General features: G+C 43.9%; 1 long non-coding RNA gene across 2 annotated transcripts; it reads left to right on the forward strand.

The window, feature by feature from the left end:
• The first annotated feature begins 6,673 nt into the window (after positions 1-6,673).
• Positions 6,674-101,892, forward strand: LOC137535667 (uncharacterized). Of its 2 annotated transcripts, XR_011024431.1 has the most exons (5): positions 6,680-6,762; positions 9,830-9,915; positions 28,881-28,981; positions 74,383-74,445; positions 101,541-101,892. It is a non-coding gene; the product is annotated as an uncharacterized lncRNA (long non-coding RNA). The 2 variants fall into 2 exon arrangements; XR_011024430.1 differs by lacking the exon at positions 9,830-9,915 and having other exon boundaries at positions 6,674-6,762.
• The last annotated feature ends 36,155 nt before the right edge of the window (positions 101,893-138,047 follow it).

Raw genomic sequence — 138,047 nt, forward strand, 5'->3', positions numbered from 1 at the left:
TGCGGGATCCACTTTCCGGCCGCCCCTGTGCAGTGGGCGGTTGGTAAGTGGTTAAAACTTCACAAAAACTTTGCAAACTTTTCATGCAGATTTTTGAATTTTATCTCCATTGGTTATCAAATGTCAGACAATGCCCCCAGCAACCTCTAAGTGTAAACATTAAGCATCAAGCTACATAGAAAAAAACTACAAAACTGTCCAATAAAGACCATTTGGGTGAGAGAGTGTGTGTGTGTGTGTGTGTGTGTGTGTGTGTGTGTGTGTGTCTACCAATGCCACCTAAAGATCAAGCATTCAAGCACTCAGACCACCAAAACCTGCTTCTTCATGTGTAAGAATCATCTCTCCTACTCTCTCCACAGTAAGTGGTGATTGAGTGTGAAGGTATACACCCTAAGAAAAAAGCACAGAGGCAACAGGAGCCCAAATGTTGCAGCTCGTCACAAAGGTTGTGGTTGTCTGTGAGAACAAAGGATAAATACTCACAAAGGTAGGTTGCACAGGGGCAACCAACCGCTATAAGCAGGTGGAGATGCACAACCCCGGACTCCACTCGGGCTACCTGGGGATCTGGAGATGGACGTTCTCTTTCAAAGAGCACATACACTCTGATAGCCTACGTGGTATAAAACCCCTTGGGGTCAGGTGTAGGAGAACACCCCTAGGTGGGGGAGTAAGGCACAGGGTAAAGTGAAGAGGCGCCCAATATTCAATAAAAAATATTCAAAAAATAAAATAGAAAAAATTAGGTGGCTTACCTCAAGGACGACAAATTCATAAGAAATGTAATTGTATTACTACAAAGCACAGGCAACGCATTTTGTGGGAACTCGCCCGCTTCCTCAGGCCAAATAAAGTGCCACTAGATGCTTGTAGCCGCATTCAGGGTGCCTCTACTCCACAGTAAGATGCATTCATAGCTTCTAGGTTACAGCTGTGTCTGTACAAAAGTTGGCCCAAGTTTTAGTGGGCAATTCACCAGTCTTCCATCTAAAATCAGTTACAGCAATCAGATCACTGGGATGTTGACCCATATGCAATTATCTTTTTCTCCTGAGTTTTCTCCTTGGTTATATTTTCAAACTTTTCAATAAAATGCCTTTTAAAACAGCAGCAAGCACCAAAATACTCAAAATAATTGAGTTCTTTTTCTCCTACTGTTTGGTACTTTTTTCATTACAAAGTGCTGAAAACTTATTATAAATCAAAGATAAAAACTCGGGATAAAAGAGATAATTGAGCAAGAAATGGATCATTAGAATCCTTTACTAGTTTGCTCTGGAAGTTCATGTTCCATTTTTAGGAAGCTTGGATGACTACTAGGGGTGATCAATGGGATAAAAATAATCCTGAACTGCTGCTAATATTATTATAATTGAATGCACAATTATGCAGTTTGAAACTGAAATGCAGCATTTTATTTATTTTCCAAACTGCATACATTTGTATACATTTACACCCACCATTTGTATGCAGCAATCAATTTTCTGCATGACTCAACTTGGCAATCATTACACAGGTCTGCGACTAAAAAGCTGTTTGATTATTTTCATAAAATTTTAAAAAGGTGGAGAGGCACTTAGGTGGTATGGGAGTACAGATGGGGATAGTGTGGTTCTTTTCACCCGCTGTTGTTCACTGGCCAGAGGTTCCCAACCACCTCGGGTTGTGTTATAAATGGAGTCTATATAGGTATGAACAGCGCTGAGAGTAGTAGTTGATGCGATTTTATATATTTTTTTGTACTTTTAAATAGGGATTCTCTTGATTGAGTATTAATCCTATTCATACGCAGGGTACGTGTATGCAATATGTGCACTCTAGCTATATGCTGTGAGACTTTTTACAGACTTTAAATTCTGTATTTTTAACATTTGACCTTGTGCTTTGAAATCTATCCTGAATATATACAGGCCATGACAATCTATTAAAGCTTATATTTTTATAAAATGTCCATGTATTTTGGTGTGCTGAAAACAAGTATTGAAAAAAAAAAACTACAGACATCATGATTGGCCACAAAAAGCAAAATTGTTTTCAAATTCATCAACATTTTTGGATCCTCAAAAAGAAGGGTGGATTGAAGTTAAAGAAGTCATACAGAAATGTGTAGGCAATAACAAAGATCCTCATTACAAAAAAAAAGCATTTCAAGATGAAAAGTGTATTTCCTCCAGTCTACCTTGACTACTTTCATAGCTCCCAACTGTACCTCTTTTGGAGTGACTGTCCCTCTTTGGGAGCCCAGTCCTTCTGTCCCGCTTTCTTCTTCATTAGTCCCTCTTTCAGGACTCATTTATATATATTTGTAAATACACAGTATGTATTTTATCTACTGAAATATATGTTGACTAATTTAATAACACTTTAATTGACTCTCCCATCCTTTAAATGCATATATTTTTTATTTTCAAAATGTTAATATGAAGGACAATGAACCAGGATAGAACGGACCAGTGTGGTTTGAATTACAAAAAAAAACCCAAAAAACATATTTTTCATGAAATCTTTAGGGGATGCGTGACCGGGTGTATGGTTAAGGGTGTGGCAGGGGCATTGCTTTAGTGTCCCTCTTTCTTATCTCAATAAGTTGGGAGGTATGTACTTTCCTGAAAATGTGGGAGCTGTGAGTGAGGAACAAGGTGAATGATTCCACCAAGAGATGGAAAGGAGATACCAGGGAAAATGGAGCACAATGATGGCAGACCACTGTTGGATGCTTCAGAGAGACATTCCAGATGACCCTCATACGCATAATTACACCAAGAGGAGTATCACAGGGAAGAAGAAACAAGTTAAGTTATAGGTGAACTCATTTCAGCTCAAATAGGGATTTGCATGAAAAAATTGTAATAAAACTTTAATTTTATAAGTCCTTTTCCATTTATTTTGCGGTATTGACCTAGTTAACAGTTACATAAATTGTCGGGAAACGAGATGTCCTATGACAAAATGGAGGTCATTTTCGGATTCAGCACACTAAAAAACAAAGACTACATGGAATGACCAAAACCGCTCTCATTTTTTTTCTTTTTTGCAGACCTGTGATTATGATAAAAGTATCACTGGTGGGTGCAGGGTGCCCTGAGGGTACAATGAAGAAATGAAGAGGGACAGTGAAGGGAAGAAGAGTGAAAGAGTGGGAGACTTAAATGACACCTGTAGTGACAGGTGTCAATTCCAATCAAGGAATGCAAAAGTTTATAGCGGAAATCAGAATATTATGGAGGTCTTCGGTCAGTCACAAGACTGAGAAAAACTCGGTAGTATTGGACCAGATCAGAGAATGCAAAAATTTACATAGGGAAAGTTTTGAGCTTAGGTCTGCTTTAACCTTAGGTTTTTATATGAAATCTAAAGAAAGGCCTGTCATTTTAGTGCAATGGGACATATCCCTTTTTCCTGGCTTCAGTTCACATGCACTGAAAAAGTATGTGGTAAGTATTGGGTTAATTAGCTTCTAATTATGTGCATAAATTAATGCATATTTAAAAATGATTCATAAATTAACTTTATAATTTAACAAGTAATTCATGAAAGCTCTCTGTCTTGTATGGATGGTTTAACGGCTTAGAGTCTTGCTTGCAGCAATCATTCAATGATAGTAAATCTGGGCTTTTGTTATGTAAAATATGCCTCCCTACAGCTCAGGGCTGATAAAAAAGAAAAAAAAATGGCCCCTACCCTCAAAGAGTCCCAAAATGGATGAGTGGCATAGCCCCATTTGCTTTAAGAACTCCAACCCCTAAAATAGAGGAGGCAAGGCCCCTGAAATCAAAAGACAACACAGCACCCCCTCCTGCTGATTGAAAGTTTTTACAGGCAGGTAAATTATCTTCAAGTACTTCTGCTTAAAGGGAACCTGAAGTGAAAATAAACTTATGATATCATCATATGTATTTGGGTACATCTAAGAAATAAAATATTAGCAGCAGATATAGGAGTCTAATGTTGTTTCCAGTACAGGAAGAGTTAAGAAACTCCAGTTATCTATGCAAAAGAGCTTATATGAGCTCCACGACTTTCAAAGTCGCAGAGAGCTCTGTCTTTTGAAGCTTATTATCTGAAGTGTCTGTCACTGTATTTTGTTTTTCTGCAGAGTAAAGTTCAAAAGTTTATTAGCCTGCTCTGTGAAAATCATTTAGAATGCTGAGTGTATTGTGTAAATTGCAAATATTAGAGAATGATGCAATGTTATAAAAAAAAAACCTATATAACTGAAAATAAAAATATGAGACTGTTTTCTTTGCTACTATGTTTTATTAATTATCCGTACTACTACACATACAATTCAATATATCATAATGTGTTTTGCTTCAGTGTAAGTTTAACTGAGAGCTGAGAGTTTGAGGTCAGTCCCTTCACTATTTGTAGACCCCTATGCAAAAGAGGGGGGTTATCTGATAAATCAGAATTTACAGTGATGAGATCCCAATGTTTTTGGAATGGAGGGCTATGTTGCCCTTCCATTTCATGGAAACACCCACCTCTACCATAGTGACAGGGCTCTTCAAGCAGAGGGGGGATTTTTTTTCTTACTCTCTATTTCAAAGCTCCATTTCCTCTGCTGGCAGATACAGGATTCCTTTAGGGGGCAGGGTTAGGCTGTTTTTTTATTTTTTTAGTTTTAATTAAGGAAAATTAGGTATAGTTCTGGTTCTGGCATTAGCCATGGAGCAGTATGCCAACATCAATCCGACAAGTGCTGATTTAATGGTATTACCTGAATCAACATTTGTTTACTTATCAGCATGTTTGATTTTTTTACCGACTTTTCATGACACTCTACACATTCAGCACCAGTGAAAGCTGACGTAATTCAACCTAAAATTGCTATACATGATTCAATCAGATTGATATACCTGTTTTGTTTTGTTTTTAAATTAGATTCAGGATTTTTTTATAAATATCTGATTGAATGTATTTAAAAAAAAAACAGATAGAAAAAAATATGAAAACTTTTTTTTTTTGATCGTTCAGAAAACAATCTTCAGAAAAATGATCATATATGTATGGTATTTTGAGTACATTTTTCAAATTATTAGATCAAGCTAAAACATAGATTGGATTTCTCGGATAGAAAAACATTGGGATCATAACAAGAGCATGCTTCCTGGATTTCCTTACTTGCTTTACTCCATGGTTGACCTTGAGAGACCCTATTTTGTGACTTTCCATTTTATAATTTTTCACTGCAGTGTGCACATAAAACACTATTGATTTCTGGCATCTCCCATCTCCTTTTTAAGAGGTTTCCTCTGTCTTATAGAATTCATCCTGGTTTGTAGTGCTAATGGCTGCATACAGAATTTTACATTACAAACCCCTGTTCATTACTCATATTTTCTGCCTAGAATACACTGTCGTACTATACCATGTGTTCTCTTTATTGTCACCATGATTAGGAAAGCCTATTCAGTGGGATTATTTTACCATATACAATTTTTAAAGTTAAAGGTATATCGTGGCTGCCATATTTATTTCGTTTTACCAATGCCAGTTGCCTGGCCGTCCTGCTGATCTTTCTGGTATCAACAGTGTCTGAATCATACACCTGAAAAAGTGTGTTGCTAAAGAAGTCAGGCATCTGATATGCATGCTTGTTCAGGGTCTATGGCTAAAAGTATTAGAGGCAGTGGAGGCAGCACAGCCAGGGAATTTACATTATTTAATGGGGAATAAATGTCAGCCTCAATCTTCCTCTATCTTCATGTGAGCTTAAAAGTTCCTCTATGATGTATTTTCTCTACCGTGTATTCCAAGCAATTCGAGATTTAGAAAAATGGCGTCATAATTTTGTATACAAAGTTCCTTGCACAGCCCAGTGAGGTTTTGCCAAGTGAAATTTTATCACATAGAGAAATCTGGAGCTGCTGCAATAAGACCATCCAGTATTTGCAAACTAAGTGCAGCTAAAATAAGTCTTCCAAGTACAGGAGTGCTGTGGTTCACATTATAGTACTCAGTGTGTGCATTGGCTGACTCAGACTGCCTGGCAGACATCCATGCACAGTAATTGGGTCTTTTAAATGGATGACTAGTTTCAGAATTGGTGCAATTAGCAACTCAATGAGATGTACATGTTTTCTGTTTTGCATGCACATTTATTGCAGATTGTATGTAGTTTTGAAGTGGGTCAGTCAAAGGCACTCCCTACCAATTTGGATTGACAAAAGTCCAAGCTGTGTACAATCTGCATTAAGCTTGTATGCCAGCCAATAAAAATTATCTGTCATTGTCCATATCTAGGAAAGAAGCAGGGTGAGAGAGCGGCTTCTTTTGACAGACACGGTACTGACAGGTACAGCGCACAGAAATGTATATAGAATAAAAGTATTAGTTTGTTTACACTTAAGACAGTGACCTCATGATGAGTTATTTCATGGACATAACTAGCGAAAGAACCATGAGAGATGCTGTGTAAGTCAAATGTACAGTGCCTTGAAGAATCTAACATATCTTTAGGAGGGTATGCAGCACAGGCTGAGTGTGTTTAGCTGAACCGCACTAATCTAGAACATAATTTCTTCTGTGCAGATGAAGCCCTGAATTACAGTGTAGATGAACAACCCTATGTTCATATTTGGCCTGAGAATGTGTTGTATTATAGACAGACACACATCCACAAACTGTATCTTGCCAACTGTCAAATAATTTAACAGATTTTGCCATTAACCACAGCAGACACAACTTGACTAGTGATCAAAATACCATTTATCAGATGTGGCATATGTTGTAAAAGCAGTATTTTGCCATTCAAAGGTGGGTTTGTTACTTTTTTACGGCGCTAGTCTACTTTAGGGGATCCACCGCAAATCCCCATAGACACTTTCAGCTGGGCTGCAAAACGGAACAAATGGCTTCCGTTTGCTTGATGAAACCCCCACAAGCCTTATATCCCCGGGTAGCTACGCATGTCCTCTAACGAATTTTGCGGGTTTCGGTAAAAAAAAAAGTTTGAACTGACTGTGTAGGAGCCTCGGAACGACCGCAATTTCGGGTCCGTCGGCCATCTTGGTTTTGCTCTGCAGGTCGTTTCTTCCTCCTCATTGGAGGGATTGTTAGGTGGGGGCGTGCCAGCTAACAAACCCTCCAATGAGGAGGAAGAAAGAGACCTGCACAGCAGAATTAAGATGGCCGACGGAACCGAGATTTAGGCCGTTCGGTGGCTCCTACACGGCCAATTTAAACTTTCTGTTACCGAAAACCTCCCAATTCGTTACAGGGCATGCTTACCTATCCATGGGTATATGGCTTGTGGGGGTTTCAACAAGCAAACGGAAGCCATTTGTTCCGTTTTGCAGCCCAGCTGAAAGTGTCTATGGGGATTTGCGGTGGGTCCCCTAAAGTAGACTAGCGCCCTTTTTTACTAGTTAATCCCTCAGCATTTCATTTGTTCATTCATCACACCTGCAGGTAACGGCCAGAGTTCTTGACTTTGCTAAAGATTGTTCTATGGGCTTGCCTCTGAGTTGTCCTGCTCAATAACCATATCATTCTATCATCACATTTACTTTTAACACAAAAAAGTTCTTTAATGTAACCTGCGTCTGTATTTGAATCTGATATTGGAAATCTATAGAAAATAGGCAGTTTTTCTGCTTCCAGGTGAGTTAATAAACCACATTTTCTAGCAGTAGACATACTGCTTCATCTCCAGATACTATGCCTCACGAAACCTCACTTCTTCCTTCCTCTTGTCATCCAGCTTTGTCACATGTGACTGTCATAGCTGGGACTTCTCAGGAGTGTCACCTCTCCTTCAGAACCATTTCCCATAGCCTGTCCATCATGCAACAAGCCTGGAAATTTTCAAATGAACCCTCAAGACACAACCTCTTTAGACAAGCCTATACTTGTAAGCTTGCAAGGGCAGGGACTTCCCCTTAGTGTTTTATGGTTCTGTGTATTTTACACATGTAATATACATGCACCAGTCTTGATGAGGTTTTCTAACTACACATTAATTGTATGTACTGTATTTGTAACTGAGGAGTTGGATGTCCTGATTGTGCAGGGTGTTAAACTGCTCATGTATCTATGCTCCTTATTATTGTATATTTTGTACTATGTATAGCAGTAGGGAAGATGTTAATGCTATATAAATAAAACATAATAATAAAACCCCCCACCTTTACATATTGAGAAAGACTGCTAACAGAGTATTTCGAAGTTTAGAGAAAATTCCCATTAGCAGCTAGGATTAAAAGCATGATTAATCTTTTTATATTTTGAATCAATGAAACTTCTAGACACCCACACACATATATATATATATCCCTATTCCTTTTTTTTTACATCATGATACAAAAGGAGTCTAGCCCACTGCAGTATCCTAGCAATTTGCACTGTCTGTTGGACACACTTCCCATAATCCCAAGTGGTAAGAGCTAAGTAATAGTACCCTGACAAGACAGCCATTAATCCCAAAATGTCAATTTATTCTTTGATGGACAATAGATTTTGTAAAATTAAGAGTAACGGAAAACCACTGTCATTCCAAAACAAGAAATACAGTCATACTGTATTTCATTCACCAACTTTCTCTCCTAAGTTTTCTCCATTTCAATAAAATGGCTTTTAAAGCAAACCCGCGAGATCCCCAGGAGAAAAGTTATATACTTATCCCAGCAGACCACCGTTCGATGCAAAGGCCCTCTGTAAGATTGAGTCTGCACTCCCGTACTCCCATACATGAACCAGTATGGCCGCACAGTGCAGCATGCCTTGTACCTGTTCAGTAGCACGGACTCACTTGGGCTTGGCTTTAAAAGCTGAATCCAAGTGGCTCCATGCTATGGTGAATGCACAAGGTGTTCCTGTGCCTGCCCAGTATTGCCAGGCTTACTCACAGATGGAAGTCCGACCATGCGCACCACTCAACAAAGTCCTCATCAAGCGGTTACCAGGGGTCCCAGCACTGGATTGGTGGAGGCAAGGGGGACAGGGGAAGCCTCAGGATTATCCAGAGTCTTCCCTCTACTGAGGTAAACACACATTTGAGGCATTTTTTTCCCCTTCAAGTACACTTTAAGCCATCAGCAAGCAAAAAAATACACCTACTTTTTGTTACTTTTTCAACTGCAGATTACTTAAGTTATTTTAAACAGAAGATGAAAAAATTGAATAAGTCCCATTATCTTCATTTACTTTTTTTTAAAATGATACATCACTAATTATATATTTTTTTAAGTTCTAATTTTGCTTTATTTAAAAAAAAATGTACAAGTACCATACAAATAAAAAAAAAGTCTCCACAGTCCTCATTTGAAGACCTTGCCTGTGCATTTCTATTATTCTTAGCATTATGCAGGCAGTGAAAACAAGATATTGAGAAAATGATAACTTTAATGCTAAAAGGTATATAAAAAAAGTTTTATAATACAAAGCTTTCAGGGATCTAGTCCTCTTCTTTGGATATTTTTTCAGATATAAGTGCCATTTGTTTCAATTTTGCTTCTACTGTTTTGTAGTAAGTGTTATAGACTATTCAAGGTTCTAGAGCTAGACTACTGTGAAAATGTGCTGCCAATGAATTAAAAAATAACATGGAAATAGGCATTTATGTAGATATTGCATTATTTATATAATGAGTTACAGTAATTTAATTTAGCATGTCTTTGCTTTTAAAAGTAGTACTTAAAATATAATAATGTTTTCAATGATTTACTTTTTTTGCTCCCATTCAACGACTTTGGCCTTGTAGGCACAAAAGACTGCCTTTCTCATCATTCAGTATTTCTACTACTGCTGCCTATTGTGATATATTAATGAACTAGCTGATTTGTATTCAACACGATTGCTTTGCATCATTTTCCGCTTCCGACAGCCTGTAGGATGAATTAATGCCATAAAACAGAAATAATCAGAGCAATGAACAAGATATAGTGAAATTCCCTTTGTGCTATCTGAAAGGTAAATGCAGAAAATCAATTATTAATTTTATGTTCAAATTACCTGTTTAGCAACTTTCACAACTACTAAAAAATAGAATAAAAAATATCAGGGGAGGACTGGGATCATTTGTCTTGGGGAGGGGGGGGGGGGAGGTGTAAACAAAACCAAATGGCTCCACAGCTGGTATACATGCAAAACGGGCATTAGGGGAAATTAAAGAACCATAGATAACCCCTGGTAGAATACATTTATCGGTAGTGCTAATTCTGAACTTTTACTATCACTAAACCTAACCCTATTCATTCACACATGACCCCCTTCTGATGGCTAACACTAAAAAACCCACCCTGCCATTGCCTAACCCTCACTAACTCCCCTGCTGATGGCTAACCTTAACCAACCCCCCCCCCCCCACCCCCTTGACAATACTTAACCCTAACTGACGACCGAGCAAGGCCTAAATGACCCCCTCAACTATGCCAAACTTTACCTCCCCCCCCCCTTCACTACAAATCTACCTATATATGCGTTGCCTCAGCAGCAAAAAAAAAACTTTCAATATTGGGCACCGGGGAGGTTTGGGTAGGGATGAGCATTCTAATTCCTCTGCATTACGATTTTCCCATTGGAACTCGGCATTCCAACTTGGAATATGAAAATGGAGTGGAATTCTAAGGAATGTTGATAGATTCCAACATCTGCATTAAAGTCAATATCATCAATTTCCGCAGTAAATTGCAAAGCCACTATAAATGCAATCTTCACCACATTTGACAGATACCTTAGGGAGATGTGGAAACACAAAGTTCCAAAAAGGCCTAGTTTTTGAGAATATCAGTTTTGAATACTTCAAAGAAACAATGCTTTTTAAAGTCAGTAAAGTCAGTTGTATGTAGTCCAGCGTTAGTTATGGAGAGAATCCGAAGTTGTTGTTATGTCTTTGAAATTCTCTCCATGAATTGAAGTGGGCCAGCCAAAGGTACTACCTACCCAACTTTTGTTGTAATGTGTACTATAAAGTCGGTAAAAATTACACTCCCAGAACTCAGAGGAATTCTGCCATTTATTTTAGTCAACACCACCAAATTCCATGGTTAATTGGCAAGAGTATAGTAGAATTAGCGATGTCACGACAAATCCTAAAGGAACCCACGAATCCCTCAAATATTGGGAAATATTTGGGATTCGTGGATTAAATCCCAGCGCCATTTACAGCTTGCCGAATCCCGGCGCTGCGTCCCCGTGCATCAGTCGCTCCCTCCACTCGCCCTCGTCTTCTCTGCCCCCCCTCCGCCTCCTCCGTTCTCCCCCTGCATTATCAGCTCACCTATCCAGAGCGGAGCGGCAGACCTCACGCCAACTTCCTTGTTCCCTCTAGTGACCGGCTTTTACTATTGCGTCATCAGTAAAAGCCGGTCCGGCCACTAGGGGGAACAGGAAAGTAAGGAAGTGGTCTGCTGCTCTAAGCTCCACGGGGAAGGTGAGCGGGAACTTATTTATGCAGCGGGGTGAGCAGAGGAGGCCGCGGGGTACGGAGGAGCACGGGCTTCCTATACTGAAGGACCCTATACTCTGCTACCTATACTGAAGTCCCCTATGCCCTGTTACCTATATGGGCCCTGATTTACTAACCAGCACTAAGCTGGTTAGTGTGCCCTAATACTTAGTGGGCGCAAACCACGGAGTTAGGTGGTTTGCGCCCATACATTGCGCACTTCCCAGTGTAGTGCACGCTGCCATTAATAGTGCGTAGTGCGACGATAACATCGCACATGCTGCCCTGTAAACCACGCACCCGGTGCTATGAAAATGGCGCATCGAGTGCCCCCAAAACCCGCTTTCATCGCACTGGGTGCAATGTTTACTGGGCAGCAGGTGCCATGTTATCGTCGCACCGCGCACTATTGATGGCTGTGCGCGCACTATGCTGGGCTGTACGCGATGTAGCTTTACGTGGCTATTACTGCCCGGAAAGCTACTTTTCAGGCACGGAGTGGCTTTTCACTCCGGCGCTATCACTTAGCGTCAGTTAGTAAATCAAGCCCACTGAGGTGAGGCTCCTATGCACTGCTACCTATACTGAAGGCCCATATACCCTGCTACCTATACTGAAGGCCCATATACCCTGCTACATATACCAAAGGTCCATATGCCCCGTTACCTATACTGAAGGCCCCTATACTCTGCTACCTATACTGAGGCTCCTATAATCTACTACCTATACTGAAGGCACATATACCCTGCTACCTTTACTGAAGGCCCATATACCTTGCTACCTATACTGAAGGCATATATACCGTGCTACCAATACTAAAGGCACATATATATAAATATATATATATATATATATATATACACAACTATATCACGGATCAAACAATTCTTAGGTGCAGGATTCGTTAGATTTGTGATTCGAAAGGTTCAAGATATTTGAAAACCTTTTTAAATTCAGATTCAAAGAAATTGTGAATTTGTCCCATCCTTAGTAGAAATCTTTCAAAAAGACCTTGTCATTTTTGAGAAAATCAATTTTAAAAATACAAAGAAAAACAAAAGTTTGCTTTCTTAAAACAAAGAATTTGCGATAATTCAGGTTGGAGTGAGCTTGAGATGTCTCCCAGTGCATCACTGCTGAATATATGCAAATTAACCATTGTTACCCTTAGAAGCTATACACCTCCAGAACCGCTGGAATGCAATGATGTGCCAGCTTGTTAAATTGTACAGAGCCATAATAATCCAACATGCATACAGACTGTTTTGGATTGTTTGATCCTCATCAGTGCATGGCATGGATTCATTTGGCTCTATGGAGTAGGGCTTGTAACACCGAGAGGTACAGACTAACTAGCAAGCTCATGGTGACCAGGAACTCATTGGAGTGTGTTAGGGCTACAATGGTCCTAAAAGCCCCCTTACTAAAATGCTAAGAAAACAATGTTTGCTCTCTTAAAACAGAAAGAATTTGCGATAATTCAGGTTTGAGTGAGCTTGAGATGTCTCCCAGTGCATCACTGCTGAATATATGCAAAAATACAAAGAAAAATGTTTTTTAAACTCAAAAAAATGACAACTTAAAAACCATTTTTCTTTGTATTTTTAACCACTTCAGGATCACAGGTTTTCTTCCCTTAAAACCAAAACAACTTTTACATTTCAGCGCTCCTCCCATTCATTCACTGATAACTTTATTGCTACTCATCACATGTGAATGATCTATAGCTTGTTTTTTTCGCCACAAATTAGGCTTTTCAAGGGTGATATTTTATTTTAGTAATAATGTTATTCTCTATGCATTTTAAAAAGAAAAAAGAGAAAAAAATGAAAAGATACACTATTTCTATATTTCCAACCATAAAAAAAAAGCAAGGGAGGCTAGGATTAGATCAGGGTTGATCAGGGTAGATCAGGGTAGATCAGGGGTATATAGTCCTGGTATATTTATTTATAAGTCCTGGTTTATTTATAAAATCCACTAGGTGGCAGTCAGAATACAAGTAAAGAAGATCCAGTTACCTTGTAATCCTCTCAGGAGTGATTACAAGGTAACTGTATCTTCTCAAGTGCTGGCAACATTGTTTATAAACCTCACAAATGAATGAGCACTGCTATTGGCTTATAGCAGTGCTCATTCATGGTTACAGGCATCTGATTGGTGATGGGAGTAATTACTCCCATTCATCAATCCCACACAGAGATAAATGAAGCTGGTGCACGCGCATGTGCACGCACGGGGGCGCGCACCCGCGGGCAGGAGCGCGGGAGCGCGCGGGAGCGGGGGCGCGCGGGAGCGCGCGCGTGCACGCGCACGATCGTGTCCGCACAGCACAATAGCGGCAGGGGCGTTTATAAACGCCCCTGATCCGCTCATTAAGTCAATAGGGGCGTAGTTAAGCGTCTGGGAAATCCGAAAGTGGTTAAAATCGATTTTTTCAAAAACGACAAGGTCTTTTTGAAAAATTATTTTTGACTTGTACCCACCAGGATTTGGGTTTTTTGAGAACTGGGCAGACTTTTCAGTTGGCTACAGGCTCTACTGTAGGGATGGCTTGCACCTAAATGGAGAGGGTGCTGCTGTGCTGGGGGTATAGATGGTTAGACTAGTTTTTAAACTAGGCCCTGGGGAGGGGGTGGGAGAAGAGACTAAAGGGGAATTAAACAGAGTAGCTAGACAATGGGACCCTGGGAATATAGAGGCGGGGGAGGGGGGTAAACGGGGAGCTCAAAGAGTAAGGAGGGAACTAGTGTGGTGGTAATATAAAATGCATGCTAATCAATGTTAGAACCCTTTCAGATAAGATTGATTAAGAGATAAAGCCAATAATACTGTAGGCGTAACAGAAACATAGATGGATGTTTGTCATGAATGGATGGCAAATTTGGAAGATTACAGAATTTTAGAAAAGAGATCAAATAGAAAAGGAGGGCAGTCTGTATGTTTTTAAAACTTCCTTACCTCCAGTTTTGATGGAAAACATGGCTGTTAACTGTGACACCATGGAGGCCCAGTGCACACCAAAAACCTCTAGCAGATCTGCAAAACGCTAGAGGTTTTTGAAGCAGATTTAAGAGCGATTCTAGGCATGTTTAGAGACGTTTTCTAAACATGCCTAGCGTTTTTTAGAGCAGTTTGAGCTTTTCCTATACTTTACATTGAGGCAGAAACGCATCTGCAAACCGCAAAAGTGCTGCAGGACCCACGTTTGCGATTTGCTAAAAACCTCAAACCGCTGGTGTGCACCATCCCATTGAAATATATTAGCCAAGCATTTTCACAGGCAGAAGCGGTTTGTGGAACGCATCAAAAACCGGTCGGTGTGCACCAGGACGGAATCTGTATGGGTAAATGTTCACACCACAAATAAGAGTTGCCCATTGCTTACTGGGGTCTGTTACAAACCTTCACACATAAATGACATGGAGGAAGTGAGGTCCTAATTATGGGTGATTTTAATTATCCAGACATTAATTGGAAAAATGAAGCCACTCACTCCAGTAAAAGTGACAGATTCATATCAACACTGCAAGACAATTACTTAACTCAGATGGTAATAACCAAACCAACCAGGGGAGATGCACTGCTCAATTTGGTAATTTTAAGTAGACCAGATGATATCTAATGTGCACTTTCGAGAACGTTTGGGAATGGGAAATAGTGACCATAAAATAGTTACTTTGACCTAGTACTCAACAGGGTTGTGAACAAGGGGACAGCTAAAAGTAAACTATGATTTTTAAAAAGGCTAACTTTAAGAAGCTCAGGCACTCATGAAGACTGGTAGACTGGGATAGTAACTTACAGTAAAAGGACACAAAGTGGCAGATTCCTAATGACTATTGTAGAATCTACATACCTTACTGAAATAAAAAATCTAGATCTAAAAAAGGCCAGCATGGATAAACAATAATGTTTTGGACATGATTAAGTGTAAAAGGAATGCATTTAGTGCCCTAAAGAATGAGGGGACTGCATCTGCACTAAAACATAATGAATTTAACATAATTGCAAAAAGGAAAAAGTTAATCAGACTTGCAAAACTGGAAGCAAAACAAAAGTGGCTAGTAATATAAAGTCAAATCCTAAAAGGATTTACAAATATATAAACTCAAAAAGAAAGAAGGCAGAGGCCTTTTACAAGAGCAGTTGGCAAACTTGATTGTGGAAGACCAAGCTAAAGCAGAAATTTTAAAAGCTTTCTTTAATTCTGTCTTTACTAAGGTGATGCCTTTAGCTCATAACATGGCCCTGGGCTGTTTATCATTCAGCATTAATTCCCTAACACAGGAAGGTGTGCAGTCATGTTTAAATAAGATCAAGATAGACATGGCACCTGGCTCAGATGACATCCACCCCTGGGTATTTAAAAAGTTAAGCTGAGTTATCGATATGCCACTTTATCTTGTTTTCTGTGATTCTCTTTCAAGTGGGTGAGTTCCTTATGACTTGCTTACAGCTGATGTTTTTCCCTTATTCAAGATGGGGAAAAAAATCAGAACCAGGAAATTATAGTAAAGTGTAAAGTGTGTGTAAATTATTTGAAAGTATCCTAAGGGATGCTATACAATTCAATTCAATTGTTCAGTTCAATTGTATAGCATAGAATAATCACAAAATGGGGTGGGGTACCACAGGGGTATATTTAGTATACAGTACATACAAAATAATAATAAAAGGAGTCAGTGCTTGGTCCAATTCTTTTCAATTTATTTATGATTTAGTAGACGGAATACAATGTAATGTAGCCATTGTTGCAGATGATACAAAATTATACAGAATAATCAACACCAAGATGGATAGTGACATATTCCAACATGGCCATATGGGCAGGCACGTGGCAGATGAAATTTAATGTTGATAAATGTAAAATCATGCACCTTGGACATACCAAGTGGGTAGAGACAAATACAAATTTCACTGGGACTATGTAAACCTCAGCCATTCTTACACAATTAATGGTAGGTTAGCGTTCTCTAACTTTGCACAGTTGGTCAATGGGTGACTGGGATTAACATCTTTACGACCGCGTGATGCCAATTGGCGTATATTCAGCGGCTCCCCCAGGACCACGTAACGCCATTTAATGTCAAGTCCTGGGGGCATGTTTTGCTGGGGATCGTGCGCATGCCGATTCGCACACATCTCCGCTTGAACGACGGAGCTCTACTCTGTCATCAGTCTCCTAGCGGTGATCACCGCTAGGAGACTGTTAGACTGCGAAACCGCCATTATTTACACTGTACAGCAGAGCGATCTATGGCAGTGCTGTACTGGGGACAGCCGTGTCACACGGCTGCCCTCCTGGGATGCTCAGAGAGTGATCGGTTCTCATAGGCTGATGTCTATGAGAGCTGATCCCTGTGATTGGCTGGCGGGGAGGAGGGGGGTATCGTGGGGAAAAAGAAGAAAAAAAACTCACTATTTTTATTATAATGAAAAAGTGTAATTAAATTAATAAAGGTTGTAAAGCCTGTTGTCCTTAAGAAGTTAATATTAAGTAAAGTGGGTGGAACCTACAAAAGCCAATCAAAATTCACCTATCGATTTTCTAGGGTAATATTTAATTGCTGCCATTCTTGCACTGTTAATGGCACAAGCCGAAAAACTGGTACAGTTGGTCATTGGGTGACTGGGGCTCAAATTCAGAAAAGGGGATGGAGCCACAGCCAATTAGATTTGTTTCATTTCACTGCAAATGATTGATGCCAAAGACTACAAAGCTCACAAACTTGGTCATTGAGAAATTGAGTAATTGTGTGTTAGGGTTAGAAAAGTGGGCACAGCCAACACCAGTCAAATACATACCCAGGCAACACCGGGCCATCAGCTTGTATAAAATAAATGGCATTCTGCTGGGAACATTACACTTGGAGAGCGGCTTGGGAATATTGGTTAATGGTTATTAAGTTAAGTAACTGTATACAATGCCAAGCAGTGGTAGCTTAAGCTAATCAAATTCTGGGATGCATAAAATGGGAAATACAATCTTGAGATGTTATAATACTACTACTTCTGTATAAACCACTTTTGAGTCCACATCTGGAGTATGGGACACAGTTTTTGGCACCATACTATAGAAAGGACATTGCCCTTCTAAAACGGATACAAAGACAGGCAACTAAATTAATCAGAGGGATGGAAGATCTCACTTACCAAGAAAGATTGGACAAATTGGGCTTATTTAGCTTGGGAAAAAAAGGCAACTGAGAGTTGACCTGATTAACATGTATAAGTACATCAGAGGGCAATACAAAAGATTGATAAATTAGCTTTTTGTCCCTAGAGTTGTACAATGGACAAGGGGATATGATCTGCATAGGGAGGAAAAAAAGTGTTTACCATCTATTTAGAAAAGGACCCTTCACAAGGAGAGTGGTTAAAAACTTAAAATACCTTATCTCAGGAAGTAGTCATGCGAAACTCTATATCTGCATGTAAAGAGGGCTTGCATGCTTTTCTTGCATTGAAGGGCTTCATCCATGGCTATAATTATTATATAATTACTACATGATTGGCTTATTCATTCAAAATGCTCTGATTGGCCTAAAATTACAAACTATCAGTATTTTGGATTTCAACGAATATCCAATTTCGCACTAAGATTTCAAATTCATATTTCCGATCAGACATGTGGAAATTTCAGCCGAATGAGCATCCCTACAACAGTAGCGAGAGGTATGTGGAAACTGCCATATTTATTTTCTTTTAAGCAATACCAGTTGCTTGGCTATCCTGCTGATCCACTACCTCTAATGCGTTTAGCCATAGACCCAAACAAGCATGCAGCAGATCAAGTGTTTCTGACATTATTATCAGATCTGACAAGATTAGCTGCATGCTTGTTTCTTGTATTATTCAGGGACTACTGCAGCCAAACAGATCAGCAGGACTGCCAGGCAACTAGTATTGCTTAAAAGGAAATAAATATGGCAGCCTCCATATTCTTCTCATATAAGTTGTCCTTTAACCATGAATATTTAACAAATGCATGAATACATTAAAGTATACATTCTACTTTGCAAATGTTGATTAAAGCTAAGGTGTGAAATACCAGTGATGCTTGGCTTGGCATGGATGAAGCATTGATAGATATGGATGAAATAATACAAAGTTCATAAGGCTGCAGGTGCAAAGAACTACTTGTTTCTGGTTCACAGAGAATCTACTTCCTACTCTGTCCCATGACTTAAGTAACATGCAGCAAGGAACAAATGCTATGTTAAAAGTGTCCTTTGGGCGAGGAGGGGCAGAATTAAACTACTGTATATGGATCAACTTATTCTGGCTTTAGGCAGACAACACAAGCACAAGGCCGCTCATGCATGAAGTAAAAAAATCTATGCAGGAATGGCTTCATGCTCATTGGCAGGCGAGGACCACACCCATGCATGAGCAGCAGTGCCAGACATAGGCCCGTGCAGGCCGTGCAGCCGCACAGGTGCCCTATGTCCTCTAGGGGCCCATGCAGCTGCATCTATGTTAGAGCATGATTGCCCTCTAGGCTCTTCTGCATGTATTTCTCTCTGTAACACATGAGAATCAGAGATAATTATTTGTGGCCCAGTCATATACAAGTATAAAATGTGTGCTTCATTAATACAGTGCCCATAGAATGTGACTTAGGTCTGGAAGCCACTAGGAGTGCTTTTCTGAGCACGTTGTGATTTGGAAAGCTCTTGCTAATGTAACACTATGGGTGTGATCCCACTTGAGCGATGTGATTTTATAAAAAATCCCCCATAGCATTGCATTAGCAAGAGCTTTTTCAAATCACTATCACTAAGCCATTATAAGAGGCTTCTAGTGGGTTTGAGCCCTTAGGGTCATGTACTTTTATGGTATCAACATTATTTGGATCTAACTTTGATCTGTTATGACCATGCCCCCTCCTATGGGGCCCCCTACATTTATTCTGCACAGGGGCCCACTGCTGGCTTTGTCCGCTACTGATGAGCAGTGGTTGAGCCTGTACACAAATAGGTGCACAGCCACCAAAATACATTCAACAAGATCCTGTCAAATATGTTTAAAGGGATACTGTTAGTGTTGGGCGAACAGTGTTCGCCACTGTTCGGGTTCTGCAGAACATCACCCTGTTCGGGTGATGTTCGAGTTCGGCCGAACACCTGACGGTGCTCGGCCAAACCGTTCGGCCATATGGCCGAACTAAGAGCGCATGGCCGAACGTTCCCCGAACGTTCGGCTAGCGCTGTGATTGGCCGAACGGGTCACGTGGTTCGGACCCGAACGCGCTCTGATTGGCCGAACTGTCACGTGGTTCGGGTAAATAAATACCCGAACCACGTCATATCTCCGCCATTTGTCTGTGGGTTTAGCTTTGGGTAGGCAGGCAGGGTAGTTCGCGCTCCAGCCACGCTAGCCAGGGTCCCCCCCAGTCATTGTGTGTCACTGCTGGGAACAGTAGTACACCGCTCGTTCAGCCACACTATATAGCATTCTGTGTACTGTTCTGTGTCTGCTGGGAACAGTGGTACACCGCTCGTTCAGCCACACTATATAGCATTCTGTGTACTGTTCTGTGTCTGCTGGGAACAGTGGTACACCGCTCGTTCAGCCACACTATATAGCATTCTGTGTACTGTTCTGTGTCTGCTGGGAACAGTAGTACACCGCTCGTTCAGCCACACTATATAGCATTCTGTGTACTGTTCTGTGTCTGCTGGGAACAGTAGTACACCGCTCGTTCAGCCACACTATATAGCATTCTGTGTACTGTTCTGTGTCTGCTGGGAACAGTAGTACACCGCTCGTTCAGCCACACTATATAGCATTCTGTGTACTGTTCTGTGTCTGCTGGGAATAGTGGTACACCGCTCGTTCAGCCACACTATATAGCATTCTGTGTACTGTTCTGTGTCTGCTGGGAACAGTAGTACACCGCTCGTTCAGCCACACTATATAGCATTCTGTGTACTGTTCTGTGTCTGCTGGGAACAGTAGTACACCGCTCGTTCAGCCACACTATATAGCATTCTGTGTACTGTTCTGTGTCTGCTGGGAACAGTAGTACACCGCTCGTTCAGCCACACTATATAGCATTCTGTGTACTGTTCTGTGTCTGCTGGGAACAGTAGTACACCGCTCGTTCAGCCACACTATATAGCATTCTGTGTACTGTTCTGTGTCTGCTGGGAACAGTAGTACACCGCTCGTTCAGCCACACTATATAGCATTCTGTGTACTGTTCTGTGTCTGCTGGGAATAGTGGTACACCGCTCGTTCAGCCACACTATATAGCATTCTGTGTACTGTTCTGTGTCTGCTGGGAATAGTGGTACACCGCTCGTTCGCCACTGTATAGCATTGTGCTCTGTGTCGCTGCTGGGAATAGTGGTACACCGCTCACCCGTCACTGTATAGCATTGTGCTCTGTGTCGCTGCTGGGAATAGTGGTACACCGCTCACCCGTCACTGTATAGCATTGTGCTCTGTGTCGCTGCTGGGAATAGTGGTACTGTATAGCATTTCTGTACTGCCACTGTACTGCTGCCAGTCAGCGTGTACTGTAAGGATAAGTGAAATGAGGAAGAAATCCGGTGAAAGAGGGAGGGGCAAGGGAAGAGGTGTTTCCCCTGACGGTTCACGTACAGGCCACAGGGGAGCACCCAAGAAAACCCACTCAATACCGCCCATGTTGTCCAGGACAACAACCCTCACAAATCCAAAAGAACAGGACCAGATAATTACTTGGATGACCTCTCAAGCGTCCAGCAGTGGGTTAAGCAGCACCAGCACATCACGCACGAGGTCCGAGTCCTCAGCCAGTTACAAGGAGCCAGTGGGCACAAAGCTGACACAACCGGCAGCGACACCACGCACACAACTGCCAGATAACCAGTCCGATGAATTACCTCAGGACACAATGGGGTATTCGCAGGAGCTATTCCCAGCCCAACAAACTTCCACCTTTCAAAGGTCAATGGAGGAACAGCCAGAAATGTTGTGCCTGGATTCACAACCGTTAACTGTGGGAAATGCACCGCGCACTGAAATACAAGGCGAGTCCGAAGAGGACTCGGAAACCCAAATCCCAGAGCAATTTGGGCAGGAGGGGTTGCAATTGCAGGAGGTCGGCCGACAAGATCTGGAAGACGACGTTGGAGTGTGCTGCGCAGAGGTTGTTGTGGGGAGCTCTACTCCACGGCGGTGGCCCACAATGACATATGACGAGTTTGAGGAGATGGAAGAGGAGGGTATGGACAATGTGGACAGAGACCCAGATTTTGTTTGTGAACGAGAACATCGCCGTCGTAGCAGCAGCACAGATGAGTCTGTTGAAGAACACACTGCTGCACGAGTTCGCCTTGTGCCACAAGGTAGGCGGCGCGCAATTTCAGGCACCACAAGCGTGGAAGTTCAAGTGAGAGGCAAAAGAGGAGCAAACAGAAATCGCCAGCAAGGAGGCAGGTGCTCCAAAGTCTGGGCTTTCTTTGAAGACTGCACTGAGGATGTTACCATGGCGATTTGCAAGGTGTGCAAGACCCGCCTGAGCAGGGGGAAAAATATTAACAACCTCTCCACCACCAGCATGAGCCGTCACATGCTATCCAAACATCCCACTCTTTGGGCAAACGCGTCAGGACAGGGTACCAGAAACAACACTGCCTCCCTTGGGTTCACCAGACTCACCACCAGACCCGCCTCAGCAGCAGCAGTAGCCCAGCCATTGCGTGGTTCACAACATTCACAAACATCAGACGACGCTGACACTGTCACTTTCCGGAGTAGTGCTCTTGAGGTCTCCCAGTGTTCATCAAACACAACAACCAACAGCCCTTCCGTGTGCAGCGCTACGGTTCAGTTGTCTGTGTCGGAGATGTTTGAGCGCAAGAGGAAATTGCCAGCAAATGACCCCCGGGCCGTGGCAGTAACAGCCAGCATAGCCAAGCTTCTGGCCTGCGAAATGCTGCCATATCGATTGGTGGAGACAAACAGCTTCAAGGGCATGATGTCAGTGGCCATCCCACGTTACGTGGTTCCCAGCCGCTACCACTTTGCACGCTCTGCAGTGCCTGAGTTGCATGAGCACGTGGTCAGCAAAATAACCCGAAGCTTGAAGAATGCCGTTGCCTGCAAGGTTCACCTCACCACTGACACCTGGACGAGTGCGTTCGGCCAGGGTCGATACATCTCCCTTACCGCGCACTGGGTGAACCTTGTGGAGCCTGGCAGCGATTCCTCACCTGCTACGGCACGGGTGTTGCCCACGCCACAAACAGCTGCACCGCCGTCCCTCCCACTGGATAACAGCAGCACCTACCTCTCTGACTCCTTCTCCTCCAACGCATCTCAAAGCTGTACCTCATCCGGAAACGCTAACCCAGCAGCAGTAGGATCGTGGAAGCAGTGCAGCACAGCTGTTGGCATGCGTCAGCAAGCGTTGCTGAAGCTAATCTGCCTTGGGGATAAGCAGCACACAGGGGAGGAAATTTGGAGGGGAATAAAGGAACAGACGGATTTGTGGCTGGCACCGCTGGACCTGAAACCGGGCATGGTTGTGTGTGATAATGGGAGTAATCTCATTCGCGCTTTAAGGTTGGCTAAGCTGACACACATCCCTTGCCTGGCGCACGTGATGAACCTAGTAGTTCAGCGGTTCCTGAGGACATACCCAGGCGTGCCCGATCTGCTGTTGAAGGTGCGTCGAGTGTCCAAACATTGTAGAAATTCCAGTACTGCTTCGGGGGCACTCGCCAAGATGCAGGAGCGCTTCAATCTCCCCCACCATCGCTTGCTGTGTGATGTCCCTACGCGCTGGAATTCTACGCTGCACATGCTAGCCCGCTTTTGCGAGCAGAAGAGTGCAGTGGTCCAGTACATGACGGCGCAGTACCGAGGCGCATCCGGCCAGCTGCCAAGCTTCTGTGGATCCGATTGGGCCAACATGTTGGACCTCTGCCAAGTCCTCCAAAATTTTGAGCAATCCACGTTGCTTGTGAGCAGTGACAACTCTTCAGTCAGCATTACCATACCACTGCTGTGTTTACTGAAGAGGTCGATGTTAAAAATCAAGGAAACAGCTGTCATGATGCAACTGGGGGAATCTGAAGGAGAAAACGATCAGCGTGATGGTACCAACATCAGGCCATCCGCCTCAGGGAACGCTGGCCCCAGCAGCTATGACGAAGAAGAGGAGGAGGAACAGCTGGAGTTGGAGCAGGAATTTCATGCCACCACTGACGAGGGCCAGAGCGGTGCACGTTGGACTTCCACAATTCAACGCGAATGGTCAGCAGAAGCAGACCAGGAGGAAGGTGACGACTATGATGCATCACAACAACTATCACAACGCTCACAAGAGGATGATGAGGATTCTGGTAGGACTCTGGCACACATGGCTCAATTCATGCTAGACTGCATTGAACGTGACCCACGCATTGTGCGCATTCTGGACAACACCAATTACTGGGTTTATACCCTTCTGGATCCACGGTACAAACACAATGTTCCAAAACTGCTTGAAGAAAGAGTCAGACAGGTCAAAATGGAAGAATACCAGCAGGCCCTTGTGGAGACTTTAGAGAGGAGATTGACATCCTCCCCCTCCTCTAGCCAGTTGTACGCAGACAGACTGACTTCCGCAAACCCAGGACAACCAGGAGGGCAGCAAACAACGCAAGCCGCAGCTAGTACCCAAAAGGGAATGGTATCGGCAGTGTCCTTGGAGTGGGAAAATTTTCTGACACCCATGCAGCCGCAGCCCACTGAACAGCAAGCGTGCAGATCCACCTCCAACACCGATCGCCTGGAGAAGATGGTCAAGGACTACATGTCAGATGGCGTAGCTGTGTCGAACCATCCATCTGCACCCTTCAACTATTGGGTATCGAAGCTAGACACCTGGCACGAACTGGCAATGTACGCAATAGAGGTGCTGGCTTGCCCGGCAGCCAGCGTTATGTCGGAACGCTGTTTCAGTGCTGCCGGAGGCATCGTCACAGATCGGCGTATCCGCCTCTCTACAGAAAATGCAGACCGTCTGACTCAAATTAAAATGAATCAATCCTGGATTGGAAATGACTACGCAACACTCCAGGACCCCAACCAAGTAACATGACCAATGAACATCTGGGATGGTGTTGCGTTTCCGGGCCCTGTTTATTGAACCTCTCATCTGTATTACATTTATGACTGCATGGCGGCAAAAAGCATTGCTGCTATATCCGCACGCTTTTTGTCCACATGCAAGGCCTGGGTTGTTGTGTCTCACAAAGCGTGGCCTTCTCCTCCTGCGCCTGCTCCTGTTCCATCACGTCTGCTGCTGCTGGGTTAGCGTTGCCGCGTGGTCCCTGTTTATTGAACCACTTATCTTTATTACATTTATGACTGCATGGCGGTACAAAGCATGCTATCCGCACGCTTCTTGCCCTCATGCAAGGCCTGGGTTGTTGTGTCTCACAAAGCGTGGCCTTCTCCTCCTGCGCCTGCTCCTGTTCCATCACGTCTGCTGCTGCTGGGTTAGCGTTGCCGCGTGGTCCCTGTTTATTGAACCACTTATCTTTATTACATTTATGACTGCATGGCGGTACAAAGCATGCTATCCGCACGCTTCTTGCCCTCATGCAAGGCCTGGGTTGTTGTGTCTCACAAAGCGTGGCCTTCTCCTCCTGCGCCTCCTCCTGTTCCATCACGTCTGCTGCTGCTGGGTTAGCGTTGCCGCGTGGTCCCTGTTTATTGAACCACTTATCTTTATTACATTTATGACTGCATGGCGGTACAAAGCATGCTATCCGCACGCTTCTTGCCCTCATGCAAGGCCTGGGTTGTTGTGTCTCACAAAGCGTGGCCTTCTCCTCCTGCGCCTGCTCCTGTTCCATCACGTCTGCTGCTGCTGGGTTAGCGTTGCCGCGTGGTCCCTGTTTATTGAACCACTTATCTTTATTACATTTATGACTGCATGGCGGTACAAAGCATGCTATCCGCACGCTTCTTGCCCTCATGCAAGGCCGGGGTTGTTGTGTCTCACAAAGCGTGGCCTTCTCCTCCTGCGCCTCCTCCTGTTCCATCACGTCTGCTGCTGCTGGGTTAGCGTTGCCGCGTGGTCCCTGTTTATTGAACCACTTATCTTTATTACATTTATGACTGCATGGCGGTACAAAGCATGCTATCCGCACGCTTCTTGCCCTCATGCAAGGCCTGGGTTGTTGTGTCTCACAAAGCGTGGCCTTCTCCTCCTGCGCCTGCTCCTGTTCCATCACGTCTGCTGCTGCTGGGTTAGCGTTGCCGCGTGGTCCCTGTTTATTGAACCACTTATCTTTATTACATTTATGACTGCATGGCGGTACAAAGCCTGCTATCCGCACGCTTCTTGCCCTCATGCAAGGCCGGGGTTGTTGTGTCTCACAAAGCGTGGCCTTCTTCTCCTCCTGCGCCACCCTCCTCCTGTTCCATCACGTGTGCTGCTGCTGGGTTAGCGTTACCGGTCCCTTTTCCTGGAACCTCTTATATGTATTACATTTATGACTGCATGCCGACAAAAAACATGTTACCTGTGCAAAGAAAACAGACATTTCCCGCATTTAAAAGACAGTTTTCCCTTTGAAACTTTAAAATCGATTTTCTCAAAAACTATAAGCTCTTTTTGCTAATTTTTTTTTCCTCTTGTACCCACTCCCAAGGTGCACATACCCTGTAAATTTGGGGTATGTAGCATGCAAGGAGGCTTTACAAACCACAAAAGTTCGGGTCCCCATTGACTTCCATTATGTTCGGAGTTCGGGTCGAACACCCGAACATCGCGGCCATGTTCGGCCTGTTCGGCCCGAACCCGAACATCTAGATGTTCGCCCAACACTAGATACTGTGCTGGAACAGTACACCAAAAAACAACAGGGATGCCTCTGGACTATCCAGAGGTTTCCATCTAATGAGGTTAATACCCATTTTGCTTTTTGCCAGAATTGCATGCCATTTTTTTCAGGAGTGAACTACTGAAAAACATATGCAATTCTGCAAAGTGTGCTCGCAGCTGAAATGTATAAGGCTCCATTGCATCACAATGCAATGATATTCCGATGGGGCATTTCTAATGGAGTGTGGTGCTGCAGGTTCCAAAACTGTGATGCATGGCATACCATGCGTTAACTGAGACAGGTGTACAGTAGCAGTGAGGCATACTTTCATTGTACTGTATGCCTCACTGTATGGCCAGTGCGTCTTTTCAGCTATGCTGTGTTGAAATGTTATCACAATGTAACTGACTCATGTGAAAAAGCTCTCAGAGGCAAAGAATCGAAAGGACAGCTGCAAGAGGTATTGGTTAACCTCTTAACTTAATCTGGATGTACTGGTACATCCATATTGAGCCTCACTTACTTAAACAGAATGTTCCGGTACCTTCCTTCAGTTAGTGGTGGGTGTGTGCCCAAGCTCACCACTCATTCACAATGGGATTTGCATGTGGGGGATTGGTGAAGGGGAACATGTGTTCCCCAAGCCAATTGAAGTGCATGGGAATGAATGAACATGACTCCAATCAGGAGCCATGTTCATTCATAAAAATGAAAGCAAAAAATAGTGTAAAATGGCAGCCCAGCATAGTGTATAGTGCATCTCGTATAGTGCCAAAAATAAAAATAAAATCCATAAAAAAAGGATTCAATGAAGAACATTAGTAACATGGAACGGAGTGTCTTATTTGTACGTTCAGTTTGTGGGCTGCATTAAGACTGCATTCTAAACAGCAGCCATGACAGTCCGTTGTAAAATCTGCTTCACATAGGTGTAAAATAAGCAGAAGAAATGATGCTTTGAACTATTCAGCAGTAAAACCATATCAGACCTGATTTTCAGTCAGATAAAAGGTTTTTTTTAGCTGCTATTTACCTTTTCAGGACATGTAGTTTTCCACAACCTGTTCAACAAGCTTATATGCATAGATAATAACTAGCTTTTTTTACATTTAGAGTACAGTAAAACAGAAATAAATTTCAGGCAAGAAGTATGATATGTAATTAGGTTTATCTCATCCCGTCACAAGTCAATTTTCAATTTGCTTAAAGGGAAGGTCCAAGCAAAAAAAAAAAATGAGTTTCACTTACTTGGGACTTCTACCAGCCCCATGTAGCCATCCTGTGCCCTCGTAGCCACTCACTGCTGCTCCAGTCCCCCGCTGGCAGCTTTCTGACCTCGGAGGTCAGGGCCACATTGCATACATTTTTACGCATTCCAGCTAGTGCAGGAAGAAAAATGTACGCGTTGCACCACTAACGCGTAAAAATGTATGTGTTAATGTTCCTGCACTAGCGGGAATGTGTAAAAATGTACGCAATTCGGCCCTGACCTCCGAGGTCAGAAAGCTGCCAGCGGGGGACTGGAGCAGCAGTGAGTGACTACGAGGGCACAGGATGGCTGCATGGGGCTGGTAGAAGCCCCAGGTAAGTAAAACTCATTTTTTTTTTTTGTGCTTGGACCTTCCCTTTAATAAGTCATAACACTTTCATGTTTACTTGTTCATTTTGGTTAATTTTGGGAAAAAAAAAAATCACAATTCGACCCAATCTGGTTTAAAGAGACTCTGAAGCGAGTCTAAATTATTTTGGGGGGTATAAACCCCTAGTTTTGCCGTGGGATAGCTGCATTTTAGCAGGGGTTATAGTTCTTAACATGACTGCATGTTAAAAAAGTGAATTTAGACTCGCTTCAAAGTCTCTTTAATAAAGCTGTGTAAAAAACTATAGAGTGCGCAATTCGACTGACTATGCAAATTTTTTTAGAACCTTGCCAGTTTCTAGAATTGTAGTGTCTGGAAAAATGGTACACCTCTGCAGCTGGCCTGAATATTGGCAAAATGTTCTGTAGACAGAGCGCTTCTATCAAATGAGAATGTCGTCTTTATTGCCTGCCCTGCTTATTTGTGCCATTTGTTCTAATGCCCTTGTCATCTTCCAACAATATCTTGCAAATACACCCCTGACAGAAAAAGATACCCAAGCAGATTTAAATCAATATTTGTTTAAAGAAGGGCACTTGTACATTTCACAGCTACAAATTAACCTTTCTTCCACATCACCCAGATGGATCAGGCCTCTCGCCTCTTTGCTCTCCCAGGAGTGTGCTTACTGTATTGAAAAAAAGAAAGGGGAAAAACAGAAGGACTGAATCTAAAAGACATATTTCTTTTGTATTTCCTGCAGGTAACCCATAAATTGCTTAGTAATTAGCATCTTAACCTTTTATACACAGGTCTGCAGGCTCCTGTCACTACCTGGGATAACAAAAAACTGTGAAAGCTTGAATGAATAAGGCTGGAGAATTAAGCAGGTGTAAAAGGATCTGTTTTCTTTCAAGGAATACTGTTAAGTGTTCCGGTAATGAGAAATATGACAAAGGCTCAAGGTTAAGATTTTTTTTCTCCTAGCTAATTGAAGACATTACCTAGATATTTGAAAGCCTTTTTTCCCAGGTGGGAATTCAACCAAGAAGTTGAGCCAATTTGATTCAACTTTGCTTTTTTCTCTTTTAGAGGGAAGCTATATAATGTGTGTTTTAGATGAGTATTACAGCAGCACCATCCTCTTCTGTTACTTTTGAAAGATTTCAGAGTGAGTTGAAGGGATAGTTAAGGTAAGAACTCTTGTGGTACATACATAGATCCTCAATGCTAATGGAAAACATGTTTTCATTGTAAAATCTTATACCGTGGCTAGCATCCCCAGCTGGCCAGCTAATACACGCAGGAAGAGGAAATACATGGCTTATTTGTAAAACACAGGATCAGGTGTACAAGAAGTTGGAAGTTAACATTTTGTAGTTTGGACATAAAAGCAAGATCAATACATATCAACAGAAAAGCTGTAAGGCTACATACACATGCCGATATCAAGAATCTAGCCTGTGTACGGGGACCCTAATGTGTCAGTGAGAGAACTGAACAGCCGGATTATGTTGTCTGAGCGCAGGTTGAGATTCTCATTACCTCTACCGCTCCATTGTGCGCTGCATCATCATCCCTCTACCACCATCCCTAACAACAGAACATGTTGCTAGCCTACAGTCTACCGATGCATCTGTACAGCACTCAGCCCTGAACCGTCTCCTGAGGGATCAAGTCCTGGCTCCTATGGGGAACAGATATAATAATATCCTCATCAGTACACTATATCTTGTTGCACATCTCCTATGAATTACACAAAACGCATGGTGCCTTCTAAACTGTAAACATTTCTCCCCAAAGGACCCCTGCAGAAGACGTCTCTTGAAGACCCTCTATTGAGAGCCCATTTTTTACCTAGGACCTAGATATGGCACCACAGTGATATTTTCTAGGTCAGGTATTTGTAAATGAGCTGTGCCTGCTCGTACTAACACTGTGCATGCTGAAATTCATTTGCACAGCAAATTTTCTCACAGACAGCAAAAAAAGTTCTAGAATATTGGAATATATTTGCTTTCAAAAACCTGGAGTAACCAGTACCGTACAGTAACCCAGCACCATGCATAACAGTGCAAGATGGCATGTCATGCATCTAACTGCACTTGCAACATGCACCAGAGCTCTGAAATATTTGCTTGCCTTGCCAGGGTTTTCCACTGAAGTGTACCAAAGAGGTATGGTGCACGGGATGACTGGGGTCAGCATAGATACTGATTAGAGATGTCGCGAACAGTTCGCCAGCGAACGGTTCCAGGTGAACTTTGGGGGTTCGCGTTCGCCTACATCAGGCGAACTTTTGCGGAAGTTCGATTCCCCCCATAATGCTCTATTGAGCAAAACTTTGACCCTCCATATCACTGTCAGCAGACATGTTATTGCCAAACACACTGCTGGAGGACCCGCCCACCCTCCCTCCTCCAAGCTAGGTCCTTATACCATTTGACTCAGTTGTCTGCCTACACTAATTAGTTATGGGACAGCTGCTACACACTCTGCTAGGGAGATTTTAATTAGCCTCTTGAGGGCTCCCACCTCCCTCCTCCCTCCTCCTTATGGAGATGACTATTTCACTTTTTCAGCATGACCTGGCACCTGCTCACAGTGCCAAAACCACTGGTAAATGGTTTACTGACCATGGTATTACTGTGCTCAATTGGCCTGTCTGCTCTACTGACCTGAACCCCATAGAGAATCTGTGGGATATTGTGAAGAGAAAGTTGAGAGACGCAAGACCCAACACTCTGGATGAGCTTAAGGCCGCTATCGAAGCATCCTGGGCCTCCATAACACCTGAGCAGTGCCACAGGCTGATTGCCTCCATGCCACGCCGCATTGAAGCAGTCATTTCTGCAAAAGGATTCCCAACCAAGTATTGAGTGCATAACTGAACATAATTATTTGAAGGTTGACATTTTTTGTTTTAAAAACACTTTTCTTTTATTGGTCGGATGAAATATGCTAATTTTTTGAGATAGGAATTTGGGGTTTTCATGAGCTGTATTCCAAAATCATCAATATTAAAACAATAAAAGGCTTGAACTACTTCAGTTGTGTGTATTTGAATCTAACATATATGAAAGTCTAATGTTTATCAGTACATTACAGAAAATAGTGAACTTTATCACAATATGCTAATTTTTTGAGAAGATCCTGTATAGTCCAAAAAATACAGTATTTTTAAGTCTTTGTAAATGTATCTGACAGTTGCAGTTTTTAATTAAAACCTGTTTTTTCCTATCACTTCACTAGAGTAGAGAAGTCACACTGAGCACATCAACCCATTCCCGCCCGCTAGATGCTACCCCTCAAGCAGTGCCATTAGTGGTAATCAGCATCCTAATGCACTAAAGAGATGTGCCTTTAACTGGGCTTCTTTTGCCAACAATCTAGCATGCATACAGCGGTCCCTGATCCCACCAGATGTATGCGTGAGTGATCTGCTTGGTAAATCAGCTTGGCTGAGCACAGGCTAAAGAGCATTGCTTTCATACCCAAACAGCGCTCTGACACTCCATCATGCACCTCACCATTGGCCCTCCTCCCTCTCCATATAATAGAATGGGTTACTAGCCTGCAGGCTAGCGACATATCAATACAGACTTGGCTCTGAACTGTCGCACTAGGGATTCACGTGTATGAGGCTTTCTCCTTTATATGCAAATATCATGGCCTTTTATTGTGCAAGGTAAACTTTCAAATAATGTTCTTATGTCACTACTGCGTCACAAACTATTTATGATCAAATGACTGTAATGTGTTTTAGACACCGTAAGCCAATAGAGACGTTTCCATAAAGTTGTTTTTTGTGTATGAAAATACCAAAATCATTCTTTGAAATGTAATGCATAGCTTGCCACTTTACTGCCACTCATTATCAGCTGCAAAATTGAAACATATACAAAATCTACAAGTTATTTTTTTAGGTTATGTGATACACAACTTCATACAAAAACATAATGGTGCTGAGTGCATTTTTCTATGACATAATTCCCAAGTTGGCTTCTTTAAAGAACAGAAATGAAAAGACTGTTGGCAGCTTAGATGTACACAGCCCATTTCCAACCTGTTCTGCAGATGAACTACTTCCATTCATGGAGGTTAACCTCTAATCAGAAGGCTTTAGATCTTCCCATTGAAAGCTCTTGTCACAATGGGTGCCAGATTTGAAACCTCAAGACAGCTGGTAAAGAGCTGATTATCATTAGAGTTAATAAATGCTAAGATAAACTGTTATTTGTGTTTCCTTTATTTATTTTGAATTCAAATTATACACAATCTGTCAGGGTTTACCTTCATCCTCTTAGTTTACTTCCCCTTTTAAATCTTTGGCTTTGGCATATAAATAGTGCCATTCCCTTAGGACGGCTAAGCAGTTCATCTGACACCCAATACTTCATCTAGAACAACAAAGCGAAGTACTGTACTTTTCAGAAATTTGTGATGTACCGTATATTTCAGATTTTGGCTTTAAAGCGGATCCGAGGTGAAAAACTATCTATAAAAAGTAATTTGTCTTTATTTAGTTTAGTTACCGTATTTTTCGGACTATAAGACGCTCTGGACTATAAGACGCACCTAGTTTCAGAGGACAAAAATCATGGAAAAAAATACAGAACCTGGTGCGTCTCTAGTATAGAGGCGTCTTATGGTCCTTCCCTCTCTCCCCAAGCTGTATCTATTTAAACTTCACTGCCCAGCTACACTAACCCCTATTGCCCCCACAACCTACAGTAAGATGCACTATATACCCACAACCTACACTAAGCTACACTGTCTCCACATCCTACACTAAGCTACACTGTCCACACAATATACACTAAGCTACACTGTCCCCACAACCTACACTAAGCTACACTGTCCACACAATATACACTAAGCTACACTGTCCCCACATCCTACACTAAGCTACACTGTCCCCACAACCTACACTAAGCTACACTGTCCCCACAACCTAGACTAAGCTACACAACCCACACTAAGCTACACTGTCCCCACTATATACACTAAACTGCATTGACCCCACAACCCACACAAAGCTACACTGTCCCCACTAAATACATTAAAGTATACTGTCCCAACAAACTACACTAAGCTATACTGTCTCCCCAACATACATTATAGTACATTCACCAGGGCAGGGCTTCAGTGTGCTGTTAATGGTCCTGGATCGGCCTGGGTCTTCCAGCAGCGGCGGTCTAATCAGTGGTAGTGAACAGGGGATCAGCAGAAGCTGCCCACGTAGTGAGAGGCAGCTCACCGGTCCGACAACGGCAGGAGAACAGGTCAATAGCGGCGGGGATTGGCCCACATGGTGCACCCGAGTGAAAGGAAGATGATTGGTCCGGGTCTCGGCGGCGGGTAACTGATCGCAACAGCCGCGGGGAAATGGTCATCTCAGCGTTGATGGAGCTGCAGCCGCTGGAGGATTGGCCCACGTGGTGCACCTGAGTGAAAGGAAGCTGATTGGTTCGGGTCTCGGCGGCGGGTAACTGATCGCAACGGCGGCAGGGAAACGGTCAGCTCAGCGCTGATGCTGGTTGAGCTGCAGCCGCTGGAGGATTGGCCCATGTGGTGCACCCGGGTGAATGGATGCTGATTGGTCCGGGTCCTGGCGGCGGGTAGCTGGTCTCAACAGCGGCGGGGAAACGGTCATCGCATGGTGGTGGAGCTGCATGTCACTGGAGGATTGGTCCGCGTGGTGTGCCCGGGTGAGAGGAAGCTGTTTGGTCCGGATATCTGCACCGGGTGTCAGCAGCAGTGGAGGATTGGCCCACATGGTGAGGGGAAGATGGGTTATAGCGGCAGCGGGGAAACAGTTTACTCAGTGGAGGCAGTTATACAGATGGAGCCACCGAAGAGGTTGCTGACTTGCCGCCAATCACAGAGCGAGCACAGGGCATTCAGGGAGCCTGTGTGCTGCTCCATGGGGAAGTGCTGGGAAGAAAGCTGGAGCCCCATCCATCACACGCTGGGCGCTGCCTGTGGAGGACACCTGGCTGCACATTCGGACTATAAGACGCAGGGACTTTTTCCCCCCACTTTCAGGGGAGAAAAAGTGCGTCTTATAGTCCGAAAAATACGGTAAGTTTAGATAGTTTACAGAGTAAACTATCAGCAAACACCTTCATCAGTATATAAATATATTTTCCTGTTATACAATGAGAGCTGTCATGTTCTACTTGTAATCATTACACAGGCAATCTTATCTTTATCTCCACACCTCAGACTGTGCAAACTCCACTTCCCTACACTCCCCCTTCCCTCCCCTACATTTCCCTCTCCCTCCCCTTGCCTCCGAAATCCCGTGCATGCTCAGTGTGTGCTGGGGCTCTCCTGTGTGATAAGGAAGCAGGGTATTGGAACACAAACTGTGGAAGAAGACAGGCATACAGCTGTTCCTGGATTTACACAGATATATATATATATATATATATATATATATATATGTGTGTATATATATATATATATATATATATATATGTGTGTATATATATATATATATATATATATATATATATATATATATATATATATATATATATATATATATATATATATTATGTATAAAGCGCCAAAATATTATGCAGCACTGGACATTTGTTTACTGAAAATATTTAGGGGTGACATACAGCAATATGACAATACAGGAACAGGGCCGGCCTTTGACCTGAGCGACCTGAGCGATCGCTCAGGGCGCCGGCTTCTAGGGGGGCGCTCCTGCCGCCTGTCTCGCTGCTGCCCGGCCTGGTCCGTCGCGCTCCGCCCCCTGGTGCCGCTGCTGGGGGAGATGGGGGCGAACAGGTCCATGCGGCTTCCGTGATGGAGAGGGAGCTGCGGGGAGGGCGGCCCGACCTCTTCCTCCCTTCCTCTCCTGGGCCGCCCTCCGTGCGCCCCCTCCGTGCGCCCCCTCCGATACACAGTGCAGAGTGCAGCAAGAAGCATTAAGTAGAGCAACTCACCTCCCTGGATCCGAGCGCCGTTCTCTTGCCGCTGGTCTCCTCCTGTACATAGCCGCTGATACACACTAAACTTCCTGTAAACAGGAAGTTTAGTGTGTATCAGCGGCTATGTACAGGAGAAGACCAGCGGCAAGAGAACGGCGCTCGGATCCAGGGAGGTGAGTTGCTCTACTTAATGCTTCTTGCTGCACTCTGCACTGTGTATCGGAGGGGGCGCACGGAGGGCGGCCCAGGAGAGGAAGGGAGGAAGAGGTCGGGCCGCCCTCCCCGCAGCTGCGGCTCTAGTATGAGGGGAGGGAGGGTACCTACCTAAGTAGCCTATACTGAGGGAACCTACCTATCTAGCCTATACTGGGGGTACCTACCTATCTAGCCTATACTGGGGGTACCTACCTTCCTAACCTATACTGGGGGTACCTACCTATCTAGCCTATACTGGGGGCAACTACCTATCTAGCCTATACTGGGGGCAACTACTTATCTAATCTATACTGGGGGCAGCTACCTATCTAAACTATACTGGGGGCACCTACCTATCTAACCCAAACTGGGGGTACCTACCTATCTAGCCTATACTGGGGGTACCTACCTATCTAACCTATACTGGGGGCAGCTACCTATCTAACCTATACTGGGGGCAGCTACCTATCTAACCTATACTGGGGGTCCCTACCTATCTAACCTATATTGGGGGCAGCTACCTATCTAGCCTATACTGGGGGCAGCTACCTATCTAACCTATACTGGGGGTACCTACCTATCTAGCCTATACTGGGGGCAGCTACCTATCTAACCTATACTGGGGACACCCACCTATCTAGCCTATACTGGGGGTACCTACCTATCTAGCCTATACTGGGGGTACCTACCTATCTAGCCTATACTGGTGGTACCTACCTATCTAACCTATACTGGGGGCAGCTACCTATCTAACCTATACTGGGTCAGTTACCTATCTAACCTATATAGCGGGTACCTACCTATCTTACCTATATTGCAGGTACCTACCTATCTAACCTATATTGCAGGTACCTACCTATCTAACCTATATTGCAGGTACCTACCTATCTAACCTATACACTGGGGGCAGCTACCTATCTAACCTGTACTGGGGGCACCTACCTATCTAACCTATATCTGGTACACATGCCTATCTAACCTATACTGGGGCAACTGCACTGGCTACCTATACTGGGGGCACCTACTTGGCTAACCTATACTGGGGGGATCAATAGCTGGCTACCTTTACTGGGTCACCTATGCCTGGCTACCTATACTGGGGGGACTTATAGCTATATGTCAGGAATCAGGATGGACGGAGGCGCGCTGAGCCCCACGCTGCTGCAGAGAAGCGCGCAGCACGTGTGCCACCAGCCCTGTGACAATGTCCTGAGTGACGAGACCTTCTCCTCTCCTGCTCCCAGAATCCTGGCACCTACACTGGCACTAAGTCTGCAGACTGCTCTGCAGACAGTAAGAAGAGAATACTGACCAGCAAAAAGTAAGGCTCCCCATCCCCAACCTCCCTACGCTAAAGGGGGAATATGCTTATGCTGCTAGATACACTAATTGGGGGGGGGGGGCACCAAAATCTGGTTACGCTCAGGGCGCTGTGAAACCTAAGGCCGGCCCTGTACAGGAATACAAGAAAAACCATATCACACAGCACAGTATGAGTACAAGGTAATGCTTAGTCAGTCACTGGATGTAGCATGAAGATTAGGCAAGTCGAGTTCACTCAAATGCATAGCATGGGTAGGACACAAGCAGGGAGGACCCTGCCCAAACGCTTGCAATCTAGAGGGAGAGGTAGGGACATGAAAGGTAGGGGACCAGAGTTCAGCTGCGGGTTTACAGCACTTGTGAGGAGTAATAGGCCATATCATTCAGGTCTAATATACACACACAGCACCCTTGAGGTTTTCCACATTTTTGGGGGGCTCTCCCGCAATCCTGATGTGGCCCCCTTATGTCCCGGCCACCGGCAATGGGCAGAGAGCAGGGAGAAAAGATCGAGGCGCCAGCCGGCAATATAAGATGCAGAATGCCAGTAATCACAATGTATATTCATTCGTACCTCCCTCCCTCCGAATGTGCCCCCGTGTCCCCCTGTTTGCAGAGTATAAAGTGCGCAGCGGAGCGGCGTTCATCTTACCATTCATCCTCGCCGGCATCGGCTTCATTCTGCTTCCTGTGACGTCACAGGAAGCAGGAATCAATAGAGCCAGATGCCGGCGAGGATGAACGGTAAGATGAATGCCGCTCCGCACTTTATACTCTGCAAACAGGGGGACACGGGGGCACATTCGGAGGGAGGAAGGGAGGGAGGTACGAATGAATATACATTGTGATTACCGGCATTCTGCATCTTATATTGCCTCCTCGATAATTTTTTTTTTTATTTCTTTAAACCTTCTTTATGGAATGCGGGACTATTATTATTATTATTTAGTATATATATATTGTGCCAACATATTACACAGCGCTGTAGAGTGTGTATATATATATCTTGTCACTAACTGTCCCTCAAAGGAGCTCACAATTTAATCCCTACCATTGCCATATGTCTATATTATGTAGTGTAAGTACTGTAGTCTAGGGCAATTTTTTTTAGGGGGAGCCAATTAACTTATCCGTTTGTTTTTGGAATGTGGGAGGAAACCGGAGTGCCCGGAGGAAACCCACGCAGACGCGGAGAGAACATACAAACTCTTAGCAGATAGTGCCCTGGCTGGGATTCGAACCAGGGACCCAGCGCTGCAAGGCGAGAGAGCTTACCACTACGCCACCGTGCTGCCCATTGGGGGCGTGGTTAGGGGTGTGGCCTTAATGTCCCACTTTCCCTTTCCTAAATGTTGGGAGGTATGATGCAGAGTACTCAAGGAACCCTGGGGTTCCAGAGAACCCTGGTTGAGAAAGCCTGCACTAAAGAGTAAGCAGACCTTTTTCCACTAAAGAGGGTGCCAGTGGCTTGGGAGAAGGGTGCCAGTAGGTGGGGAGAAAGGTGCCATTTTGGGTGGGGAGAAGGGTGCCCAGGGGTGGAGAGTAGGGTGCCCAGGGGTGGGGAGGAGGGTGCCCAGGGGTGGGGAGGAGGGTGCCCAGGGGTGGGGAGGAGGGTATGTGTGGATGGGGAGGAGGGTGCCATTTTTGGTGGGGAGAAGGGTGCCCAGGGGTGGAGAGTAGGGTGCCCATGGGTGGGGAGGAGGGTGCCCAGGGGTGGAGAGTAGGGTGCCCATGGGTGGAGAGTAGGGTGCCCAGGGGTGGGGAGGAGGGTGCCCAGGGGTGGGGAGGAGGGTGCGTGTGGATGGGGAGGAGGGTGCCATTTTGGGTGGGGAGAAGGGTGCCCAGGGGTGGAGAGTAGGGTGCCCATGGGTGGGGATGAGGGTGCCCAGGGGTGGAGAGTAGGGTGCCCATGGGTGGGGAGGAGGGTGCCCAGGGGTGGAGAGTAGGGTGCATGTGGATGGGGAGGAGGGTGCCATTTTGGGTGCGGAGAAGGGTGCCCAGGGGTGGAGAGTAGGGTGCCCATGGGTGGGGAGGAGGGTGCCCAGGGGTGGAGAGTAGGGTGCCCATGGGTGGAGAGTAGGGTGCCCAGGGGTGGGGAAGAGGATGCCCAGGGGTGGGGAGGAGGGTGCCATTTTGGGTGGGGAGGAGGGTGCCCAGGGGTGGGGAAGAGGATGCCCAGGGGTGGGGAGGAGGGTGCCATTTTGGGTGGGGAGGAGGGTGCCCAGGGGTGGGGATGAGGGTGCCCAGGGGTGGAGAGTAGGGTGCCCATGGGTGGGGAGGAGGGTGCCACTTTGGGTGGGGAGGAGGGTGCCCAGGGGTGGGGAGAAGGGTGCCCAGGGGTGGGGAGTAGGGTGCCCATGGGTGGAGAGTAGGGTGCCCAGGGGTGGGGAGGAGGGCGCCATTTTGGGTGGGAAGAAGGGTGCCCAGGGGTGGAGAGTAGGGTGCCCAGGGGTGGAGAGCAGGGTGCCCAGGGGTGGAGAGTAGGGTGCCCAGGGGTGGGGAGGAGGGTGCCATTTTGGGTGGGGAGAAGGGTGCCCAGGGGTGGGGAGAAGGGTGCCCATGGGTGGGGAGGAGGGTGCCCAGGGGTGGAGAGTAGAGTGCCCATAGGTGGGGAGGAGGGTGCCCAGGGGTGGAGAGTGGGGTGCATGTGGGTGGGGAGGAGGGTGCCCAGGGGTGGAGAGTAGAGTGCCCATAGGTGGGGAGGAGGGTGCCCAGGGGTGGAGAGTAGAGTGCCCATAGGTGGGGAGGAGGGTGCCCAGGGGTGGAGAGTGGGGTGCATGTGGGTGGGGAGGAGGGTGCCCAGGGGTGGAGAGTAGAGTGCCCATAGGTGGGGAGGAGGGTGCCCAGGGGTGGAGAGTGGGGTGCATGTGGGTGGGGAGGAGGGTGCCCAGGGGTGGAGAGTAGAGTGCCCATGGGTGGGGAAGAGGGTGCATGTGGGTAGGGAGGAGGCAAAAAATGATCGAGGCACCAGCCGCGCAATGCGGGGAGGGGGGCTGCATCATTCCTCCCTCCCTCATGCTCTCTGCCTACTGTGTGTGTGTCCCGGATGCAGTTTGTGTTTGTGCAGCGGAGCGCGGTGTCACCTTACCCGTCCAAGCACTCGTACCGGTATCCGACTTCACTCTGCTGGTTCCTGTTTACTATGACGTCATAGTAAACAGGAACCAGCAGAGAAGAGCCGGCTGCCAGTACGAGTGCTTGGACCGGTAAGGTGACACCGCGCTCCGCTGCACAAACACAAACTGCATCCCGGACACACACACAGTAGGCAGAGAGCCGGAGGGAGGGAGGAATGATGCAGCCCCCCTCCCCGCATTGCGCGGCTGGTGCCTTGATCATTTTTTTCGCCTCTGCCTAGCCCGGGACATTGGGGGGGGGGGGGTGGCAGCAGGATAGCGGGAGGGGCCCCCAACTCGGCACAGTTGGGGGCTTGCCAACCACTCCGTCCTGATCCTAATCCTCTGCTCTGATCGCCGGACAAGATGACAGGTGACGCTGCTCACGCTAGTATCGCGTGACTTCAGCAGCCCCTGTCCGGAACGCCCATGCTGCCTCCTAAGCTTGCCCCTTCACAGAAAGCCTCCTCTCCACAATCAGGTCCCATGATTCAAAGCTGCATGGGACCTGACGCCGCGGCGTTAGGAGATCTAAGGGGGCGTGGCTTATTTAGTAAAATTGAAATTAATTATTAGCAATAAAAAAAAAAATTCAGAAAGTTCCCCATACAAATAATTTTATGTAAGGGGCTCATTAGTGATGAATGCAAAAGTTCGTCTCGGATCCACTTTAAGAATATCTAAAAACTTTGCCAACTTTTTTTAAGGCTGAACTCTGGACTAGGGATGATCAATGAGATGCAAATAATTTCTCCTTGCATTCAAATGTTATGTAAATTATATGCAGCTTGAAGATGGACCAATCAGAATAACTTCCTGTCAAATCTAAATGGTCCATGTTAAAGCTGCATAATATTTACATGAAATGTAAATGCAAGGAGAAATTGTTTGCATCTCATTGATCATCCCTACTCTGGACCTGCAGTACAGAATATCAAACTGTACAGTATAATCAACCTTTCTTGTGATGTAATGGGATCTAGCATTAATTGTTGTAAAGGTTTCAAAGCAGTAAATACAAATCCAGTCCGGACTCAAACAATTGTGTGGGTTTAATGCTCCATAAACTTTGTGTTTATTGTAAGTGGTTAGACAACACAGAAAGACCAGCACAACGTTTCAGGCTACACGCCCTTTGTCAAGCACTTGACAAAGGGCGTGTAGCCTGAAACCTTGTGCTGGTCTTTCTGTGTGTCTAACCGCTTACAATAAACAAAAAGTCCATAGAGTATTAATCCCACATGATTGGTTGAGTCTGGACTGGATTTGTATTTACGGCATTGGAGTTTTTTTGAGGATTGATGGGCCCTCACTCTGGTCTGTGACTCCCTACGTGAAGTGGACTTTATCTGAGGCCCGCAGGCCGCAGGTACCTTTGCTGTTAGTGTTGTAAAGGTTTGACATCTCACAGAAGACAATCTTTAATAATTCCAGAACAAGTTGGCAGGATTGCTTATATTCTTTACTGTTCTACATCTTGGAAGAACCTTTGTAAACCAGGCCCATTGATCGTCACTAAATAGTAAGCAAGGATGTTATTGGGTTATACAAGGAGTGGGAGTCTGATTGTGGTGAAATCAAATCATAAGCTTCTTCATGATTGGGTTTGTGATAGTAATTTTTCCAAAGTCAAACTGTGAATGTTAACTCTAAAAAATTATACCAATGCTTAAGGAAGTGATGAAGTGTATAGATATCCTCTGAATAATTTAGCACCTTTCAGGGTTTCCTTTGACCTGCTGACCTGTTTGCATCCTGGCCTATGCACTGCTTGCCAATTCACCCATTACTGGCATTAGGATTGGCTTTTCAGAGTACATGCTAGCAATGCATGTGGATTATATTTTTTCACTTTTGAAAACATTTAACAAATAAACAAATCCCTTAATTCAGTCAACTGGTGCCTAAACCTCCACAGGTACACTAGCTGTGCAAACAGTACACGGTTAAAATGAACTGAATGGAGATTCAAAAGGCTTAAAGTGAATCCGAGATACATTTTTATTTATTGCATAATTGTGTTCCTTTCCTTTTGTTAATAGGGCATTCCTCAAGCCAAATACTTTTTTGTTTTTGTTTTAATACTCCAATTACCTATAAACTAAACAATCCATGCCCACAGATTTTCAGAGAGCCAAGGCACTTTCAGACAGTAGCAAGGACTCATGGGAGCTCAGTCTGGGCAGGAGGAGGGGAAGGTATTACTAGCCAGAGATTTCAGAGGCAGAGGGGAAGAGGAGGGGGATTAGGTTTTTTTGCTCAAGATGCAGATAAGCCTGCCTCTGTGTAATGTTTACAACAACATGGCTGCTGTCACTGTATCACAGGAAGAAAAATTCATATTCTATTAAAGCTGTTTGCAGCTACATTTGCTGTGTAAACCATCTAAACTTTAGATAAGATTTATAGAAAAGTTACTTGTTATAGTTAGTTTTTCATCTCGCATCTGCTTTAAGAAAATTGCTGAGTTTTAGAGCCAGCAGACACAACATGCTTTGATAAGAGCCCTTTTTTATATGTGTTATCTTCAATTCAGAACCTCTCTCTGAAATAGTTTACAGCACTAATTTAAACTATATTCAGGGGGTAGTTTATGACTTCTGAATACCTGAAGACCAAATTTAGCTTGATTCAAATTTTGGACTTATCATAGTCCGTCAGTGAGTTTTTGGATTAAAATCATAAATCATGGGTAAATTACCCTGACTATATATTTTTAGCTAATTAAAACTATAAAGGGATGTTTGAAAAGATGCCTGAAGAGCATTTATACAAAAACAGAGAGTACGCCACAATGTATGTGTCAAGGGGTACTTGAGATAAAGCCATTCATAATACTAGGTACTTGATAAACACCATCTTTCATAATGGGGTACATGCTGTAGTGTTGAAGCACTGTAGTAAATCACATAATAAAGGATTAAAAAAAACATGTTCCATTCATTTCATCCCTTCATCTCCACTTAAACTGCACTGCACTGGGCAAGTGACATTTCATTTTTCTTAAAGGCACAGCTTTAGATCGCCGGAAGAAGATAACTATATAGTCAGACTGTATTATAAATTGCATGAATAACATGGACACCTTCATATCACTGAGTATTGTAAAACAAAAGACATACATCTCTTAGAGCTATAGACTCATTTCATTATTATCAATGCTCAAACTTTATTTACCAAAGTAACTTTGATTGACAGTTGTACCAATCAATAAAGAAATCTACGTACAGTCCTAAAGATATTTATCAGTTTCATAATGACATTTAACTATTTATTTGACATAGTAAATACAATATTAAAACATGGTCATTTATCTCAAGGTAGACATACTTCCATGTTTCAATTTGATTTAAATAATAATGTACGTAATTAATTGTTCTCCCTGACATGTCATTATAAATGTGCTCTCGAGACAGCAAGACAAGTACGTAGGCAGAAGCAATGTCCCCCCGGGATGCCTTGTGTATGAATCGAAGTTTCACCTGCCTCTTTCTATTGTAATTAACCCGCAGGCTAATGAAGTGAATCCAGGCACTTAGTGTCACCTGATGGGACACCCATCAGATTCTGTGCAGGCTAATGAGAACATTATGGGTTGCTCTGCTTCCTAGTCTCAATTCCATTGTTTTCATATTAAGCTAATTTGGACTTAATGTAGATTAATTGGTGCTGTTCAGCCTTCAAAAACCAACTATCTGATATGTGAAAATTGATTTCTGGACTGCAACAAATGATCCCGCTGCATCATTTTTATGGCATATTGGCAAAATCAGTGGTTTCAAAATGACCAACTTACAGTATGACAGGAGATGTAAATGTGAGCAGTCTTCCTAAACGATTAGAGATGTATTCACATTACATTCAAGAACTAGGTAAATAGCAGCTGCTGTTTTTTTGTCTCATTTATAGTAGCTAATGTTTAGCAGTCTGTATATAGTGCTTAAACATTTAAGGAAGGTGTAACCCAAATATATTTTTCTTGTCTTCTCAGTGCAGCCTACAAAATGAGGCATGAAAGTGACATGTCTATGAGATATAAAAAAAAGTGTTCTCCTTGTCTAAACACAAGCCAAAATATACATAATGTATAGGGTGTTGATTATGTAATCTCTTTTATGGTGATGCAGAGGTATGCATCCTTAATTGTGACATGCTGCAGACTACAAATTTATTGTAAGCCTTTGGGCAGGGTCCTCCTCCTTTTGTGTCCTACCTGATCATGCACCTCCATTACTGTGAACCCATGCTATGCATCTGAGTGAACCTAACTTGCCTAATCTCCATGCTCCCATCCAGTGACTGACTAAGCATTACCTGGTACTCATACTATGGTGTGTGATCTTCTTTTCTTGTATTCCTGTATTGTCATATTGCTGTATGTCACCCTTAAATATTGTCTGTAACCTAAATTAATGTTCAGCGCTGCGTAATATGTTGGCGCTTTATAAATACAACAAATAAATAAAAGAAAATTAATGGCGGCAGCAAACTTCAACGCTCGCCCACGGAGCTGAAATGAACTGCTCCAGCTTGTTTTTGCTTCTGGTCATTCAGTACAGTAATGAAAAAAAGATCTAAAAGGAGTGTGTTTGGTTACAGTAAGGCCTCTTTCATATGAGCAGTTGAATTCACCACTTGTCAGCTGCTCTCTCTTGCACCACCTGGGGGCTTGGTAGATCTTGGTTCCAGCAGTAGAAAGGTGCCCTCCCCATTGATACACACCTGAGCATGGACGCAGCCATGCTCGGACAACATGTTGCAGTTCTCTACCACGCCGTATAACCACCATGTGTCAGCCATTCAGCTGCATTTTAATTGAAACCAGATGGTGCTCTTGGGTAGGGACTGGACAATGAAATACCTATTAAGCACACAGTTCAGCCTCCCATCTGAAAAACAGACCTTAGAGTAGGAAAGTTGGAGTTAGGGGATAGGGTTAGGGGCTATCTCCGAAAACCTTGCTGTTCATCAGTCCAAGGTAAGACAAATTGTCTATAAATGGAGAAATTTCAACACTGCTGCTTCTCTTCCTAGGATCGTCTGTAAAGATGATTGCCGGAGCACAGTGCAGAATGCTCAATGAGGTGAAGAAGAATCAGCTAAAGACTTACAAAAGTCTCTGGCATATCCTAACATCCCTGTTAGCGAATCTACAATACGTAAAAGACCAAACAAGAATGGAGTTCAGTGCAGGATAACATAGAGGAAGCCACTGCTGTCCAATAAAATACATTGCTGCCGAATGACAGCTCACGCTGCTGCCGCACAAATTTGGGGGTGTTGAAAACGACTCCCCCTCTGACTCATCGCAACTTGGAGGGAGATGTGAATCAGGGTCCGGCAATCAGTGAATTACCCTGTGCATAGGGTGCGGACTATAGCATTTCTGTTATAGCTGCCCCAGGCTTTGGCGCTGCGCGTTCTCACGGCAGGCGCGAAAAGGCCTCCTTCGCCATAAAAGCATATAACACAATTTACAGAGAAATGAGTGATCTTGAACTTGCAATTCAATCAGTACGTACAGCCATGGTAGCTTTATGAGTTTGTTACTAGAGTGAAATAACATTGGAGAACATAACTAGTTTAGAAATCCTGGACTGGATTTTTTCAAAGTGTCATATGTGCAGTATGGATGTGTGTGGATGTGCCTTTCCAGTCCTCCTCTCACAAAATAAACTTAAGCTTGAGCTATCAAGCAGCTTTTTAGGTTCTACTCATTTGGCTTTGTTTCTTAGGCCCATCTAGTCTGCAGCATTTAAAGTTAACCAGAGATGAAGCACCTTCATGTATTTTGCCATATATATCAGTGGGGACATTGGAAAAAAACACCTACGCTGCTCTCTGTTTCATTCTTCACTGCTCGGCCTGCTTCTAATCAGCCCTGATAACATTCCCGACTGAGCATTCAGTCTGGCTTTGCTCAGGAATCATTATAGCTGAATCTGTTTTCTCTGGTGTCTTTTCAAGCCCAAGCCTGCTCCCTTGTGGCTCTGCTCATGAATCATTATAGCTGAGTCATTATAGCAAAGCCAGACTGAATGCTTAGTCAGTGATTTTATCAGGGCTTATAAGAAGCAAGCTGAACAGTGAAGAATGAAACCGAGAGCAGGGTAGGTTCCCACTGATATATATGGTAAAATACAGGAGGGTGCTTCATCTCTGGTTCACTTTAAGCAAGAATAGCATGACCCCAGGGGCGTAGGAATAGGCCCTGCAGCCCCTGCGCCCGCGGGGGGGCCCGGCCCCCCCCTGGGGCCCGCTTGGGGCCGTTTTGTGGGTGCTGGAGGGGTGGCAGCATGAGGGGAAAGCCTTGCCCACAGTCGGCGGGGAGAGGGGTAGTTCCCCCCTCTCCCTCACCTCGGGGCTCTCCCCTCTGTGCTCCCCTCCAGCTCGTAAGTGTCTGTGGGGCTGTGGTGGGCAGCGAGCGGCGGGCAGATACATACCTGCTTCCGTGCGTTCCATCGGAGACTTCTCCCTCTAGCGGCTGACGTCACTTCCGGAAGTGACGTCAGCCGCTAGAGGGAGAAGTCTCCAATGGAACGCACGGAAGCAGGTATGTATCTGCCCGCCGCTCGCTGCCCACCACAGCCCCACATTACTGCTGCCCTCATTACGATTTTCAGGTGTCTGCTGCCCTCATTACGATTTTCTGGTGTCTGCTGCCCTCATTACGATTTTCAGGTGTCTGCTGCCCACATTACGATTTTCAGGTGTCTGCTGCCTTCATTACGATTTTCTGGTGTCTGCTGCCCTCATTACGATTTTCAGGTGTCTGCTGCCCACATTACGATTTTCAGGTGTCTGCTGCCCTCATTACGATTTTCAGGTGTCTGCTGCCCACATTACGATTTTCAGGTGTCTGCTGCCCACATTACGATTTTCAGGTGTCTGCTGCCCTCATTACGATTTTCAGGTGTCTGCTGCCCTCATTACGATTTTCAGGTGTCTGCTGCCCTCATTACGATTTTCAGGTGTCTGCTGCCCTCATTACGATTTTCAGGTGTCTGCTGCCCACATTACGATTTTCAGGTGTCTGCTGCCCTCATTACGATTTTCAGGTGTCTGCTGCCCACATTACGATTTTCAGGTGTCTGCTGCCCTCATTACGATTTTCTGGTGTCTGCTGCCCTCATTACGATTTTCAGGTGTCTGCTGCCCACATTACGATTTTCAGGTGTCTGCTGCCCTCATTACGATTTTCTGGTGTCTGCTGCCCTCATTACGATTTTCAGGTGTCTGCTGCCCACATTACGATTTTCAGGTGTCTGCTGCCCACATTACGATTTTCAGGTGTCTGCTGCCCACATTACGATTTTCAGGTGTCTGCTGCCCACATTGCGATTTTCAGGTGTCTGCTGCCCACATTACGATTTTCTGGTGTCTGCTGCCCTCATTACGATTTTCAGGTGTCTGCTGCCCTCATTACGATTTTCAGGTGTCTGCTGCCCACATTACGATTTTCAGGTGTCTGCTGCCCTCATTACGATTTTCAGGTGTCTGCTGCCCACATTACGATTTTCAGGTGTCTGCTGCCCTCATTACGATTTTCAGGTGTCTGCTGCCCTCATTACGATTTTCAGGTGTCTGCTGCCCTCATTACGATTTTCAGGTGTCTGCTGCCCACATTACGATTTTCAGGTGTCTGCTGCCCTCATTACGATTTTCTGGTGTCTGCTGCCCTCATTACGATTTTCAGGTGTCTGCTGCCCACATTACGATTTTCAGGTGTCTGCTGCCCACATTACGATTTTCAGGTGTCTGCTGCCCACATTACGATTTTCAGGTGTCTGCTGCCCACATTGCGATTTTCAGGTGTCTGCTGCCCACATTACGATTTTCTGGTGTCTGCTGCCCTCATTACGATTTTCAGGTGTCTGCTGCCCTCATTACGATTTTCAGGTGTCTGCTGCCCACATTACGATTTTCAGGTGTCTGCTGCCCTCATTACGATTTTCAGGTGTCTGCTGCCCACATTACGATTTTCAGGTGTCTGCTGCCCTCATTACGATTTTCAGGTGTCTGCTGCCCTCATTACGATTTTCAGGTGTCTGCTGCCCTCATTACGATTTTCAGGTGTCTGCTGCCCTCATTACGATTTTCAGGTGTCTGCTGCCCACATTACGATTTTCAGGTGTCTGCTGCCCTCATTACGATTTTCAGGTGTCTGCTGCCCACATTACGATTTTCAGGTGTCTGCTGCCCTCATTACGATTTTCTGGTGTCTGCTGCCCTCATTACGATTTTCAGGTGTCTGCTGCCCACATTACGATTTTCAGGTGTCTGCTGCCCTCATTACGATTTTCTGGTGTCTGCTGCCCTCATTACGATTTTCAGGTGTCTGCTGCCCACATTACGATTTTCAGGTGTCTGCTGCCCACATTACGATTTTCAGGTGTCTGCTGCCCACATTACGATTTTCAGGTGTCTGCTGCCCACATTGCGATTTTCAGGTGTCTGCTGCCCACATTACGATTTTCTGGTGTCTGCTGCCCTCATTACGATTTTCAGGTGTCTGCTGCCCTCATTACGATTTTCAGGTGTCTGCTGCCCACATTACGATTTTCAGGTGTCTGCTGCCCTCATTACGATTTTCAGGTGTCTGCTGCCCACATTACGATTTTCAGGTGTCTGCTGCCCACATTACGATTTTCAGGTGTCTGCTGCCCTCATTACGATTTTCAGGTGTCTGCTGCCCACATTACGATTTTCAGGTGTCTGCTGCCCACATTACGATTTTCAGGTGTCTGCTGCCCTCATTACGATTTTCAGGTGTCTGCTGCCCACATTACGATTTTCAGGTGTCTGCTGCCCTCATTACGATTTTCTGGTGTCTGCTGCCCTCATTACGATTTTCAGGTGTCTGCTGCCCACATTACGATTTTCAGGTGTCTGCTGCCCTCATTACGATTTTCTGGTGTCTGCTGCCCTCATTACGATTTTCAGGTGTCTGCTGCCCACATTACGATTTTCAGGTGTCTGCTGCCCACATTACGATTTTCAGGTGTCTGCTGCCCACATTGCGATTTTCAGGTGTCTGCTGCCCACATTACGATTTTCTGGTGTCTGCTGCCCTCATTACGATTTTCAGGTGTCTGCTGCCCTCATTACGATTTTCAGGTGTCTGCTGCCCACATTACGATTTTCAGGTGTCTGCTGCCCTCATTACGATTTTCAGGTGTCTGCTGCCCACATTACGATTTTCAGGTGTCTGCTGCCCACATTACGATTTTCAGGTGTCTGCTGCCCTCATTACGATTTTCAGGTGTCTGCTGCCCACATTACGATTTTCAGGTGTCTGCTGCCCACATTACGATTTTCAGGTGTCTGCTGCCCTCATTACGATTTTCAGGTGTCTGCTGCCCACATTACGATTTTCAGGTGTCTGCTGCCCTCATTACGATTTTCTGGTGTCTGCTGCCCTCATTACGATTTTCAGGTGTCTGCTGCCCACATTACGATTTTCAGGTGTCTGCTGCCCTCATTACGATTTTCTGGTGTCTGCTGCCCTCATTACGATTTTCAGGTGTCTGCTGCCCACATTACGATTTTCAGGTGTCTGCTGCCCACATTACGATTTTCAGGTGTCTGCTGCCCACATTGCGATTTTCAGGTGTCTGCTGCCCACATTACGATTTTCTGGTGTCTGCTGCCCACATTACGATTTTCAGGTGTCTGCTGCCCACATTACGATTTTCTGGTGTCTGCTGCCCACATTACGATTTTCTGGTGTCTGCTGCCCACATTACGATTTTCAGGTGTCTGCTGCCCACATTACGATTTTCAGGTGTCTGCTGCCCACATTACGATTTTCAGGTGCCTGCTGCCCTCATTACGATTTTCAGGTGTCTGCTGCCCTCATTACGATTTTCAGGTGTCTGCTGCCCACATTGTGATTTTCAGGTGTCTGCTGCCCACATTACGATTTTCTGGTGTCTGCTGCCCTCATTACGATTTTCTGGTGTCTGCTGCCCTCATTACGATTTTCTGGTGTCTGCTGCCCACATTACGATTTTCAGGTGTCTGCTGCCCACATTACGATTTTCAGGTGTCTGCTGCCCACATTACGATTTTCAGGTGCCTGCTGCCCTCATTACGATTTTCAGGTGTCTGCTGCCCTCATTACGATTTTCAGGTGTCTGCTGCCCACATTGTGATTTTCAGGTGTCTGCTGCCCACATTACGATTTTCTGGTGTCTGCTGCCCTCATTACGATTTTCTGGTGTCTGCTGCCCTCATTATGATTTTCTGGTGTCTGCTGCCCACATTACGATTTTCAGGTGTCTGCTGCCCACATTACGATTTTCAGGTGTCTGCTGCCCTCATTACGATTTTCAGGTGTCTGCTGCCCTCATTACGATTTTCAGGTGTCTGCTGCCCACATTACGATTTTCAGGTGTCTGCTGCCCACATTGCGATTTTCAGGTGTCTGCTGCCCACATTGCGATTTTCTGGTGTCTGCTGCCCACATTACGATTTTCTGGTGTATGCTGCCCACATTAGGATTTTCTGGTGACTGCTGCCCACATTGCGATTTTCTGGTGACTGCTGCCCACATTGCGATTTTCTGGTGACTGCTGCCCACATTGCGATTTTCTGGTGACTGCTGCCCACATTAGGATTTTCTGGTGTCTGCTGCCCACATTACGACATTCTGGTGACTGACTGCTGCCCACATTAGGATTTTCTGGTGACTGCTGCCCACATTACGATATTCTGGTGACTGCTGCCCACATTAGGATTTTCTGGTGACTGATGCCCACATTGCAATTTTCTGGTGACTGCTGCCCAGATGGCGATTTTCTGGTGACTGCTGCCCACATTGCGATTTTCTGGCCCACATTACGATTTTCTGGTGAACACTGCCCACGTTACGATTGTCTGGTGAATGCTGTCCACGTTACGATTTTCTGGTGAACGCTGCCCACATTACGATTTTCTGGCCCACATTACGATTTTCTGGTGAACACTGCCCAAGTTACGATTGTCTGGTGAATGCTGTCCATGTTACAATTTTCTGGTGAACTCTGCCCACATTACGATTTTCTGTCCCACATTACGATATTCTGGTGAACGCTGCCCACATTACGATTGTCTGGTAAATGCTGCCCACGTTACAATTTTCTGGTGACTGCTGCTCACGTTACTATTTTCTGGTGACTGGTGCCCACATTACGATTTTCTGGTGAACTCTGCCCACATTATGATTTTCTAAAGGCCCACATTACGATTTTCTGGTGAACTCTGCCCACATTACGATTTTCTGGCCCACATTACGATTGTCTGGTAAAATGCTGCCCACTTTACAATTAATTTACAGTGAAACGCTGCCCCATTACGATTATTTGGCACCTATGGGGGGGGCCCCATCCAAATATTCGCAGGGGGGCCCAGTGATTTCTAGTTACGCCCCTGCATGACCCCCCATCCCCCCACCCCCAATTATAGCCACCTCCTTCAATTTGCCATCAAACTGTGGACACAGCTGTAGCCAAACTCTGTACAGCACATACACTACTCACACTAAGGCTAGTCTTTCCATGGAATCAGAAATTGGCATTTGTGACAATACCATTACAGTAAAGTCACTGTAAGTGGGTGAAATCTCTCCCAGCTGCTTAGCTTTGTGATACATTAACAAATATGTGCCAGATAGAAACAGCACAAACTAAATAGTAGAAAAGACTAGAGAAGACAGACACTGGAATAAAGGTAATGATTAGAAGGGTAGATTAAGCTAGTTCTGATATCCCAACAGTCTGTCACTACCTGCTCAGCAGCCATTTTCTAGATCATTCAGTTATAGAGTGGAGTCAGTTGGTGAGTTAATCCTGTATGTACCTTGCAATCGCATCGTCTTTTTACCTATGAATATGCTCTAAAAACATCCCTGTATGCTTTAAATGCAAGTAAACATACTTCGGATTATACTTGGAGTATAATTTCATCGAGTTAGACTGCCTGTGGAGGTTTCTGAATCAGTGTGGAGGTATATTGCTATACAGACTGGGTCTTCTGGAGTGTGCCTCACATATAGGGCTTGAATCACTAAACCGTGATAACTCATATCACGGCAGTTTTCGCACGCATGTTTGCTTGCACAATCGAGATTTTTCACGGGAGTTATGACGGTTTTGTGAACCAAGCCCATAAAGCGGGAATCAAAACAGGACACAGATCAATACAAAAATATTTATCTTTCTGCTAAAGAATGTGTTTTATTTACTCTAAACTTGATTCCGACATATAAACTGATATATTACTTATTTCCAAGTGTTAATATGAAGGTAAACTAATAATGATAGAACAGAGAAGCACGGTATATCATAAAATAAAAGTATGTATTTTGCATATGAATGCTTGGCATTGTGTGTGTCTGGGGTGGGGTGTACTTGTTCTATTATCGTATCTCAAAAAGTTAGGGGGGTATTATCAAGCTTTATCTGACTGTCAGCATTGAGTTGTGCAAACTTTAGAATTATTAAGGGTGGAGGAGACTTCTTTCTCTTCTGTGTCACATGTCCAATAGAGATGGCCCGAACTGTTCGCCGGTGAACGGGAATCGGCAAACTTCCGTGGATCGCGATCGTGGAGAACCGCAAACTTTTCCGGAAGTTCATTTCGCCCCCATAGTGCATCATTAGGGTCAACTTTGAACCTCTACATCACAGTCAGCAGGCACATTGTAGCCAATCAGGCTACACTCCCTCCTGGAGCCCCACCCCTCCCTTATAAAAGGCAGGCAGCGTCAGGCATTGGACTCACTCGTGTGCCTGCAGTAATTAGAGAAGGGAGAGCTGCTGCAGAGAGAGCTATAGGGATAGCTTAGTTCGGCTCTTGTAGGCTTGTTAGCTTGCTCCTTGCTGATTCTTATTGCACCCCTTAAAAGCTCTTTTGAGAGCTAATCTTGTTCTTGTGATCTATTTTTTTGTGTGTGTGTGTCCCACAGACACTTGTGTTGCATAGACAGCCTTGGTAATTCCTACTGTGCCACTGCCAGGCCCAGCACATTCAGTGACTACCTGTGTGTGTGACAGGCAGCTGCACATTTGTAATCCCAATCACTGCACCTGTTCATTGTTCAGTGCACCTACCTACCTACCTGAGCGCAAGCAGTGTAATATACCACCAGTCATTGCAACTGTTCAGGGTACCTGGGTGTGTGTGTGACTGGCAGCTGTACATTTGTAATTCCAATCACTGCACCTGTTCACTGTTCAGTGCACCTACCTACCCACCTACGTGAGTAGGTACCCAAACTGTACCATGAAGTTGAGAGGCAAATGGTGTCATCTCTGGCACACAGCGTTGGGTCAAGGGTCCATCTGACCATGGATGCCTGGTCTGCCAAGCAGTACCTGCCGGTCAGGGCAGGTACATTATTTACACAGCCCATTGGGACAACCTGGTGACCGCTGGCAAGCAGGGAGTACATGGCTGTGCAGCGGACCTAGTGACACCTCCATGGCTTGCAGACAGGCCTGCTGTCACCTCCTCTCCTCCTGCTACATCCTCTTTGCCGTCATCGTCCTCCTCCTCCTCGGCTGAGTGGCAATTCAACTCTACTGGTGCTGCTATCTCTTCTCAAGCTACACAGCCCCTGCTTCCCAGGGCCTATGCTGCATGCCAGGTACGATGGTATCATGCCATCTTAGACATCAAAGCGGAGAGTCACACTGGAGCAGCTCTCCTGGCTGCTCTGAACAAACAGGTGGATCAGTGGCTGACCCAGCACCAACTGGAGATTGGCAATGTGGTGTGTGACAACGGCAGCAATCTAATTTCGGCCTTGAATTTAGGGAAATTGGCACATGTACCCTGCATGGCACGTGCTCAATCTCGTAATTCAGAGATTTGTGTCTAAGTACCCAGGCTTACAGGACGTCCTAAAGCAGTCCAGGAAGGTGTGTGGGCATTTCAGGCAGTCTTACATGACCATGGCATGCTTTGCCGATATTCATCGGAGAAACAACTTGCCGGTGAGACGCTTGATTTGCGATAGCCCGACTCGCTGGAATTCGACCCTCCTGATGTTTGACCGCTTGCTACAACAGGAGAAAGCTGTCAAACAGTATCTCTACAACTACAGTTAAAGGACACCGTCTGGGGAGAGGAGGATGGTCTGGACGAAGTACTGATGCAAAATGCCTGCAGGCTCATGCGGCCCTTTGAGGAGGTGACAAACCTGGTGAGTCGCAGTCAAGACGCCATCAGCGACTTGATCTCATATGCCTTCTTCCTGGAGCGTGCCGTGCGTAGAGTGGTGGATCAAGCTGTGGAGTAGCGTGAACAGGAACAGTTATAGGAGGATGAGGAAGAGTCGTGAGGGGAAGAGGAGTCAGATGATGAGAAAGGTGTAGTTTTGGAAGAGAATGAGGCAGAAGAATAACCGCAGCAGGTGTTGCAGGGGGCTTGTGCGTCTCAACTTTCCCGTGGTATTGTTCGTGGCTTGGGGCAGGAGGAGAACTTAGCTGACATCACTGAGGAAGAGCAAGAGGAGATGGATAGTATGTCTGCATCCAACTTTGTGCAGATGGCGTCTTTCATGCTGTCCAGCCTGTTGAGGGACTCTCGTATAAAAAAAACTCAAGGGGAATGAGCTGTACTGGGTGGCCACGCTACTAGACCTTCGGTGTAGGCACCAAGTGTCGGAGATGTTTCCAAATCACCAGAAGGCAGAAAGGATGCAGCACTTGCAGAACAAGCTGGCAACTATGCTTTAGTGTGTTGAAGGGTGATGTCACAGCACAACGGAATAAAGGCACCACTGCCAGTAATCCTTCTCCCATGTCCACGCAGGCAAGGACAGGATGCTCTAGTAATTTCATGGTGATGTCGGACATGCGGACATTCTTTAGTCCAACGCCTCGCCTTAGCGCTTCCAGATCCACCCTCCACCAACGCCCGGACCGGCAGGTAGCCGACTACCTGGCCTTAAGTGTGGATGTAGACACTGTGAGCAGTGATGAACCCTTGGACTACTGGGTGTGCAGGCTTGACCTGTGGCCAGAGCTGTCACAAATTGCCATCCAACTTCTGTCATGCCCTGCCTCAAGCGTCCTGTCAGAAAGGACCTTCAGCGCAGCTGGAGGCATTGTCACTGAGAAGAGAAATTGCCTAAGTCAAAAAAGTGTTCAGTACCTCACCTTTATCAAAATGAATGAGGCATGGATCCAGGAGGGCTACTGCCCACCCGAAGACTAAGTCAGTCCCCGCACACAGCATCTCTGCCTGCACGCCGTGTGACTGCCTGCCCCATGACTAAGTCGCTCCCCACACAGCATCTCTGCCTGCAGGCCACTTGACTGCCTTCTCCGCCACCACCAACAGGGTCCAGGACACCAGGCGGATTCCTGAATTCCTTATAGCAGCTACCGCTATAATAATTTTTCTGGTGCGTGTATATGCCTGCCTAATTTTTCTGGCTGCACTGCAGCAACAAAACAAAAGGCATGTACGTGTCAATTCCCCTTCGTGATCATTACCTTGCCGCGGTGAAGGGGCTTGCGTATCACAATGAAGCAATGACCGAGTGTCTCGGGGGTGGCACACCAAAGATAATAAGGTTTTTGCTTCATTGTTGACAGACCAGTTGACAGTCACTGTTGTTCTGTCATTGAGCTACCTCAGCCTGGCGACCATATGGGCTTGAAAACTGCTATCGCCTGCACTCTCGCCATGGTGCGCACCAGTTCAGCACGGCCATTACAACACAAACAGCTGTTTGTGGTGCGTTACACAGCGAGTTTGGTCTGTCAGTGTGAAGCAGTACTCTAATCACACTCCCTGATGGATGTATACACATGCAATATGTTTTAAAGCACTTTAGGCCTCCAATTTAGCATGCAATCTGATTTATGCCCTTAAAACGCTGCTTTGCGTCAAATCCACATTTTCCCCGGGACTTTTGGTGTGTATCCCACTTCCCATGCAAAAACTTAGATGTTAGACCCCTTATACTGGGCATACACGGGTTGATCTGGCGGCCGATCGAGTCCCGCCGCATCCCCGCTCGGATCGATTACCGCTTGTGACCGTTGGCGCTCCTTATCAGCCACTCGATTCCCCGCTATTTTCCACCAGCGGGATCGAGCGGGAAATCTATCTGGCAGGTCATCGGACCTGTCGGATGTAATCAATCGAGGCATCAGCGGCTCGATTGATAAGGGGAGAAACTGCCGTGTATGCCCAGCATACAAAACATCTTTTCCATCACTTTTGTGGCCAGCATAATTGTTTATAGTTTTCAAAGTTCGCCTCCCCATTGAAGTCCATTGCGGTTCGCAAAAGTTTGCATGTTCTCGAACGTTTGCGAAAGTTTGCAAGCGCGGTTCGCGACCCGAAAATCGGAGGTTTAGGACATCTCTACTCGCTTTCCTCTTAGCACTACTGTTGTTATGGTAACGATCACTGTACTGTTTGAGTCATGGTGAATTTGAGAAGAAGCGTTTGCGATCTTGCAAGTTCACAAATGCTTAGATCCCAACGCAAAGGCACATTTGGGGTGAACTCCTTCCCTATTGGCAATTTCAAACCTAGCTCACCTTAAGTTCAGAGGTCATGCTGGGCATTATGGGACAACAATTCACCTCTGGTGAATGCAAGCAAAGGTTCACAAATGCCAGCAATGGCAAAAGCACAAATTCTGTCGCCAAACTCCATCCCTATAAAACTTTTGTTTAGGTGCCAGGTGCCAACTACATGAGCTCTACAAACCTTTTAAATGAAACTCTCACTTTCTCTTTGCTGATGCCAGCCTCCCATCAATTACATCCCTGTACCTTCCATAATGCTGCTGAAGTGAGATAGAATGAATAGATTCCATGGCTAGCAGTGCCTGACGAGGTATGGGAAAAAGCAAAAAGCCAACCTGATGGGCAGTGTTATCGTTTTCCTAGACTTGCCATGGAGACAATAGATACTTCCTTTTCATCTTTTGTGGACAGTTTTTTTAAAGCATTCTACTACGGATCCTCCTTGGGTATGCTGAAGCATAAAATTTGCTTTTTGTCTGTCTTCACACTACTAGATTCACCAGTCATGGGTAGAAACAGTGTCCAACTGGCCGGCAGTGAGAATTGATAAAGATATTCATGCATTTCTGTCCATGCCTTGAGAAAGGGGACCCGATTGTCGGTGTTACCGTCAGATGGTTGTACGTGTGTGATGAGACAAAGGTTTTCACAGTTCCTGAACAAGTCTGTGTGCAAATCCATATTTCGTATTTGTGGATTTTGTGGATTACAATTGCAGAGGATCCTGCCCCAGCACCCGCTGGTGTGAGGTTCTTCCTCCTTGGATTGTTCACATTGGCACTGTTGGAGCAGCATCCTGGAAGTGGATTCACCACTTTAACACATTGCTCAAACGGCGAGACAGCAGAGATTTCTCTGACCCAGCAGATCTGCGATTGAGACTTAATGGTGTGACCCACTGACCGCACCTTTACTGTGCAGGGACACAGAATTCCTCTGTGACTGCGACCGGGACACAAGGACTTTTTGCTGCACAATACCTAGGGAGCATGGTAGTAACAACTTTGAGCCTTTCACATATACCTAGGAGAAAATAGATTCTATCCTGTTCTCGACTACCCAGACAACAGCATTTGGGCCAGACACAGGACAGGACCTGATTAAACAACTGAGGAAAAACAGGAAATGGAAGGTGGATCTATAATTACACGGTCAGACTCTTACTGAATACTACAAGCAGAAAAAATTCCCAAGAGTTTCAAATGACCAATTCAACCATTGGTGGTGTGCATTATCCACTCAACGAACTACATGCTTACAATTATTTAACCACTTGATGACCCACCCTTTACCCCCCCCCCCCCCCTTAAGGACCAGCGCTGTTTTTAGTGATCTGTGCTGGGTGGGCTCTGCAGTCCCCAGCACAGATCAGGGTGCAGGCAGAGCGACCAGATCGCCCCCCTTTTCTCCCCCCTATGGGGATGATGTGCAGGGGGGGTCTGATCGCTCCTGCCTGCCTGAGATTTGCGGGGGGGGCACCTCAAAGCCCCCCTCCGCAGCGAAATTCCACCCTCCCTCTCCTACCTGTCATCCCCGGTGATCCAGGCTGCACAGGACACTATCCGTCCTGTGCAGCCAGTGACAGGACGTCCCTGTCACATGGCGGCGATCCCCGGCCGCTGATTGGCCGGGGATCGCCGATCTGCCTTACGGCGCCATATGTCTCCTACATTTACATTTAGTCTGCGAGCCGCAATCAGCGGCTCGCAGGCTATTCACGGAGACCCGCTCCGTGATTTGACAGGAAATGGCCGCTCACGCGAGCGGCCTTTCCTGATTAATTAGGGAGGCACCTGGCGACGCAGATCTGCGTCGCTGGTCCTCCAGCTACCACTTTGCCGCCGCACGGTATGAGTGTGCGGTCGGCAAGTGGTTAAGAATGCAAAGTGCAGATGGCACAGCACGATAAAGAGATTGCAAAATTTCAAAAACTGTTTAATGCCAAACTTGAGTCTGAAACCAAGCCTTCAGAAAAAGCAGGATGCCTTGAATAAGGAGATCTTCAAACACTCCAAGCAAATTAGACAACACAAATGTGACAAAATTAAACAAGTTCTACATGATCATTAGGAAGGGAGAGTTTATCCCTGGCTCAATGGCATTAGGGAATGTCCAGGTGGGGATGTCCACTACAGTTGCAACGCAAAAGAAGACTTCCTGCGGATAGTGACGTTGCAACTGAGAACCCTACATCTGACAGCTACTGCGGCACATGCACAAAAAAGCAACCTTTTCAGGAGGCAACTGGAGGAGACGACCCAGGAGGGGGCAAGGGCAATAAACAGGGCTGACTACCAGATTCAGACACACCAAATCGCACCCAGTACCTCATTATAAATTTATCACAAAGAAAGCTGATGACCTGTGAGTGTAACATTCTGGCAAAAGGTCTTTCCTTTTGCCCTTACGCAGGCTTCAACCAGTTTGAGTTTGAACTTGACATGTTTAGGTTTTAAAGGACTTTGAAACTTAAGCAATTTTTCACAAGAATCTGAGCACTGCAACACCTCATCAGGTAAATCCACTCAAGCTGAGGAGCAAATTCATACCACCATGTACGTTTCCATCTATTGAATGCTATTCACAAACTGTCAAAAATCAGGTGTCATTGCAAGCTAGTAATACTAACTGTCGCAGGTATTATCACATGTCTAAAGAAGAGCGTACAGCCATAACTGGTCTAGTGGATGATAAGAACATTATTATCAAGCCGGCAGACAAGGGGGGTGCAGTTGTAGTGTTGAACTATTGTAAGTATAGAGCAGGCATGTTATCCATATTATCTGATGAAGAAAGTTATGTCTGCATCCCCTGGAATTCCACAGCAAGCATATTGTCTAATATTGAGAACATTATTGAGGTGGGATGTAACAATGGCTGGTTGGATGATTCTTTGTGTGAGTATTTTCAACCAGTCGTCTCGGGCACAGACTCAATGACCCAACTGATGGCGAAATTTGTGGACCAACAACTGCAACCATTGGTACAGAGACTGCCTACCTACCTTAAAGAGGAACTCCAGCCTAAACAAACATACTGTCATTAAGTTACATTAGTTATGTTAATTAAAATAGATCAGAATCAGAATCACGTTTATTTCACCAAGTACAACGGGGGTTGTACCCAGAATTATTTTTGGCACAGACAGGGTCGGAGATGGTACAAACACATGCATACAATCCAACATATACAGTCAGGTACAGTAGTACAAGTACAAGTATAATAGTATAGGTAATATAATTTCTTACCCAAACTGTTTTAAAAGAACAGGCAAATGTTTGATTTCATTTGGTTGAAAGGAGGTGACATGGGAGCATGAGACACAGTGCCAAATGTCCAGTGTCCTGAGCACCACTCCCAGTTGCTAGGCAACGTGAACAACATAGGAAATCCCATCATGCTCTGCACAGCATCAGGGAAAAAAATGCAGGCTTTTTTCTTTGATGGGTGGAGCTTAGCTAAAAAATGCAGCTAAAAATGATGCTTTGGTAAGAAAAACAAAGTTCTGATGCTGTGAAACTGTTAAAGGGAAGGTTCAGGGAGGGTGGGTAAAAAATCAAAATCAATTTCCACTTACCTGGGGCTTCCTCCAGCCCGTGGCAGGCAGGAGGTGCCCTCGCCGCCGCTCCGCAGGCTCCCGGTGGTCTCCGGTGGCGCGCCCGACCTGGCCAGGCCGGCTGCCAGGTCGGGCTCTTCTGCGCTCCAAGTCCTGGTACTTCTGCGTCCCACGCCGGCGCTCTGACGTCATCGGACGTCCTCCGGGCTCTATTGCGCATGCGCAGAACTACTGCGCATGCGCAGTAGAGCCCGGAGGACGTCCGATGACGTCAGAGCGCCTGCGTGGGACGCAGAAGTGCCAGGACTTGGAGCGCAGAAGAGCCCGACCTGGCAGCCGGCCTGGCCAGGTCGGGCGCGCCACCGGAGACCACCGGGAGCCTGCGGAGCGGCGGCGAGGGCACCTCCTGCCTGCCACGGGCTGGAGGAAGCCCCAGGTAAGTGGAAATTGATTTTGATTTTTTACCCACCCTCCCTGAACCTTCCCTTTAAAGAAACACCAAGCCTTTTCAGTTCTGCTGAGTAGATTTGTAGTCCGGAGGTTCACTTTAACCACTTCTCTACCACAGGGTTTTTCACCTAAAAACCACAGCAATTTTCACATTTAAAGAGACTCCGTAACAAAAATTACATCCTGTTTTTTATCATCCTACAAGTTCCAAAAGCTATTCTAATGTGTTCTGGCTTACTGCAACACTTTCCACTATCACAGTCTCTGTAATAAATCAACTTATCTCTCTCTTGTCAGACTTGTCAGCCTGTGTCTGGAAGGCTGCCAAGTTCTTCAGTGTTGTGGTTCTGTGATGCATCTCCCCTTTCCTGGCCCCTCTCTGCACACTGCCTGTGTATAATGATCTCTTGAGATTCAAAAGGAAGGCTGTATACAGCCTGCTTGTGTATGGATGTATTTTCTATGTGTGGACATACTGTACATCAACCTACTTCCTGTTTTGGTGGCCATTTTGTTTGTTTATAAACAAACTTTTTAAAACTGTTTTTGACTACTTTTAATGCGGCGAGGAGCGGCGAAATTGTGACAGAGGGTAATAGGAGATGTCCCCTAACGCACTGGTATGTTTACTTTTGTGCAATTTTAACAATACAGATTCTCTTTAAGGGAGGCAAGGGTTAATGAGCTTAATGGGGGTATAATTTATTTAAAAAAAAAAACTCACTGATGCTGATCAGTCACTAATGCTGTGTTAGTTATCTCAGATCCTCTCACGAGTGATCTCAGTAACTGTAACAGCATAGAAACTGATGCATTGTTTACACACATTCTGCATGAATGAGCACCGTCATTGGCTTTGTGAACACATGTTCACATCAGCCAATCACGGACCAGCGGGTGCCCGACGCGTATGCACATCCGCGTGCACGCGGACGCGAACGCGCACAGCAGCAAAGTAAACAGGAGTTGCCTATCTACGCCCCTGTGACTCAGGTGAAGTTTAAAGGGGCGTAGATAAGCGTGGCAGAGGTTGTTAAGTGGTTAAGAATACATATGACTTCCTCAACAAAATCTATGATTTGGGGACTGTAGATGATCAGTGGATACTCTGCACAAAGGACATCTCTTCACTGTATACATGTATCCCGAATGAAGCAGGCATTGAGGCTCTGAGACATTTTCTAATTAATGTCCCATACGATGAGGTTGAAAGTACACATAGTGTCATCTAAGTTCATTCTTAACTGTCTCGTTATTATCCTGAATAACTTCTTTGGGTTTGAGTTGGACTGGTATCATCAGTGCCGGGGTATGGCCATGGGGAGTTCGCCTTTGCAAATTTGTTTGTGGGTTTCTTGGATTTTCCCCATTGACATGTACCAGGAACATGCCTTCAAATGGCTTCATTTCATTGATGATGTGTTCCTGGTATGGAGGGGTGATGATTCATTCCTCCAAACATTTACTTCATGACTTAACAGCATTATGAGGGACACTGGGGTTGATTCACAAAGGTTACTTATTTTTCACCTTAACTGTAAGGAGTGCTAATGCATGAGATAAACAGATAAGCAGAGAAATTCATGAGATAAATAAGATAAGGAGAGCTAAACCATGAGTTATGTCAAATAAGGAGAGCGAAACCATGAGTTATGTCAAATAAGGAGAGCTAAACCGTGAGTTATGTCAAATAAGGAGAGCTAAACCATGAGTTATGTCAAATAAGGAGAGCTAAACCATGAGTTAAGTTAGATAAGGAGAGGTAAATCATGAGTTAAGTAATTTAAGGAGAGATAAATTGTGAGTTAATATATAAGGTGAGAGAATTTAACAGAAAAGCTTTGTGAATCAGGTCCGTTGTGTTTAAAGGGAAGGTTCAGGGTGGCTGTTAAAAAAAATAAAAATGCCCATCCACTTACCTGGGGCTTCCTCCAGCCCGTGGCAGCCAGGACGTGCCCTCGGCGCCGCTCCGCAGGCTCCCGGTCCCCTCCGGTGGCCGACCCGACCTGGCCAGGCCGGCTGCCAGGTCGGGCTCTTCTGGGTTTCAAAGTGCGCCTCACGGGGCGCGCTGAAGTCATCGGACGTCCTCCGGGCTGTACTGCGCAGGCGCAGTAGTTCTGCGCCTGCGCAATACAGCCCGGAGGACGTCCGATGACGTCAGCGCGCCCCCGTGAGGCGCATTTTGAAACGCAGAAGAGCCCGACCTGGCAGTCGGCCTGGCCAGGTCGGGTCGGCCACCGGAGGGGACCGGGAGCCTGCGGAGCGGCGCCGAGGGCACGTCCTGGCTGCCACGGGCTGGAGGAAGCCCCAGGTAAGTAAATGGGCATTTTTATTTTTTTAACAGCCACCCTGAACCTTCCCTTTAGCCCAGAGTGGTCCAGGACTGAGATCACCTTTCTTGACGTAAGGATCATCAAAGATATGAATCGATTTAGGACAATACTGTGCCAGAAACCCACTGACAGAAATAGCCTGTTACTCATAGCACAGCTTTCATCCAGAACATCTTAATAGATCTTTTCCAGTCTCACAGTACCTTAGGGTCCTATGTGTTTGCAACAATGAGAGTGACCGCCAGGCACAGACGAACATGATGAGGGAGAGATTTTTGGAGAGCGGTTATCCTCTTCAAGTTTTGACACAGGCCAAAGAAAGTTCAAGGGAGAGATGGACAGGGGGAAGTAGTGATACTCTTACTGAAATGAGTAGTCCTCTGGTACATACATTTAGTCCACTGTCACAAACAGTCCAGAGTCAGACAGTTGTTGACCAACATATGCCCATCCTTATCGCTGACCAATCCCTTACCAAGAGGGTTGAGAACAAACCTCTCATCCTATTGGGCATTTACTAGGAACCTACGGCACCATCTTGTACAGTCTGATCCCTGGCAGAAGTATGCAAAAGCTCAACCCTTCTTATCTAGCAAAACAGGATGTTTCAAATGTCACAAATGCAACATATGTGGTGCACTCCAAAACAGGTGGCTAATTTACACATCCGCTGCAAAAGATACAAGATCAAACAGCATCATAACTGCGATGCCGAGTTTGTGGTTTACTTGCATGAGTGGATTGGCATATGTGGGCATGACAACCGGTCCTTTTAAAAAATGGTTTCAAAAGCATAGGAGTGACAAAGCTATGCAGAGATTGTCTCCTTTTTAGGCTAAGTTGAAAAGAAATAAGCTATGTAAACTCTGTGCTAAGTGATCTTGATCTACTGAACTCATCACAAATAAGGAAACAGTGTTATGTTTGCACTTTTATTTGTTTATTAGATTACACTTTAGCTGACATTGTTATCAAGTAATTGTGTTTATTCTCTTGTTATAATAAATTCTTTGCCTTGATTTACTTTTCCAGTCATTTACATTTATTCTCAGAGGTCCATCTACAGAAATATACAGTCACACTTGTAAGAAAAGAGTTTTCATTAAGCAGTATGTTTTCCCTTTATATAGAGGTGTCAGCACAAAACTACAGTTAGGGCTTATTTCCACTTCCAGAATAGGAATCAGAATCATATTTATTTCGCCAAGTACAACGGGGGTTGTACCCGGAATTATTTTTGGCTCATACAGGGTCGGAGATGGTACAAACACATACATGCAATCCAACACATACAATCAGGTACAGTATACAATGTAAGCATCTACCTATATATACATAATGCACATAACCATAGTGAAGGACGCGTGGGGAAGTCTGGAGTGCTATGTGAGGGGAGCAGCCTACCAACTATCGACGGCGCTCGCTCGCTCCACAGCAGTTCCAGATGCCCTGCAGTGTGTCCTGGAAAAAGAAGTCTGGAGTGCTATGTGAGGGGAGCAGCCTACCAACTATCGACGGCGCTCGCTCGCTCCACAGCAGTTCCAGATGCCCCGCAGTGTGTCCTGGAAAAAGAGTGGATAGAAAGAGAGATAGAGAGAAGGGATAGCTAAAGAGAGACTGAAATAGCACCAAGGCAAGAGGAGAGAGAAAGAGGCAGAGACCTTTTAGGGCTGCAGATTAAAGACACCCCTGGGTCCGACAATCAGTCCAAGAGTCCATCCCTGTGGTCCGGTTCCCCAATGTAGGAAGGTGGGCAACTGATCTTCAGGGCTGGGTGGTGGTGCAGTCTAACCCGGTCCACAGCAGTGGCAGAGGAAGACACTGGGTGGCTTCCTCTGCTGGCTTCACTGGGTGGCTTCAGGCTGGGGGCTGCGGCTGGTGGAGACCATCTCTGGAGCTCAGATCTCTTCCACGTGGGAAGCCCAGCAGGAAGCGGCAGTGGTAAGGCCTCCTGTGCACATGGAGTGTACCCCATGCTCCGGGCTGGCGTCCTAGACTCCTAGGCAACTTCCGGAGCGGCCCACGTGGTGGAGGGGGATCCTGCGGTCTCATCAATCCTGGGCTGCGGAAGAAGAGTTCTCCTGCAGTGCTGGTGGCGTCCTGGTTGCCCTGGGTAGCTGGAGCGAGCTCTAGGTGCACGAGGAGCAGGAGGTGCAGGAGAAGCAGCATGAGGCTGGAAGCAGCGGGTAGGTCCGTCCTAAGCCGATGTGGATAGCGTCAGGGCCAGTATCACTTCCCCATGTGGCGAACCGATGGCCCAGGTAGTGAGACATTGGAGACCAAGGAAAAACCGATCTGCAGCAAGCACCAGCAGTGGCAGGCTACACAGTTCCCCTCAGAAGAGCAAAGAGCAGTCCGGGCAGCGGTGGTGGAGTACAGATCAGGGCACGTGGGTCCTGATCAGCTGGCCGCCCGATCAGCTGGCATGCCGCCGCCGTCATGCAGCTGATGATCGAGTGGGGAAGCTCTCCTATGTCCCTACATCCTCCCCGGTAGACTAGGGGGGGCCTGGGTGGTGTCGCAGATGGTCGCCGATGGTCCAGGGGGGGCAGCGGCAGCAGACCAGCAGAGCTCTAAACTGCCTCTCCATGCCTGCACGTGCGCCCCCAAACAGCTGGTCCTCTTGCCGACAATCATCCCACGATCCGTGGCTGATGCAGCAGAGCCGGACCGGCAGTGCCCATGCCCTCCGCCTCCTACCTCAGGAAGAGGTGAAACACAGAGGTGAGTGGAGGAGAGATTTCCATCTAAAAAAGCAAAGGAGGCCGGAGCCCTGTGGCCGAGGCGTCCAGGTCCGGCGCCATCTTGTCTAGTGACAAGGAAATGGCCGCAGCTCCCATTCAGCTGAATTGCCACAGCCCGAATCGCTAAGTCATGATGTCATGCACTGCACAGTAAGGGCCAGTTCACACTTGTTTTAAAAACGTTTCTTTGGGATATGTTTTTAAAGCTCTGCAAAAAATGCAGGAAGTGGATCCTATGTTAAAAACAGGACCCACTTCCACTCATGCAGAAACATGGATCGCACATGGATCCATGTGGCACAGAAAGCAAAACTTAACAGAGTCTGGATTTTTTTCCTGGACTGGACGGGAAAACATGTCCAAAGCAAGCCTATGGAAATGGACACTGTCCAGTCTCACTAGGCTAGGCGCTGCATCCGTGTTACCCGTTTCTGCCGCATCCTGTTGCCATTGTGACGACATACTTGAGTCCATTCTGAAGACCCCCGGGGCTGACAGAAGCATGGAGGATTCTCAATGGGGCTGCAACAGACCAATGCGAATCCTCAGCAACAGAGAGAATTTTCATTGGTTCATGTTGAGCCAATGAAAATTCTCCCTGTTACTAGGCAGAATTGGCCTGTTGCAGCCTATAGAGAGCCATGCTTCTGCTGGCCTCCAGGCTGTGGAAGGGACTGAGTGGCGGAACGAGTGGTGGTGGTGAGTCAGGTAAGGGTCAATACATAGGTACCAACGCAATCAACGCGCAGAGGTGAAACAGAGCGGAATGTGCCCTACATCCAGATCAAATTCGTGTCAAACGGATCAATTTTTCAGAAAATCTGGAAGCCTTCAAGGGTGAACCGGCTCTTGTAGATTTGGCTATGTGCTACAGTAATCTGCAGCATTCCATCAGTTACACACTAACGTGTGATTCGGACAGCAAACCACTAGAAACACAGGTAACCTTTTCCCATGCAGCTTGTAAGCGGGGAAATGTTGCAGATTTGCCATCAGTGGAAATAGGCCCTCAACATTTCTCCTATGCACTAACAAATAAGCCTTACCGCTATAAGTTCTAAGAACAAATTCTTGTCTAAAAAACAGCCTAAAAGAATTAATAGTTGTGCTATCATTTTCTCCAGCAGCCTTATGCCCCAAGACTACTGAAGCAATATTCGACCTAGTAGGTTGAAGTAGTATAAAGGGGCACAGCGCAGGAATGACAGCTAGCACAGAGGAATGGGAAGGCTCTATAGTGTCAAGAGCCTTCATTGTTCTTATGCAAATATCTAACTTGAAGTGAGAGTTTTCTGGTACTTTCTAAATAGATGGGAAAAACTATAATGGTCTTTTAATGTTCTCTTTTAGGCTATTATGACATAGCAATTTAACTAACATTGTTATTTATTTAGATATTTTAATGTGTTAATATGTCTTTTGAATGTCTTGCTTGGTAGGCATTCTGCAACATTTTAGTTCCATCCCTAGTTGTATACTTGTCTGAATGAAAAATTTTGAGGTAATAATTATGGTAATTCTATCCGTTTTTGCAAAGTCTAGCCTTTTCAAATTAACACAAACTAACAGTTCAAGCTGTTCATTAAAACCTTATTTCTTCCCCAAGATAACACCCAATTTGCATGGTATGAACAGGTGTCAGCTAAATTAATGCTATAGTTAATAAGTGTGCCCTTGTAGTACAACATGTATCACAGAATGTGCTTACAAAGAGGCGACATGACCCAAAATAAGGTGCTCTGTAACAAGGCATATTGCCAACTTAAAGTTAAAAGTAATGTAATTTTTTTTTTAACCTTTGTTACTTCTGAATTACCTATTATTATTATTATATTTAGCAGACATGCTTTTTTATGCTTTTGAAAGCACCAATTGTAATTTAACAGAAAAGTACAATGTCTACTTTTACTGCTGTAAAAGATGAGATAAGTAGGATTTAGTCAGCACTTGCTTTTCTCTGTTGTCTAGGACTATTTCAGATTTGCGTACATTTTTCGTGAAAGTTTAACATTCTAGCACAGATGGGAGTATTCACAGAAATATATAAACCGAAGAAACCATATTTTTTCTCGAATAAGAATATTAGCAAAAAATATAGGCGTGTGAGAAAACACATTTCTGCTCAATACAGTGACATTAAAGAGAATAAGAAATCAATTGTGCATGAGAAAGCACAAGAAAGTTCTCATTTATCAAAAACATATGTAAAAAATTAAAGGCAGGAAAAAATGTATACATTTTGTTGCAAACATTTAGGCTCATCCTTTTTGCTAAGTTACTGGGTTATGAAATGTATTACTCAAGAATCAGCTAAAGGTGAAGGAATATTTAGACGGATACTTGCTAATGAAAACCATTTCAAAATAAAAATTCCTTTAACAAAATAAAGGATACAAATTTTAAATTCTGCTTCCATGAATCAGACACTGCTCATCTATAACTCATTCTATATAAGCACAATTTCTAGACATAACAGAAACTACTAGAGCCTCATTTGAACATTTTTAAAAGTATAAGATATCCAATAAGACTGGTATTAATGATGCATCCAAAATATATTCAAAAATGTAAAAAAAAAAAAAAAAAAAAAAGGCTGCAGGTCAAACAAACTGCTAAATAAATCAAATGACATTTATTACAATGATTACATTTTTAATCATATAAACACAAAGTTAAGGAAGTCTGATAACACAGACAATATAGCAGATATAACCAAGCGAAAAGTAAAAACAATGAGATAGATAGATAGATAGATAGATAGATAGATAGATAGATAGATAGATAGATACTATGGTTGATGCTTGTAGTAGTGCCTCCCTCCATAAAAAAGTTATTTGCAGGAAATGTCTAAGCACATCTAGGCAGAGTTTTCTTCATTTTGTTTCCCTTTCTTGAACATCTGTTCTTTGGATTAATAAATATGTTGAATACGGGAAAGAGTTATGAGAATTCCTTTATAAGCTGTTGTAACAGCCAAGAAGATGGAAGTCAGAACAGTTCAACATTCATTAGCTTGTGAAAAAAAAAATATTTTTCAGCATCTAATTTCTGTATAATCTTCTAGTTGAAGCTTTTGGGCCTGAACACCTTCCTGGTAAAACACAGGCAATTTATAAGTGATGCTAAGGCTGAAGTGCCCTACATGATGCAATAGGCTTTTCTCTAACAGTCTATAAATTAAACTGTTGTGCAAGGGTTGCACATGAATCATTGCTTTCGCAGCTTACTTGACAGTTGAGGGAAAATCACTTGGCACAGTACAAGCCTTCTTCATTTCATGTGAGTCATCAGTTTCCCATCACACATTTAGCTATTTATTGCCATGAAGCCATGAAAATGAACCACAAATAGAAATTCACCATTTCAGGGCCAAGCATCAGGTGAAACATTAAAGGTTCAGTGTTACTGTTGATGTTGAACTCATACTTTAATTATAACACTGTAATAACTACTTGTTTATAACAACTCTAAGATGATAAGTTGCCAAACTGAACCCTGCAAATTGGTAATAGTCGGATATTTGCTATCAGGTCATGTTAAGGAAGACCTGTTACATCTTAGACCACAAGAACAGGATTTTTGAACATTTTCAATAGTTTTGATTAGTACTTTGCAACCAAATTGCTATTGGCCTATTCTAGAGAACACAATGTGAAAATGCAGACATTGAATCTCCTATCAATAGCACATTACACTATAGAAGACACTGTGGCCCTTCCTAGACAACATTTTCACACCATATTAATAGCATGTCTTAAGATACCAGCAAGCAAGAAAATACTCAGTATAATATTGACAGTACCTTTTCACCTACGTTTGAATACTTTTTCAATTGCAGAGTACGGATAATTCATTTTAAACAAAAAAAATGATAAATTATCTCTTGGGAGAATTTTTTTTAAAAGAAAAAGTGATTTGAATAAGAGCCAGTGGTCAGTATTATATATTTGCCATTTAAAAAACAAAAACACTTTAACTGTAAAATGTGTTCTGGGTCTGATTGTAAACCGTGCTATTGTTAAGAGCAGATGGATCACTGTAAAAGTACATTTGTAGATGCATTTAATTGTTTTTCCTTCTCTCAGTTTCTAAAAGTTGCATATCCTGTTGTTCTGTATTTGAAGTTCTTTTGTGACAGTTTCAAAATCAATGAGAAAGCAATTAAAATCTTTGTCAGTATACTTACTAGTAGTTTTGAAATAAAAGTGCAAATGATTTCAAGTGCAGGGCAAATACAACTCTCACACATTTAAAAGTGAGAGACGTCTTTCTTCAGACATTTTATCAGAAATGAACTTGCACTTAACTATTTCAGCCTGCAGGTATTTTTCATCTTATGGACGAGAGGAATCTTCCCCTTTCAGCACTCCTCCCTTTCATTCCCCAATAACTTTATCACTACTTATCATAAATAAATGATCTATACCTTGTTTTTTCCGCCACCAATTAGGCTTTCTTTGGGTGGTACATTATGTTAAAAATTATTTTCTTCTAAATGCATTTTGACAGCAATAATACAAAAAAAAAATGAAAAAAATCATTATTTCTCAGATTTCGGCCATTATAGTTTAAAAATAATACATGCTACCATAATTAAAATCCACACATCTTATTTGCCCATTTGTCCCAGTTATTGCAACGTTACAATTATATCCTTAGTATAATGTATGGTGACAATATTTTATTTAGAAATAAAGGTGCATTTTTTTCTGTTTTACATCCATCACTAATTTTGAGCCCATTATTAAATAATAAGATGCCCTCTTGACATAGATATTTTTTCCCCCCCTAAAGTCAGTAGGTGTATTGTACTATTTGGCCACAAGATGTTCTCGCTGAGCAAAATTCTATGTAGTGTACAATTATGCTACATAGGATACAATGTATTGTTACATTGTAACAAGTGGAAGTGACGTAGGCTTCCATCGGAAGCCTCTGATCACAGCGGCGGCGGGGAGATTATGAATGGCAACATTGTTTCCATTCATAAATTTAATGATCGGTGGCGGAAACCGGCAGAACTGATGCTCCATTTACAGAATAAACACTGTTTTTGAACACAAACAGTGTTTATTCTCGGCGGACATGCTCGGATTGGCACAGGGGAGTCAATCCCCCCTGCTAGCAGCAGCGTGATCACGGCATCTGCCCGCAGGATCGCTTGCAGACCCCCCAAACTGCAGGGACGTGACTAGTGCATCCCTGCGACTCTAACACCTGCCTCTTCGGACGTGAAGCTCATGTCCGTGCGGCTGAAATGGTTAATTCTCCTACTGATGGACCATATGCACTAACTCATAATAGAACTCCATTGCAAACATGAATATACCTTCACTTCAATTAGTTTAACAGTTGTCATTTGTCATATAACTTTAGGATGAAAAAACATAGAAGTAACGCGTACTGTAGTTTATGCCTTAAAGGGAACCTAAACTGAGAGGGATATGGATGTTTCCTTTTAAACAATACCAGTTGCCTGGCCATCCTGCTGATCGCTGTGGCTGTAGTAGTGCTGAATCACACACGTGAAACAAGCATGCAGCTAATCCAGTCTGACTTCAGTCAGAGCACCTGATCTGCATGCTTCTGATGGGGCTGTGGCTGAAGGTATTAGAGACATAGGATGAGCAAGAGAGTCAGGCAACTGGTATTATTTTAAAAGGAAAAATCCATAGCCTTCTCAGTTTAGGTTCCCTTTAAGATATAGGAAAGGTCTCACCTGGTTTTTGGGGCTGGAGAAACCTATATAGGTTTGCCAGAGGTCACACTTGTGTCCCTCTTATGCTGGGGACCTGCTTACTTGGATAGCCTCATGGCCATGGATGGTGAGCCGGTTGGAATTGCACGGCAGTTATTTGGAACACGCTGTGGTGGACGTGTAAATGTTTTTCTGTGCTTGGCCGGTACAAGCCTGATTCCCTGGCTATGAGTGTAGTAGGAGATAAAAAAAGCTAGGAAAGCAAGGTGGTATTAGCCGCAATAATATGCAAAGGCTGTGTTTTAAATCTTTACTGCGAAGCGTTTCCCAGGGAAGCACCCCTGCTTTATCAAGCATACATGAATGACCAGATGAGACCTTTCCTATAAGGCCTAGAGCCCTCACCTACGAGTATCACAGTGTGCACTTTTTCTCCTATCTGTCTCATTATGATGAAAAGCTTTTTGAGAATATATACTGCTTTGTTTCCATTTTTATTTCACAAATCTTTATTGTATATTTTAAATACGAAAGAATATAATCTCCATGTAATGTGACATATGTTTGGAGATGAGTTTGCTGGTTTCTCTGTCAAGTTTTTTTAAGTACAAAAAAGGCACTTATTTACTGCTGTGTAAGGCCCCTTCCCTACTTGCATTTCTCTGTGATTCTTCCCAATGTAGGTGTGATTTACATTCATTATAATGGAAATGCCTTTGGGAATTTTTGTCAGCATCATGTTGTGATTCTGCATTGAATCACAATGCATGGATGGGGACATCAGACAGTGCAGGCTATGCACTTTGGGTGTCCCTGTGGATCGTGTTGCATCACGTTACAGAAATTGTGTCTGAAAACGTGAATGTGGGAAAGGGGCCTAAAAAAAGTTGGATAGCTGAGTAATTGGGGCTTAAGTATCAGTTACTGGGAGAGGAATATTGGGTTCTATAATGATACACACTTGTTTGCTACTTTATTAACCACTTTAGCCTACGGGTGTTTTCACCTCAAGGACGGAAGCAATTTTCACCTGTCCCCTCTAAATCTAGATTGAGAACACCCTCAGCAGCCGCAAAGAAGCCAAAGTACTGTACATATTCATTCTATTATTCTATTGTCATGTCCCCACAGTTGTACGACAATTACAGTTTTTTTTTTATCACAATCGTTTATAAACAAATAGCACTACATAATTGTTGGTACTTTCACAATTCATCCTACATTTCATATTGCATGCTTAAAGCATGATGCTTTACAAGAAAGAACCAAACATTATAGCTTGGTTTCAAAGTTATCTCAAACATCCTCTCTCTGCCAGATGGCCTGTGACCTGGACTTAGGCCAAATACAGTTTCTATTGCAACACTTGACCTGTAGTGATGGCCCTAACAGTTCACCGGCAGCCAGTTCCCAGCGAACAACTGTCATTCGATTTAATGCAAACGGTTTTGGAAACAATTTGCGTTTAACATTAAAGTCAATGGCTGCCGACCTTAATAGCTAATAGCAAAGCCTCCGCACATGCTAGAAACACCAAATTTGCAGAGTATGTTAAAGAGAACAGTGGGAACATTGTTTAAAAAGACTTTGTAGTTTTTGAGAAAATCGATGCTACAGTTAGAGAAAAAAAGTTGCTTCATTAAATGCAGTAAAATGACAGATAATGTATCAACATGTATATAAATGTTGCGTGGGGCTTCACACCCTGAGCTATACAAGCACACATGGTCCATGGTATGGGGGTGTACTGGAGGAAAGGGGCAGCCAAGCCTCCCCCCTCTCCCCCAGAGCCTTTGTCCAATTCATGGACAAGGGGCTTTTCCCCACCTCTGGTGCCCCAGGAGGAGGTAGGGGCCAAAGACGCCCTGGGGGGGTTCATTGTGGCATCTTGGAGTCCGCCTTAACCTCCCTGGCGTTATGATTATTTCCAGATTTAGGGTCTAAAAGCCGTGCAATTTTTTCACAAGCTTTTAGACCCTAAAAACAAGATTAAAAAAAACATACCACAAAGAGATCTGCAGCAGCTCCTGCATATGATTATTGTTTTTTTTTTCCTATGAATAAAATAAGCTGTGTGTTCTGTAATGTTGACCTATTTATGTGTAGCAATCCATCCAATACAAGCGTTAAGAATAAGTAAATATAGATGAAATCAGGAAAGAGACAAAAAATGTTTCACATTAATATAAATATGCGATACTTTGTTTTATTTTTCTAATTTTAGCTTTAACTATGAAACAGCAAAATTACATTCTGATCCAGAAATACACATGTAAAAAAATAGAAAAATAGAACTCTGTGGGGAACCAGTTAGCTTCTATTTTGCTGTAGGACTCACCAACCCATATTCATTAGAATGCCCTCAGGCTCCAAGTCAGACACCCTGGCTGCAAGCTGCTTTAACCACAGAGAAAGTGCCTCTCTGGGTGCAAAGGCTGACATGTTTCTTAGGCAATTAGCTCTATATAGTGCTAGACAATAAAAGCAAGCCTTTTAAATGTACATTTGAGAAGCAAGACGGCTAATGGTCTTTAAAGAGTGTACAAAAGTGCCTTAAAATAGTAGTTTCTCTTGTGTGAGAGAAAGGTGAAGGACAGGACAGATGTTAAAGATGTAGACTCATGAAACTAAATAAAAACTGCAATTTTCTTCAATAAAGGCAAATGCATTCAACAATTACTCTAGTGTGCCTGGTCATCAGAAGCTGACAACTGAAGTGGCTGTCAGGTCGGGTGACTGCAGTCACTTAAACAGTAATGTAGACAGTATTTTGGTGCTCACATTTTATCCTGCCACATAATTAAGATTTCGACATTGAACACTAAAAACCTCAACATATGTAAAAAAAAAAACAATTATTAATTATTGTATATACAATTGTCATTTTTTATATAATCAGAATCAGAATCATTTATTTCGCGAAGTACAAACGGGGATTTGTACCCGGAATTGGTTTTGTCTCCAACAGGTTCAGGAAGGAGGGGGCGATAATGTCCGAAAGTCAAGAGCCAAGGCTGCCATACTACGGCGCCACCAGTCGCACGTTGTTTAATACTTTAAACCCAAAATCTACATCTGTGACTGGTACTCAGTGGGACTCACAATCTAATGCTTTTACTACAGACTAGGATCAGTTTTTAGGCAGGAAGTAAATTAGCCCCCAGTAGGTTGAAGCACCACGAACAAACACACTCAAAGAGGAACCAGACATGCAAGTTTTATGCAGTATTCTGGACAAGGTTAGAGCTGGAAATGCCTATGATCAAAACCCTTGTACTGAACATGGCCTCAAATTTAAAAATATTACAGATGGGGACTCACTGGTTAATTCCAGGAATAAAATTGCACAAGCTAACAACATTGTGCAAGCTAAGTTAACCGTAGACAATACTCTGTATGCCTAAAGGAGCCAACACTACCCATTTTGGTTTACCAAATGTTGCTCAAACTATTACCATTGCACCCAATTCATGATAGCTAATTTATTACTGCCTGCTGCCTCCAAGATGTTGGAAACTGTTTACTGCTATACCCTAGCTGCTGCCCGATTCCCAAGGCATTATGGTATAGATTGCCAATTTGCCTCACTTTCCCCACATACACTCGCTGTAATTGTGTGCTCCTCTCCTTATCTGTGATTTCAGTCCTACATGAGAAAAGCAGTTGTTTGCTCATTCCCTCTCAAAATTACTCTCCACAGAGGCATATTAGAAGGTTCTGGTGTTCTGTACAAAGACTCTGTGACCCTGACCTGAAGAAACAGGTAAGACCTGCGAAACATGACGTCCTTTTAAGTGCCCAATGACATTGTGTTTTGATACCCAACTCTCATTCAAAGGGACATTGATTACTTCTGTGGTTTGATTATTATTGAGTTAATCAAAACTTTTGGATTCATTTATTTAAGTGTTGCAAAGCCCAGTGACAATTCCACAATATTGTTTGCTGCAGACACGTAGGTAGGTGGGTGCACTGAACACAACAGGTAGGTATATGCAGTGATGGGTATTACAATGTGCACCTGTCAAACACAGACAGGTACTGGACAGGAACAGTGACACTGCGTGCGCTCACGTAGGTAGGTGGATGCACTGAACACAACAGGTAGGTATATGCAGTGATGGGTATTACAACGTGCACTTGTCACACACAGTCAGGTACCGGACAGGCACAGTGACACTGCGTGCGCTCACGTAGGTAGGTGGGTGCACTGTGAACATTAGGTAGGTATATGCAGTGATGGGTATTACAATGTACACCTGGTACAGTAGTAATAATTATACCACCAAGGGGCCAAAGGCCAGCTGCGACTGACTGACAGGGCTTTATATAATGCAAGTGGGCCACAAAAAAAAAAAATATATATCACAAGAACAAGATTAGCTCTCAAAAGGGCTTTGGAGGGGTTCTTTTTTAGCAATAAGAATCAGCAAGGAGCAAGCTGAGAAGCCTACAAGAGCCTAACTAAGCTTTCCCTATAGGTCTCTGCACAGCAGCTCTCCCTTCTCTAATTACTGCAAGCACACGAGTGAGTCCAATGCCTGACGCTGCCTGCCTTTTATAAGGGGGGAGTGACTCCAGGAGGAAGTGTAGCCTGATTGGCTACAATGTGCCTGCTGACTGTGATGTAGAGGGTCAAAGCTGACTCTCATGATGCACTATGGGAGCGAATCGAACTTCTGGAGAAGTTCGCGGTCGATCGCGAACGGGAACCACCGAAGTTCGCCGGGAACCGTTCACTGGTGAACCGTTCGAGTCATCTCTATTTAGAAAGCCTTCTATATAGATATAGGAAGGGTTTCTGATGCTGAAATCGGGACACAAATGTAAAAGTTACAGTACCTCTAACACAAATGCCTCTGTGGCAGATCGGGAGGGGGGACATCGGGAGGGAGGGGGAGGAGGGGGATAGGCCGCCCGCAACAGCCACAATAGAAGGGGGATCCCCCCGCCCGCACAGAGGGGGATCCCCTGCCCGCAACAGCCACAATAGAAGGGGGATCCCCCACCCGCACAGAGGGGGATCCCCTGCCCGCAACAGCCACAATAGAAGGGGGATCCCCCCACCCGCACAGAGGGCGATCCCCCGCCCGCAACAGCCACAATAGAAGGGGGATCCCCCCGCCCGCACAGAGGGGGATCCCCTGCCCGCAACAGCCACCATATAAAGGGGTTCCCCCCGCCCGCACAGAGGGGGATCCCCCGCCAGCACAGCCTCCACATACAAGGGGGATCCCCCGCACATTCTCTGCCCCGCTGGCTGCCCAGGGATTCCCTAGGGTGGCTGGATGCTTGTTCTGCACGCTGTGGGTAGCACAGATCGCTACTCACAGCGTGCAGTCAGGCATCCAGCCATCCTGGGGAATCCCTCTGATAAGAAAAAAATGCAGCCGGCGGGGCAGAGAAACAGGAAATCTCCCTGTCGGCATGGACGAGCTCAGCTCGTCATTAACGTTTTTTGCAAGTTTTTGCTGGACGAACTCAGCTCGTCCATACCGCCAGGGAGGTTAAACTTCTTGGAGCAGACTTACTTCCTCACTCCAAAAGACACACATACATCCCCGTAAAATAATTTAGCAGCAACTGTGTGCACAGTATCTGTGGCGCCATTGGTTAGCGCATTTGCTGTTAACCGAAGGTTGGTGGTTCAAACCCACCCAGGGACGGCCTTGCCTTGCCTTTTGTGTTCAACAGTTGTCCGAAGAGAACCCCAGATAGCCATTTAGCAGCAACTGTATGCACAGGAGGAGGGTGGAGGGAGGAGGGATTTTTACTTTGTAATAGATTTCAGATCCGGATATCTGCAATATTCGCGGATATCCGTTTTATGCGTTCAGATATCCGCAGATAGCTATTCGGATTTAAAAAAAATTGGATAGCGTAAAAAAGTTCGGATAGCCAGGTTACCCGGATATGCGGAATCCGGATTAGCATCCCTGCAGATTTCCTTATAAACAATGCCAGTTGCCTGGCAGCCCTACTGATCTTCTGGCATAAGTAAAAACCCTAGATCACAGATATGGCTAATCCTAAACCTGATCTGCTACATGCTTGTTCAGGGTCTATGGCTAAAGGTAAATTATAACACTAAACATATTAAAGACACAGGATTGGGAGGACTGCCAGGCAACTGGTTTTGTTTAAAAGGAAACAAATATGGCAGCCTCTATATTCCTCTCATCTCGAGTATCCTTCAAATCTGTGTTCATCTGGTGTTTTTATGCATGTGCAGGTTTCTGATTCCTTTGAAATCCTGTGCCCTTGAGTCTTTGTATATGTTTTTTTTTTTGGGTGGTGGTGGTGGGGGTTCTTTGTATTTGTAAACCTTTTTATTTTCTGCCAAGAACTTGTCTGAGCTAATTTTTTCTTGCATTAGAAGGGTGAAAAAAGTTAGTTATTTTACCGATGCAGATAAAGCAGTGAAATAGCAGTCAAATTCAGATTCTCTGGTGAAAAGTAAACAGGAACCAAAAGGAAACACTGGTGATAACCAGGGCTGGTTCTAGATTTTTTGATGCAAACATGTGAGGATGCGTCCCCACCTCCTGATTTGGGATGATCCCACAACTCCCAACAATTTACTCTGCTTTAGTTAATGGTCGCACATGACATGCTGCAGCACAATTATTATTATTATTATTATTATTATTAAGTATTTATATAGCGCTGTACAGAGAATATAATTTTGTCACTAATGGTCCCTCAGAGGAGTTCACAATCTAATCCCTACCATAGTCATATGTCAATGTATGTATCGTGTAGTGTATTTATTGTTGGGCCAATTTAGAGGGGAAGTTAATTTGCTTTATCTGCATGTTTTTGGGGTGTGGGAGGAAACCGGAGTGCCCAGAGGAAACCTGTGCAGGCACAGGGAGAACATACAAACTCCTTGCAGATGTTGGCCTGGCCGGGATTGGAACCGGGGACCCAGCTCTGCAAGGCGCTAACCATAACGCCACCATGCTGCCCACACACAATAGCACACTGGATGGCTGTGAGTCTGTGACAAACAAACTGCTCACCCTCAGCCAATAAATTCCTCCTCAGGAAGGTACACACAATACAAAAATGCTGCCCCTGAAATCTCTGCCCCTGATGCAAATGTTTCACCTTGCTTCATGAGAGAACCGGCCCTGGTGAGAACATTACTAAAGTTAAAATACCGCTATTTTTTGGGTATGCAGCTAAATGAAGCACACAGTCATAGCTACGGTTTTAGTCTTACAAACTCAGTCCATCATCCGACACTTCCACCAAAAAAACAAAAAAAAAAACACTGACTTGGGTGAAAATCCTATGTTGGTAACTTGAGCTTAAAGAGTACATTTGGTCAAAAAAATAATGCATGGCAACAAATATGTAATATATGCACTGTGTATATACAGTGGGTTGCAAAACTATTCGGCCCCCTTGAAGTTTTCCACATTTTGTCATATTACTGCCACAAACATGAATCAATTTTATTGGAATTCCACATGAAAGACCAACACAAAGTGGTGTACACGTGAGAAGTGGAGAAAAAATCATACATGATTCCAAACATTTTTTACAAATAAATATCTGCAAAGTGGTGTGTGCATAATTATTCGGCCCCCTTTGATCTGAGTGCAGTCAGTTTATTTATTTACTTATTGCATTTATAAAGCGCCCACATATTACGCAGCGCTGGACATATTACGCAGTTGCCTATAGACATTGCCTGATGAGTGCTAATGACTAAATATAGTGCACCTGTGTGTAATCTAATGTCAGTACAAATACAGCTGCTCTGTGAGGGCCTCAGAGGTTGTCTAAGAGAATATTGGGAGCAACAACACAGTGAAGTCCAAAGAACACACAAGACAGGTCAGGGATCAAGTTATTGAGAAATTTAAAGCAGGCTTAGGCTACAAAAAGATTTCCAAAGCCTTGAACATCCCACGGAGCACTGTTCAAGTGATCATTCAGAAATGGAAGGAGTATGGCACAACTGTAAACCTACTAAGACAAGGCCGTCCACCTAAACTCACAGGCCAAACAAGGTGAGCGCTGATCAGAAATGCAGTCAAGAGGCCCATGGTGACTCTGGACGAGCTGCAGAGATCTACAGCTCAGGTGGGAGACTCTGTCCATAGGAAAACTATTAGTCATGCACTGTACAAAGTTGGCCTTTATGGAAGAGTGGCAAGAAGAGAGGCATTGTTAACAGAAAAGCATAAGAAGTCCCGTTTGCAGTTTGCCACAAGCCATGTGGGGGACACAGCAACCATGTGGAAGAAGGTGCTCTGGTTAGATGAGACCAAAATGGAACTTTTTGGCCAAAATGAAAAACGCTATGTGTGGCGGAAAACGAACACTGCACATCACTCTGAACACACCATCCCCACTGTCAAATATGGTGGTGGCAGCATCATGCTCGGATGGTGCATCTCTTCAGCAGGGACAGGGAAGCTGGTCAGAGTTAATTGGAAGATGGATGGAGACAAATACAGGGCAAACTTGGAAGAAAACCTCTTGGAGTCTGCAAAAGACTTGAGACTGGGGCGGAGGTTCACCTTCCAGCAGGACAATGATCCTAAACATAAAGCCAGGGCAACAATGTAATGGTTTAAAACAAAACATATCTATGTGTTAGAATGGCCCAGTCAAAGTCCAGATCTAAATCCAATCGAGAATCTGTGGATCTGAAAACTGCTGTTCACAAACCCTGTCCATCTAATCTGACTGAGCTGGAGCTGTTTTGCAAAGAAGAATGGGCAAGGATTTCTCTAGATGTGCAAAGCTGGTAGAGACATACGCTAAAAGTCTGGCAGCTGTAATTGCAGCAAAAGGTGGTTCTACTTCTACAAAGTATTGACTCAGGGGGCTGAATAACTACGCACACCCCACTTTGCAGTTATTTATTTGTAAAAAATGTTTGGAATCCTGTATGATTTACATTCCACTTCTCACATGTACACCACTTTGTATTGGTCTTTCAAGTGGAATTCCAATAAAATTTATGCATGTTTGTGTGGCAGTAATGTGATAAAATGTGGAAACCTTCAAGGGGTCAAATACTTTTGCAACCCACTGTATGTATATATGTTAGATGCACATATAAAGTTTACATTTGGTGCAACATAGTGGATAGAACAAATTCACATTTATATCTGTAGTAGCACCTTCATTTTTCTACTTATGCTGATGCCTTAGCAAGTACACCCCCAAGCATTGTTTCCTCCCCTCCAGCCTGGTGCCCTCCCTTGTTCCTCCTTCCCTGCTCCCTCCCTGCCTCAAATGACATCTCTTTTTGTAGTGGGTAGGAGAGGGGGAGACAGGAGATCTGCTGCAGCCTGTCTTATGTCTGTTTGCTATAATCCCTATACCAGATGTCTGTCTGCCTGCTGCTACTGCCAGGAATAGATTACATCACTTTTCACAGTGGGTGTGGGCTGAGAGCAGGACATGAGTAGTGGAGTCATGATATCAATCCCCCATGTCCTTTGCACCAATGGCTAGGAAAGAAAAAAACATTGTCAGATCCCACATTTCAGACAGGGCGGGATTTAAAGACCATATGGGGAATATGGACTCTGGGATGAGAAAATTATACTTTATTATATGTGATTTAACCTCCCAGGTGGTAAGCCGAGACCTCAGCACGGGCTGTTATTTCTATGTGCGCAGCGGTAAGCTCGTGCTCAGGTCGGGCTGCCAAAAATCTGCCTCCTGCTCTGTAGCACTGGGTCCTGCGTGGGATCATCGCTGCCAGCGGGACCCAGGCTTCTCCCCCCGAACCTTTTTGTGCAGTTTTTCATCCGCTGGGATCCTCAAGTCCCCTCTTTTCTTCCAGGGACCCGGCGGCCAATCAGTGCGTGGCAGCGGGGGCTACGTGTGTGTGTGTGTGTGTGTGTGTGTGTGTGTGTGTGTGTGTGTGTGTATATATATATATATTTATCTATGTGTGTGTGTGCGTGTGTGTGTGTGTGTGTGTGTGTGTTTGTGTAGGTAACTTTGGAAACAACATGGAGGAAAAAGTAATGATATAAATAAGATTCTGTAAGTTCTGTAGGCTAATAATTCATTCTGCGTCTAAAGAAATATATAGTAGCGCCACAACATAGTTTTCTATCCATAATATTTGAAACATTCAAAATTACAAAAAGTATGTGTAATATGAGGCAGTAATTAATGGCTCATATAAAGAGATACAATGAATAGTTAGAGCGTAATTATGAAAAATCGTGTAGTTTTATGTCTTAAAAAAGAATGAAGTTTGTAAAAATGCTAGAGCAAGCGAGAAAATACCCAAACTAATTTTGAAATAACCGTTTCACCTACTTTTTGATATTTGCAAAATGCTGAAAAGTTATTTTAAAGAGAAGATGAAAAATTATCTCCTAGGAGAAAAAGTTACTTGTGCATGGACCAAAATGTTTTTATCTTTATGTTATTTCAAATGCATAAAATGGTAATATTCACTGCTAGTCAGCTTCCTTGTTATTGCTAGTATCAACACATACCTCTGAGCAATAGCGACTGGGGCCTGGTGGTCTAGCATTGTCTCAATGTCTCTCCCTTTAAAGAGACACTGAAGCGAAAAAAAAATCATATTATGATTTGTATGTGTAGCACAGCTAAGAAATAAAACATTAAGATCAGATACATCAGTCTAATTGTTTCCAGTACAGGAAGAGTTAAGAAACTCCAGTTGTTATCTCTATACAAAAAAGCCATTAATCTCTACGACTTTCAAAGTCGTGGAGAGGGCTGTTTTCTGACTTTTATTATCTCAACTGTTAGTTAACTATTTACTTTTTCTCTGCCAGAGGAGAGGTCATTAGTTCAGACTGCTCTGAAAGAATCATTTTGAATGCTGAGTGTTGTGTAATCTGCACATATTAGAGAATGATGCAATGTTAGAAAAAACACTATATACCTGAAAATAAAAATATGAGAATATTTTCTTTGCTGCTAATCTTCTAGTAATTATTCATAGTACACAACCAATTCATTATATCATATTTTTTTCGCTTCAGTGTCTCTTTAAGCCACACTGCTGCCAAGGATTACTCGGGATGGCAACATTAATATATAGTATGTGTGACTGCTTCACATACAGTATCTGTGATCTGTATCTGCATCTCTGGTATCACTAGTGACTGTGCACAGAAAGAAAGAGAATGGATTTCCAAAAGCTCAAAAAACAAAATAATGAATCCGGTCAAGGGTTAAATTAATAATCAAGAGACTTGGAAAATGAGTTCTCAGTGATGAAATATATTGTAATCTAAAGATCAGGTTGCATTTTCTCCAGAGGGAAATATGGAGAAGAAATAATATGAAAGAAGTGGGGTAGATAAAAGATAGATGGGCACCAGGTGCTTCCAACAGACGAACACTATGGATAGCCTACCACTGATGGTCGTGCTCACGTTCCACACATATGTAACATCCAGTAAGAACAACAGCCGGAGCACCAACTCATGCAATTTGGGTTTAATGGCAGTCACATAGGCATACAGCCAATCCAGCAAAGGTGATAGGGAGAGAGAGATACCGGCCTTACAGCCGATTCACGGCAACTGCCGCTTCTTCAGAGACCAGAAGTAGATACTTCTGGTCTCTGAAGAAGCGGCAGTTGCCGTGAAACGGCTGTAAGGCCGGTATCTCTCTCTCCCTATCACCTTTGTTGGATTGCCTGTATGCCTATGTGACTGCCATTAAACCCAAATTGCATGAGTTGGTGCTTCGGCTGTTGTTCTTACTGGATGTTTAATATGAAAGAAGGCAACAAGTCATACTCACCTATTCATAAAATTAGACATTCGTCATGAAAGCACTGTTATTTCTGCAGCAGTAACTGCAGTCTCCAGGTAGTGCTCACAAGATCCTGATGCAACAGACAGCTGAAAGCGCCAAAAATAGATAGAAGTTGCACTCTTTGCCAGAGTCGCACTCTTTCATTGACCTGAAGAAGCTGGTATGATACCATGAAATGAGTTGGCCTGCTTTTTGTGATAAATACATTTTGCCAGAAGAGCTGGTGATTTTGTGGGGTGTAAGCCAACATCTAATTCTTTACTAAACTGTTTTTTTCATACTATTTTATACATTTTTGGCACTTCCACCTGTCTGTACTTATTCCCCTCTGCTTGGACATAGATAGTGTCTTTACTTTACAGAAAGTTTTTTTTTTTTTTTGCAAATACCTAAAAGGTTTCTCCACCACCAGAGTTGGCACATGAATTTCCACACAAGCACTCTTGGTGGTTGCTTTTGTTAGCAATTGATAGAAAGGCTATTTAAACAAGCATCTTTGTGGAGCAGCAATGTAGAATGCTGGAGCTATAGTTCTTGGCTATAACATACCAATAAGAATACAAACAAGTTTATTCACAACTTCCTTTCAAAGACACAGAATGCAGAAAGACCTATGCCATTAAATACACATTGCCACCCCATGTTCATAGTTTTTAAAGTATCCTATACACATAATAGACTCAGCATCAATAGAAAAAACAGTTGAGTCAGGCACTGCAGTGATTGCTGTTTTAATGGTGTTTCAGATTGGAGTAAATCACCATAGTTGTATCAAAAATTGTGACATTTTAAGGTAAGTGCAAAACATCATCGTCATTGGAAATTTCATCAAGTATAAAAATCTTGTGCATTCAAACAGTTGCAAGAGGAGGATGTCCTACCATGTCAAAAGGTGGCGGTGGTGGGTGCAGGGCAAAAACGGTAGCCTAACGGCCGTTTCGCACGGCGGTGCTTCTTCCGATCAGCCTCGGAAGAAGCACCGCCGTGCGAAACGGCCGTTAGGCTACCGTTTTTGCCCTGCACCCACCACCGCCACCTTTTGACATGGTAGGACATCCTCCTCTTGCAACTGTTTGAATGCACAAGATTTTTATACTTGATGAAATTTCCAATGACGATGATGTTTTGCACCTACCTTAAAATGTCACAATTTTTGATACAACTATGGTGATTTACTCCAATCTGAAACACCATTAAAACAGCAATCACTGCAGTGCCTGACTCAACTGTTTTTTCTATTGATGCTGATCCAATGTATATATTCGATTCATCTGTCATGAGCACGCAGTATTTATCATAACAACAAGGTGGCCTTTAGAACATCTCTCCTTCCTCAAAAATCCCAGTGATACGGTTACAGACATTGTAGTGCCGGCAACCCTCTTTCTCATTGATTGACACATAATAGACTGTTGGTGCTAAATACACACTCCAAAAGCAACCCATGTTTGTAAGCATTTTTTCTTTTATATACATTCATTGTTGTGCTCTAATTGAGACTTACTACAATGTATTTTGCTATGGGCGTTCTTTGTGTTTTTTTCTGGGAGGTTCACAGATCACGGGAGGGTCAAAACTTTTTATCTTTATTTGCATGGTGGTGATAATGCTATGGGGACGGAGATATAGGTAATTGATGTTGGCACTTTGTAATGTATGTATCATACAGTAGATACCTGATGTATTCAATTTTGAGGATTTGCACTTTGTTCTTTATCAGTTAGGACACATCGGCCCATATGCAATTCACTTTTTCTCCTGAGTTTTCTCCTAGGTGATATTTTCATATATATGTTATAGAATATTTTTTAAACTACCAGCAAGCAAGAACATGCTCAAAACTTTTTTAATAGCTCCTTTTCACCAACTTTTGGGTACTTTTTCAATTGTAAAATGCTGAAAAGATATCTTAACCACTTGAGGACCCACCCTTTACCCCCCCTTAAGGACCAGCGCTGTTGTAGCTGATCTGTGCTGGGTGAGCTCTGCAGCCCCCAGCACAGATCAGCGTGCAGGCAGAGCGACCAGGTCGCCCCCCTTTTTTCCCCAATAGGGGGATGATGTGCTGGGGGGGTCTGATCGCTCCTGCCTGCCGGGTGTTGCGGGGGGGGCACCTCAAAGCCCCCCTCCGCGGCGAAATCCTCCCCCTCCCTCTCCTACCTGGCCCCCCCTTGGAGATCCGGGCTGCACAGGACGCTATCCGTCCTGTGCAGCCAGTGACGGGACGTCCCCTGTCACATGGCGGCGATCCCTGGCCGCTGATTGGCCGGGGATCGCCGATCTGCCTTACGGCGCTGCTGCGCAGCAGCGCCATACAAATGTAAACAAAGCGGATTATTTCCGCTTGTGTTTACATTTAGCCTGCGAGCCGCCATCGGCGGCCCGCAGGCTATTCACGGAGCCCCCCGCCGTGAATTGACAGGAAGCAGCCGCTCGCACGAGCGGCTGCTTCCTGATTAATCAGCCTGCAGCTGGCGACGCAATACTGCGTCGCTGGTCCTGCAGCTGCCACTTTTCCGACGCGCGGTATGAGTGCGCGGTCGGCAAGTGGTTAAAGAGAAGATGAAAATTATCTTCTAGGAGATAACTCGTGAGTAAAAAAAATTACATATGGGCCATGGAGTTTCTTTCGTTATTTCAAAGTATATTGTATATAAATCAATGTACTTTTATTTTTTATGTGTATTTATATGTCCCACTGTAAAATTAACTTTTGCTTCATTTGGGATCCTGGGGTACACTATAATTATCCAGCTAACTCTACTTTTTACTCGAAGTCCTCACCCTTCATCGGTAACTATAGACTTTCTGGTCCAGTTTTCTTTGCATACGAACATTTAACCATGATCCATGCAAAAAATACAACAGATCAGTCTTATAGTTAACAAGCTGATTTTAAAGTTTGTGAATGAGGAGGACAAAATCGAGCTCCTTTTTGTGTATTTTAATACAAAATGATCACTGCCCATCTATGGGTAGATAATTTGCATGTATTATTTGATGATGGATGCTTATAATAAAGACATTTTTCAGAGACAATGGGAAGAGGTGAAAGTCACACAGAGGTGACAACAACGTCATCCATCATTTCAAGTTGTAAAATGATTTTTCGTAACAATGTCTCCTAAATGTGTATTAAAGCAGGAGCTGTAACAGAGCACAATATGCATTTCCCTAGTGTCCTATCCTTCTTAAGGGTCAATAGTCCATCTTATACTTTTCTGCTGTCCTCCGGTCATCTTAATGTTGAAGCTCCATTACTCGACTCAGACACTGGGCTATGTGGCTGAAAAAAAAAAACTACTGTTGAATCTGTCCAGCTTATTAAAACCAAATTAGGTCATGTCATAGCCTTTCCAGACTTGCAATTTAATGTGTTTTAAGATATTACAGCCTCAAAATGTTAAATTAAGCACTGCACTAGAAAAAAATATTAATATTTGTGTTTGTAATTTTTATTTGGAGTTAGAGAGAAATCAGAATATATATATATATATATATATATATATATATATATATATATATATATATATATATATATATATATATATATATATATATATATATTCTCTCTCTCTCTCTCTCTCTCTCTCTCTCTCTCTCTCTCTCTCTCTCAATGTAACTCCAAGTCAATCACACTTCTGTGGAATGAAACTGTCCACTTAGGTCAATTTCACATGCTATGCAAATGGAATATACATCGGGTGGAAATTATAAACAATTAGGAAGACATCCCAAAAAAGGAGTGGTTCTGCAGGTTGTGACCACGGACCATTTCTCAGTTCCAATGCTTTATGGCTGTTTTGGTCACTTTTGAATGCTGGTGGTGCTTTCACTCTAGTGGCAGCATGAGATAGAGTCTACAAGTTACAATCCACAGTTGGCCCAGGTAGTGCAGCTCATCCAGAATGGCACATCAATGCGAGCTGTGGCAAGAAGGTTTGCTGTATCTGTCAGCGTAGTGTCCAGACCATGGAGGCGCTACCAGGAGACAGGAAAGTTCATCAGGAGATGTAGAGGAGGCCATAGTAGGGCAACAATCCAGCAGCAGGACTGCTATCTCCACCGTTGTGCAAGGAGAAGCATTGCCAGAGCCCTGCAAAATGACCTCCAGCAGGCTACAAATGTGCATGTGTCAGTGCTCAAATGGTCAGAAACAGACTCCATGAGGGTGGGTACAGCCCAAAACCATGCATGGCATTTGGCATTTGCCAGAGAACATCAAGATTGACAAATTCACCACTGATGCCCTTTGCTTTTCACAGATGAAAGCAGGTTCACACTAAGTACATGTGACAGACGAGACAGAGTCTGGAGATGCCATGGAGAATATTCTGCTGCCTGCAGCATCTTCCAGCATGACCAGTTTGGCATTGAGTCAGTAACAGTGTGGGGGTGGCATTTCTTTGGGGGCCACACAGCCCTTCATGTGCTTGTCAGATGTAGCCTGACTGCCATTTGGTACTGAGATGAGATCCTCAGATCCCTTGTGAGACCATATGCTGGTGCAGTTAGCCATGGGTTCATTTTAATGCAAGACAATGCTAGACCTCATGTGGCTGGAGTGTGTCAGCAGTTCCTGCAAGATGAAGGCATTAATGCTATGGACTGACTTCATTTCCCAAACCTGAATCCAATAGAGCACATCATGTCTCATTCCACCCACCTATGCCACGTTGCAGCACACACTGTCCAGAGTTTGATGGATGCTTTAGTCCAGGTCTGGGAGGAAATCCCTCAGGAGACCATCCACAACCTCATCAGGATCATGGACAGGCATTGTAGGGAGGTCATACAGGCAGGCACATGGAGGCCACCCACACTACTGAGCATTATTTTTACTTGTTTTAAGGACATTACATCAAAGTTAGATCAGCCTGTATTTTTTTTTTCCACTTTAATTTTGAGTGCTACTCCAAATCCAGACCTCCATGGGTTGATAAATTTGATTTCCTTTGAAAATGTTTTGTTGCCAGCACATTCATTTATGTAAAGAACAAAGTGTGTGTGTGTGTGTGTGTGTGTGTGTGTGTGTGTGTGTGTGTGTGTGTGTGTGTGTGTGTGTGTGTGTGTGTGTGTGTGTGTGTGTGTGTGTGTGTGTGTGTGTGTGCGCGCGCGCGCGCGCGTGTGTGTGTGTGTGTGTGTGTGTGTGTGTGTGTGTGTGTGTGTGTGTGTGTGTGTGTGTGTGTGTGTGTATACATACATACATATACACACACGCGCACATATATATTTCAAAAAGATAATGATTGAAGGCCGCTGCAACTGTTTAAGGTAATGTGCTATTACTTCCTCCTGCTGCTTTTCCCTTAAGGTCCGGCATCTCCCCTTATCCCCTTCCAAAGTACAAAAAACAAAAACATTTCTATAGAGGATAGCGCTGAATTTAGAGTACGGTTTTATTTATATTTCCATACATTTTAATGCAATTTTTATTATGAAGGGGAGTGCTTCCCCCAGATGAGTGGGCCGGCAATGGGGACCAGGTTCGCGCCTGGGTACACAAACCTATTCATGGCCTATTAGGAAGACACCCACGTGTACAGGCGTGATGGGCCGGGCGTGGACCTGGTCCTCTGGAAAAGGTTCATAGACGACGTCCTGCTCATATGGAGGGGTCTGAGGATGCTCTGGGTAATTTTATGGAGAAAATAAACAATAATGACCGAGGTCTGAGATTCACGGCAGACGTGAGCAGAGAAATCGTAAACTTCCTGTATATAACCATTTACATAGAGGGAGCTAACTTAAAGACAAAAAATCTATAGGAAGGCGACCTATGTAAACGGTTATATTTTGGCCAATAGTTGTCATTTACCAGCATGGCTGGACAATATCCCCAAGGGTTAATTCATGAGACTAAAAAGGAATTGTACCAAAGTGATAGATTATAGAAAAGAAGTGGAAAAATGTCAGAACAATGTAAGGAGCAGCAGGAGTTGTCGTAGGCCATGGGACCTAGAACAATGTAAGGAGCAGCAGGAGCTGTCGTAGGCCATGGGACCTAGAGGTAGTTTCATGGTGGTCATCACAATTTTTTTTTAAGCAGCAGTTGTCGTAGGCCATGGGACCTAGAGGTGGTTTCACAGCGTTCATCACAATTTATTTGGGAGCAGCAGGAGTTGTCGTAGGCCATGGGACCTAGAGGTGGTTTCACGGCGGTCATCACAATTTTTTTCGGGAGCAGCAGTTGTCATAGGCCATGGGACCTAGAGGTGGTTTCACAGCAGTCATAATTTTTTTGGGGGAGCAGCAGGAGTTGTCGTATGCCATGGGACCTAGAGGTGGTTCCATGGCAGTCATTACAGCAAAATTTTAATTTAGTCTGTCCAATCTTCATTGTGAATCTAAAGCAGAAAACCGAGAGCCCAATATAGTGTAGTAAGTATTGGAACAGGGATAAATTAATGAATCGTAAGTATTATACTTACAAACCGGGGTTACCCCTAAGGCAACCACTGTAAAGGCAGGTGGGGAGATTAGGCCTGTCCTCACTCAGGACTAAGATGTCGCTCTCTGTGGATAGAAGAAAAGGAGGGTGTACCACCCTTCCACCATGGGTGGATATCTTGATCTGTAAAGATGTACAGAGGCGCCAACAGGATAAAATAGGCTTAAACCGTTTAAAAAGTCCATGAGGCGGTGGTGGACCAGCTACTCCAAAACAGACACGATGCTGTTGATTCAGGTAGTAATAATTTATTCACATACTCCTAGAAAACATTGGCAACGCGTTTCACGGGCACAGTCCTGCTTCATCAGGTAATAAACAACAGGAGTATCATACTGAAATTGACAGAGATAAGAAGCATCATCAGAACGCTGTGTGTTATTGCATCATATGTGTGTTATCTGGTGAGGGTTAAGTATTGAGGGATATAACTATATGTGGCGATGCTTAGTAAAGGATGATATAACATACCGAGATATGATATCTGAGACCATTGACAGTAGAGGTATCAATATGGAATAGTGCAACCAAAACCTCAATATTTGCAACTAGTATCAGAGAGTATTTCTATATCAGTATAAATATATAACCACCATAACTGTACTGTACATGTGTATATATGAGAGGACCACTATGTGGTGGTGCAAAGTTTCAGGGGGGAGGAGTGTAGTGGGGTGTAGAATTACAGTGGGGGGGGGGGGGGGTTGTTGGGGAAAACAAATGAAGTAGGGAATCCAGTAGCTATTGAAAGGGTTAAAATCAAGGAAACATTTATGCATGCAAGGTAGTGAGGTAAAGACAAAGTATAAAAGGCAGGCTCCGTAAATAAGTTATCTTAAAAATGTGGGGCGTGGAGCCTTGGGTATGTTTTTGGTTGGGTTTTTTGTAGTTCTAGCTATTCGGTGGTGGTGCCAATTTGGATAATTCAACGTGAATCAGGCAGAGGGGCCTTGTAATTATCACTGATCCATGACTCATTCATTTTAATGTGCTGTGCTGGATTCATCCTCTTCCAGAACAGTAAAATAATTCCATGCAGGGGACGTGCGTGCACGTGGAGCAGTGGTGCCACCTGTTCTAGCACATCAATGCTCAGCATTGGACTGGTGGGTACTGACAGATGGGAAAGCACTTGCAGGCTGCTGTCCAACCGTTTGCGGTTTCTCCATGCTGCTCACGCCTGCTAGTGCCTAACCCACCAGATGGCAACTACGGTGGATCAGCCACCTCATCATCCAAAACATAATTCTGTTCAACCAAATCACTGGAACCCATAAGTGACTCTTCTGGACCCTCCACCTGGCCACAAAACACCTCTGTAGTTGACTGGTGGTGATGTAGATTGGTGGTGACACAAGCTCCCAGTTGTGATGGATTACTACTGGATGAAGAAGAAAACACAGGGGCCATTTCGGTCACCACAGAACCCACCACTTCTTGTAACCTTGGTCCCATGGTCTCCTCCAATGCCTCATCCCAATCCTTCTGCACATCTCTCTCATCAAATCGAAGAGGAATACCTCAATGCATGTGGCATAAAACCCTTGGCCTACTTCCGCTTCATTGATGATATTTTAATCATCTGGTCCGCAAGTGAGGATGATCTTCTCCAGTTCCACAGGAACTTCAATGCCTTCCATCCTACAATCAAATTGAAACTTACCTACTCTCACACAGAGATTAACTTTCTGGACACCACCATATACATCAGGGGTAACAACATACAAACCTCTGTGTATCGCAAACCTACAGACCGTCCCACATACCTAAGATATGACAGTTTTCATCCCAAGCACATTAAGAACTCTATAATTGACAGCCAAGCTATAAGGTACAACCGGATTTGTTCTGACAGGATGGACAGAGACAAGCACCTGGATCACCTTAAGAACACTTTCATTAAACAAGGTTACAGTCCTCCCATGGCTGAGGCCCAAATCAGGAAAGCCAGCAACATCCCCAGGACTGAACTCCTGAAATATAAGCAAAACCAGAAAGAGGAACGTGTCCCTTTGGTTGTCACCTACAACCCACACCTGGAAATCTTAAGGAGGATTGCTAAGGAACTTCATCCCATTTTACACAAGGATCACAGACTGAGAACGATATTCCCTAAACCTCCACTCTTGTCATATCGGCAACCACACAATCTAAAACAGATGATTGTCAGGAGCTCTTTGAATAGGCCTCAACAAAACGGAACATCACCCTGCCGACAAAAAATATGTGGGACCTGCAGACATATTTACTCCACTGACAGGGTAACGATACCAGGTTCACAACAGGAGTACAGAATACAAGGTAAATTTTCTTGTGGGTCCACCAATCTGGTATATCTGATCATGTGTGCTAAATGCCCCAATGTTATGTACGTGGGAGAAACTGGACAAACTCTGCGCAAACGTATGAATGGACACAGGCACACTATTAATGATACCAAATCTGGACTCCCAGTTGCTACACACTTTCGGTCCAACGGACACAACATGGATGATCTTCGTGTCACTGCCCTGAAGGGCGGCTTCAAAACGTCAAATGACCGATTAATAGCAGAAACAAAATTTATAAATTGTTTCAAAGCTGTGCAGAAGGGTCTGAATAAGGACAACAACTTTCTATATTGGTATGAGATTGATGATATATGAACTGTCTCAGCCACCCTAGCTGAACTTGTGAACTAAGAATTTACGATACCTCTGGGTCAATCCTAATACCAGGTCTGTGAGCAATAAAGTAAACAAGGATCCTTATCTTACCCCATTTAGATGGTCTGTTTGTATTAAGGCATCTTAATGATGTATTTATGCTTGAAAAAAATATCTGTTTTTCCTTGTGATGTTGCATGTATATAAGCTGTCTGTACCACCAGCTTGCAAACCAACAGGATATAAACCTGACGAAGGCTGCAAGGCCGAAAGCTTGTTTATTCTTATTCATTTGTAGTTAGCCAATAAATGGTATCATCCTGATTTAAAACTTCTTGCTTTTACTGATGGCTAACACGGTACAATACCCTACTGCTACTACTCATCAACATGTGTGTGCTTTAATTCTGGAGGAGAGTACTGGGAAGAAGCAACCTCGTCAAGAGAAGCAGCTGTGGTCGGGTTCTGATCATGAGGAACCTGGCCACTACTGGTGCTGCTGCCACTCGCTTCAAGTTCCACACACTGGGTAGAAGGTTCCTGATCAAAATAATCAACTACCCTGTTTGCCTGCTGCTCTGTCAAAATTTTCCTGCGTGCAAACACAGGGAAGACATCTCTCATCAGGTCGGAACGCTTCCTGCTGCTGCTGCCACCCTCAACCTGATCACGTACTTGACGTGATCCACCAACACCACCATCACTTCATTTTCTTTTAAAAGTGGCAGGAAATTGCTGCTGCTCTCCCTCCATTCTTTTGGGGCCAAAAACTTTATTGGGGAAGGGGTATGAGCGACAGAAGCAAAGTAAAATAAATCCAATTAACTTGAAATAAAAAAAAACAGATTAGAAAATAAGGGGGTGAAATAAAGAAAATACATCAAAAACAAAATGAAGAAAAAAAATGAACTTAAAAAGAAAAAAAAGAAAACTTGCACCACACTCAACTAATCAATCACCTCTCTCACTCTGTCAAACACTAAGCCTGCGCCCTGGCTGGCTGTCTAACCCTCTCCAATAGAGATGGTCCGAATGGTTCACCAGCGAATGGTTCCCGGTGAACTTCCGTGGTTCGCGTTTGCGGAGAACTGCAAACTTTTCCGGAAGTTCGATTTGCCCCCATAGTGCATCATTAGGGTCAACTTTGACCCTCTACATCACAGTCAGCAGGCACATTGTAGCCAGGCTACACTCCCTCCCCCCCCCCTTATAAAAGGCAGGCAGCGTTAGGCTTTCACTCACTCGTGTGCCTGCAGGAATTAGAGAAGGGAGAGCTGCTGTGCAGAGACCTATAGGGAAAGCTTAGTTAAGCTCTTGTAGGCTTTTTAGCTTGCTCCTTGCTGATTCTTATTGCTAAAAAAAAAGCTCCCCTCAACAGCTCGAGAGCTAATCTTTTTTTTGTGTGTGTATGTCCCACAGACACTTGTGTTGCATAGACAGCCTTGGTAATTCCTACTGTGTGTGCAACTGCCAGGCCCAGCACATTCAGTGACTACCTGTGTGTGTGACAGGTGCACATTGTAATGCCAATCACTGCATATACCTACCTGTTGATCACAGTGCACCCACCTACCTACGTGAGCGCATGCAGTGTCACAGTGCCTGTCCGGTACCTGTCTGTGTGTGACAGGTGCACATTGTAATACCCATCAGTGCATCCACCTACCTACGTGAGCGCACGCAGTGTCACTGTGCTCGTCCGGTACCTGTCTGTGTGTGACAGGTGCACATTGTAATACCCATCACTGCATATACCTACCTGTTGTTCACTTCAGTGCATCCACCTACCTACGTGAGCGCACACAGTGTCACTGTGCCTGTCCGCTATCTGTCTGTGTGCGGCAGGTGCACATTATAATACCCATCACTGCATATACCTACCTGTTGTTCACAGTGCACCCACCTACCTACGTGAGCGCACGCAGTGTCACTGTGCCTGTCTGGTACCTGTCTATGTGTGACAGGTGCGCATTGTAATACCCATCACTGCATATACCTACCTGTTGTTCACAGTGCACTCACCTGCCCACGTGAGCTCACGCAGTGTCACTATGCCTGTCCGGTACCTGTCTGTGTGTGACAGGTGCACATTGTAATACCCATCACTGCATATGCCTACCTGTTGTTCACTTCAGTGCACCCACCTACCTACGTGAGCACACGCAGTGTGATATTTAATACCACCAGTCACTGTATCTGTTCACAGTACGTGTGTGTGACAGGTGCACATTTGTAATATCCATCACTGCATATACCTACCTGTTGTTCAGTGCATCCACCTACTTACGTGAGCGCACGCAGTGTGATATTTAATACCACCAGTCACTGTACCTGTTCATGGTACGTGTGTGTGTGACAGGTGCACATTTGTAATAGCTGTTGTGTTCAGTGCACCCACCTACCTAGGTGAGTGCACGCAGTGTGATATACCACTCCATGCATACCTTAACTGCACCAGTGTGACTGCACATTGTATTAGTCAAATCAGTGCATACCTTTCACTTCATCCCCGCCGATATGGACAAAACGGACAAAACAGGTAGAGGCAGAGGTAGAGGCAGACCCAGATGAAGGATACCCGGCAGGTCTGTGCGAGGTCGTGCTGATGTGATTTCGTGCGGCCCTGGGCCACATTGCTCAGAAGAAGGCACGTCCCATCAACTCCCAAGATTGTCAGGACGTGGTTGACTATTTAAAGAGAATCTGTATTGTTAAAATCTCACAAAAGTAAACATACCAGTGCGTTAGGGGACATCTCCTATTCCCCTCTGTCACAATTTCGCCACTCCCCGCCGCAATAAAAGTAGTCAAAAACAGTTTTAAAAAGTTTGTTTATAAACAAACAAAATGACCACCAAAACAGGAAGTAGGTTGATGTACAGTATATCCACACATAGAAAATACATCCATACACAAGCAGGCTGTATACAGCCTTCGTTTTGAATCTCAAAAGATCATTTGTGTGTTTACCTTTTGTCCCCTGCAGCTCTCATCCACTGAATAGTGACAGCCAGGCTGATAGTTTCTTCCTGCAGACAGCTCTGCCCGGTGTCTGTAATTCCTCAGTATGTGTCAGCCCAGCTCCTTTCACAGCCTAACAGAGGATGATTTTTATCCAGCTCTATTATCTCACTGAGATAAGAGAGCAGAGACGCTGTTGGCTTATGTAAATAACACACACACACACTGGAGTGTGCACGGAGGGGCCTGGAGAGAGGTGTGCATAACAGATCAGCACAGAAGAGTTGGCAGCCTTCCAGACACAGGGCGACAAGTCCGACAGGGGAAAGATACATTGATTTATTACAGAGACAGTGATAGTAGAAAGTGCTGCAGTAAGCCAGAGCACATTATAATAGGTTTAGGAACTTGTAGGATGGTAGAAAACAGGATGACATTTTTGTTACAGAGTCTCTTTGACACAGAACACATCTTCCGCAGCCACCAGCGCTACTACAAGCACCACATCTGCTGCATTTGACACTTCGCAGGAGTTATTTGGTGGGGAAATCACTGATGCACAGCCATTATTGTTACAACAAGATGAAGGCGCTAAGCAAGTTACACCACCTCATATGTCTGAGTTAGGCGACACTATGGACGTAACGTGTGAGAAGGAGGATGATGGAGTACCTGTTGTTGGTGCAGTTTGGAGGTGTCTGAGGCAAGCGAAGCTGGGCAGGATGATTATGATGATTATGATGATACGGATGCCACGTGGGATCCTAAGAGACAAGACGACCAAGGGGACAGTTCAGAGGGTGAGTCGGAGAGGAGTGGGAGGAGACAAGTTCCTGAAAGAAGCAAGGGGAACTCATCGTCAGAAACAGCAAGTGGCAGTGTCCGGCACCATGTATCGCCACCTATGGACAGCCAGCCAACATGCCCTTCAACGTCAGCTGCTGATGCCACCATAGTGCCATCACCCCAGGGTGGCTCAGCGGTTTGGAAATGTTTTAATGTGTCTGCCTCAGATCAGAGCAATGCCATCTGTTCTCTCTGCCTCCAAAAGATGTTAGACCCCTTGAAACATCTTTCCCATCACTTTTCTGGCCAGCATAAGCGTTTCTAGTTTTCAAAGTTCCCCTCCCTATTGAAGTCTATTGCGGTTCGGAAATCGGAGGTTCAGGCCATCTCTACTCTTCACACAGCAACTACTAGTACACTACACTACAATCTATCACTCAAACTAACAATTTACGGTCACTCTCTCACAAATAAACCTAGCTAGCTACTACTAATAATAGCTCACACTCAATCTAATTCTCTCTCACAGTCTATAAAAAGATTTTTGGTTTATATACATTCTTAAAAAAGACTATTGTTTTATGTTGAAACAACTAATATGGGTCTGTCTCTCCTCTCTCCAACACCAGACTGAAACCCACAAGCTTTGTGACTGTCACACCTCTCTCATATACAAAATGGGTGAGATAGCTGATGATAGGTAGCTAGGAGCTGGTTGCTAACGTAGGATTGGTTGGTTTTTGTTAAGACTCGAATTGGTGCAGACATTCAGGTTTTAATGCAGAAATCATCATGTTTTAAGCTTCTGTGATGGGTCTATCCCCTTCCAATCCTTCTGATTGGCTAATGCAGCTTTTACACTCTTCTGATTTAATTCAGATGGAATTCCGCACAGAAATTCCGCTATTTCCGATTAGCGCTATAGCTTTTCAGTTTCTGCTCACCGGAAAGGAATTGCCAATTTCCAAACAGGATTGCGGAAATCTCCATTCCGCGGAATCCGACGAGCAACCCTAATTAGAAGTAAGACCATAAGTACAATTGTTTATCTCATCACTTTAACCTCTGGAGGACCACAGGTTTATACCCCGTAGTGACCAGGTCCTGTTTTACAATCCATCACTCTACAGCTTTAACAGTTGATTACTGGGCCATACAACTTAGCAGCCAAATGAATTTTACCTCCTTTTCTTCCCACCAACAGAGCTTTCTGTTGGTGGTATCAGATTGCTGCTGCGATGCCAATTTGAAAAAAATCAATTTTATGGTTTTGTTTTTTTTGTTAAAGAAGCTTTTTTTTCCCCCTCCTTCCCCCGAAATCCCACTACTGCAATCACCTCTCATAGGCATCAGCCTATGAGAGGGATACGATTATGAGCAACTTCTGGGACACCTATAGACTACACTGGGGACACCTATAGACCTGGTTAACTAAACTGGCGACACCTATAGACCTGGCTACCTAAACTAAGGACACCTATACACCTGCCTACCTTAACTGGGGACACCTATAGACCTGCCCGCCAGGCCCTCTCTTTTTTTGGGGGAATCTGCTGCCAACCTGATTGCATTTTGTGGGGAAATCTGCTGCCAATCTGATTGCATTTTGTGGGGAAATCTGCTGCCAATCTGATTGCATTTTGTGGGGAATCTGCTGCCAATCTGCTTGCATTTTGTGGGGAATCTGCTGCCAATCTGATTGAATTTTGTAGGGAAATATGCTTCCAATCTGTTTGCATTTTGTGGAAAAATATGTTGACAATCTGGTTGCATTTTGTGGGGAATCTGTTGACAATCTCATTGCATTTTGTGGGGAATATGCTGCCAATCTGATTGCATTTTGCATGGAAACTGCTGCTATTTTATCTAAAATGTATCTGGTCGGACCCAATCTCTGTGAATAACAACGCTACTTATTTTGTGTGGTTTTTTTTTGTATTTTGTGTGTTTTTAAGTCTGCCCATGACCCATCATCACCATGTCCATGTTCCCGTGCGTGGTGAAACCCATTTATCTTGACTGCGGTGCGCTGTGCGAGCTGCATGTGGACGTCTCACTCAGAAGTGCTCACAATCTATTCCCTACCATAATCTAATGTCTTACCAATATATATATATATATATATATATATATATATATATATATATATATATAGCAAAATTTCTAGAGTACATCATGCGTATGTGAGCCCAAAATGGGGGGGGGGGGGAGGGGATCAAGGGGCCTGGTGGGCCCTTAGTGTCCCAGCCCGACCCTGGCTATGGGAGGGTCATTAGGTGTCACGTGGGTTTTAAATGTAAGTACTTTGGGTGAAGATAGTGGTTAAGTGGGTGCTTGATGCAGATAGTGGGAGCCAAGTGGAAGCTTGTGTGCAGCTGTGAGTATTGGGTGCAATATCAGGCTTGGGTGCAGGTATTTGGTGTCATGTTAGTGTGAACACTGGGTGCCAGCTATGTGGGGGGGGGGGAAGGGGTGTGGGTGGATGTTGGCAGAAGTAGAGGTCAGTAGAAGTCAGTGTGGGTGCTGCAGGAAGGGGAAGTAACTGGGATGCTGGGGGAGGGAGATGTCCATGGGGCTGCTGGGGGAGGGGGAGGCCAGTTTAGGTGCTGGGGAGGTCACTATGGGTGCTGCTAGGACAGGAAGGGTGCTGCTGTGGGTGGGCGCTGGGGAGGGAGAGGCCAGTGTGGGTGCTTGGGGAGGCAGGATCACTGCAGTGCTAATGCTGGTGAGGGAGAGGTTAGTATGGGTGCAAGGTGGAGGGACAGGTCACTGTGGGTGCAAGGTTAAGGGAGATGTCACTGTGGATGATGAGGGGGAGGGAGAGGTCACTGCTGTCAGGGAGACACTATCTTACCTGCTCCCACACAGCTGTAGGGATGGTTACACTAGGATTCTTGTTACCGATTTACTCCAAAGTGTTCCAGATGGGGAGGGGCTTACCACAGGGTGGGCGAGGCTTCCTGTGGGCAGTGGGCATAGCTTATCAAGGCTGGGGTGGAGCTTTGATTTTGCAGCCAAAGGAACTTTTCTATGGAGATTTAAAATGGGGGGTGATTGGGCTCCCAGAGCCCCCCCCCCCCCCCCCCCCCCACCTGCCCATGCCTGCTTTAAGCTAGGCTCACAGTGGTGCACTGCATTGCGGCATAATAGCCACTCTGTAACACGGCTTACCATAGTTTAATGCACCACTTATGTGATGTTCCCAGTGCAGCGGATGCGTTGCTTATAATAGGTTATGGTATCACACTGCTAACAGTGCGTTACCGGTAAAAGCGCATGTTAACAATAGACATGAAACACACATTTCATTGACTTAATGTGGCATAATGCTTGCTCTAGTATTTGTGAACTGTGCAGAGGTAGAATTCTGTTCTTTCTCTTAGCCCCTATCACGCTTGGTTCAAGGCATATACACTGGCTCAGATAATCGTAGTCAAAACTCAAGCTAGGGTCATTCACATGAGATCAGATGGCTGCAATACAATACGCTGAGACAAAGGCTAGGTCAATAATCAGGCTAGGGTCATACACGGGTGGCCAGATGGCTGAGGTACAATAGGACTAGGCGAGAGAATGGTCAGTAAGGCTATGGTCAAAACTAAAGTCAGTCAGGCAGTCGCATAAATATACAATCACAATAATAATACAATAATATCACAGAGTGACAGAGTGCCCAGCACCAGCGAACTGATTGCTATCACGGGCAGTGAGCAACTAAAACAGCTCTGCTAAAATACATTCAGTCACCCAATCAGAGGCCGGCCCCCCACACAACAACCAATCGGCGAGCAGAATCCCTGCCTATGCATCAGCTGATCTAAGCTAACAGCTGACGCTATGATCGCCGGCGTCTCAGGGCATAAGACCGGCTCTGAGATGCGCATGCCCGCCTAGAGGGATGGTCGGGACGCGTACGCTTACTCACCACCGCAGGTGTGCTGGGGATGCCGCCGGGAGAATCAGAAGGGGAAGCTCACGGCTGAACTCTGCTGTGCGAGCCGCCCCAGCCAACGCTGGAACCAATGACAGGTTAGAAGATTACTGCCGGTTTTAGCCAAGAGACATGAAAATTAACTCCTCGTATAGACTGAGGTAAAGTCACTCGATAAGTGACTTTATTAATTCTTTCTAGAACTGGGTATGGTCCTATAAACCTAGGACCCAACTTAGAAGAAGGTTGATGCAGGGGAATGTTACGAGTGGAGACCCAGACCAGATCCCCTGGAAGAAACTCAAATTCCGGCGAACAGTGCTGATCAGCATAATTCTTTCACTGCGACACTACCTTCTACAAATTTACCTGAACCTTCGTCCAAATAGACTCTGTATGAGAGAGCCAATCTTCTAATGCCTGGGAGAGAAAAAGGTGAAGTCGACAAGGAGGAAATGTTGGGATTCTGACCCATTACTAACTGAAAAGGTGAGAATTTAGTGGAAGAGCTGCAATGGTTATTGAAAGAGAATCCTGCGATTGGCCTAAACTCCGCCCAAGATTCTTGACAGACACAAAACGGCGCAGATACTGCTCAAGCGTCTGGTTGGTTCTCTCAGTCTGCCCATTAGTCTCAGGGTGAAATCCCAAGGAAAATGAGAGGGAAATGCCAAGTCTGGTGCAGAAAGCACGCCAAAACTGTGAGACAAATTAGACACCCGCCTCAGAGAATATTTTTAGGGATTGCATGTAGACAAAAAAATGTTTAACGAACAAGTCTGCCAAAGCTTTAGCAGAAGGTAATCTACACAAAGGAACAAAATGCGGCATTTTACTGACTTTGTCCACTATCACCCAAATCACAGGATGCCAGTTCCTGATGAGGCCGAAGTGATTCGGCGAAACATGTCGAGCTTATAGGCATCCCACCACCAACTGATCACCAGAGACCTCCGGATTGACCTGAATTGCCACATCTGCACTGCATGAGGACGCTGAATTGAGGGGTTATCTATGGACCTATTTTAAATACCCTTTAGCGTATCTGCATGACCTGTGCTGGCAATACATGTCCACACCTTCAGAGTACTTAAAGTGGATCCGAGGTGAACTTTTACACATTGCATAATTGTGTTCCTTTCCTATTGTTTATAGGGCATTCCTCAAGCCAAATACATTTTTGTGTTTGTGTTAATGCTCTAATTCCCTATAAACTAAAAAAGCCACGCCCACTGGTTTTCAGAGAGCCAAGGCAGTAGCAAGGGCTCATGGGAGCTCAGTCTGGGCAGGAGGAGGAGGAGGTGTTACTAGCCATTAATTTCAGAGGCAGAGGGGAGGAGGGAGGAGGAGAGGGGATTAGGCTGATGGCTCAAGATACAAATAAGCCTGCCTCTGTGTAATGTTTACAAACAACATGGCCGCTGTCATTGTATCACAGGAATAAGTCATATTCTATTAAAGCTGTTTGCAGCTAGATTTGCTGTGTAAACCATCTAAACTTTACATAAGACATATAGACAAGTTACTTGTTATAGTTAGCTTTTCATCTCGGATCTGCTTTAAGTTCACATTCGCTATTGATCTGCGAGTGGGATCATAGTGGACTTTTGCATGGCTGCGGGGACAGGAGCCATTTGCATCTACCTTGATTGACAGCTTGTTTGTGAACTTTTGCAACATCACCCACATAATGGCTTTTCACCTTTGTGCATATATGCTTCATCTTTATGCCTGATTGTCAGCGATTTCTGAACTCTGCTACAACTATTTGCATTGGCATGGCTTGCTCTCTGCTTGTGGAAATGTGCTGCTTTTTTGTGCATAAACTAGAGCTTGAACTGTCTATGGCTGCTATGCTGGAGGCACAATAGGGGGTTTGTGACAACCTTCCCTCATCATCTCTACTACTACCGACATCTGCGACTGTGATTATCGGTGGATTTTTATGTTCATGTTTTGCAGCTTTAGGCACAGTTTCCGTGTTCAAACAGTTGGAAACACTTGGTCCTGGTCACAAGACCCCTTCTAATTATCTTGCTGACTGCTCACAAAAGCAATTTCATTATTCACAGGTCAAGTAGGCTCTAACTATCTAGACATAGGGGACTGCAACCCCTTTTGTCTTTTCTCTGGAGTCAGTTGGAATATTTGCTAAATTAGTGTGATTGAGATTATAATGCATTTTCTAATGTTTTTTAGAGTTTTGTATTAATATTGGATCTGTTAAAGATGTTTCTATTTTTTCACATGCACCCAAGAGTCAATTCTCTTTTTGTATCATTTCATCACCCAAATCACAGTGTTACCTTCCGAGGGTGGCAGATCAACAATAAAATCCATAGACAGATGAGTCCATTGCAGAACGGGACACTTTACTTCAGGCACAAATTGCACAGGCAGCGACAAAGGCCCTGCAGTTCTTCCTTAAGGATGGCCACCAGACATGACGCGACAGCAAATCATAGGTCTTGGTTTCACCCGGATGCCCTGATAATTTTGAGTCATGAAATTGTTCCAGAACCTGCAGCCGAAGATGAATAGGTACAAACAACAGAGCAGGTGGTTTTTCCGGATGACAATCCTCCTGAAACGGCAATAAAGATTGAGAGAGATCTGGAGAAAGATTGATGCTAGTCCCAGCAACCACACAATGTTTAGGTAACATAGATTCAGGAGTTATTGCTTGAAATGTTTCTGGTTCAAAACATCGGAGCAAAGCATCGCTTTCACATTTTTGGCACCGGGCTTATACGTTCTAATAAAATTAAAACTAGAGAAGAACAGCGCCCACTGTGCCTGTCTGGGATTGAGTCTCTTAGCTCCTTCAATATACTCCAGATTCTTGTGATCAGTATAGCCCGTAACGGGATGCTCAGCACCCTCCAACCAGTGTCTCCATTCCTCAAATGCCATCTTTACTGCCAACAGTTCCCTATTCCCTATATGATCATTATTTTCTGCAGGGGAAAACTTCCTGGAAAAGAAAGCACAGGGATGCAAGAGTTCTGGTTGGCTAGAGTATTGGGAGAGAACTGCTCCCACACCAACCTCAGAGGCATCTACCTCAACGAAAAAAGGTAACAGGACATTAGTATGTACCAAGACTGGTGCGGAACAAAAGGCATTCTTGAGTGCCAAAAAGGCTTCACAAGCCTTAGGAGACCAATTGGTCGGATCCGCATCTTTCTTGGTCAGATCTGTCAGGGGAGCCACCAGTGTGGAGAAAATTTTAATGAACATTCTGTAAAAATTGGCGAAGCCTAGGAATCGTTGGAGCGATTTTAAACCCCTGGGCTGTGGCCAATCCAAAACTGCAGTCAGTTTTGCATGATCCATAGAGAGACCAGTACCTGAGATTATGTATCCCGGGAGTGGAAGCAGAGTGACCTCAAAAATACATTTCTAAATTTTAGCAAATAATGAATTTTCTCTTAATCTCTGTAAGACTTTACATGACATCGGTGCTCGGACAATGAGACAGAGTCAATTAGAATATCGTCAAGATATACCACGACAAATTTGCCTAAAAAGTCTCTGAAAATATTGTTTACTAGATCCTGAAAGACAGCTGGGGTGTTACAGAGGCCAAAAGGCATGACAAGATACTCATATTGGCCATCCTGACTACTGAGTATTAAAAGCTGTCTTCCACTCATCTCCATCTGATTCTGACTAAATTAAAAGCCCCTCTTAAATCTAGCTTGGTGAAAATCCATGCCCCAGAAACTTGAGCGAATAAATCGTCAATGAGTGGTAAGGGATATTTATTTTTTATGGTGATCTTGTTCAGACCCCTATAATCTATACAGGGGCGTAACCCTCCATCCTACTTTTGCACAAAAAAGAAGCCAGCTCCAGCAGGAGAAGACGAAGGACGGATAAACCCTTTGTCTAGATTCTCTTTAATGTAATCCTTCATAGCCAAAGTTTCAGGGCCAGAAAAATTGTTCAAATGCCCTCGTGGAGGCATTGTACCAGGCAACAGATCTATAAAGCAATCATAAGATCTGTGAGGAGGGAGCTTATCAGCAGCCTGTGGAGAGAATACATAAGAGTATTCTTGATAACAAGAGGGTAATTTTTCAATTTTTATTTCGGTGGTTTGTACAAAAAGTGTTTTCAGACAGTTTTCATATAAAATGAAGACCACTTAGTCAATTGACCAGTACACTAATCAATGTGTGGATTGTGTAATTGCAGCCAAGGAAGACCCAGAACCAACTGGCTAGAAGCCATTCTAAGCAGGTAGAGCTGCATTTTTTCAAGATGCTGTGTTTCTACCTGCAGAGAAACTTCAGGTGTGATTGAAACAGGTTGCTTGAAGTGGGGAGTCATCAATAGAGATGCGGCGAACTGTTCGCCCGGCGAACATCTCTGGAGCACTTACTACTTCCGGGTCGCATAGACCCGGAGTAGTACGCCTGCGCTGCCCGGCGGAGCGCGTCCTCGATCGCGCTCCTGTAGCCGGGCACTCTCTGCGCATGAGCGTGACGTCGTTCGTGACGTCACGCACACGCGCAGAAAGTGCCTGGCAACAGGAGCGCAATCTAGGACGCGCTCCGCCGGGCAGCGCAGGCGTACTACTCCAGGTCAGTGCGACCCGGAAGTAGTAAAAGCCCAAGGGATTTGGAGATGTTCGCCGGCAAACGTTTCGGGAACCGTTCGCCACATCTCTAGTCATCAATAGCCGTAACAAAGATCTTGTCAAGCATAGATAAAGCGGGAATACCGAGCTCCAAAGCAAAGGAGGAGTCAAAGAAATTGCCCGCTGCTCCAGAATCAATAAACGCCTGACAATGATATGTCTTGCCATTGTAAAGTATAGTTACCGGTAACCACTATTTTTTAATTTTCAGGTGAAGCATCAGATCGCCCAAGTGAGGTTCACCGGCCTCACTTAGGCGCTGGAGTTTTCTGGCTTTCTCTTTGCAGGACAATCTGTAGCTATGTGCCCCTTGACCCCACAATAGAGACACAAGCCTTCATTATGTCTCCTAGGTTTCTCAGAAGGAGACAGTTTGGAGAACCCTATCTGCATTGGCTCCTCTCCCGAAGGAAAAACATGACTGCCAGCAGGGAGAGACACTCCTGGGATCGACTGAACTTTGCCCTGACGTCATTGTCTGACCCGTCTATCAACTCGTATTGCCAATGTTATGGTGTCTTCTAGGGATTTAGGGTCAGGATGACTAACCAAAATATTTTCAGAGAGACCAAATAAAATTGGTCCAATAATGCTGCCTGACCCCAATTGATAGAAACTGACCACCGTCTAAACTCGACAGCGTACTCCTCAGCTGTACGACTACCCTGTCGTAAATCTCTTAATTTTCGAACCGCCGTAACTGTTATATCGGGATCCGAGTATATCACAGACATAGCTTTAAAAAAGTTATCTACTTCATCTTCAGGGGGCAGGCCATAAGCCCAAGTCTGCGGATCTCCCTGTAAAAGGTATTTAATCAATGAGACTTTTTGAGATTCTGACCCTGAGGACCTAGGCCGAACCTCAAAATACGTTAAACAACTATTCATGAAATTGCTGACCGTTGACCGAGAACCTGAGAATTTCTCAGGAAGAGGCATTTTTGGCTCCAGAGGTGAATAAGGAGCAGGAGGAGGTGCAGGTTGCTCGTTATGAGCTGCAGAAGCCTCAGCACGTGGTGGTGCATTAGCCAACTGATTCAGCTGCTCCTACTGAGCAGCTACTATCTGAGTGAGTTGGTTCACAGCCCCTGTGAGGAGCATAACCTGACATTGTAACTCCTCCATAAGTATAGTATCTGGCCCGTGATAATATCACGCTTGGTTCAGGGCGTATACACTGAGGCTCAGATAATCGTAGTCAAAACGTAAGCTAGGGTCATTCACGTGAGATCAGATGGCTGCGGTACAATAGGATGAGGCAAAGGCTAGGTCGATAATCAGGCTAGGGTCATACACGGGTGGTCAGATGGCTGAGGTACAATAGGACTAGGCGAGAGAATGGTCAGTATGGCTATGGTCAAAAGTAAACTAAAGTCAGTCAGGCAGTCGCATTAATATACAATCACAATAATAATACAATCATATCACAGAGTGACACAGTGCCCAGCACCAGCGAACTGATTGTTATCACGGGCAGTGAGCAACTGAAACAGCACTGCTGAAATACATTTATTCACCCAATCAGAGGCTGACCCCACACACAACAATCAATCAGCGAGCAGAATCCCTGCCTGTGCATCAGCTGAACTAAGCTAACAGCTGACGCTATGATCGCTGGCGTCTCAGGGCATAAGACCGTCTCTGAGACGTGCATACCTGCCTGGATGGGACGTGTACGCTCACTCACCACCGCAGGGGTGCTGGGGATGCCGCCGGGAGAATCGGAAGGGGAAGCTCACGGTTGAACTCCGCCGTGCGAGCCGACCCAAGCCAACACTGGAACCGATGACAGGTGAGTGCCTTACAGCCCCACTTCTTAGTACCGTCATGTCACTTCAGAAGCTGCACTGCCCACTTTTACTAGGAAACATGGACCGAAATTCATAAGCTAACTACACCAAACCTAGCTAAACCAAAATGCCATTTTTAAAAACTCAAATTATGTACCTAAAAATGGATTACATTTTGTTTACACATTTACAATTTTATCTGAAATTGCATGACCCAAGCATCAGGTGAAAGTAAGTTTTATTTTTGCAATGCCCAGTGATAGTGAAAAGAAAAACCACAGCAATCATAACCCTATAATCAAGCCAGCTATACCCCTGACTGCTTGACCATGAGGGATGGTAAAATCTTGTAATTACCGTACTGCAAATCTTAGCACCAGCAGTGGATGGAAGCTCTAAATATATCTAGTGTTCGTACAATCATAAGAACTCTGGTTATTCTGAACTTTTATGTTACAAATTCTGTAATGGGAAATCTTTTATCTAATGTGGAATATTTAGCACATCTTTCTAAATGTATCTTGTTGTTGTAATGATTGGACTGCAAATCACTTCGAAAGCCCACAAATGTTTGTGAGCAGCTATTCAGTACAAAATGCTGCAGATCAAAACACCAAATAAAGGCTTTTTTTTATAAATAGAACAACACTATTTGCATATCATACACAGCCCCTTTTTTTCTCAGCTAAGTACATGTGCTGGTAGATTTATCAGGCATTTATAAAGTTGATATGATATATACTATAGAATATTTTACGCCTCATCATATCCGCTATAGTACGATCAGAAAGGGGGAAAAAAACCTGAAAATATTTACAGTTTCCACTACTACTGCTCCTGGGGAATTGTCTACCCACCGGATGCAACCTGCACAAGTGATTTTTCATCCTTTATGATGTCCATGAGCACGAGATAAATAAGTGGATTAATGCCCTAGCAAGTGCTCAGCCACAGGCGACATAGGCAACAGTTGCTATGCAGTCCAGCAGGACAAGGGTATCAGTCTGTAGAAATTAACAGGTTTGTCTATTCCAGTCTGACTACCATAGAACACCACTGCAGCAAAGATACCTTCTAAGGTTATAAATAACGGTTTAACAAACTCAGGATAATTGAATTATAAATGTGAAAATTATCTGAAAATTCATGTAACCAAGATGAATCATTATAATCTACACTACTGAATTGTTAAGATAGACCAGTACCACTTTTGAAGAAGCAGGTGTGTACTTGTGAAACTTGTAGAGAAAAATGTTGTGCGAATTGTACAATACAATTACACAAAGTTTATGGTTTGAAATAGGTTCATGATAAATTTGTACATAGCATACTTACTGTATATACTCGCATATAAGCCGAATTTTTTGGGACCAAAAGTTGGGGTCTCGGCTTATACTCGAGTTTCGAGATGGTAGTGACCCCCCTGCATGTAAAAACTACAGCAATAGGTGTCACCGATACAATATATGCTGTAGCTGTGTCCCAATTCCCTGCCTGTCCGTCATGTGCAATATTGTGCAGTTGTATTTAGTGATAGCTTATGGTTGTGTCCTGCGCCCCGTGCCCTCCTCCCCAGAGCTGAGCAACATGATGCCCATGTCCCTCTGACGAGTGTCCGCATGGCATCAGGAGAATGGATGGTACATCTGCTCACTAATGCGTGCTGCTTTTTACTTCCCAGCTGCAGTTTCATTTCTATGACACTATCTAGTGGCGCCTCTCATCACGTGCACTGCTACCAGCATCCGAGATGAAGCTGTGACTGAAGCTAGAGGGATCCCAACGTGATGCAGACCGAAAAAAAAGAAGCACAAGACATTTCGGAGGACACACAGCAAAGGGACACATGCATCAGGTATGTATTTCGCTCAGCTCTGGAGTGGGAGGGTAGGAGGCACGGGACACAGCCATCACTGAATACTCCCTCACAACACTTCACATGACAGGCAGGAAGGGAATAAGACATAGGCACTCTGCGTTGGCACAGCCAGAGCTATATACCTGGGGACACTCAGCCATCAGCCCACATCCCTGGACCCACAGCCCACATCCGTGGACCCACATCCCTGGACCCACAGCTCACAGCCCTGGACCCTCAGCCCGCATCCCACAGTCCTAAACCCACAGCCTACAGCCCTGGACCCACAGCTATCACCCTAGTCACAGCTCTATATCATACCCTGGGCTTATATGTGGGTTAATCATTGTTTCCTGGTTTCTGAGGGAAAAGTTGGGGGTCGACTTATACATTAGTATATACAGTACTGCATGTGAAACCTTTGACGAGTGAGTGACTATGTATGCTGGAGCTTATGATTACATTCATAAAATAGTATGCATCTTTGTATGATCTAACTAAACACATCTAGCATATTGTTGAGACAGTGCTACTCCTTGTTAAAAATCAATTTATATTGAATCTTATATGGTAGGACCTTTGTTTATAAACATTTTATGTATACATTATTCTGCAAGTTTCCATGTGGGAAAAAGCATGTTTTTTTCACAGAAGCAAATATGATTGATAGAAAAATGTGCACAATGTTGCACTGCTGTCTGATTATTTTTTCTACATGAGAAGAATGCATTCAAGTGTGAGCACATTGATTAAAGGACAACTCTAATGAGAGGGCTGTGGAGGCTGCCATATTTATTTCCTTTTAAACAATACCTATTGCCTAGCAGCCCTGCTGGCCTATTTGGCTGCAGTAGGGTCCTGAATCACACCATAAACAAGCATACAGATGATCTTGTCAGATCTGATGATTGCTCAGGGTCTATGGCTAAAAGTATTAGAGGCAAGAGGATCAGCAGGATAGCCAGGCAACTGGTATTGTTTAAAAGGAAAACTATGGCAGCCTCCCTGTTACAGGTGTGCTTTAACATTGGTTCTTAGTTTTTCTTATGCAGACAACACACCTGAAAACGGATAAGTGTGAATCCTGCCTTATACTTAATTTCCACATGACACATTTTACAAAAAGCTTAGTATTTGGAAAAGCAACAGCTCAATGATGCACCTAAAGGTTACACAGTAATCCAAGGAGGACTATCACCGTCTATTTCAATGTTTCTCTCTCTCTCTTCCTCTTCTTTCCTCTCCTCTCTAAGTCTTTCTCCTTGGGTTAGACCGGGGGCATCTGATTCAAAGTATCGCTACAAAACATTTTGAGTGCCATGGACGGCAGTGGAATTACCCACCTGGTCCTTCTCCGGAGTTCATCTTTTACGTATGCTTCTATACATGCTTTATTTCTATGTCTTTGTGCACTATTCCTACTGTATGTATCTACTGTATATACCTGTATAAGCTGTATCTACAACTGTATGTACCACCGGCAACCCTGTTGTGCAAAAAACAATTCTGAGTACAACTTACGTAGTACTTGTTAAAATATTCTGATTCTGAATTCAGATTCTAAAGATAAAGCCATATAAAACACTTTCTGAAAGACTATTTTTATTTAGAGTTTGTGGGTGAAAAGGTAGGGTGCAGTGAAGTGGGGGAGCCATACTGAGCATCTCACAGCGCAGTCACAATATTTTATCAAGCAGGACGATTACCTCTCATGTCTCTTACCTTTATTGCTTTACCCATCTGAGTCAGCTGTCTTCCAGGCACCACATCAATAACTGCTTTAATTTATTGAGCAATGAAAGTTCATTAATGCAGTAGTTACAAAGTCATTACAACCTAATTATTGTTTAATTAGATTATAACTTAAGGGATTACCTACAAAGTAAGTAATGCTTACATAATATTCTTAAACATGCTATTTATAAAAGTGATTGCCATGACGCTAAATGGTTTCCATTATTTTTTCAAAGTGAATGATTGGAAGGTGTGAAGACAAAGTAAACTATTTCTGTCAAGAGGATAAAAAAGTCTCATCTATCTAGGTCATTTGCAATAATTGTGAGGATTTTAAGCAATTTTCTTGTAGAACTTTACCTGGCTTCCTGCAAGAAGTCTAAAAAATACTGCAATAAGTCAAGTTTTGCAAAATAGTAAACTTATCTGAATGGTAAATGTATGTATGGAATACATACTGTATAGGAGGAGTACATATAGGAGGAATACATAATAGGAGCACCCTGATTTCTTTAAGTTTATTAATTTTTAAACCAAAGGCATTTATTCAAGTGTACATGAACTTCATTTTTAGACATGACAGTTTATTTTTGTATTATTATTATTACCACTATTTCATTTCTGCATCAAGGTGTAATTTTACCAACAGGGGAAAGAATTCATGTAGGCTTCCTTTTTACCATATGAAATTCTAATTTTAAAATGAGTGCTCCCACTTACACAGCCTGAGAATCACAATCTACCTAAGCCCTATACATCATGCACTTGGCCTGCTGCACCTCTGGACTAGCGTTACACGTACACCACAATTAATAAATAAACAAACCGTTTCATAGAAGGTGCTTCCCGATTTTAAAAAAAAAATGTCCACAGGGAATAACTCCCAAGTGCTTTTATGCTTCTCTTTTCAAACTTTCAAGAGTCAATATCCAGGAGACCCTCAAATAAAGAAGGAAAAAGACAGAGTATAGTCTGTTTGACACAACGCTTCCAGGGTCCACCACCTGGTTATCAATTTCCTGTGATCTATTATATTGTCATCAGTAGGGATGCTCATTCGGATTTCAGAGAATTGAAATTTCTGCATTTTCAATCAGAAAGCAGAAATCAGATTTCCGCAGAATTACCACATTACTGCAACTCGGTAATTTTAGTGCAGCCACAGAACTCAAAAGCATTGGATCGATCAGAGAATGCAGAGTCAACTCGGAAGTATTTGGCCAATCAGAGAATGTGAAAAATGATCTAAAAAAGGTCTCCTTGGAAATTGTAAAACAGAAATCGGATTTCCGCAGCAATACTGCATTACTGCAACTCAGTAATTTTAGCCCAATCACAGAACTCGAAAGCATTGGACCAATCAAAGAATGCAGAGTGAACTCGGAAGTAATTAGCCAATCAGAGGATGCAAACGATGACCAAAAAAACTCATCAGTAATCCATGAAATTGGTAATTAGCACTGGCAGAAAACTGAATTTTTGTGAAATCGGAAATCAACATTGCCGACCATCCCTTCTCATTAGCCTTCACCACGTGCCCCTTCAACACACTGCCTGAGTGGCACATTCACCTGCCCCTTTAGCTGTCCTTATCCACAGACAGAAATGTGCGCTTAGTGCTACCAAGAACTGGTCTGTTGGCAGTGTCAACAGAATTACTTTAAACTGCAGTATAGTAAATCCCCCACAAGATGTCATTGTCTGCAAAATGTGATGATCTCTATAGTATTTGTTTTTGTTTTTCCTGTATTCACTATTTGTTCCTTTCTGTTCTAAGTAAGCTGCACTTCCTGATGGGGGTGTATAATATACAGTATATCTGCATATTTTTCTTCAGTAAAGCGTTCTAACTTGTTATACTGAGTGCCTAACTGTGTGCACAGACCACTCTTCTCCATCATGGTCACCTCTGTGTCATCAATGCTCCCATTCACCTACCCCAGTAGCACATCCACAAATGCAAACACATCCTGCTCACACACTGAATATACTGACCACCCTCACAGGCAGCTTTAATCACTTGATGCTTTGTTTTGCTATTGGATTTAAGTATCCCACAGAAAGTGCCTGGTATTCTGCCTTCAACCCCAGCTTGAGTGTGAAAAACACAGTCCTGTGGGCTCAATCTAGGGACTAAATACTCTCAGATTGTGTAAAACCAATTACTTTTATTGAAAATTAAATATCATAATACTCAAAAAGGATTTAAAAGCGCATTGTATTGAAAACCAGCGGATGTCTTCTCCTATTGCACGCTGGCCTCATCCTGCTCTTAAGCTCCGTCCTTTCCTTATTACAATGGTAACAGTTCACTGTCTGGTGCACGAAAATTGCTAAGTTCTCATTTCTCTACTTGTCTGATTGCAAAAATTGAAAACTTTTTTCAGGACCCTGTCACACTACTTATGGTCTGTCGCATCACACAAAAACACTGCATACCAACACAGAAGCAGTGATAGCCCTGCATACATGTAATTAAGGCGCTGGGAATTTGTGCGCAGGGCAAAGTTTACAAACAGCTCACCCTGCTCCTGCAAAAGTCCCGGCGATGTTAATTATTATTCCCCCTCCAGGAAGCAGTGGAATTGGGTAAGTTGTAATTTGGTTGCCAGCTAATGGTAAGCGCATTGCTGTCAGCAATAATGCAATGCACAACTGATAAGAAGGAATTTTCCATGTTTCCCTATGAGTCAGTTTGCATCTATGTTACAACGCATGGATGTAAACTGCCATAGGGAAGCATGGAAAATCCCTTATCAGTTGTTCATTGCATTTAGCTGCCAGCAACTGATTCATTGTAAACCCAGCCTTACCCCTGCAACCAAGATACAGAACCTGCAGCAGAGCTACATAAATCAATATGTTTCGCACATACACTGTTGGAAAATCATATACATCTCCTGTGGAGTCTTCGGACTACTTATATCACTTCATACACAGGATGTGCTCCATACCTTCCAGACACATTGTTTGGGATGTCCAGACACATTGTTTGGGATGGTTGTAGCAATGCTCAACACATCATGTCTGCTCCACTTGCATGCATTCTACACATGTGTGGTACAATTCTTTTGAGAGCTGAAACTTCAGTTTCAGAACTTTCTGAGGGGACAGCGCCACAACTGAAGGGACCCGGTGTACACCTAGGGACCTGAAAGATTACGAGGGATGGAAAAAGCCCCAGGTAAGTAAAAACCCAGGAATGAAAATGTTTCTGAATAGAGTACTGGGGGAAAAGTACTACTAATCTAAGTCCAAAGGACAGCCCTATAGTAAGTAAAAACCCACCAGGCGTGCTTTAATCTAACTAATCACTAACATGTAAAAAAAAAATGAGGGAATAGAGATGGCCTGAACGGTTCGCCGGTGAACCGATTTGTGCGAACATCGGTGGTTTGCGTTCGCGGTGAACCGCTAACTATATGCAAGTTCGACCCGCCCCCAATACTACATCATTAGGCTAAACTTTGACCCTGTACATTACAGTCAGCAGACACATGGTAGCCAATCATGCTGCACCCCCTCCTGGAGCCCCCCCTCCCCCCCCCTCCCCCGTATAAAAGCAGCAGCAGCATCGCCCATTTCCTCACTCTGTGTGCTGCATAGTTAGTGAGTGAAGGGAGAGAGGTTGCTGCACAGATTAGGGAAAGCTTAGTTAGGCCCTTGTTAGGCTTGTTGGCTTGCTCGTGGCTGATACTTATTGCTAAAAAGCACCCCACAACAGCTCTTTTGAAAGCTAATGTTGTTCTTGTGATCTGTATTTTTTTTTCTTGGCCCACTGTATTTTTTTTTCTTGGCCCACTGACACTTGCATATACAGCCCTGTCAGTCAGTCGCAGCTGGCCCTTGTTAATTTCTACTGTGCCACTGCCAGGCCCAGCACATTCAGTGCCTACCTTTTCACTGCACGTGTGTGACAGCTGCACATTTGTAATACCAGTCACTGCATATCTGTTAACAGTACCTGTGTGTGTGACAGCTGCACATTGTATTGATACCAGTCACTGCATACCTGTTCAGAGCACCTACGTGACAGCACACAGTGTTATATACCAGTCACTGCATACCTGTTCAAGGTATCTGTGTGTGTGTGACAGCTGCACATTTGTAATACCAGTCACTGCATACCTGTTCACTGCACCTGTGTGACCACACGCTGTGTTATATTATGCACCAGTCACTGCATACCTGTTCATGGTACTTGTGTGTGTGACAGCTGCACATTGTATTGATACCAGTCACTGCATACCTGTTCACTGCACCTGTGTGTGTGACAGTTGCACATTTGTAATACCAGTCACTACATACCTGTTCAGTGCACCTGTGTGACAGCACGCAGTGTTACATAAAAGTCACTGCATACCTGTTCACGGTACTTGTGTGTGTGACAGCTGCACATATGTAATACAAGTCACTGCATACCTGTTCACTTCACCTGTGTGACCGCACACATAGTTATATTATATACCAGTCACTGCATACCTGTTCACGGTACCTGTGTGCGTGACAGCTGCACATTTGTAATACCAGTTACTGCATACCTGTTCACTGCACCTGTGTGACCGCACGCTGTTTTATATACCAGTCCGTGACAGCTGCACATTGTATTGTAATACCATTGTATTGATACCAGTCACTGCATACCTGTTCAGTGCACCTACGTGACAGCACACAGTGTTATATACCAGTCACTGCATACCTGTTCATGGTACCTGTGTGTGTGTGACAGCTGCACATTTGTAATACCAGTCACTGCATACCTGTTCACTGCACCTGTGTGTGTGACAGTTGCACATTTGTAATACCAGTCACTACATACCTGTTCAGTGCACCTGTGTGACAGCACACAGTGTTACATAAAAGTCACTGCATACCTGTTCACGGTACCTGTGTGCGTGACAGCTGCACATTTGTAATACCAGTTACTGCATACCTGTTCACTGCACCTGTGTGACCGCACTCAGTGTTATATTATATACCAGTCAATGCATACCTGTTCACTGTACCTGTGTGTGTGACAGCTGCACATTTGTAATACCAGTCACTGCATACCTGTTTAGTGCACCTGTGTGACCGCACGCTGTTTTATATACCAGTCCGTGACAGCTGCACATTGTATTGTAATACCAGTCACTGCATACCTTTCATTGCACCTGAGTGACTGCACATTGTATTAGTCAAGTCACTGCATACCTTTCACTTCATCCACCCTCCCCCCCCCCCCACTCCCCGATATGGACAAAACAGCCATAGCAGAGGCAGACCCAGAGGCAGGTCTGTTCGAGGTCGTGCTGACGTGATTTTGTGTGGCCCTGGACCAAAGTACAGTGCTCAGAAGAAGACATGTGCCATCAACTCCCAAGATTGTCAGGACGTACAGTAGTTGACTATTTAACACAGAACACCTCATCTTCCGCAGCTACCAGCGCTACTACAAGCACCACATCCGCTACTTTTGACACTTCGCAGGAGTTATTTGGTGGGGAATTAACTGATTCACAGCTGATTGTAACATTATTGTTACAACAAGATGAAGGCGCTAAGCAAGTTACACCACCTCATATGTCTGAGTTAGGCGGCACTATAGACGTATGGTGTGAGGAAAAGAATGATGAAGTACCTGCTGTTGGTGCAGTTTTGGAGGTGTCTGATACAAGCGAAGCTGGGGAGGATGATTATGATGATGATGATTATGATGATATGGATGTCACATGGGTTCCCAATAGAGGAGATAAACAGGGGCACAGTTCAGAGGGGGAGTCAGAGAGGAGTAGGAGGAGATGAGTTGCTGAAAGAAGCAAAGGGAACTCGTCATCAGAAACAGCTCGTGGCAGTGTCCACCACCATGTATCGCCACCTATGGACAGCCAGCCAACATGCCCTTCAATGTCAGCTGCTGAGACCACCATAGTGCTATCACCCCAGAGCTTAGCGGTGTGGAAAATTTTTTGTTTTGTGTGTCTGCCTCAGATGAGAGCAATGCCAACTGTACTCTCTGCCACCAAAAATTGAGCCGTGGAAAGGTCAACACCCGCGTAGGGACAACTATCTTACGAAGGCACATGACGAGAAAGCACAAACTGCAATGGGAAGACCACCTAAGGAAAAGCAGCAAAAGCAGCTGCCATTCTTTGGTGCTTAAGGCCACCATGATTATCCCAATATGCAAAAATGATTTTATTACAATATAATTCAATACAAAGCACAGTCCCCTAAATATAACCCTCAAAAAGACAAAAAACCCTCCCCATATTAAAACCAGAAAGCAGTGCGGAGCACAAGTCATGCATGATTGGTACAGTGCCTGCAGGCTGAGTGGTACATCAGTCTTGGTCTAAGCCTATGCGACTATATATATCCACACAATCGCCCGCGCATACACACACCTTTCAATCTGCCACAATAACTAAATTATAAATATGCACAAATCAATGGTAGATCCACCGGGGCGACCCATTGTTTCAGCAGTGGGTACTAGTCCAACTTAGAGATTGGGTCAATTTATTGATAAAAAGGTCAGTCTACTGGTTAAAGCATTACTGTCATATGTACAAGACACACGGGATGTCTTGGGGGTTCTGGATGGTTTTGTGATGCCCCCAGGGTCCCTCCTTGTGGGGATCGATGTTGAATCATTGTACACTTCGATCCCACATGAGGAGGGGCTCCGGGCAATGTCCCTCTTCCTCCGCGAACGGTATCCCTCGGCAGTGGCCCACAATGAATTTATTGTTGACTCTATGGAATTAATCCTGACCCGGAATTGTTTTGTTTTTGAGGGACAATACTACCATCAACTAAGGGGTACTTACATGGGGGCGTCGTGTGCACCAGCCTATGCATGTCTCCATTTGGGACTCTGGGAGCGGGAGGAGCTATTTCCAAGCCCCGAATATGGTGCACACGTCACCCTCTGGATTAGGTACCTGAATGATGTCTTGGTGGCATGGACGGGAACAGCTGTGCAACTTGGCGAATTTGTGGCCAAGTTAAATCAGAACAATAGAAATATCAAATTGACTTATATGTTTGGTATGCAAATCTCCTTTCTGGATCTCATGATGAGAGTGGAGGGCGATAAGGTCATGACCACGTCCTTTCGTAAGCCTACTGCAGGCAACACTCTTTTGCATGCCAGAAGCCATCATCCAGTGTCCCTGAAAAGAGGTATCCCTTATGGCCAGTTCCTCCGTTTGCGCAGGAACTGTGGTAGAGACGAAGATTTCAAGAAAGAATCTCGTCTTATGTACCAGCGATTCCGGGACAGAGGTTACTCACACTCAGTATTGCGCAAGGCCCTTAAAAGGGCGTGGGGTAAGGACCGGCAAGATTTGTTGGCCCCCCGTGGGGTGCCACAAGGTGCGGAGGGGGAGGGACATATGCGGCTCATAACTGGATTCGGATCCCATTGGGACAACTTGAGGGAATTACTTGTCAAATTTTGGCCTATTTTGACTTCTGATCAGGAGGTCGCTAAGATTGTAGGGCCACGCCCCCTTAAAACTGCTAGAAGGGCACCCAATTTGAGAGATTATTTAGTGCACAGTGAGATACAGAGAAACCCCTCAACTTGGCTGGACCGTAGGAGGCCAGTTGGAATGTATAAATGCTCCAAATGCAAATTATGTCCCTATGTGGAACGCACTAATGTTTTTTACAGTAGTGATGGTAAAGATGAATTCACAATTAGGTCCTTTATTAATTGCGAGACCACCAAAGTAATATACTTAATCCAATGCCCATGTAAACTCATGTATGTGGGCAAAACTAAAAGGAGCCTAAAAGAACGAGTACTAGAGCATTTTGGTAAAATAGTAGGAGGTAAAGCTACAGGAATAATATACGAACATTACAGGGAACACCATAACAACTCTCTTAAGGGGACATTAGTGAAGGGACTATATGGTCTCAACATTTCTGGAAGGAGGGGGGACTTTGATGAGGTCCTCTACTGCAAGGAGGCAATGTGGATTTTTAAGTTAGGTACAATGAGCCACTTTGATGTCAATGCGGAGCTGGATCTTTCTCCGTTTTTGAGACATAATAGATATAGCTAGCATTTGAATAACTAAATCCAGCTTTGTTTACTATACTGTATTTCACTTATATCATAAGGGTAATGCATGCAGTATGTGTGGTACCGCAGTGCATGATATGTTGTGCCACAAGAAGATGTTGAGATCTCTCTCTTTCCATTTACCCCCTTGAAAATTAATTGCTCAAATAAATATGCAATAGCACATGCCAAAATTCATGTGACATTGATGAGCGAAGTCATTGAGATATATATGTTTGTGGCTGTGTAGTATGTAGTTTGTGCTTATTGGTGTTCCGTTCTATATGGACTATCTCCTCGAATATTTATGTATATATCGGTAGCGGTGACAACCTGAAACATCGCATAAATCTGTCTGGAAATTACGTGTGGAACAGTCGAAACTTTTTTTCTTTATACCTATGACCCATTGCAGCCTCCATGGAAATCAATGGCAAAGGCTTTATTGGTTGCTGTGGTTACACCATAGGAGGGGCTATGAGACTGCTTTTAAGAGAATGCAATGGCCGTATAGGCCACACCCTGATGAAACGCCCAATGTGGGCGTGAAAAGCGTCGGTGGGCGTAGCTTTGTCTGGCTGAGAGGTTACGTGCCTAGTGACGCCACCTTCGTCTGCTGCATCAATCCCACACGCAGTACCAGCGCATCCGGCGTGGCTGGCGTGTTGCAAACAACGCCAGGTGGAATTGTCTATACCGGCTACCTGCAGGGACACCGGGGACCACCATGCGCATGGCTCCAAGATTATTGGAATATTGTTGAGGAGCGAACGGTACTGGCTACATACAGAAGGGACTTCTCTGCGGGTGAGACCCATCCACATTTGCACAAATGTTCTATGCTTTAGGCTATGACGTGACAGGATATCTGGAAACCTTTGGCTATCTTAACTGGAACTTGTCAAATTGAAAGTGGATTTCTCTATCCTTAAAAATGAACTGAGGGAGAGAGGGGGCCCCCGATTTATAATTGAGTTATTGTGGCAGATTGAAAGGTGTGTGTATGCGCGGGCGATTGAGTGGATATATATAGTCGCATAGGCTTAGACCAAGACTGATGTACCACTCAGCCTGCAGGCACTGTACCAATCATGCATGACTTGTGCTCCGCACTGCTTTCTGGTTTTAATATGGGGAGGTTTTTTTTGTCTTTTTGAGGGTTATATTTAGGGGACTGTGCTTTGTATTGAATTATATTGTAATAAAATCATTTTTGCATATTGGGATAATCATGGTGGCCTTATGACCTTTTGTTGCTCTATTTTTGTACTATTAATGTTTAGGTTGGCCCCACCCTATATTGTACAGGGAATATTACCAATTTATGAGGCACCATTGTTCTTTCCTTATTTATTGATTCTTTGGTGCTTTCCTGAACTTTCTGTGGTAGTTCAGTGTACATTCTGCTGCCGCTGCCATTCTGTGGTGATTATATGAACATTGAGCTGCACCTGCCTTTCAGCAGTACTTCCGTGGACATTCTGTGGCACTTTCATAGATATCCTGTGTAGAGATGGCCCGAACCTCTGATTTTCGGTTTGTGAACAGAGTTCACGAACTTCCGCAAAAAGTTTGGTTTGCGCGAACTTTCGCGAACCGCAATAGACTTCAATGGGGAGGCGAACTTTGAAAACTAGAAACACTTATGCTGGCCACAAAAGTGATGCAAAAGATGTTTCAAGGGGTCTAACACCTGGAGGGGGGAGTGGGATGCATGCCAAAAGTCCCGGGGAAAAATCTGGACGCAAAGCAGCGTTTTTAAGGGCAGAAATCACATTGAATGCTAAATTGCAGGCCTAAACTGCTTTAAAACATCTTGCATGTGTATACATCAATCAGGGAGTGTAATTAGAGTACTGCTTCACACTGACACACCAAACTCACTGTGTAACGCACCACAAACAGCTGTTTGCGTAGTGACGGCCGTGCTGGACTGGTGCGCACCATGGCGAGAGTGCAGGCCATGGCGGTTTTCAAGCCCGTATGGTCGCCGGGCTGTGGTATAACAACAAAAGAATTTCCACAAAAATTACGCAGCAGTAGTAGAAAAAAACAAACTCCTAGCCTTGTCAGAAATACCTCATACACATGCAGTTGCAGCCAAGAACATCACAAACAAACACATTGAAGTGGGGGGCACACGTAACAATATTACCAGTTCCCTCAGCATCAGGCACTTCAGGGAAGGGTCCTCACTTCACAGCACATATTTCCACGTTTTCCTCATGTTCTTCTCACTTCTGTCTTTTACATGGTGGTGATGAATTAATTTTCTTTCAATATCCTCCCCCCAATTGATTAAATAAGTCAGCCCATCTTCCTATCAAATACCTCCCTCCCTCCGCTATCTCCTGTCACCTGCAGCACCTGCACCTAGGAATGCGGGTACAGTTACCTCCCTCCCTGTGTCACCTGCAGCGAACAAGAGCTGAGCAGGGACATTAGATTTCAGGGACACCAATTCCTCCGCTTGCAGGCAGTATATGGGCAGCCCAGGGTTCTCGCAGACAAACGGGACCAGGGGACAACGTGACACCATCAGGACATAGAGATCTGAGCTGTGGATAGCAGCCCACCACTTTGCAGCATACACCAATCCCCCGCAGCCAGCCCGCTTTGCAGCATACACCAATCCACCCACTTGCAGGCAATATATGGGCAACCCAGGGTCCTCGCAGACGAACGGGACCAGGGGACAGCGTAGCAGGATATGGAGATCTGAGCGGGACACGAGGACAGCGTAGTAGGACACACTAAATAGGTGAGCTTCGGGACTTGGCCGGGCTTATTTAGTCAGAACACGTTCTGGCTGGCCAAAATCCAAAATTGTGCAGCATTTTGTACATTGGCCGCATCAGGCGGCCACTTCGCATTGTGACTGGCCAGAACCCGAAGTGGCCAGACTTTGGGTTCTGGACGTAACACAGGGGCGTTGCTAGCCTTAAAGATCAGTGGCACGTGCCACGGATCTATTCTGGGGTGCCCCAGATGTTGCCCATGCAGAGTCAGAGCTGAGAAGCCTCCATGGGGGCATGCTGGGGAGCTGTGGTGCCTCAATGGCAGGCATGCTGGGAGCTGGGGTGCATGAATGGGGGTATACTGTATGCTGTGATGCCTCTATGGGGGCATGTTGGGTGCTGTGGTGCCATGCTGGGTGCTGTGGTGCCTTTATAGGGGCATGCAAGGAGCTGTGGTTATTCTACGGGTGCATGCTGGGAGTTGTGGTGTGTAAATAGGAGGCCCGTGGGAGTATGGGAGGGGGTCAGGGAATGGTATGGGGGCACTGCCAGAAAACCTGGCAGCAGGCCAGTCCACCCATCAGAAAGACAGGCCAGCAAGTGCAGAAGCCAAGTAACTCTGCCTAGTTATGTTTAAGGGACACTGCCTATTTATGTGACATGCTGCATTTTTGTATTAATGGAGAGGAGGCTTCATCCAACATTTTGCTGGGCAGGCCTACTTAGACCGCTGTTAAAGAGGGACTTCAGCCTAAACAAACATACTGCCATTTAAGTTACATTAGTTATGTTAATTAACAGATAGGTAATATACTCTCTTACCCACCCTGTTTTAAAAGAACAGGCAAAGGTTTGTGATGTCATGAGGGCAGTTATCTTTTTGGTTGAAAGGAGGTGACAGGGAGCATGAGACACAGTTCCAACTGTCCTGTGTCCTGATCACAGCTCCCAGTTGCTAGGCAATGTGAATAACAACATAGGAAATCCCATCATGCTTTGCACAGCATCAGGGGAAAAAAGCCCGGGCAGTTTTCTTTAATGGGGCGGAGCTTAGCTAAAACGCAACTAAAAATGAGACTTCTATAATAAAAACAAAGTTCTGATGCTGTGAAACTGTTAAAAACCAAGCCTTTTCAGTTCTGCTGAGTAGATTTTTAGTCTGGAAGTTCACTTTAAGTTTATGTAAATTTGGCTCCACCCATGACCACACCCACATTCTGGTGCATGGCCTTACCCATTTTTCAGCTGGAGTGCCCAAAAGTGCCCCTGATCTCTTAGGATCCTAGCAACGCCCCTGACGTAACATATACACATGCAACATGTTTTAAAGCACTTTAGGCCTCAAATTTAGCATACAATGTGATTTCTGCCCTTAAAGAGAATCTGAATTGTTAAAATCGCACAAAAGTAAACATACCAGTGCGTTAGGGGACATCTCCTATTACCCTCTGTCACAATTTCGCTCCTCGCCGCATTAAAAGTGGTTAAAAACAGTTTTAAATTAGTTTGTTTATAAACAAACAAAATGGCCACCAAAACAGGAAGTAGGTTGATGTACAGTATGTCCACACATAGAAAATACATCCATACACAAGCAGGCTGTATACAGCTTTCCTTTTGAATCTCAAGAGATCATTTGTGTGTCTATTTCCCCCTGCAGCTATCTTCCACTGAAGTGTCAGGCTGCTCTTTTCTTCCTGCAAACAGCTTTGCCCTTGTCTATAATTCTTCAGTATGTGAAAGCCCAGCCAGCTCAGAGGACAATTTATCCAGCTTGTAAAAGATAAGAGAGAAGAGAGAAGCTGCCCTAATCTAAACAATACACAGGCAGTGTGCATAGAGGGGCCTGGAAGGGGGAGTTCATAGCAGAACCACAACACTGAAGAACTTGGCAGCCTTCCAGACACAGGCTGACAAGTCTGACAGGGGAAAGATACATCGATTTATTACAGAGACTGTGATAGTAGAAAGTGCTGCAGTAAGCCAGAACACATTAGAATAGCTTTTGGAACTTGTAGGATGATGAAAAACAGGATGCAATTTTTGTTACGGAGTCTCTTTAAACGCTGCTGTGCGTCAAATCCTGATTTTTCACCGGGACTTTTGGCGTGTATCTCACTCCGCCATTGCCCCCCCCCCCCCGAGGTGTTAGACCCCTTGAAACATAATTTTCAAAGTTCGCCTCCCCATTGAAGTCTATTGTGGTTCGTGAAGTTCGCACGAACCCGAACTTTTGCAGAAGTTCGCGTTCGAGGTTCACGAACCTAAAATCAGAGGTTCAAGCCATCCCTATGAGGGAATCCAAAAATGAGATTTGCCTTGTCATAGCTTCAGATCTCACACACATCTATAAATATGTGAAGCTGACACATTTTTGGAGTTGTTTTGTGTACATGCTAGCTTCATGTGACTTTGAAACAAGATTACGTTAAATATTGCTCCTTATGCTACAAGATTTGTACTTGCAGCACATTGCACTATCATTCCTGCTAGCCTGCATCGGTGATGAGCGAAAATGCCAATATTCTTTTTGCATACATTTTCACAAAAATAATGTTACATTAAATTTTCAAGCATAAATGGCATTGAAAATAAGTTTTGCTATTTTTTGCATTTTTGTGAATTTTGGCGGTGAAAATATTGATTGTTTTTCCCTGTAAAAATGTTAGTGATAAAAATATTATTTTTCTGTGTTTTTGCAGTAAAATAAAGATTAAAATCGAAAATAGCATTTTCAATGCGAAAATGATTTTGGCAAGAATTCGCACAACACTGATCTGCATATTATAGCCATTAACCACTTAATGATTTTGATACAGTATATCTATGCCCCCGTTGACTACATCTTAGCCTTAGAGGTGTAGATATATGTATCTTGCAGCAATCACCGCTGTGCACGCTCCCGCTTGCTCATTGTAAGGAAACGTGGAAAGGCCGCTGTCTCTCGAGGTGAGGCAGCCGTTTCCGCGTCCAGCATGGCGTCAACGCGGAAAAAACGCAGCATGCCGCATAGGCAGTGCGGCGGAATCCGCATTGGTAACGGCGGAATCCGCATCAGAGGCGGCCCCCGCACTAGATACATTGCATGACAGTACTGGTGTGGCTGACACTGATAGTCCACCAAGATTCAGACTTACACGCGCGCGAGCACAGAGGCAGAGTTTAAATAGCAGTTAGAAGGGAGTCGGCTGACCAGCTGGGTCAGCTGACAAATTCCACTGCTCTCATTGGACCAGCAATTAGGGAGGTCCTGGAAAGGTCCTAGAGTATATATACTGCTGGTTGTTCACTTGCTCTTTGTCTGGCGTGCGATCACATATGTGGGAGCACCCAGATCCGTAGTCAGATCCGCAAGAGTGCCGGGACCAGCTGGAGCTGTAATCCTACACTTAGCTAGATTCTGTTGATAGCTAAAGTACTAGTTTGATTGTGATTATCTGTTACTTTGCCTGCCTTGACTATCCTCCTGAACTCTGATCTTGTACTTCGATATTTCTGATACTCTGTTGCCGAACCCCGGCTCGTTCCTTGACTCTGCTTCTGCCTCCTGATTTTGTACCCCGATATATCTGATACCCCGTTGCTGAACCCTGCCTGTACTTTGACTCCGTCTTTGCCTCCTGATCTTGTACTTTATCTGTCCGTGTGTGTACGATCTGGCTTGTCCGACCTCGAGAACCGACCTTACCGTTAGAGGCAGTTCCTCGCTCTGTTAGCGACCCTTCCTCCTGAGGGTCACTTTCAGACTATCCTTCCTACTGTCAGTCTGACCCCTCCCGTCTTGGAGAGCTCAGGTCTGCGGAAGGAATCTGTGCAGTACTCCTTGCTGCACTGAGGCCTAGTCCTCAAAGTGTTACTGTTACACCAAACACTACACTCTACTCAGGTGAACAGAGGTTAGCTAGTATATCGGATTGTCAGTGATACTGCAGATCACGTATAATCTGGTATACATCTGTATTCCCAGTGATTCTGCAGATCACTGGTAATCAGATCCTCTCTGTGCTTCACCGATTGTTACACTCATGCTCCCATGTGCATTCTCGTTGTTGACCTTTAGTATGGAGATTAAGTCCCTGTGTCAATGATCTCCGGCATCAATAAAATGCCTGCACCATTGTAAAAAACAAAGTAACACATACACGCGTTAGTTCCTGTTAGCATACTAACAGTATGCACAGGAAGAAAAAGCGTGGGGACATCTTGTTGCCAAGTAGTGAAATTACATCTACATTTTGAAATAAAAATAAAAACATATACCAAGAAAAATTACCCTTTACCTCTGCCATTCTTCCATAATTACCATATTAAAACATTTGCATATAAAAAAAAGGATGTCGATAATATATAATTACAGTAGGGACTAGGGTTTTAACCACTTTACCCCCGCGCGTACGTATTTCTCCGCCCCTTTTTCCATCCTTTAACAACCAGGGACGGAGAAATATGTACTTTCCGCGTTCCCGACGCTGTCCGCGCACCTGCTCGTAAACACGCCGCCCGCCGCTAGTAAACACGCCGCCGCCCGCTCGCCCAGAGATCAATGAACGGGAAAATCCATTCCCGTTCGTTGATCTAAGCCCCGCAATGATCCGCTGCTCTCCTATGGGCAGCGCGATCATTGTGAGAAAAAACTCACGTGTCCAGCCTCCTTATACTTCCTTCAAGCTTCCGGAGGGAAGCTTGGAGGTTGTATTAAAACAAAAAGTTACTGTGGCCATCTTGTGGCCAAATAGTAAACTACACCCTACACATTTTTCACATACAAATAAATAACTTTTACACATAAAATTAACTCATTACCTCCCACACTCCCCCTTTTTTTTTTGTAATTAAAAAAAAAATAAAAAATTTACAATTAAAAAAAATACATAAATAGTTACCTTAGGGACTGAACTTTTTTAAATATTTATGTCAAGAGGGTATAACACTGTTACTTTATAAACTATGGGCTTGTAATTAGGGATGGATGCAAAAATGAAAAAAATGCACCTTTATTTCCAAATAAAATATTGGCGCCAAACATTGTGATAGGGACATAATTTAAATGGTTTTATAACCGGGACAAAAGGGCAAATACATTTCATGGGTTTTAATTACAGTAGCATGCATTATTTAAAAACTATAATGGCCAAAAACTGAAAAATAATTATTTTTTCCCCACATTTTTCCTATTTTCCCATTAAAACACATTTAGAAAAAAATAATTCTTGGCATAATGTCCCACCTAAAGAAAGCCTAATTGGTGGCGGAAAAAACAAGATATAGTTAATTTCATTGCGATAAGTAATGATCAAGTTATAGGGGAATGAATGGAAGGAGCGCTGAAAGGTGAAAATTGCTCTGGTGCTCAGGGGGTAAAACCCCTCAGTGGTGAAGTGGTTAATATGTATATCTAGAGGGTATATTACTGTTATTTTTGCATATATGGGCTTGTTAGTACACCTTTATTTTCAAATAAAATGTTGTCACCATATATTGCACTAGGGAAATATTTTAAACTTGCAATAACTGGGACAAATTGGCAAATAAAATGTGTTTAATTTGTCAATGTAGAATGTTTTATTTTAAAACTATAATGGCTAAAAACTGAGAAATAATGATTATTTTCCATTTTTTTTTCTTATTATGCCGGTTAAAATGCATTTAGAAGAAACTAATTCTTAGCAAAATGTACCATTCAAAGAATGCTTAATTTGTGGCAGAAAAAATAAATAAAAAAAAGATAGAGATTATTTTGTTATGATAAGTAGTGATAAAGTTATTGGCAAATGAAAGGGAATAGTGCTGAAAGGTGAAAGTTGCTCTGGCCCATGAGGGGAAAGACCCCACAGTGGTAAAGTGGTTAATGTAAGCCAGAGATGAACACACACAAAAGATTTATACATACCTGGGGCTTCCTTCACCCCACTCCACATCGATCGCTCCCACAAAGTCTTCCTCCACCTTCTGCCGGTCCCACTAGAAGCCCTGTAAGTTTTGCGAGTCATGTGTGGCCCGTCCGCTTGCGTGTGCTGGGAGCGCTCTGGGAACCCTCCCAGCCACTGCAGTGAGACGGGGAGGGGTGAATGCGCTGACTGACCCTTACTGCCAAAACTTATGGAGCTTCTACCGGGACTGAGAAAAGACGGAGGAAGACGTTGTGGCAGCGATCGATGCAGAGGGGACTGGAGGAAGCCCCAGGTATGTATAAATGTTTTATGTGCGCTAGTTTCTGGTACACTTTAAGTTACTTTACTCTGCATCATTTCTTTCTGCTGCGAGTTTCATTCCAGTAAATAGATAACTGTTGCACCAACAGTCACAGTTATTAAGGGGGTTGATACTGATTTTAATACCCACTTGTCTCATGTTACCAAAGTAACGGGAAGAAAAGAAAAAAATCAACGTTAGAAGAGAGGCTTATTTATTTTTTTGCCTCCTTCATTGCTACAAGGTTTTGTTATACTTATTAGTGAATAATACAATAAACAGGATTCAATTCAACGTACAGACAAAAAATGTTAATTATAAAGCCTAACTGTGTACTTTTGCTTCTTTATTGTGTACAAGACTGCTGTGTGCAAGGTATTGCTAATGCTGGTAGAATTGAAGTACCACATTTTGCAAACATACATTAGTAATTGCATTCAATTATGAAGGCCGACTGTCTGCAATTTATTGTGAATCACACTTGTTACAAGTTATTATTTCATGGAGTATTACATTCAACGCTTTTGGAGGCACTGTAGTGACATATCGTAGAATGTAACTAATTATTCAGGACACCCACTTGTACGTTAATGATCATGGTTTCAGCATCATAAAACACATCCTATATCTATATATTGCAATCTCTTGGTATGTAGCCCCACCCACCCAGTGATGGCTGCACAGCTTCAAATGCTAAGAACAGTATACAGTTAACATTTTAAAATGCATGTACAATAATAATCTTTTCTTCTGCAGGCTAAAAAAACCCTCATTCCCATTGTTTCCTAGGTGGCTGTATCAAGCAAAGAGCAATATGTATTCTGCAGTGAGGAACTGATATAATGGCAGTTTTTCTACAAATTAGTAAGCCTTTTCCTTTAGGTCTGCTTAAAGACATGTTTTTATTTAAGGGTGCCTGAAAAAAAAAATAAGGAAAATAAATACATGATGTGCCCGTTAATGAACATGATATACTTACCACACCATCAGTTCCCTCTAAACTAGAATTCCTTCTAAACTAGAGTTCCCTCTTCCAACTAGATTTATTGTATTGAACTATAAGACACGCCTAGGGTTTAGGGGGCAAAAATCAGGGAGAAAAAAAAAGTAGAACTGGTGAGTCTATAGTGCAGGGGCATCTTATAGACCTTTCCCAACGAAAGCTGCCTCTACAACTACTCTTAAGTTACGGTACATTGCCCAGCTACACTCCATTAACACCTTCAGAAAGAAAGCATCTAGCAGCAGGACAAGAGCAAGGGGGAGAAGAGCGTGGCGGCAGGATCAGGTAAGTGCTTTGCTGTGCATTCTGCACAACACTTTACCTTATCGTCTAAAAATAAGATGCACCTGCTTTTATCCCGAGTTTTGGGGAAGAAAAAGTGTGTCATATTCCAAAAAATATGGCAGTTATACTTGTCTCTCTAGAAGCTGAAGGCATTATATGCCTTCTGTGCATGCCCAATCTTCCTCACCAGGGTTGTCCACTTTGGGTTTCTGTGCTTATGCACTCAAGAGGGCAATATTGCAGGTTCACAAAGCATGGACCCAAAAGCTGTCATTTTTAAAATGAAGGAGAATTACCTCTATCATTGTGGACACGGAATGCCAGAGAGGAGAAAGATTGAGTAGTAGACTATGCAGGAGATAAGTAGGACATGTGTATGCTTATTTTAAATTATTTTACAGTTCTGGTGTTCCTTTAAGAAAGTCATAGAATAATTCTGTATTTGTGATTTTTATACTATTGTAATTTTTTAACAATATAACGCTAGCCTTTTAAGTTAACCTAATATTTCACATGTTTAATATTTAATGCAATACACGTAATGTATTCTATTTCAAATAAAGTTACTAAAAAATCCAGGCCAACAGCCTTGGTTGCTCATCAAAAAATGTAAAAATTACAAAAGAAGTTATGACAGTACAATACAGAACAATACAATACAATATTGACAGTAAAATATTAAACCTTAACTATTTTCCTGCCCCAGATCCTCTATTTAGATGCATCCAATGTGATGTAAAATCGCAATCCATCAAAAATAATAATATTTTACATTTTTGTAAATTAATGTAAATTATTTAATGTAATAATGTAAATATTTCAGTATTTATTTTAAAATTGTATCCTATATCATGGATTTGAGATGATGGCAAAAGTCAACAGCACATGAGACAGGGGAGAGACAGATGATCTTTGGACTTGTCTTCCTTGAAAAAAAGGTGTATGTATATATATATATATATATTCATCTCTGATGTAACTTTAAAAAAATGTATCTACTAGAGCTGCTGCTCTCAGGAGTTTCTGAAGATATGCTATTTTTTGTCATGAAGAACAATCCTAACCGTATTATTAAAAAAAAACTTTTAGCCTACTGCCAAGTTTTAAATATTATTTCTGGGAACCGGCCTACACATTGCCTAATAGCTTTGAAAATCAACCCCATAGATTGCTCAATATCATGAGTGGGATTAATGCACTCCACAACCTGGAAACGAAGGGCAACATGGGATAGATGCAAATCTTTTGAAGTCACCCCTTTCCCCATGTATACATTAAAAAAAAGCAGTTGTTCAGACTTTTTCATTTTGGAACATTGACTGCTGTACTTGGAGTTCAGTCACAAAACAAGCCACAAGATCTTTTCTCCATCGACATCAAAGATGTTCAGATGTGAGGTCAGCTGACATGAAAACAGTATGACCTATTCAGTTAAAATGCTCTTGAAGCCTATACAAGTACTTCCATCTATAGTGAGGTTAACTCAACCTTTCTTTTACTTGCGCAAGAGTCCTAGTGAGTGAGTAATTTTTTTATTTTTTTTACAGAGGAATAGACATTAGGTGCAATCTTCACAGCAATACCTTATGTGACCAGTTACTGCTACACAATATGTAGCCACAAAAGACATAACTATATATATGGTTATTATGTAACTGCTGTCAACAGCAGTAATATAAAAATGCAGTAAGAAATGCCATCATTCAAGGCCAAAGGCAGAGCAGTACTATTTCCTAAAGATAGCAGGTGTGTACATGAGTAAAGAAATAATATATTAGATGTTCTGCCCTTTTCAGTCTGAATGGCAATGCAGCCAGTTAATGTGTTCAAGTAAAATAGATGCTGAAGTATGTTCCCCTCTTGTTCCATCTGCGTCCCCTCTATGAATGTATTAGCAAAGACCTTGCCTTGAATATCTTGAATTCTTCTGGTTCTATTATGGCAATGAACAGAAATATTCTCTACAGCAATGATGTTCGGCGGTGTTCCCAGCTGCATCCATCTGCCCTTTCATTTTAAATGAGCCTCATAGGCCATTACACTGTTGTCTTGTCCCGTTCATCTGAGACAAATGGACACTTTAAACATGAGAAGGACAGCAGTTGTGATAGAACTCTACCCTGGGCTATGTGTGACTTTGGTGTAAAAAAAAAAGATCAAAATCAAAAGTCATTTGCTTAAAGAGAATCTGTATTGTTAAAATCGCACAAAAGTAAACATACCAGTGCGTTAGGGGACATCTCCTATTACCCTCTGTCACAATTTCGCCGCTCCTCGCCGCATTAAAAGTGGTTAAAAACAGTTTTAAAAAGTTTATAAACAAACAAAATGGCCACCAAAACAGGAAGTAGGTTGATGTACAGTATGTCCACACATAGAAAATACATTCATACACAAGCAGGATGTATACACCCTTCCTTTTGAATCTCAAGAGATCATTTATGTGTTTCTTTCCCCCTGCAGCTATCTTCCACTGAAGTGTCAGGCTGTTTCTTCCTGCAGAGTGCAGACAGTTCAGCCTGTATGTAATTTCTCAGTATGTTAAAGCCCAGCCAGCTCAGAGGAGGATTTATCCAGCTTGTAAAAGATATGAGAGAAGAGAGAAGCTGCCCTAATCTAAATAATACACAGGCAGTGTGCATAGAGGGGCCTGGAGGGGGGAGATGCATCACAGAACCACAACACTGAAGAACTTGGCAGCCTTCCAGACACAGGCTGACAAGTCTGACAAGAGAGAGATAAGTTGATTTATTGCAGAGATGGTGATAGTAGAACGTGCTGCAGTAAGCCAGAACACATTAGAATAGCTTTTGGAACTTGTAGGATGATAAAAAACAGGATGCAATTTTTGTTACGGAGTCTCTTTAAGAATAATGCTAATTCCAAGCTTTTCATATGCTATTCTGCGAGATATCAGAACAAGCTGTGTCTGTGTACCATGAGTGTGGCTGATGAATAACCACATAGTCTGACAGCTCATACAATTAAAGAAGCCTGTTGTCGCCACAAGACGTTCAGTAGGCCACACCTTAATTATTAATTGCTCATGCCATTCCTCCTGCATCCTACACTAATCAATGTCCACCAGTTTTGACAATCAGATCAATCCCTCTCTGATCAAAATATGATCAGAGTGGGAGCTATTACTGCCCCACATTGTACACAGCATGAACATATTGAAAATCTGAGGAGCCACCATCGCCTGATGGACCCCCAGGTCTCCCCATCTAATGTGCTCCCCCCAGCTGTGCAGAGTGTCAGCTGCAAAACATACGCAAAGTCTAAGTCATTATCAATTAGGATTCTATAAAACGTACCACAAATAAAAGCACATTATGGCATATTTCAGGCTGTGGAAGAGGCTTATCTCTGGGTAAAGTATATTTTAACTTCTCTTTCAAAAGATTGGCCTTTAGTTTGTCCATATATAGTCCAAATTGACTAACATTACACTCAAATATTAAATAATCAGTGTGCTACCTTATATACAATCTGAATAAAAACTGGTATTTGTTTCACGGTTTACGATTAAATACAGATAAAGCAAATGCATTATGTAGTCCATGCTCTCTAGTGCCTGTCATGCCATCAAAACATCAACATATAACATAACATATAATGCAAGAAACTGTTATTGCAAAAAAAAAAAAAAAAAAGTCTTAGCACAGTCTTACCACAAAAAATAAAAAATCACAGAAAAATATTACACTGTAATTAATAAAATAGTCCCAGCAACTGCACCAATATATTGCAACTACCTAATCAGGAAATATATACAAATATTACTACATCAAATGTATCGCAATATTGCAACTTCCCTTCAGGAATAAATGGTGTGCATCAGCAATTATATGCTGCTAGTTCCAAATAAGTGGCAACTGTCCCAAAAAAATCAGCATCCTTGTAGCAACACATATATAGCAAAAGTTCCTCACAACATTATTGCATCACAATGCCAGCAATGTATGGCAATATAGCAACTTCCCTTTTGGAAAAAGTCTTTTGTATTAATATTATAAACGCTTGATGCAAAATTGGGGTTGCATATGGTTGAGGGACAGATAAGCACCAACCCACTGTAACTAGTTAGGTAATAAGGATTAGCATAGAATTGAAATCGCTAAAATAAAATTTCCTAAACAATGGATTTAAACTACATGTTTTTAAAGGAAATTGGTTGGACCAATTTGCTGAATGAGGCTGGGAACAAATTATAGCCAGAGTAGAGTCAGGAAATTCTGCTTTTCAAATGAATGTCTCAACAACAGAAATTAGAATCATGAAAGAAAGCAGAGAACAAAGACTGACGAAATGATCATTTTGCTTGCAAGTACACTTTCAGACCATGCAGACTGAGACGCTTTCTTTTAACAAATAATAGGGAGGCTAGTAATGGATGGCACAACTTATGAAAACAGTACTAACAAAGAAGCGATGCTGAAAATTGCCTCAAAAACTCCAAGTCAAGCCAAAGGGCAAATGCATGTTGTGTTACCAACAGCTGTCTCTGCTTTCCTTGTATTTATTTATTAAAGTATTTATATTTTGGCAACATATTACGCAGCGCCGTACAGAGTATATTGTCTTGTCACTAAATGTCTCTCTCAAAGAGGCTCACAATCTAGTCCCTACCATAGTCATATGCCTATATCGTGTAGTGCATGCATCATAGTCTAGGGCCAATTTAGAGGGAAGCCAATTAACTTATCTGTATGTTTTTGGGATGTGGGTGGAAGGAGAATAGTCCAGAGGAAACCCACGCAGACACGGAGAGAACATACAAACTCCTTGCAGATGTTGACCTGGCTGAGATTCGAATCGGGGACCCAGCGCTGCAAGACGAGAACGCTAACGAGTACGCCACCGTGCTGCCCATATACTGCCAATATACTGCTCAACTCCTCTGATGGGCAGAACCCATCCACATATATTTTTTTTCATTTTTCTGTCCAGGATTTACAATCTAAATCCATTCCATATACAACTTTACCAATTGTATATAGCTTCCTTATTGTGCAGTAACAAATAATGTAATTCATACTTCATTTGTCAATGCTGGCGTATTAAAACAACAGCTTCTGGAAATCCTCATTTCCCTCACTACAAGCTGCAAACACAAAGCTGCATTCACAGTGGGTGCTTCATTCCCTGTAGCAGCATGAATGCAACACAATGGATTGGCAAAGCAGCACCGCACGTTATCCACGTGTTGCATTGCATACAGTGGAGTATACAGTCAATGAAAAGTATGCTTCAGGCCCCTTTTAAACTAGCAGGGTAAACCTGCATTTGCATTACCTTATTTGCCACACGGGGCCGCAAAAGAAATTAAAGTCTATGGAGACTTTCACACTTATTCTGGTCCTTTGTGAAGTATCCGACGCAAGGGCAACAGCACGTTACCGCAAGCATTGCTCTTAAAGAGGAACTCCAGTGAAAATAATGTAGTAAAAAAAGTGCTTCATTTTTTACCATAATTATGTATAAATGATTTAGTCAGTGTTTGCTCATTGTAAAATCTTTCCTCTCCCCGATTTACATTCTGACATTTATTACATGGTGACATTTTTACTGTGGGCAGGTTATATAGCTGCTCCTAGCTGTTTTGGCTGTTAGAGACAGCTGTAAACAGCTAATTCCTGTCTGTGAACATTGTTACATTGTGGCAGTTTGCCCAGAGTACCGCGGTACTCAGAGCTTCTTGTGGGAGGGGTTTCAGCACAAAATCAGTCATACAGCGCCCCCTGATGGTCTGTTTGTGAAAATCATTATATTTCTCATGTAAAAGGGGGTATCAGCTACTGATTGGAATAAAGTTCAATTCTAGGTTGGAGTTTCTCTTTAATGAACAGTGATTGAGGTAATGGAAGTCTATGGTTGACACACTAAGTAAATGACAAAGCACTGTGTCGTGGCACGCCTGCGTGGACCAATGTGAATCTCCCCTTTACTGATCAGGAGCCTTGGCGATTGGCTCCTGATCATTACGATTGTCACGGATCATAGTGATCAGTAGGCAGATGCGGAAAAAGATGCTCATCACTGGACTAGGGGAAGTGGGTAATAGGAATACCTATACTTGGCTACCTATACTGGGGACACCTATGCCTGGCTACCTATACTGGGGAACCTTTGCCTGGCTATCTACACTGGGAGCAGATATGCCTGGCTACCTATACTAGGGGCACCTTTGCCTAGCTTTCTATACTGGTGGCACTTACGTCTGGCTACCTATACTGCAGGCACCGATACCTGGCTACCTATACTGGGGGCACCTAAACCTGGCTATACTGGGGAAAAATACAGTGGCTTGCAAAAGTATTCGGCCCCCTTGAAGTTTTCCACATTTTGTCACATTACTGCCACAAACATGAATCAATTTTATTGGAATTCCATGTGAAAGATCAATACAAAGTGGTGTACGCGTGATAAGTGGAACGAAAATCATACATGATTCCAAACATTTTTTACAAATAAATAACTGCAAAGTGGGGTGTGCGTAATTATTCAGCTCCCTGATTCAATACTTTGTAGAACCACCTTTTGCTGCAATTACAGCTGCCAGTCTTTTAGGGTATGTCTCTACCAGCTTTGCAAATCTAGAGACTAAAATCGTTGCCCGTTCTTCTTTGCAAGACAGCTCCAGCTCAGTCAGATTAGATGGACAGCATTTGTGAACAGCAGTTTTCAGATCTTGCTACAGATTTTCGATTGGATTTCGATCTGGACTTTGAATGGGCCATTCTAACACATGGATATGTTTTGTTTTAAACCATTCCATTGTTGCCCTGGCTTTATGTTTAGGGTCATTGTCCTCCTGGAAGGTGAACCTCCGCCCCAGTCTCCAGTCTCAAGTCTTTTGCAGACTCCAAGAGGTTTTCCTCCAAGATTGCCCTGTATTTGGCTCCATCCATCTTCCCATCAACTCTGATCAGCTTCCCTGTCCCTACAGAAGAGAAGCACCCCCAGAACATGATACTGCCACCACCATATTTGACAGTGGGGATGGTGTGTTCAGAGTGATGTGCAGTGTTAGTTTTCCGCCACACATAGTGTTTTGCATTTTGGCCAAAAAGTTCAGTTTTGGTCTCATCTGACCAGAGCACCTTCTTCCACATGTTTGCTTTGTCCCCCACATGGCTTGTGGCAAACTGCAAACAGGACTTCTTATGCTTTTCTGTTAACAATGGCTTTCTTCTTGCCACTCTTCCATAAAGGCCAACTTTGTGCAGTGCACAACTAATCGTTGTCCTATGGACAGATTCCCCCACCTGAGCTGTAGATCTCTGCAGTTCGTCCAGAGTCACTATGGACCCCTTGACTGCATTTCTGATCAGCGCTCTCCTTGATCGGCCTGTAAGTTTAGGTGGACGGCCTTGTCTTGGTAGGTTTACAGTTTTGCCATACTCCTTCCATTTCTGAATGATCGTTTGAACAGTGCTCCGTGGGATGTTCAAGGCTTTGGAAATCTTTTTGTAGCCTAAGCCTGCTTTAAATTTCTCAATAACTTTATCCCTGACCTGTCTGGTAAGTTCTTTAGACTTCATGGTGTTGTTGCTCCCAATATTCTCTTAGACAACCTCTGAGGCCCTCACAGAGCAGCTGTATTTGTACTGACATTAGATTACACACAGGTGCACTCTATTTAGCCATTAGCACTCATCAGGCAATGTCTATGGGCAACTGACTGCACTCAGACCAAAGGGGGCTGAATAATTACGCACACCCCACTTTGCAGTTATTGATTTGTAAAAAATGTTTGGAATCATGTATGATTTTTGTTCCACTTCTCACGTGTACACCACTTTGTATTGGTCTTTCATGTGGAATTCCAATATAATTGATTCACGTTTGTGGCAGTAATGTGACAAAACGTGGAAAACTTCAAGGGGGCCAAATACTTTTGCAAGCCATTGTATACCTGGCTACCTATACTAGGGTGGGGGGGGGCTACATCTGGCTACCTGGCTTGCCTTTCCCAATTTCTGTTTTGGGGAGGAAGGGAGGAGGAGAATCCCCCCAACCAAAGTTTTGCCGGTTGGCCCAGTGATTTCTAGTTATGCCCCTGCACGAAACCACCCACTGGACCACCAGGGGATTAAGGGGACCTGCCACTGGGCCACCAGGGAATTCAAGTGTACCCACATAAAAACATTTACACTTACCTGGGGCTTCCTCCAGCCCTGTGGGCTCTCTCACCATCCTCCTGGGATACTCCTATTCTCCTCTGGCTATCCCAGTCTCTCTCTCTAGTCCTCCAAAGGCGTTCTGTACTGGCGTCCATGCAAAAAGGGCATTGGAAAAAAGGGCGCGTGGTGTAAACGATAAGCAGTAATAGCATTTATAAAAAATATTGTGTTGTATTTCGTTTACAATAATGTTTTACAAATTAAAAAAAACATTTAATGTGTATGAAATCGCAAATTGTGAAAATGATACTCTTCCCTGTTTTAAAAGTTAAACTTAGAACTACTTTTGTTAAAAACAATAATACATGTACAATTGTTATAATTGTATAATATTGTGTATAACCTTCATTTATCATTTCTGCATGTAATAAAATCTGAAAATATGGTTTATAACGATGAAAAAAAAATACGTTTGTAATAACTTTTGTAAAACATTAGTAAATATTACTAACATTTTACTACAACTAAACCTAACCCTACTCTCACACAGAACCCTCCCTCTACCCCCGACCCCCCTGGTGGTGCCTCATCCTATGACCCCCCTTGTGGTACCTAACCACAAGACCCCTCCTTGGTGGTGCCTATCCCTAAATCTCCCCCGGTGGTGCCTAACCCTAAGACCCCCCCCCCCCCCCCCGGTGGTGCCTAACCCTAAACCCCCCCTTACTGATCATTTTATTGTGTGTTTTACAAATAGTGACTGTAAAAAATACCTTACAATTTACTTACTGATCGTTTTATTTTGAGAATAATAATATTTTACAAACAGTAAGGGATACAATTTTAAATAACGTTTTAGTTAAATACAATAGATATGTTTAGTATTTTTGTAAACGTTATTCGTCACGGGCGCATTTTGTAAACTTAAATCATCACAATCGCAGTTTGAAAACATTAATCATTTCCGGGCGCTGTTTGAAAACGTTAATAATCTCCAGGCGCCCTTTTTTCCTGTTCAGTGCCCATCAAACGATATTATGGGAGTGAATGGCGGCGCCCTTTTTGTCCATTTGCCTCATGCGCCCAAATTTTCTGCTTCCGCTGTACTGTGCATGTGCATGTGCATCACAGCCGCACACACTTCAATACTGAAGTGGTTTTAAAGACATCCTCTTTATTTACATTGGTTTATATTATTTCTGTAACAGTGACAACATTTCATGGGTTGATCTGCCACAGCAGGACATGTTGACAAAAATGGTGTAAAAATAAATAAATAAAAAATTCACAATCTCGTATGGGGTATACAAAATATGTGATACAAGTGTAGAAAAGTAACGTTCATAGGCTTTTATATTTTGTGCCCATTCTGCTCATTATGTAAGATTGTTCTTGTTCTGTGAACCTCCTTAGCACGGAGTAAATATAATGGAAAGAATTGTAATATTTGGCCAGGATTAGGGAGCATTGCTTGCATTGGTTCATTGACCTTTTTCCTTTTAAAATATTTAGACTATACTTATTTACCACAGGCATGAAGACCAAGAGAAACATGCTCAGTATTATGGGTGGTAGGTTAAGTTATCTCTTAGCAGTGGCATGACTTTCTGACTCTCCAGCTCAACTCTGTTTGTCTTCTGGTTCTATCTCTAAATTGGGTTGCTTAGGTTGTACATTGGGGACATGAATGGCAAAGGGTCATAGACTAAAGAGATGTGTTACGGAAGCTATATTTTCACTCTTTGTATTCCATTCACTGAAAGTATTTACACAATGAAATGGATTACCCTCACTATTAACGACTCTGGGGAAATAGTTATTCTTGATAACTGCATTTTGTTTACAGATTTATCTCATCTTTTTATTGAAAATACCATCTCCCCTCTAAACATTTCTACAGCACCCTTATCTTCCCCAAATGAGATGATGGAGAGAGCATAACTTTAAACAGGGGCGTAGCAATAGGGGGTGCAGAGGTAGCGACCGCATCGGGGCCCTTGGGCCAGAGGGGCCCTGAAGGGCTCTCCCTCAACTACAGTATTAGCTCTCTATTGGTCCTGTGCTCATAATAATCACTTCTATAGATCCTTTGAATAGTAGTAATCATTAACAAACTGTTCTTCATCCCCTTCTTGTACCTCTGACACTGTAGTTGCCATTGGCAGGTTTTGGTGCGCCGTATCAATTGTGATGTATAGAGTGCTTGGGGGGCCCCATTGTAAAACTCGCTTCGGGGCCCACAGCTCCTTAGCTACGCCACTGACTTTAAAGAATAGCGTTAACAACTCAAATAATGCAGCAAGGCTGTTAAATTGTATTACTAGAAGGAAAATTGTACAGCAATATACAAATAGCTAAATAGATCACACACATAC

The sequence above is a fragment of the Hyperolius riggenbachi genome, chromosome 10 (genome assembly GCF_040937935.1).
Source record: "Hyperolius riggenbachi isolate aHypRig1 chromosome 10, aHypRig1.pri, whole genome shotgun sequence".
In the NCBI taxonomy this organism is placed as follows: domain Eukaryota; kingdom Metazoa; phylum Chordata; class Amphibia; order Anura; family Hyperoliidae; genus Hyperolius; species Hyperolius riggenbachi.